General features: G+C 50.3%; 6 protein-coding genes across 19 annotated transcripts; 1 reads left to right on the top strand and 5 right to left on the bottom strand.

Annotated features, from left to right (window-relative positions):
* Window positions 1-32,681: 32,681 nt before the first annotated feature.
* MICALL2 (MICAL like 2) lies at window positions 32,682-55,789 on the bottom strand. Its single transcript, XM_014252800.2, has 17 exons — window positions 55,546-55,789; window positions 48,992-49,040; window positions 45,332-45,473; window positions 42,735-42,895; window positions 41,980-42,101; window positions 40,950-41,621; window positions 40,583-40,752; window positions 39,630-39,705; window positions 39,373-39,488; window positions 38,673-38,822; window positions 35,909-35,964; window positions 35,295-35,418; window positions 34,750-34,840; window positions 34,324-34,397; window positions 33,917-34,031; window positions 32,989-33,035; window positions 32,682-32,897 (listed from the first exon to the last, which is right to left on the bottom strand). The coding sequence occupies exons 1-17, from the start codon at window positions 55,686-55,688 to the stop codon at window positions 32,812-32,814; spliced, it is 2,394 nt and encodes a 797-aa protein (XP_014108275.2). The 5' UTR covers window positions 55,689-55,789; the 3' UTR covers window positions 32,682-32,811.
* Window positions 55,790-64,528: 8,739 nt separating this feature from the next.
* On the bottom strand, window positions 64,529-92,575 carry INTS1 (integrator complex subunit 1). 3 transcript variants are annotated; one of them, XM_014252412.2, is made up of 47 exons: window positions 92,436-92,574; window positions 92,031-92,321; window positions 91,276-91,472; window positions 90,927-91,064; window positions 90,167-90,326; window positions 89,732-89,837; window positions 89,274-89,460; window positions 88,999-89,144; window positions 88,555-88,696; window positions 88,051-88,227; window positions 87,692-87,800; window positions 86,946-87,066; window positions 86,228-86,305; window positions 85,550-85,707; window positions 84,280-84,376; window positions 83,779-83,870; window positions 83,396-83,456; window positions 82,833-83,030; window positions 82,417-82,546; window positions 82,077-82,256; window positions 81,836-81,985; window positions 81,093-81,272; window positions 80,801-80,905; window positions 79,817-79,984; window positions 79,389-79,500; window positions 78,945-79,103; window positions 78,055-78,201; window positions 77,553-77,651; window positions 77,055-77,179; window positions 76,034-76,360; window positions 75,334-75,493; window positions 74,589-74,729; window positions 74,028-74,208; window positions 73,821-73,944; window positions 73,188-73,306; window positions 72,128-72,215; window positions 71,294-71,520; window positions 70,183-70,306; window positions 69,572-69,705; window positions 69,010-69,202; window positions 68,614-68,741; window positions 68,054-68,166; window positions 67,378-67,491; window positions 66,477-66,547; window positions 65,893-65,984; window positions 65,711-65,820; window positions 64,530-65,312 (listed from the first exon to the last, which is right to left on the bottom strand). In XM_014252412.2, the coding sequence occupies exons 1-47, from the start codon at window positions 92,491-92,493 to the stop codon at window positions 65,197-65,199; spliced, it is 6,633 nt and encodes a 2,210-aa protein (XP_014107887.2). In that variant the 5' UTR covers window positions 92,494-92,574; the 3' UTR covers window positions 64,530-65,196. The 3 variants fall into 3 exon arrangements, with proteins under 3 accessions (XP_087920136.1, XP_014107887.2, XP_087920135.1); XM_088064009.1 differs by having other exon boundaries at window positions 78,945-79,106; XM_088064010.1 differs by lacking the exon at window positions 67,378-67,491 and having other exon boundaries at window positions 64,529-65,312; window positions 78,945-79,106; window positions 92,436-92,575.
* An 802-nt stretch (window positions 92,576-93,377) lies between these two features.
* Window positions 93,378-108,787, bottom strand: LOC102101960 (lysosomal alpha-glucosidase-like). 4 transcript variants are annotated; one of them, XM_014252643.2, is made up of 21 exons: window positions 108,654-108,787; window positions 105,940-106,043; window positions 102,125-102,656; window positions 101,775-101,920; window positions 100,656-100,821; window positions 100,064-100,160; window positions 98,911-99,030; window positions 98,530-98,648; window positions 98,329-98,460; window positions 97,473-97,583; window positions 96,560-96,673; window positions 96,313-96,397; window positions 95,853-95,970; window positions 95,372-95,505; window positions 95,124-95,275; window positions 94,849-94,997; window positions 94,618-94,759; window positions 94,354-94,452; window positions 94,065-94,229; window positions 93,837-93,983; window positions 93,378-93,630 (listed from the first exon to the last, which is right to left on the bottom strand). In XM_014252643.2, the coding sequence occupies exons 3-21, from the start codon at window positions 102,644-102,646 to the stop codon at window positions 93,568-93,570; spliced, it is 2,781 nt and encodes a 926-aa protein (XP_014108118.2). In that variant the 5' UTR covers window positions 102,647-102,656; window positions 105,940-106,043; window positions 108,654-108,787; the 3' UTR covers window positions 93,378-93,567. The 4 variants fall into 4 exon arrangements, with proteins under 4 accessions (XP_014108118.2, XP_014108117.2, XP_014108116.2 ...); XM_014252642.2 differs by lacking the exon at window positions 105,940-106,043 and having other exon boundaries at window positions 108,654-108,781; XM_014252641.2 differs by lacking the exons at window positions 105,940-106,043; window positions 108,654-108,787 and adding an exon at window positions 103,763-103,885.
* Window positions 106,957-121,105, top strand: MAFK (MAF bZIP transcription factor K). 3 transcript variants are annotated; one of them, XM_005522995.3, is made up of 3 exons: window positions 106,957-107,019; window positions 115,002-115,081; window positions 116,264-121,105. In XM_005522995.3, exons 2-3 carry the CDS (start codon window positions 115,046-115,048, stop codon window positions 116,696-116,698), a joined length of 471 nt encoding a protein of 156 aa, XP_005523052.1. In that variant the 5' UTR covers window positions 106,957-107,019; window positions 115,002-115,045; the 3' UTR covers window positions 116,699-121,105. The 3 variants fall into 3 exon arrangements, with proteins under 3 accessions (XP_005523052.1, XP_087919935.1, XP_005523053.1); XM_088063809.1 differs by lacking the exon at window positions 106,957-107,019 and adding an exon at window positions 107,186-107,204; XM_005522996.3 differs by lacking the exon at window positions 106,957-107,019 and adding an exon at window positions 110,884-110,904.
* Window positions 121,106-124,199: 3,094 nt separating this feature from the next.
* On the bottom strand, window positions 124,200-133,409 carry TMEM184A (transmembrane protein 184A). 5 transcript variants are annotated; one of them, XM_005522997.3, is made up of 9 exons: window positions 133,329-133,409; window positions 129,597-129,806; window positions 128,765-128,930; window positions 127,831-127,921; window positions 127,668-127,743; window positions 127,017-127,108; window positions 126,457-126,626; window positions 126,160-126,357; window positions 124,200-125,735 (listed from the first exon to the last, which is right to left on the bottom strand). In XM_005522997.3, exons 2-9 carry the CDS (start codon window positions 129,804-129,806, stop codon window positions 125,485-125,487), a joined length of 1,254 nt encoding a protein of 417 aa, XP_005523054.1. In that variant the 5' UTR covers window positions 133,329-133,409; the 3' UTR covers window positions 124,200-125,484. The 5 variants fall into 5 exon arrangements, with proteins under 5 accessions (XP_005523054.1, XP_087920201.1, XP_087920200.1 ...); XM_088064075.1 differs by lacking the exon at window positions 133,329-133,409 and adding an exon at window positions 133,157-133,311; XM_088064074.1 differs by lacking the exon at window positions 133,329-133,409 and adding an exon at window positions 133,034-133,145.
* Window positions 133,410-134,804: 1,395 nt separating this feature from the next.
* On the bottom strand, window positions 134,805-138,159 carry PSMG3 (proteasome assembly chaperone 3). Of its 3 annotated transcripts, none has more exons than XM_088064078.1 (3): window positions 138,125-138,159; window positions 137,369-137,586; window positions 134,805-135,374 (listed from the first exon to the last, which is right to left on the bottom strand). In XM_088064078.1, exons 2-3 carry the CDS (start codon window positions 137,582-137,584, stop codon window positions 135,222-135,224), a joined length of 369 nt encoding a protein of 122 aa, XP_087920204.1. In that variant the 5' UTR covers window positions 137,585-137,586; window positions 138,125-138,159; the 3' UTR covers window positions 134,805-135,221. The 3 variants fall into 3 exon arrangements, with proteins under 3 accessions (XP_087920204.1, XP_005523055.1, XP_014107960.1); XM_005522998.2 differs by lacking the exon at window positions 138,125-138,159 and adding an exon at window positions 137,930-138,031; XM_014252485.2 differs by lacking the exon at window positions 138,125-138,159 and adding an exon at window positions 137,690-137,906.
* Between the last annotated feature and the right edge of the window lie 330 nt (window positions 138,160-138,489).

Raw genomic sequence — 138,489 nt, forward strand, 5'->3', positions numbered from 1 at the left:
TAGACCCTGCCTGGAGGGACCTTGGAGCCTCCTCTCCCAGGGCCCATCCATCCTGCCAGTGATATCCCCCAGCTGCTCACCCTGAGCAAGGCTGGCAGTTGCTGTAAGGTAGAAATTGCTTTCTGCATTTGGCTTTTCCAGCCTGAGAGGGCACACAGACAGTGAATCTGATGAGGACAGGGCTGTCCCTGGAGTGAGGGGCACAGGGCTGCTCTGCCTGGTTTCAGCACACTGGGCAGCACATTGACCTCAGAGCCTCCAAGGTCCTCCCATGGAATCAGGTGCCATGCACAGACCCCTTAAAATCATCCTCTCCCTCCACAGCAGCCTTTCTACTGCAACTTGAGATTTTCTTCTCTTTTAAAATCAATTACTTTGAAGCCATTTTACAGAAGCCTTTCTGCAGCATAGCTATTCCCAGTGAAAATGCTCCTTCTATTGCCTGCATCCGCGTTGTACCTCCCTTGGGAGGGCCACAGAGATGTGAGAAGGAAACATTATGTTTGTAGCCCAGATAATGTTACCAGCTCCACTGGAAATGCTTCCAGGAACAAGCATGCTGACTGGTGTGTGCAGAGTGTGGCTGGAAATGCGGTGGGTTGGTGTTTTCAATGTGTTTTGCCCACAGATTCCAGAGGGAACCATCAGGAGTTGTGGAAGATAACCAAGGAAAGCTGGTTTGCTGTCAGTCAGCACAAACTGTAAGTGTGTGGAGAGGTCTGCACATGCCTTGTGAAAACCTGGGGGTTCTGTGAATCCAAAAAGGCTGAAATCATGGGTGAAGTGGATTTGGGGCTGTTTCTACTGCTTCTATCCCACCTGTCAGAAGGAATGTGGAACAGAAAGAATCTGTGAATCCTGAGTTGAATGGGGGTAATCAGCAGGAGAAAACTATAATCCACCTCAGAACAAATCTGAGTCTGCTTCCTCCTCCCCTTGTGTCCAGGACCTCATGATTTTGGGACAATGTGTCTGGAGCTGGAGGAGGGGAGAGTTTCCTGCCAAGGCCTCGTGGGCACACTCAGGCTTACAGATCTCCACCGTGTTGACAACGCTCTTCAAATCTGGGGGAAATGGGAATAGTATGAGAAGAGTGGAAACCCAGCAGGCTGGAGAGCTTGGCTGTGTGCAGAGGGATGTTCTTGTTGTCTCAGTGCCCTGCAGAGTTGGACATTGAGGTTAAAGAGAAAGGAAAAGTCTGTGTCTGGTGTTTCCCCACCTGCTCCTTGCGTGTTGCCTCACCTCTGAATAAATATTTCAAATACCAGGGCTCTCCAGTTCTCACCTCTCACCCCAACACCTCCCTGTTCCTTTCTGGTTTTATTCTCACTGTTGTATTTCTGTCCCCTACAAACCTTCCATCCACCCTCCTCCTTTTGTACCTTTAGCCAGCTGTGTGCCACAAATTCTTCCCTTGCACATCAACCCTCCAAATCAGTGTCCTGGAGCTAGGAAAGCAACTCTTCTGGGTTATTTTGAGCACATCCTTACCAGCCTGTGTTAGGGAATGAGATCAGTGTTGTCTCTTCTCTCCCTGCTCTTCTGCAGCTCACCTAAGTGCAGCCTCCAACCCTGCCAGTGACATTCCCTGAGCTCTGCCACCACCCAGCCTCAGGGCGCCTTCACCATCTTCACAGCTGCACCCAAGGACGGGCCATGAGTTTATGCCCTGGACAAGGGCACCAGCTCTTGCCTGGTGAAGGTGTTATTTGCCTCCTTCCTACCAGCTTCCTCTTGCTGGATTTACTCACATTTGCCCATGTGCAGTTGATTTCCCAGGCTCCCAGTTCAATGTCACCTATGAATGTCACAAAGGGTGTTTTTATCTTCTCTCAGAGCCAGGCTGGCAGGTGGGCTGTCCTGGGTGCCCCACAGCCGCCTCTGCTCAGGGGCTGCTGCCCACATACAGGACCAGCAGCTCCTGGCAAAGTCTTCTTGTGACTTTCCTCCCAATCCAGCAAGCCACAACCACCCTTCCAAACCCACAGGACGTTTCTCTTCTGCTACAACCACTGTGAGGGCAGGCTTAAGCTAAGCTGTTTTATTTCACAAATGCAGCCAGGTCAGCATACCGCCAAATACTGATGCTTTGCTGATATGTGCAAACTCATTAAACCACTGCAATTTAATTGCTTGCAATTGTCCATCCACCCCCTGAACCCCACGCTCTCTGCAGCACAGGGCACAGAGGATCTCCCATCCTTGCAGCCTCCCCTTGTCCTTGGCAGAGCAGGACTTGTGGTGGCAGAAGGGACAACACACAGTCCCCAGCCCAATCAGGCCATGAAAGCCCCCAGCACTGGGAGAACAAAATCATTTATGGCGCAGGAGAAAAATGAAAACAGCCAAAAGGCCGCAACGGAAAACCAGGGAGAGAGGAAAATTAACTAAGAAATATGCAGCCTTGACGTCGATTCACTAAAGAATATTTATTGTCCTCTCATGCGTCTTGCTTGCTCTCCTAACAAATATAATATTTTTGAAAGAAAGTCTCTCTTTACCACTGCTGTCTCTCTCATGCCCTTTCTCTGTCTCACCAGCTCTGTCTCTGTCTCTCTGATACCAACTCTGACAAACCGTGCGATTCTGATGGAAAATTCATTAGTCGTCCCTTTTTTTTTTTCTTCCCCATTTTCCCAGTCAGCTTCGCGCCTGATCTGTCAGCCTCTTCCATCCTGATTATCTGGAGACGCCAATTTCAAAGAGACATCTTAATAGTGATGTCAACGAATTAATTAGATGTGTTAATGAGCTAAAAGCAACCCAAATTAAATTAATGCAGTAATAAGCACAGACAGCAAAATTAGCTCCAATTTCTGTAAATGATTCTGAACTGTACACAACATCTCATCCTGCTAGAACATTACCATCCCCCAAAGCTAATCAAGAACTCCAGTGCAATTAACTGCTTAATTACAAAACACACACACAGCTCATAGATCCAGCAGCAGGAGGGGTGCGCTGGGCTGCGGAGCGAGTGGGGAAATTCTCTGCAACAAACCCTGCACATCGGCCCTGCCACAGAGGCTCTGCCCCCACCAAAATCATCCCCCAGGCTCCCCAAAGGGGGTGATCCAGACAGGGGGCACGCACAGAGGCAGGAGGAGGATGGCCAGGTGCTCTTGTCAGGAGCACCCTCCATGCTGGATCCCACCCTAGGAGTCCCAGTGTGGCCAGAGATGTTCCCTGGGCCAGTGGCTGAGATGTGCCCATAGCCCCACGTTGGTTATTGTTTATCAGACTGGGGGCTGCATGGAAAAGCCTAATTGTCCAGCTCTGCTCACCTCCCCCTGGGATGAGAGAGGAGCCACTAATAGCTTTGCAGAGCTGCTCAGGTATCTGATTAGCTCTAATTGCAGCTGGGAAGACAGAGGGAAGGAGCAGGATAGTGCTGTGGACAGAGGGAAGGGGAAGAGGATGGTGGAAATCGGGAGAAAGGAAGGGCTGGGGGGAACGGATGGAAATCCCTGGAGGCACACGTGAGGAAGGAAAAAATGGCAAGGCCAACAGAGAAATAAATGTTGGATGCAAACAACAAAAAAAGGGAAAAATCAGACAAAGAACTGAAGGCAGAAACAAAGGGAAGGAAAGCCAGACAAAGAGGTCTGAATGCTGCCAGGCCCTGTGGAGCAGCTGGGGCAGGAGATTTGCAGATACAAGAGTGGGTCTTGGAAAGGCCCCATCCAGGCCCTGCAGAGCTGGGTGGATATGCTGGAGATGCTGGGAAACACAGCTGCCCCATCATGGGATGACACAACCAATTTGGAGGTTGTGGAATCATTAGTCCACCCAGTAAATGAGGAATATATGCAATCAAGATGAGGGCTGAGATTCACTGTGACAAATAACATCTCTGTTTCCCCTTTTTTTTTCTCCACCTTTTATTGCAATTAGCTCAGTCTGTTAATAAGCAAAGGATATTTTTAGTTAATTTCAGTTCCAGTTAATTGATTCAAAAGCGAAACCCAGCAACTGAGTTAATTGATCCATGTGTCTTGTGCTGTAGCAGCGAGGTACTCTCTGGGCAGCTGCCACGGCTGGGGCTCAGAACAGCAGGGCAAGGATGGCAAGCAGGCAAGCAGCAGAGCATGGGGGGCAAGCACCACCCCAGCAGCTGTGCCACTCAGCCCTTGGTGCAGGAGAAGCTGCAGGGTGAGGGTCTTTGCACGCCTGCCATGGGGAGTGTGGCAGCCCCGCGTGTGCACTGCAGCAGAAATGCTCGGTGAGCAGGATGCCCTGGCTGGCTCCAGCCACAGGGATGTCCAGCCTGGCACACAGTCTCTGATGGGCACAGTGGGATATGGTGTCTCAGAAAATGTGCTTCTTGTGCTGCTTTCCACTTCCCTCGAGCTCCCTGAACTGCCTTGGCAGAGATGCTGGAGAGTGCATCCCTGGCCAGGGATTTTAGCTGCTACTTATAAAGCTGTTTCCATGAGTTTGTCTAATCCCCTTTTCCTCCTGTGGCAGTAAGTTCCCAAAGTTCACTACCTGCCGTGTCCAGAAGAGCTCTTTTATCTATCTCAAACCTAATCTCTTACTGTTTTCAATTGAGTGCCTCTTGTTCTTGTATTTACAGGATTTGGTGAATGACCGTCTCTGTGTCCAGATTATCCACTGCCTTCAGGATTTCCTGAATCTAAGCCAAATCTCCCTTCAGCCTTTTCCACCTCTGCCTGGCAGTCAGCACCATCCCCTACCTGCCTTGTCACAAGGTCCTGGTCCGTCTTTTCTGCTGCAAAACTGGATCTCCTTAGCTGTGGATCCAACACAAGAATCTCCTGCAGGGTGCTCACATCCATGAGCAGCCAACACTTAGCAGCATTTTCATTCCAAGAATCAAAGAATAATTTGGATGAGAAAGGACCTTTAAGATCACCAAGTCTAACCATTAATTTAACACTGCCAAGGTCACCACTAAACCACATCCCCTAGTGCCACATCTACAGCTTTCAAATACCTCCAGGGATGGTGACTCCACCACTGCTCCAGGCAGCCTGTTCCAGTGCTTGACAACTCTTTTGGTGATTAATTTTTTCCTGACATCCAGTCTAAACCTTTCCTGGTGGAATATGAATCCCTTTACTCTCGTCCTATTGCTTGTTACTGGGGAGAAGAGACCAACACCCTCCTGGCTACAACCTCCTGTTCAGTGAGTTCTAGGGAGTGAGAAGGTTCCTCCTGAGCCTCTTTTCCTCTAGGCTAAGCCTACCCTCAGCCACTCCTGACCAGAATTGTGCTCCAGACCCTTCCCAATCTCTGTTATCCTTTTCTGGACTTGTTTCATCCCCTCAATGTCTTTCTTGGATTGGAGGGCCCTGAACTGAACACAGGATTTGAGGTGCAGCTTCACCAATGCTCAGCACAGGGGGATGATCCCTGTCCTTGTTCTACAGGTCACATTATTACTGGTACAAGCCAGGTGTCATTGGCCTTTTTGGCCACTTTGGCACACTCTGGCTTGGGTTCAGCCAGTGCTCCATCATCCCCACTGGGCAGCTTTCCAACCCCTCTGCCCCAGTTCAGTATTACAAAGTCAGTCCTGACTGCTGCTTTTGGGATTTTGGGTTTCATGACTTCAGGCAGAGGCAGCCTCCACACTCACCCCACAGTCCTGCACATCCAGGACCTCACAGTCGAGGTTTGCACAGGCTGAGCAGGCCATGGCTCACACCTGACTTTATCAGCTGGGTTAGAGTCTGGTGACAATCAAGTTCACAGCTCTGCAAGTTGTTTCCTCTAGCAACAACTCCCCTAATGCCTTTCTGAAATACCTGTTGATATAGGTCCCCTGCATTTCCTACAGGCTGCTACTGTTCCTTGCCCATTCCTCCTGATAGCTCCTCAAGTCAATTCACAACCACCTAATCATTTCCAGGGGAAAGACAAAACTCCTGGGGCAGATAAACCAGAACTGTCAAACACTTGAAGAGCACAAGCCATAAATTTCATCTCACAGTAATGGGCACAGTGCAAACAAGAAGAACACCCAGGCTACAAAACCAGGTTTGAAACAAGACATAAATTGTGCCAGAGATAAACAAAGAGCCTTTGGGCTTCCTCTGCACTATCTTGGAGACTGGACAGGATCAGACCGTATTCAGCAGGCAGCCCAGCATCTCCTGAGCTATGTAGTGGCCATCCCACGCACAAAGGCTTCACATCAACTCAATTTTAGTAAATAAATGTTTCCTGGCAGCTCCACGGCTTCAGAAATGGATCAAAAATGCAAAACAATCCATCTCAAAGGCTACAGCAGAGGTTTTCTAAGCAGGACTGGTTTAAGGCACAGAGGAACATGGTCAGTACATGGCACAAACACACAGCAGGGGTGTGCTCGAAGCTGCCCTGCCCCTGAGCTGTGCAGGGACCCCTCCAGCTCACACCACTCCTGCTCCGTGGCCCAAGGTGACCATGAACCGAGCCACCATGAAACAGGGACACTCTCTGCCCTCCTCATGTCTCTGCCTTCACATCCATCTCCCCTCCAAAGCAATGGTGGGGTGAGCCATCCACACAATGCTTGGGCACAGCCCAAAGTTCAGATCTCTGAGAAAAACTAAAAATTGTGTTCCCTGTTGATGAGTGGAAATGAATTTGGAATAAAAATCTGCATTGTTGAGCATACTGACTATTTTGTGCCTGGCCACTTCTTACTCTCATGTAGGAGTTACATTTCTGAGACAAATAATGCATTTTCAAAGGGACATTAAGGATGTTATTTCAGTCTCTGAGGGCTACATGCATTGAGGACTAGTGATAGAGAGACAGACAAATTCCTTGGTCTCTGCATCTGCAGTGTAACTAAGGACCTTTCTAATAAAAGAGCCTAATAAAAATAAGATTTTTCAGAAAGTGCATGCTTAAACAATCTTCTGCAGTAGGGCCTAATAGCAAGTCCTCTGTGCCAGGAGCTCAATGTGATGCAGTTTCCCCTCTTCCAAATTTTTTAAATAGGATATTGCAATGCACTATCCATGAGGAAAAATCAATAGATGAAAAGCTGGGCAAGGAGCTGAGCTTTTTGAGTGTGATTGGCTCTCAGAGCCCCCAGAACCTCTGAGGAATGAGGTGCAGGTCCCAGCCTTTCAGCCAGAATTTGAAATAAGGGCAATCCTTCCCTTGTCAGAACCAGCAGGGACAGTTTGTTTTTAGTGCTCATTGGGATAAGTTGAAGGGAGAGGGAGCTCTTCAATAATGCTGCAAATTACCCTCACTTTAAAATGCTAGTCCTTGATTTGTCAGCCTATTTTTGAATAATTTACAGTGGATTTGGCAGGTTGCTGTGATATACAGTGTAATATGCATGTGGAACTCTTTCAAAGCAGAAGTTAATACTTTCCAGGAGAAAAAGGAAATCATTGTGTCAAAACAAACCTTAACCACTGAGGTTTACCTGTTTCCTAATACACAGGAGTTTGCAAACATGACTCCCATTAAAGCAAACGAGACACACACATATGAATCTGTCTGCCTTGAGAAGAAAATTTTCTTCACAAGTGCCTTTCTTGGTGTTGGATGATCAATCCACCATCTGCTTTTATTTATTCATGATTTCTCAGACTACTACAATAATATTGACATTAAATACAGCTTTGGCTTATTAATTTTTTTCATTCATATGTATTTTAAGTCAATTTTATTGACTTCCCCTTGGCTTGCTCTTTTAGCTGTTTGTTTGTTTTCCTGGCCTGCTACTTTGTGCCTACCCTCACATCCATTTCCAATATTTTCTTTCCAGCTCCTTGCTTCTGTTCCAGGTAGCCACCAGAGAGTAATTTTCTGTTCCAGGGGCTGTGGATGAGCTGAATTCAGACCTGCTCACCAAAATTAATATTTCCCCAGCTCAGGCTGCAGATTTGGGGCAGTCCTGCATATCCCAGGACCACTGAGGCTCCATCAAGATACTCTCAGACCCTGTAGCTGTTCCAAAGTGATGGCCTCAGGACACCCACATTCCGAGCAAACCATCAGTGTCCCCCACACTGGGCATATCCAGAAATGTCACTTGTTCCCAGCAGTGTTTGTGAAACTCAGGACAGACAATTATACTTGTCCCCTTTCCTATCTCGTTGCCCCCAAGATCTAAGGCCTGGCTAGGACTGCACATTTGATCTGATTCTGACCTGTTCCTTCCCTTCCTCACCTCCACATCCTCTTCCTTCACCCCTTCACTGCCTCATCCCAGTTTCAGGCAACACAGACCAAACAACTAAGCCACAAAAGGCTCCCAGCCAAGGACCAAGTCTCCTTTCAGACCTTAGCCATTAATTTCATGCAAGATTTTGCCTACAAACATTTTCACATTTTGGATCTTGCTGTTAAGATGTCATTCTTGTAGAAGGGGACAAATCTCATTCTGTCCCAGCAATTCACAACCCCACACCCTCCAAAAGCTCCACATCCATTCCAGGGTGTATTGTTTCCTGTAAGATGTTTTCCCTGCCTCTCCAGTAATCTTCCTTTTTCCTCTGTTTTTGCAGCTTTATCTTGTGTGTCCCTCATGAGTCCATACTCGTTCCTCTTTGTGCTCTGCTCTCTGATCACTGCTTCCCCCTCTTGTCATATTCTGCACTTGTGGAGTAACAACCTGTCACATTCATAACCTCTTTGCACCAAAAATGTTCTTTGATCTGTGTAAACTACATTTGATGCTGAAATCCTTGATATTAATATCTTTTGTTTGTGTGTCAATGTTCTCTAGAATCTAATTAAGCAATGTTTTGAGAGCATTGTATATGTTTGAACAATTTGGCAGAGCAGACAATATGAGCTATTGACCTGCAAGGATAAATTGTGCTTGCAGATTCTAGGAATTCACACGTGCATGCTTCTTTATGCTATTTCTTCTGAAATATGTGCATTCAGAACGAGGCCTTGCTTTGTAATCATCTCTGCAAAGCTTAATCAAGTATCTGCTCGTGCTCTTTACTGTAATTGCAGTGGCAGTTACAGCAGGGCACAACACAGGTAGGTTTAAGCTACCAACACACCCAATATTAAAATACAACAAAGAACAAGTTCTACCCGTACATTAATAACAGAGATTATTTAATCAATATCCTCTCGTTATGAATGAATAGGCTAAATTGCCTTTGAGTGATGCAAAGATTGACAAGGCAGGGGTCAGCCTGATATAACTACTTACCCTGGTTTGACTTGAGTGATTTGAAAGGTGGCACTGAATGGCAGCGGGGTCGGGCCTGTGGGGCTGTGCAGGTGCAGGGGTGACACCAAGCACGTCCTCAGAGGGGGCACAGTGGCTCTGGGAGGTGCTCAGGACCTGGCAGCAAACACTGCTGGATTGGACCTGGAGAGGGGCTTTAAACGAGGGAGGGAGGAAAAAAGAGAAGAGCAAATTGTGGTAACGGGAGGTGGAAAGATGGCTCGGCTGGGTGAGGAACTGTGAGCACTCACTGCTGGCCTCGCTCACTGGGATGGGTCTGGTGGCCTAAGGCAAGAAAATTGGGAAAATTGGGCTGTTCTGAGCTTATCCCACCTTAACACCTGCTCAGACGTAGCTCCCAGGTAAGAGCAGCCCCCAGGCCTGGCTTTGGGGCCAGGCTTCCCCATCCCCATCCCACACACTTGCTGCTCAGTGGAGGACACAATATCAATGCAGGGGCCTCATCTCATTCCTTAGAGCTCTTTAGGGAGCAGAAATCAAGGAAGACCAGGATACCAGTGATACCCATCAGGTAGGACTGGGAACTCTGGGAATGGCTCCACAGGACTCCACAATACCGGCCTGGAAATAAGTTAGAGAGTCAGCTTGGAAGGCAGGCACAGAGGCTGCAGGGAGAAAAATATTCCCTGATGAGAATCTGAACTTCTCTAACACTGACCTAGTTTGCTGGAGGGTTTTGCCTCCTTTTTCCTGTTAGCAGATGATGTCCCACGGCTGTGTTCAAATACACCTGCTTGGCACAGAGCTTTGAAGGGCAGATGAAGGCCATGGGGCCTTGTCCACGGTGAGACTTTGCTTGTGCTTCTGCATGGGGAGGAACTTCCCCTAAGTGCAAGGCTTTTCCAGCATTCGGGCATCCCCTCTCTGGCCTCCAGAAAGGCTGGGCTCCTCCAGAAACAGCACAGTGCCATCTGTTGGCTTCCTAGCCCTGCGATGGATCTGAACCCTCCAAAGTCCTGGGAAATCAGAGAAAAGTGGAGGGGGGAAGGTGATGTGCAGCCTGGCTCTCCCCAGGCTTCTGCCTGCCCTTCTCACTAACTTCTGCAGGCAGAGATGTTGGGTCTGGCAGTGGGAACACTTTGCTTTTCCATCTGAAGCCTCCTGGGCCCTGCTCCCCCAGCCTGAGCAGGGCGGTGGCAGCTCAGTCCCACCAGGGTCCTGGACAATTCACTACCACCAGCACCACGGCTCCTCCAGCACAACTTCCTAGAGATCTTTCCCATCTGGAAATGGGGAATTGATCAGGGATGCTGCATGACCCTGCTGGTCAGAAATCCTGGACAGAGGGACAATGTGGGCAGTCTGTTTCTGGGGCTCATGTACCTGCACGGTAAATCCTAAAAATCTGACTTTGGCACAGCAAACTGAGCAGAAATGGCCACTTCCTGAAAAGGCTTCAGTCCAACATGCTCCTGGGTGTAGGAATGAGTGCTGTCCCCCTGTCCCTGGTCTGTCTTACTGTGTTTTATATGGGAGCACCTACACTGAGGTGGTGGGTGGATTTATTGCTGTGCGTTGCTCGCACATCAGCTTCAGTGCTCGGGGATGATTCAGGTTGAATGACTCTGAACAAATGAAGATTATATTACCACTGTACAGGATTAAGGAATGTGTCTCTGCTCCAAACATTTTTCATTGTATTAAAGAAATAAAGGAAAAAATGCCAAAAGAAAACTGAAATTTCTAATGGGAGTTAAGAAAGGATATTTTTCTAATGTTTTTTTACCCTCTTTTCTTGCTAGAGGAGATTTTGTAAGTAAGCCCAGAGATGGTGTCCCAAGAGAGGCACTGGGGGATGCTGCCTGGGGCCAGGCAGGAAGTTCAGAATCCTGGGCTGATCCTGCCCAACTCCTCTCCTGCCTTGAATTTTCCACCTGAGAATGCAGAAGATAACATTGCCATAGCCCTTCACCTCATAGGAGCAACCCAGGCCTTCATTAGTTAATACCTGCAAATGGATTTTGAAGATGTAAAGTGCTCCATAAATGTTAAATGTTATTATTCTTGCTACAAAGCAAGATGTGGAAAGAGGGATAAAATTCAGCTGAAAAGCTCTCTTGTTACTGATAAAAGCGTGTCTTGAATGATGTACAGATAGAAAGTTTACAACATTTCCACAGAAGAATGCAGCTGTCTCCTGGAGTAGTCTCACACTCTAAGTTCATTCATGTCCAGACTAACCATGTTTAGTTTGGAGGCGGCCTAACCAGCAGGGAGGACAAGAGAGGGTGAAGCTGAAGTGTCCCCATCCACATCTGTGCACCCCTGGAGCTCTCTCCCCATCCCCAGTGCCTGGTGTGTTTGCAGCAGCAGCTCTTTGCTGCTCTCTCCCCAGAAATGGCATTTTTCCACTCTGGAAAGAGAGGCTGGGGAGATCCCGGCAAAGTGTCACCATGTTATTTAATAAGCCAGGCTGGTGAGCTTGGCAGTGAAGGATGGGCACCCCGCGGATCTCAGCCCTGGCAGCGCTGCGGTGGGGAAGGGTCCTGAGTTTCACATCCAGGCAGATGTCCTTGTGCTCAGGACAAGAGTGTTGGGGCTTCAGTGGCCACAGGCCAGACATCAGGGAGCCTGAGGGAAATCTTCCAACATTTTTTACTTTAATACTAAGTGGAGGGAGCATTTGAGTCACTATTTCCGAGCTCAGATGTTGTGCTTGTTTCTGCACTCTCCCAGGGGATGAGCTCCAGTCACCAGGACGTGGCCATGGCTATTTCTTTTTGGACTGCTTTTCATAATTTTTTGAACCTAAGTAGACCTAAATTTTAAAGAAAATAGTGTCCTCATCTCCTTCATCTCAAACCCCTCAAATATTTTCAAAATACACAAAGGGCAGCAGCACCCAGTGGTCTGAGCTGCATTTTGGGAGTGAGGATGCTGCACACCAGGGTGAGCCCGAGTGAGGCAGTAGCCAAATCTATGCCTCAGTTTCCCTTCCCATGAGATGCAGCCAACACCTAGTGACCCATGTGCAAAACACTTCCTAAACCACGCATGAAAGGCCTTACACAAGTTGTTATTAATATTAATAATAATAATTGTTGTTGTTACTAAGCCAAGTATAAAAATAATTTTTCAGAGAAACAAAGTGCCCTGTCTCATGGTGATAGATTACACGATGCTAGAAATTACTCACAGTATGAAGCTGGTTTCCAGTCTGGTTCTTTTCAATAAATTATAGACCGAGCCCCGAGTGAGTACAGTTTACCAAAGTAAATTCAAAATAGGCAGAAAGTATATTCTCCCATCAATTGTGCTCACGACCAGTTGGGGTTTGCTCCTGAGAAGAAGTCAAACTTCCCCCAGCAGTTCCCCAGAACCTTTTGCTAGGGCTGGTGGGCACACTGTGGGGCAGATGGCCCCGTGCTGTGCAGAGGGAGATGGGGATCCCGGTGGGACGGGGTCTGTGTGGAAGGGGACCCGTCCCTGCCACCCTCCGGGTGCTGCTCGTCCCTCGCCCGCTGCTCGCCACGACCTCACCGGGGATAGCCGCATCTCCCCTCGCACCACCGCTTTATTTATTATTCCCATTTTGGGGGTTCTACGCCCTTCCTTATGCGCTCAGCTCCTTCCAGATGGGGCTGCCGCTGCTCCTCGTGGCCCGGCGGCGGTGCCGGGCTGCCCGTGGGCAGGTGCGGGGCACAGCGCAGCATATGCCGCGGCTTTGGCAGCGCCGGCTGCGGCGGCAGCTCCCGCACGTCTCGCCGGGCAGCGCTCAGCTGGGACCTGGCGAGGCTCGCAAACACCATCTGGCCTTGGCAGGCCCTGGGACCCTTCCCCAGCAGCTCCAGCCCGGTGCCAGCAGCGCTCGGCACGGCCACGGGGCTGGAGCGCCGCTGGGACAGCGCGGGGAAGGGAGCGGGCGCTACCGGGGGGCTCCTCGCCTCCCGGCCCCAGGAGAAGGGGAGCCTTTGGCAGCCCCCAAGTGCGTTATGGCAGCTCGGGCATCACCTCCTGTCCGCACAGGAGCGGCCAGGTCCCTCCAGCATCAGGCGATCGGGAGGTGGCCAGAGGGGAGCCCTCCTTGGGGTCCTGCGCATCACAGCGCGGCAGCAGCCTCTGCTTCAGCACCTGAAACTGCTCGGTGCGGCCAGGACCAGAGCCACAAATGCCAATTATTTACTGCAAAATGGATCTCTCTGCCTGGTGGGTCTGCCCTGGAAAGCTGCCCTGACTGGCACAGCACACCTGGGATAGGTGGCAATGTGTGCATCTCTTCCTCCCTGAGTACCAGCACTAAAACCATTTCTGGTTGTCTGGAGTGAGGTCAAAGGGAATTAAAAAAAACCAAACAAAACAAAACAACAAAACCCCTGAAGCCTGCCTAGGATTCAAAAAAAATCCATGAGGGCAGAGTCCATGGCTAGTACAAATCTGTGCAGGATATGTCCCACTCAAGGACTTCAGGATAAACCTAATTCCATTTGGCTTGCTTTCCATGATGCTCACACATTTTGCCTGTACCTTGATCACAGCCCCCTGAATCCCACCCACCCTCCAGGAATGTCCTGCTCCTGCCATCACTCCCAAATCCATTCCCACTGAGGACTGGCAGGAAAGGGGCAGCAGGACCTCACGTGTGCAGTACTGAACTCTGGCACCAGCTCTGGCCTGGAAATACCTGAGCTGTGGTGAGAGATGCTTCTGCTCTCACTGAGCTGTCCAGCGGTCCCAGCTCTCTGCCAAAATGTGGTCACAACTTACAAACACATTTGCAAAGGAAAAGGGCACAGGAAGGCTGCAGGGAGAAGCATTTCTCTCCCTTCTGTGGGCAGTGAGGGGCATTCCCACAGTCTGCAACAGCCTCTGCAAAGCCTGACCATCATGAGGGGAAAATACAGGAGGCAAAACTTTCTGGAATAAGCTGTGCTTGCAAACATCCTGTCTTCCCCTGGGAAAAAGGGTTTTCCTGCACCTCCTCAGCTACAGCAGCAGCAGCAGTTGTGAGTCAGCAGGCTGATGTGTATTTTGGCTCCCGGAGGGATTCTTTCCAACCTGCTCATCCTCATGAATGGCCCCACTGCAGCAAAGCAGCCCCTGAGCTCCCAAGAGAGGCAATGAGTGCTGGCCACAAGAGCAATCCTCACCTACCTCTGTCCAGGCACCTCTCCCAACTCACACGAAAATTCTCTTATCTTCCTAGCCAGTTCCACCAGAAACTGGCACATCCCTAAAAGCAACTTGCACCTACAGAAAGTGGCAGTGTGACATCAGCACCTGCAAGTGACTTCTTTTGTGTGTGCTCAAAGCCAGAGAACACAGCTAAGTGGCTTGGACCCCGGGACCCTGCGGTCCTGGGCAAAGCTGTGCATCATCTGTGTGACTGCACAGAAAATAAGCATGCAAAGTCACGGCTGCAGTGGAGCAGAGCATCTCACAGGGTCCATTTGCTGCTATTTGCCAGCAAATTCTGGTTGCAATTGCACTGACACAAACCCAGTGCAAGACAAGTGTCAATGATACTACACCAAACCTCACCAGTGCACCTGCCAGGACCCATCAATACAAAGCCAAAGCTGACCGCTCTTTCCCTTGCTCTTGAGAAGGAAATGGTCTGATTTCTTCCCTGCCAGATCCAGATCCCCAAATTCAAACAAAACTCAAGTTTTGCCAGATCCTTGTGTGCCAGAAGCTGTGAACCCCAAACAGCAAAGCGCTGCCTGTCCTGCAGACTACTTTGTGTAGCACAGATGTATCTACCTATACCAAAATAATCTATATTTATATATATGTACTACCCAAGTGTCTATTTTGCAGCTTAAAGACAGGCTGACCCCAAACTTGCTTGAAGCCCTTTAGCTCCCAGGCCTCTCTAACAGCATGGCCATCTCTCTGGGGTCTGTCTAGCCTGGGAGGATGCTGACAAAGGAGAAAGAAGAATGACAGATGCTCCCTGCTCACGGAGGCAAATAGAGACGGGATGAGGAGAAAATGGGAGCCTAAAGGGAAAGAAAATGAGTGTTGCACACACACACACACACACACACACACACACACACACACAGAGATATGCACACAAAGACAGGCAAGACAAAGGCAAGGGGACAAGCAAAAGGAGGAGCTGGAGAAACCACCCCACGTGCTTGGCGAGGGCGGCTTGCAGCAGCATCTCGTGCTGCTTCGTGAGATCCATCCAGGACGTATCTGCATCGGTGAACCAGAATCCTGACACCGGTCCCTTTGATAAATATTTATCATGCCTGGCTCTCTATCACTTCAGTTTCCACCAGATTAACCTCGATTCTTCCAACAAAAAATGCCCTGGTGTTCTGCCTGACACACACACGCCACACTGACCTTCCTTCTCCGGATTCCCCAAGGCCCTTGCTCCCGTTCAGCTGAGGGAAAAATTTGGTCTCATCAATCAGGACTGGATTTCTCCCATGCCATGTAAATAATTTAGAGGCACAAGCATCCATGGCACTGCTTATGTGCAGCCCAAACCCAGTGCCAGGAATCTTGGGAAAAGGGCCCAATAATATTGTACCAGTCCAAAGTAATTAAAGTGCATCATTACATATAAATTTGTAATTAAACACTTTAACGTAATCATCCCGCACAGCACGATTCCTGATGAATTAATTAAAAGAACTCCAGAAATTAATGTTTTACTTGTCACCATTGTTGTGCTAGCTGTAGCCGTCTCCCTGACTATTCCTGCAGCATGTTGTGAAGTAATTATATAATTACTGGGGAACGGGAAGGCCCAAAGTCCCAACAGAGGAGAAACCTGAAACAAAGTGGAAACAGCAACCACAAAAGGCAGGAGCAGTGCCAGTCTCCCCCCATCCAGCCCCAGCAGAGGGGAGGTTGCAAGAGGAGGGGAATGATGAGGTTTCCATCAGCTCTGCATCACAGATGTGTTCTCCCAGGTGGGAACATCTTGCTCGCACCCACATATGCATGTGTAGGGATGGCTCCTGCACTCTCCTGATGTCCCAGCCTGAATTCCTTCTTCCCATACAAACGTCCTTGTAAAACAGAAGCAGGGTGGTGACACCAACAACTGCCCTTCTCCATGTGTGTCCATCTATTTACCTGCCTCAGTTTCCCCCCCTTCCACACTCTCCTCCTCTAGCTCAGGGTTGGTGCCTGAAAGCGGGTGTTCTTACAACCCCACTCTTTATCCAACCCTCCTTCCACTCAGACCTCCTAAAATCCTTCTTTTGTGCCTTACATTACACTGGGCTTCAATTTCCTTTCTCCATCCCCTACTTTGGACACAGATGAACAACCTGGTCCCCTCAAGAACCAGCCATATTTTTCCCATCCCAGTGGCTTTAAGTACCACCAGAGGAGTGCTCTCCACTCCAGACAGCACCAGAGCCCCAGGCTCTACCTGCTCTGCAGGGCAGACACACAGCTGGGTGACAGCAGGAGCCCAAAGGTGCCCTGCCCTGTGTTGGAGCTGGGTGCCAGCCAGCTCACTGACCCTGCTCCAGCCCTGGACAGACCCAGCTGAGGGGACAGTGGCACAGAGCCACGTTCAGTGTCCCTCAGCAGGTGCTCTGCTCTGAACAGGATTTCCAGCACTGTGCACACACGTGGCTTCACATCCCTCTCTGCTGCTGGGGCTGTTTGATGGGGTCTGTACAAGAGGGGACCCCAAGGTAAATCTCCCTCTTCTGCCCCCCCACAAGCTGGGTGGGGACAGCAGGGGTGTCAGTGACAATGTGGGGGGCTGGCCCCCATGCTCCGTAACACCAATAACTGTTAGTCCATAGTTGGAAGTCCCCAGTAGGGCAAAGAATCTGCAGTTGTGAATTTTCCATGAATGATATTCCCAATACTGGTTCCTACTGCTTGCTGTGACCCAGGAATATCCCTTATTATCCTGGGCACCATCCCTGGTCTCACCTGGTTGCACCAGTGCTGCCACATGGTGACAAGTCTCTGCTTCCAGCCTGTGCCTTGGCTTCACAGCAATCAGTGGCTTTGGGTTTTCCCTTTCTGTTATTTTTTGCACAGCCAAAAACAATTAAATACAGCTTGGTTTTACAGCAGCAAGGCAAGGGGATCAGGCAGAGTGGGGAAGGCTTGGAATAGATGACAGTGCCTTCTGGATGAGGTATGGAACAAGGACCCAGCAACTCCCCATCCAGGCTAAGGCACTCATGCAGTGTGACTCTGTTTCCCCAGCTAGAGATTATGCTTAACTGGGGCTGTATTAGTTAACATTTGTACAGCTCTTTGAAAAAGTAAAGTGTTTGAGGCTTTAAATCCTGCCAGTGGGAACAGATCAACAAGATTTCTAACCCTTCTGAAAAATTAAAGCTTTTGCCAATTAAGCTGGCAAACGCATGGATGTGAATCTAAAAACCTCTCGAGCTCAAGACCAAGAACGAAGCCTCCTGAGAACAGCCTCTCCTGGCTGTTCCTCGCTCTCCTCCTGCTCACCCGTGTCAGAAATATATCAACCAACCAAGCTCTAAGCCCTTTCAGCAAACACATACTTGAAACATAACCAGGCTACAGGAAGAGCTGTGGCAGGGCCACAGCTCTGGACATTTGAAATGGACAATATGGATATACAGATAAAATCTCCTACACTGCCTGATCTGACATTACAAAAATGTCATAGTAAAGGATAATTGACTTTAATTTTGCAATTAGCCCTGTAATTCGAGTTGCAGCTTTGATGCCACAAGCTATGGATGATCTCCATGCACACATCTGTACCAGCATTGCCTGTGCCTGGGGGATGTTTGGAGGTTAAGTCACTGCTGGAAGGTTATGTCCTCCTGGATGACTCTGAGATTGAAGTACTACATTTTATGCCACATAAAGCAATTTTGCACACCCTGTCTGTGCATCCTTTTTTGGGTAGATTTGCACCTTTGCAGGCAGAGCTGATGAGCAGCAGCACCAAGACAAAGTCCTGGGGAAAACCCCAGCTCATCAAAGGTGAGGGCACTGCCCATCATCACACACACACTTGGAGAGGGACATGGACTTATCTGGAGTCATGCAGGCCAAAGGAAAACCACCTACTTGCTGTACCTGCCCAGAGTGTCCATGAGGATGGATGAAAGAACGGGCACATGGGTTGCAAGGCACGTGTGCCCAAGCAGGGGCAGCTGAAACAAAGCCAAGGGATGCTTGGGCAGCAGTTTTTGGTGAAGCCATTTATCCTGCGGGCTCAGACCTCAGTGCCTGCCCAGCATGATGCTGTGGGAAAATGCCTGGCAGAGCCCAGGGGAGGGTGGCTCTGGGTCCAAAGGAGCTTGGAGACACCAGCTCAGACTTCTGCTATCTGACCAACCCATGCAACCTGAAATAAGTCACTCGATGTCCCCGTGGGGGTGGGAATAACCCTGACATTGCATCCTCTGAGCCAGGGCTGGAGTGCAGCCTGGGGGAGTGCCCTGTCCTCCCTGCCATGCTAACCCCAGGAAAGGTCCAGCTCACACAGCCAGGGGCCCCTTCTTCACCCTTCCCCAGTCCCCAGTGGAACAATTTACCTTTCGGAGCAAGTCCAAGATATTAATTAAGATAAATCTACCTCAATTTTGAGATTCTCTTATCATGTAATTTATCAAAATTATGTTAATTATTTCTGTAGGGCAGCAAAATTATTACCTCTTCCGTGTCTGATTTGTATTAATATTCATAATTTAATAATTCAGCATCCAAGCCATCTGGTTTGGGGAGCCACGCTCCTTCCCCTCCCTTTGCCAGAGCCAAAATGCTCCCCCCTTCCCACTCCAGCACCCATCCAGGCAGAGCCCACCGGCTCCCAGCTAAAACTGTGCCACCGGCTCCTGTCGGCGTGGGTGCTGGTGTCCCCCCGGTGTCACCGAGGCTGCCGTGGCAGGATCCCCATCCCCCGGGGAGGGGGAGCAGCCCTTCCCCTGCGCCAGGCTCAGCCTCTGTCACCGGCACTGTCTCAGCCCGGCAGGTGAGCGCAGCTGAATTGACATTTTCCACACTTTGTGATTTTTACACTGTAATTTGACATAATTAATGCCTACATTACTGCTGATAATTTAGCTAGTTAATTAAACTCGGAGGAGATAATTAAGGAGAGGCTACTGCTTGGACTGCTAATTGTTTTTGTCATTATTTTAGGGGCCCGACAGCTGCCGGCTGAGTCATCCTCCCCATCAGCTGATGGCCGCACGTGATGGCCGTGCCGTGGGCACCGGAGGAGCGGCGGAGGCCGGCCCGACCCTCCCGGGCTGGCCGGGAGCCAGCGGCCGCCGGCCGGAGCGCGCAGATGGCGAGCGGGGTCCCGCGGACCAGCGGCCCCAGAGCTGCTCGGGGCTCCCGGCTTGCGGCTGGAGGAGACGTGGAGAGATGCAAAGAGGGTTTTTGGGGAGGAAGAGTTGAGCGGTGGGAAGGAAATCAGTCTCCAGCGCGCCGGGGAGGGCAGGGAGGGAGGATGCTCAGGGCAGCGGTCCGTGGAGCGCCTCGGGTGCTGTCAGTTCGTGCAGCAGAGGGGATCCCGGCACGTTTTGGGGCTCACGTAGAAGCAGAGACCCTGCCCACCCAGCCGGCTGGAGAGGAGAGCGAGACCTGCAATTCCCTGTGCAGCAGCGCCAAGCGCTCGCCTGGCACTGAGGAAAGCCCATCTGCCTACCATCCCCAGAGCAGGAGGGGAGGGAGAGCACAGGAGGGTCCCTCGTCCCCATGTGAGTGGCTTTCCCCTTAATGCCACCCCAGCTGCCCTGGTCTGTGCTGCTGCAGCATGTGCCTTCTCCTTCTCAGGTGCTTTAGCTTCATCTTTAACTGTGAATATAACCAAACACTTACTGAACAGAAAAGCAGGTGGGCGAAAAACCCAGCTGGTCCCTGGAGAGAAAAGCGCATCACAGAGCCAAAGTCACTGCTTCCCACTGTGTTTCTCATCTCCTGGAGCCCTCTGCCAGCCTCGTCCCACACCACCCACCCTGCACCAGTCCCTGCAAGACTCCAACCAAAGCCCCAGCTCCCCATGGCACCTGACACGGGCACCAAGTTCAAAATCACACCATCAGTGCCTGTATCTCTTCCACACCAGGCCTTGTTCCTCCATCCTGCTCAGCCACAACCTAAACTGACATGGGAGCAGAGAAACCCTCACTCTGTGGCCAGCTGAGGTGCAGGAGCTCTGCACATCCCAACCATTCCCCCTTCTTCCCTGCTGCCTGGTGGAAGGCAGCATGAGGCACAACCATCACCTTGTTCCTGTTCCATGACAGCTAGAGAAGCTTTGTCCAGCCTTCCTGACATGCAAAGCCCCCCAGCCTCCCCCAGCCCACTGGGCAGCACCAGCCCATGGCCCCTGATGGCCAGTCTCCCTCCCCACCACAGGCAGCCCTGCCAGGCTGTTTGCTGCTGGAGATTCCTTTCCACCCTGTGCCTCCTGGCGAGCTCAGCGCTCCGAGCTGGAGGCCAGCTTGACATCTCAATCCAGAGATTAGGACAGAGACTGGTCACTGCCCAGGTCTGGCTAGCGCCCTTCAAATAATTTGATTAATCATCTTAGCTTCATTTGGTGCAGTTGGCATCCTCCAGAATCAAAGCCTCTCCTGAAATGCTGTGCAGAAAAAACCATAAAGCTGCTGTAAAGGTTCAACCAAGCATGGACCAAAGCAGAAGCCGGGACTCCAGAGGCTGTGCACTGGGTTGGCTAAATACTCCCTCTAAATATCTCTACAGCTAGCAGTCAGAGACATAGAGATGTGTAACAAATTGCACAGGGGCTGCTTTTCCTTCTCTCACTCTCAGGAAGAGATTTTTTTTTCCCCTCCTGCATTTCTATTTATCACAACGCAAAACAGAAACGTGCCAAAAGGATTTTATATTTTCACTTGGAACAACAATATTTGGACAGCCCCAAGGATAGCAATTGCAGCAATCATGAAAAAGTAATACTTTGCGCTTCTGTGGTCTCTTTCATCCAAGCATCTCACAGCACTTCACAAATGTTGGCTGTGATCCCACGGAGGCCCATGCTCATGGATCATCCAATACAGGAATTCATTCCACTGGGTTCAGCAAATCAGGGCTGTGGGGCTCTGTGGGGCTCTGGAGTTGCTCACCTCCACGCTCACCGAGTCAGCTGCTCCATCAGCACTCACACTGCATCCTGAGTTATTTGTTGATATTTAAGTCTGAGCTCCTGGAGTCAGAGGATTGTGTTTCCATTTTGAAAACTCTCTAGTTTGTCATCTTGGTGCAATCCCTGCAACAGGAATCCTAAAATCCCAGAAAGCAAAAGAAAAATAAGACAAACCAAACATACTCCCTTTCCAGCGTGGTGCTTTTTTTGCAGGCTCATCTCTCTTTAGAGTCGTGCTTCAGGATTTTTGTATTTATTTTCACCAGAAGACAGCAATTCCTGCACTCCAATACTCATAAAAGAATAAACCCAGCTGATCTCAAACTGCTCAGGGAAAACCATGGCAGGGAGAGCGATTTGCCAAAATCTGCAGCAGTGAAAATAATAAACCTCAAATGTCCTTGTTCCCAGTGCTTCCCCTGCCATACAGACAACCACAGTCCAAATGCTTGAGGGTTTGGTTGGGGTTTCTACTGTCATCATTTTCTTGCATAAAATCAAAGAAGTTTTCTTTCTTGCTATATCCAATGTCCCAGCAGGGATGGGAGGCCAAGTGCTCCCACTGACAACATCCCTCCTTCTCCCACTCCTGTTCCAGCCCCAAAGAACGGCCAGTGTTCAAGACAAAGCTCAAGACACAGCCCTCTTGCAGGGCTCCTGAAGGTCATCCCCCTCAAATGTCACCCCTTAGGCCTTGGGTTGACACCTCCATGAAGGGCATGCTAATTATCATGAATAATGAGCCCCTCTGCCACAGCGAAGCAGTGGGAGATAATCGGCCATTGCTGTGAGAGTGGTTTCCTTTAAGCATGAAGAGGTGATCCCTTCCTCTCTGCACCCCAATCCTGGCCGTATCAGGTCACCAGATTCCTCATATGTGCAAGGATGTCTTTGCAAAGATCCCTGGAGAAGCCACTGCGTCACTGGGACAGCTCATCTGAGTGGGAAGCACTGTCCCGCGGACGTGCCAAGATATCATCCAGTGCTTCACTGGGCAACTTGAAGGTGATGATGGCTACCCTGGGAAGTGTGGCCCCAGGTGACCAGCTACCAACCAGAGCTCATGGCCCTTCAGGGCTGTTTTCTGCTCCTGGGGGCACTTACAGCAAACCATCCAGACTCTCTGTGTCCCAGCTCCTTCCCCTGCAAGGAAGGGCACGTTTGCAGTGCTCGAAGTGCAGCTGAACACTTCAAACCCAAGCAGAACTTCAAATCACCCTTCCACCTCTCACCTCTGCGCTATCTCCCAGTGAGATGAATCTCTCCCATCTGCCCAGCCTGGTGTCTTCATCCCAGCCTTGCCTCCCCGACCCCCTTTCCCTCTGCCAGGCTGGTGCAGCCACACGTGCGCGGGAACAGCGCCCTTGGCACCGAGGGGAGCGAGACGCGAAGGGAGAGCATTAGGTGGAATGAGAGATAGCAAAAGCACAGGCATATCAGACGTCTCCAGGCAAGATAACACGATAAATAATCAATCAATCCCTACAAAATCCTTAAGTGCTTGATGTATCCTCCTGCAAATTGAATCACTTCTACCAGGAAGTTCTCTCTTGTAAATAAATGAGAGCAGAAATGGCCCATATTGAAAAATAATGTTGTTAAAACCACTGATTAAGTTTTACACAAGCATATGAGAGCAAACTAAAAGGTTTTAGCTTTTTAATTTAAGAAATGAGGAATATGATATAATTTCAATTTGTGATGAGATAAGATGTTCTCGATATTGTGGCTTCAATTGGATTATATCCTAATGTACTTTTATAAAGTGTCAGGCTAGCTGCAGATTAAGGTATGTGTGTAATATTCTTTATTAACAATTTAATGGACTTGCTTTCACTCTATCCATCTTAATCAGTGTTTCCAGTCCACCTGGGAGATCTAGTTAGTGCAGAACCTGAAACTCCAACCTGATGAAAGAGGGAACTCAGTGATCTGTCAGTGTCAAAAAACAAGAGGGAAGTACTGATAAAAGACTGTTGAGGATCATCTATAACCTCCTGTCATCAGCACCACTCCAAAAGCTCTCAACAACCGCTCTTGGAGTCACTCAATGAGACATATGCCCTTCCTCAGATCTGCATCCTTCCCCTGCCAGAATAATAAAGGGGCTTTTGGCAACAGGCAGAACTTCCCAGACCACAAAATGTAGTTGCCTGATCTCGAGGGACCTGCTCCTATAATCCTATTTTACAGTCAAACACCAGTGCAAGAGCAGCCTGGTCGTGTGGACTCTCCAGCATTGTCCATAGTCTCTGCTCTGGTGCTTAGACACTTCCATCTCATTTCCCTATGAAATTTATTCATTACTAGTTTGTACCTGCATGTTCTGGTATCAACATTTGCCTTTAGCTTAACTAGCTCCTCTCCCTCTCGTGTTTATCTGCCTGTGCAATCACATCTCCCAGCCTTCCTTTCATTAGGCCAAATAAGCTGTGCTCGTTCAGTTGTCTCTCATAAGGGGGCTTCCTGACACCTTCTCCACTCTGGTGACCTGGCTCTGCACCTCCTCCAGTTCTCCAGACTGCACATAAGTGTGCAGTCCCCCCGTGCAAATGCTTCCCCATCCCTTGGAAACACCTTCTCTCTAGACAGCTCCAAGAACCAAGGTGCTACCCCAGCCAGCTTCTGCTCTCCAAGCACCCACCTCTCCCACCCTCAGGCACCCCAGGAGGGTTAAGTCCTCTACCCCAGTCAAGAGCTTTCATACTGCAGCTGTTTGGTGAGAAATTGTTATTTCACACACACGCCAGCCCAGCACAGGGTGACCGGGGTGGCTCGTGGTGCGCTGCACGAGGTCTCACCGCTGGCTGGGTCCCCACCTGCCCCTCCCCACCACCTAGACTGCCACATGCATGCACAAACAGGGACTTGGTGCACGGAACTGAGAGCAGCAGTCTTGTAAATAATGGCCAATCAGGGGAGGAAAAAAAAAAAAGTTTATACATCTCATCTATAATTCCCTTGCAATGCAATGATTCTGCAAGGGTGGGTCGGTCGTAGCTGCAGGTGCTCCCGGACAGGGGAGGAGCACAAAAATGAAGTTGTTTGCGGCTTTTGATTCCATCCCTGGAATTATTTACAGCTGCAGGCAATATTAAACTATGTAGAGCAAGTGTCCTCATTTACATGCTAATTCATTTATACCCTCTGGATTGATTTCTCCAATTCATTTTCAGCCCACTAACTCTTCTGATATGAATTATATTATCACCTCCAGAACAGCAGCAGGGAAATGTGACGAAGCCACCCCAGCTCTTCTGATCTCTAATTGCCCTCGCTGTTCGGAGCCGGCATGGCCAGCTGCAGCTTTGCCTCCTGGCTACCAGCACCCAGCTTCCTTCCATCTCCTGGAGAAAAAACAGCGCTGTGGCTCGGAGAGGGAATCATCCCACTGCCATCACTTGTCTTATTCTGGGGAAGACCCATGCAAGAGGAACTTGGGCTTGCTTTGAAAATCATTCCCTCTCTCTGCCCAGGAGGAGGAACCACCTCATTTCAGAGTCCATGTGTGTTCTGCAGAGGGAAGTCCTGGAGTAGTAAAGAAATTGAATTAATTCTCAATTTCCCAAGGGACTTCCTGAGGCTTCTCAGCTTTTCACAGCAGTCTCACACTGCACTGGACAGACAAGACACATTCCCAGTTTTCCCTGCCTTGGGAATGAGATATTCACCAGTGGAAATGACACAGTGCCTAGAGAATAGAGAAGGACAGGGAAGCTGAAGGAGCTGGGAGCAGTAGGGCTTTACTCCCTGCACTGTCACTGACAATGTTTAGACATCCTTTTCCAGAAGGCACATCCAAATGTAGATGCCTCTCTGGAATCCCTGGTTGAGGTCTGACAAGGTAACAGCAGAGAAAAGACCCATCTCCTGCACTACACCTAAGCAAAAGGGTGAGTCTCCAGGACACCAGCTGGGCTAGAGGGAGAGGAGAGAAACCACCAGCAAATGAAGGAGGGCACATGCAATGATGCAGTTGTGCAGGTCTGCCCACACCCCATCTTCCTCAAAGTAACTGTGAAGTTGTGCAGGTTAATCCAGGTGCAAACCCAAACACCTGTGTGAGGCAGCAGCTGAGGAACCCATCACCAGGAAGATGCTCAGCAAGACAAAGCACCTGAATCTGGACCACTGTGGTTCATCCTGGCCACACACTTCCCTCTCCCTTTGACCAAAGTGTCATTCAGCACAGGAACCCAACTGGTGAGATAGATACCAACACTGTCGTACATACAGACACATCCACATTGGGTAGACAGACATGGCATTCAGTATTTCAGAGACTTGCAGAAGCCTTTCTACAGCCTGACTCATTCCTTGCTCACACCCAGCATCTTGTTTGAACAGCATGGTCTGTCAGAGAGACTGGATGGTTCAGGACTGATGGAAATTAAATGGGACCACTTCCCATCCAAAAATCTGAGCAAAATGAAAGCTATAGGGCAATAAAGAGGTTCTGTGGTTGGGATTTTTTTTTTTTTTCTTTTTCCTCCTGGACAGCAGGGAAAGGGCAGCTCTTTGTTCCTGATTTACATCATCTGAAACAATTAATTTGTGAAATCCACAGTACCATTCCCCTTGACATCCAGTGTTTATTATGCTTCAGACCATTTGAAATGAGCACTTGAAAAGGAGAGAGAGCCCCTCTGCCTCCTGATCACTGGAGGGAAGGAGAAAGTTGTCCTAAACAGAACAACAGACTGCCCCTTCTTAATGGCACTTCAAAGCTCCTCGGACAGGAAAATTGATAATTGTGTCAAGTACAGTTTTTCTAAACTTCATCATTTAGCGCTGAAAACTGGGCTATTGAATTCATGTAGTTCTTTGATCAAGACCAGTTAATTAAGTTATTCCCTTGATATGACTCTTATCACTTTAGTGCCAGACCTACATCACACTTACACAATTTACATCCTGGCTTTGATATGCATCATTTAAGCTTCCCAGACCAAAATCACTCGGTTTCTGTAGATTCCCTGCTACCTTTCCAGCTTCTCCGTTAGGCTGAGCTACAGGTCAGTTATTAACAGAGAGACTGTGCACACCAGAAGGCTCCTGGGTTTCTCTACTCTTGGTGACTCTTGTCCTTCCTGCTCCTTCCCACCTGATATCTCCTGACCCTTCATCTTCACAGCCATCCTCCATTCACCCTCTGTTTCTGACCACCCATCCAGGGGCTCTTTCAGCAAATCCTCCTCCTCCTCCTCCACACTTCTGCTTTCCACAGGAGAGTGACAAGCTCCAATTTAGGTCTCCACAGTTTTTCTTGGGCTTATCCCCTTAAACCGGATTAGCTAACGTCTTAATGCCAGTGACACCAGTCACAGCTCACCATCTGATCCTGCCTTTCAGGATTTGCTGCATCTCTGCACTTTCCATTGCTAAACCAGATCCTCTGATCTTCCCTTCCAAGCCCCCAGCTCCCCGTCTCCATCACCCTGCCACTGTGGCCTGCTCGTTTTATTCTTCATATCTAAGAGATGCCCAGATCTTCTCCTTTCTTCATCCAGCACCTCCAGGGTCTGCAAGCTTTTGTACCCACCCTGTTTTCGTAACTATGAGTATTTCTTCCAGATTGTTTCCTTCACTTTGAGACACAGCCTTCCTGGAAAACTCTCAGCACCCCTTCCTTGGGCCTCCCTTTTTTCCGTATCAGATACAAGATCTCGAGACTTTCTTCCCCACCACCTCTTACACACAAATCAGCCCACATGGTGATTTCTCTTATGTCTTTTAAAGCTCCTTCACAGACCCACATCCTTTCCAAGCATTCCTTCATTCTCCACCCATCTTCATTGTGAGGTGGAGGTGCTGCTGCTGTAGCCCTCTCCATGCAGCTGTGTTGAGAAGATGCACCAGGAAATCTTTTCCTCCCACCTCCACACCTCTGCCCTAGACCAGCTCAAAAAACATCTTAGGGTCAAATCAAGTATTTCATCAAGTTGTCTGTCCTGATCATCTCTCTGTGTTCCTGAATTTTAGCTACTCCCCTGCTCTCTGGGTGGACGTGAGGGACTCTTTTTAGCTCAGTAAAACAATTATTAAGGGCAAGGACCGGTCTGCATCTCCTGAAGAGGTTCTGCAGCTGCACCCACCTGTGACCAAGAGAGGAGATGGTGTGATCTGCAGTTTCCATCACGTTTCTTCCTTTCTGGGATGTGATGGAAGAACTACTGAGCGAAGTGTGAAGGAAACCCAGGCAGTGGTGAGCCCTGGTGCTTGGCCTGCTCAGTCCCACCACATCTCTGGGTGCTCCCCAGCATCCCCACCATGGCTCATTCTGGTTCCCAGCTCATGGCATGATGTAAAAAGCAGTCACGTTCTCTGTATCGATCAGGCTGTTCCTCCACACACATGTTCCCTTTGTCCCCCCTAAAATAAAACCCCAACTGAGAAGAGTCACCAGCTGGAGTTTAATTTCAGACTCCAAGGCATATCTGGAGCCAATTTGCAATGCGCTTACTCCGAAAATCACCCTCCCCTGTGACGCTTGACAGCTCCAGACCACAGTCCTGCTCTCAGCTCCGAAGGAAAAATGTTTTAATTTGTCACAAACCAATTATAGCGTCTCATCTATCCCTGAATTACTCATCTTGGCTACAGTCTAGGACAAAGGGCCCCTCTGAGAGGAGATTAGACATGGATATTAACAAGAGAAAAAGTGTCCACTGTCTCACCTTGCTGGGGACGCGGCTTCCAACGAGACAGGAAAAGGAAACCCCTCCTGACTGACAGCCAGAGGGAGGGCTCCCATCCCACAGCAAATCCCTCGTTTCACGTGGAAGAATAGTCACGACAAACTCCGTATTCAAATAATATTCATGCATGGCAGATAACAGAGTCACGGCTGGCAGAGCTGCAGCATGAATATAAATAATCTCCGCTCCCTCGGCTGCTGCTGCAGATGCTTTGCCACCGTGCTGGAGCGTGGGTGAAGGGGCTGTCAGAGCAGGGCAGGGGTAGGGATGCTCCAATGGAGCCACTGCCTCCTCTGAGCTCCACGTGCCACCCCTCTAATGAGCCCTGAGCCCTGCACTAGGTTGGAATGCTCTCCCACGGACCCCCAGCTAAGCAGTGGCTTCAGCCTTCTCCCACCCCAGCTGCCAAGTGTGTTTGTGGCTCTCACAGGGCACACCAGCATCCATGAAAGTTCTTGCTCTGGACCAGACCTAGTTTCCCAGGCTCCAAGTTATCCTTTGTCAGTGCTCCTCCCTTCCCTCCCTTCCCAACCCTGCACTCTCTCCGTATCAGTGTTCCTTCTTTCCACCATTAAATCCACACTGGTCTCAGGTATTACCCTTCAACCCAACAGCCACGACCAGGGTGTTACCTTCCAAGCTGAGACACAGCCTTGTCTCACAGCCTTGAGGATGCTTTTGGACTGTCCCATCTCCTGAGCAGTTCCTGTTACGATTCATCCAACTGGAAACCAGAGGTGAACACTCAAAGGCAGCACCCAAAGCTCTCATGGGCAAGAAGCACTTTGCACGTACAACTGTAATGATGATGAGTTCCAGCCACTTTGCTCAGCAGTGGGGACAAAAAGCTGTGGGCAGATTTGGCCTCAGCCAGCTGGAAAAGCTGGATGTGTTGCTGCTCTGTCTCAAATAGACTCAAAAAGCATCAGAGGGCAGACTCTTAGACTCTTCTTCCCCACGCTCGCTGCAGATCAGCTTCCTACTTGGATGAAGAGGGAGACGATGAAAGTCGATTTCCCTTTGTGCTCATGGCAAATAATTTGGAGAATTCCCCTTGTTTACTCAGAACTGTTAATGATGCGTCAGAAATTACCTCGGAGATTGTAATTAAGGAAAACAGCAGAAGAGAGACACACACACACACACACACACACACACACACACAGAGCCTAATCACAGCTTCATCTGCAAGTCTGGAAGTGACAGAGCCAACAGCAGCTTCCCCATCACCCCAAACCTGCAGAAGAATCCCCAAGAGCCTCCTAAATGGCAGAGGCTGAGGGGTGCAGCCCCAGGCCCTGCGCAGCCCCCACACTCCTCTTCAGCTACAAAGAAAGCAGTGGTGGCACTCCAGCTATCCAGGAGCCAGTGAGGCCACGAACCCCACTGGAGGCCATCAGGAAATGAGCAAGAAGCTCAGCCCCCTTCAAACCATTTTGGAAGTGGAGCAGCTGATCTACAAGAGTAATTAAGCTCTCAGTCATCACTGAAATGCAGACACCCACATGCACACAGCAATGTATCTGTCAACCCCCTGCCAGCCTGACCTCGGGGCTTGGCGTCTGGTGGGGCTGGAGCAGAGCACAAACAGCCCTTTCTCATGGAGAAGGGAGAGGAATTTGATTCCCATTCAGTTATAGGAGGGTGCCTGGACTGCCTAATTACTCAGGACTGTCCACTGCGGAGAGGCAGTCGAGAGCTGGTTTCCCAATGCCTCCCTTCCTGCTCAGTCCGAAGGCCAAATCCTCTCGCTTTGCCTTCTGGAGCACTTCCACGGGGTGAGCAAAGCTGCTTGTGCCAGGAGAGCAAACAGGGGTCAGGCAGGGGAATCAGCTCAGCTAGAAGCAGCCAGCTGGAGAAAAGCCATTCCCTTTCTCCACCTTAGCCAACGGCTTAGTTCTTCTAGGGCTCGTTTCAAGCATTGGATTAGGAGAATGGTGGAATTGCAAATCCTATGAGTCCCAAATTCAAGGCAGAGGAAGGGGGAACGAGCCAGGTTGTTCTCATGGCCACCATCAGCATTTGTCAGGGTGTGCAGGAGCTGTGGGACAAGCTGTACAGAGCTTTGGTATAGCCTGGCCACAGCCAGACAGCATTCCATCGATACAGACAAGAGTTTGGGACTCTGAGTAGGATGTGTTTGGATCACTACCTCACTATTTACCCTCCCATCTTTGGTGTAGAAATAACTGAGGTTAGTCTTGCAGTCAGCCTCACACCAGCAGCATGGTGAGGCAGGATGGGTTCTGTCTCCCCTCCCACTCTCAGTATTTTTCTCTCTAGAGACCACTTAAACCTAAACCCACAGTTTTCCAGGTGAACCTCATATCCCCTAGACCATGGCTACTATCTCAAACTGACTCCAGATGGGAGAAGGAGCAGTTTTCCCTTCAAAACCTGTTCTTGGAACATGTAGCTAGCAGGTGTACCCCTGCCTCCTATGTGGCAGCAGCCTGGCCTCCTCACAAAAGCAAACCCTACAGCAGGTCCAACCATTGCCACCACAGGGCCCTGGGGCTGCCATTTAAGCACTTTGTTATCACATTTCTGCAGAGGTCCAGTTCCTGCCTGTTTTCAAGGTGGGTGAAGGCTGGAGAGGGAAGGATTGGATGAGTTTGGATGATGCTGCCACCATCCTCCAAATCCATGCAGACTAAACTTCTTGAGGCTGGAGAATCAGACCCTGAAAAAGATGAAAGCCCAGCAGTAATGACAGCCTGGGATAGCTCATCGGGAAAGGTATTTCTCTTCTTCAGCAGAGATGGTTTCAGCTCCCTTCCTCTCAGCTGGCAGCCCACAAAGGCAGGTTTAGTTCTGGGGATTTGCTGCTATTGCCCAGGCCTGGAAGAGGAGCCCTCCTCCCTCCCATCATATTTACACACAGCCCCAGAAAAGACAGAGCTTCCTGACATGCGAACCAGGATGGCAAGGCACAGCATGCCAGCCCCTGTGGCCAGCATGTCCCCACAAACCAGTCTGTCTGTCACCCTCTGGGTGAGCACAGGCCAGCATGGAGCAGAGTGTGGCGGCACAGAACCCGGTGACACCGCGGTCCTGCCACTCGGGTCACCAATGCCACGGTTCAGCTCTGGCAGAACAAGCTCTGCCTCTTGTTCCTCTCACATCTGTAGGCCAGGCTGGGACCCCACAGGCTTTGGGACATGTGTGATGCTAAAGCAGCAAGGGGGAAATTGTATTTACCTGAGAGCAGAGGTGCGTTTGACACCTAAACAAAGCCAGTGAAAAACCCCTTGGTGCCTCTGCTCCCCCAGGACGTGCAGCTGCCCTGCAGGCTCTGGGCAAGGGTGGCTCCATCACAGCTACACCAAGCTCCAGGGAGGGAGTATCAGTGCTCACAGTGACCAGGACACCATATCCCCAGTATCCCCAAATCACACCGGGATGCTGAGATTTGCTCCAGTAATTCTTTATTGGGCAAAAGCATATGCAGGTACGGGGTATCCCCCCCACACGGTCCCCCCGTGGGCTGCAGGAAGCCCCTGGGGCACTGGGTCCCACCCCGAGCGCATCCCTGCCCGGGCTGGAGAGTCCCACTGCCACCTCGTGGGAAAGGGACGCATCGCCTGGGCTCTGCCGCCGGCACAGCGGGACCAAACCTCCTCCAGCAAAACCCCTGCTCCTGCTGCCCAAAAGGACCCGAGAAACCTCGAGGACCTGGCGTGGAGGGAGGAGGTCCACACAGACCGGAGGCATCATGAATTAATCTGCTCTTTCCATGGCTGCCTCCATCGCTGCTCCCCAGGCTGACTGGGAAGAGAGGGTACACTCAGGGCACGCTCTGGCTGCAGACACTGGACTGAGGAACAGTGGAAAGGCCTCCTGCAACAGCCCAGAACCTGCTCCTATGCTCTTGGTCTCACCAAGGTGACCCACAACACCCGTTGAGGGCACTGTCCAGGGATGGAGCACAGGAGCTGAAATATTGCTCCCGTGCAGAAGACTCAGGGGTGAGTCAAACCCATTAATTCCCTTGTGCTTCCACTTAGCACCACGTTATTAAAATAATACTTCTGTTCATTTTCATCAGGATAGGCCACAGACAACGAGAATGCTGCTTCACTGAGCAGTCAGAGAAATAAGGAGGCTACAAATCTCCCCCACAGAGGGAATGAAGCAGTGAGCAGCCTCTCATGGCTTTGAGAAATCAGCCTACAGCAACTTCCAAAAGAGGTCTGGAAACAAATCACTATTGCTGAAACTGCTGTGGGTCGAGAACATCCCACACCACAGACACAGAGATGGTTCTGCTCTCTGCTTCCCCCAGACATGGAGCCTACAGCTTGCACTGGTGTGATAAGAGGGAAACCATCAACCTCTCTTGCCCTGTAGCATCTCCCTCTCTGCATCTCTGACCCTGGCCAAAGAGCCACAGCACAAGCAGAGAGGGAGGGAGGCAAGGACAGCATCCACAGCCCAGTGCAGTGTCCTGGGTGCAGCCCTGGTGACAGGTATGGCACAGTGAGGTGCCATGCAGGGCCGTGCTCCTGCATTCAGGACTGTACTGACCCCAGCACTGGGTGGGCAAACTGAGCCCTGCCCTCCTGAACTGGCAACCAGGCTGAAGCAGCTCTGACCCAGAGCCAAAGAAGGAAAACTCTTAGAAGCCCATGTGCTGGGAAAGGCCAGAGGGGATTCACACTGTCTCTTTGGTCAGCAAACCTCCAGTCAAACATCAGGGAGTAGAGGAGCCCCTCACAGTTCAGGAGCTCCAGGAAAGCAGCACTCAGGAAGGACCACACCTTAGATGGGCCTCTTGGGGCCTCCCACAGTCCTGCTCAGCTCCAAGAAAGCAGCACTGAGGAAGGACCACACCTTTGATGGTTCTCTCTGGGCTACTGGGAAAAGGAACATCAAGCTCCTGAGCTTTACTCTTGTTTTTTCTGCTTCCATATTTTGGATAAGCGGAACTTGTTCTTCTTCCTCTCTGGCTCCTGGCTCTCAAGAGATCCATCTGCAGGAGAGGGAGCAGACACAGAGCAGGTTGAGACCCACAGCCCCAGAGAGCCCCAGTGCTGCTCTGCAAGAGGAGAAAGGGCCCTTACCCAGCCTCTGTATCATGTCTGCCAACATCTGGTCTTCCTCTTTCTCTCTGTAATGGAACAGCACAGTATTAGAAAACTGTGCTGTGTTCATGACAATCTGGTAGATAACAAAGCCCATGCAAATACTGCTCATATTCCTCAGTAAGAAATTACCAACCTCCACAGCAAACCCTGAGAAGGCTACAGGAAAAAAAACAACCCAAGAGTTAGAGTCTTAGACATTAGCAAATTCCTTCTGGTTCCCTTGAAAGCAAGGGCCTGTGAGGGGATTTCCAGATTTTCTCACAGCTGGGTGATGAATCATCTGAGTTCATGGAGTGCAAAGACACCACCACACCCGAGGAGATGAATGAAGTTGAGACACAGTAGCGCTGCAGAGGTTCTCACTGCCATCAGGGACAAGCACACTGCTATCACCCCCTTGTCCTGGCCAGTACCAGAATCCACAAGCAGGAGCTGGTGCTCTGAGGTCAAGAAATGGAGGCTGTTCTCAGCATCAGGAGGCACAAATCCAGCTACTTGACACAGCAGTCTTCCTTTGAACGTGGGAGGATACAGTTCTTGGCTACAGTTGCTCTTTCACTTGCTGCAGCAGACCAGCACATTGCTGACTTTGTGTTCCCAGATTCCTCCTGCATCTCCCACACTGCCTCCAGCCTCTCCCTCTCTTCCCCCGCATCCCACATTTTCACAGCCCTCACAGCAGCTTTAGCTTGAGAGAGAACAGGGCTGTGGTCCTGATCTCTTTCCAACAGCTGCCAAGAATGCAAAGACAGCAGCATTTAGGACAAGATGGCTGATGACAGGTGACCACCCACCTCTCATGGAGCAGGAGTCTGGACTACAGCCACTCATCCAGCCCTACAGTCTGGGCAGCAGTGGAAATACAGTAGTGTTGGCTCATTTCCCACCATCTGAGCACCCTCACCTGAGTCTGTCCTCATCCAGGCAATCCACAATATTATTCCGATCATTGACTGTGTTTAGGTACGACTCCAGCAGCTCCTTCTCTTGCTCCTTCTCCCTGGGTGTCTTCAGCTCCTCTGCACAAGACAAGGGAAGCCCATCTCACAGTTACAGGCACTACCTCCCCACTGTGGCTCCTGCCTCCACCCTGCTCCAGCAAGGCTAATTTTACTGTTCTCACACTTCTACATCCCCTCACAAAGCAGAGGTGGGTTGGATGTCACAGGGGATGGCCTCAGTCAGGGGACACTTGCAGTGCACCCACAAACCCTGGCAGTGCCTTCAGATCTGAAGGACATCCCAGGGCTGGCACACTAAGTGGAGGCTGCTCCTGGGGCTAGCAGGACTCACAGTGTGGCCACTCCTTACCTGGTTTGCTCATAAGTCTTCGCAGCTCCATCTCAATATTCCACTGCTGCTCCTCCAGGTTCTGCTGCTTCATCCTGGAAGGAATGACAGAAGTGGTGTGTCCTGCCCTGCCATGCCCCAGGGCTGGATCTTTCTCCTGCCATGCTAAAGCCTCATCTCTGTGTTTCCCACCACCTGGGCAGGGGATGGTGGGTCAGGAGAAATCTTCCTCCATCACATTTCTGAAGTTTCCCTCCTCACACGCTCTTCACAGACCCTGGGTGCTCAAAGGCCCACCAGCTAACACATCATGATGCTGGCAGTTCTCCCAGAGACACCTCAACCCTTCTCATCCCACCAACTGGCACATCATTTTTAGGGCTGCCACACTCCCTCTCCTTCACAGGAAGTGCACAAGCAGGCAGGTGAATTTGTGGTTGTACTCACTTGTACATCAGCTCCGATTCCTGTCGGAGCAGCAGCTGTTTCTTATGGATCAGTTTGAACCAGTCCACCATAAGGGCATCCTCAGACTCATCTACAGAGGAGACAAAGGCCAAGAAGCTGCATCAGTTCAGGCCCCCTGGCTCAAACACACCATCTTTTGAGGGGGAGCCTAGGATGACTTATGTGAGCCCCAGGCAACCTCAAGTGAAAACAGGAAATCTTTGGAGCTCCTGGGTACAAGGGATGCACGTCACTCACTCCCTGTGGATTCAAGGAAGCTGCTTATGGATACTCTGCTACAGGACTCCCAAAACTCTCTGATCCTCAACCAAATTAACAGAAGATCTTGCTCAAAAATTATGCTAAAAAGCAGCCAGAAAAGGTTCAAAATTGCCTGGGCTGTATCTTTGTATAACAAGTACCTCTGGCAACCTGGTGTCTCACATATAGCCTGAGCTCCTAGAAATGGAGCCAAGAGTGCCTAGGGGTAGGGCATGAGCCCAACACCTCCCCACCACAGCAGACTGGCACCAGGTCTCCTTTACCTCCCTCGCAGGCACGCAGCTGCTTCTCCAGATCCACTCCTTTCAATTCCAGCTCGTCCAGCTGCTTCTCGATGTCACGAACCTTCTCCTGGATTTTCTCCTCAGGGAGGTAGTCTGGGTGCAGCTAGGAAAAAAATTGTAGGACCAAATACAGCTCAGCAACCCTCAGACTGCCTGAGGTCACAACAGAGATTTAAAAGGGCATAAGGAGGCCAACTACAGAGACACAGCCTGGGAGGGCCAAGTCAGCAGAGGTGCAGAGCTGGCTGCTCAGCACAGAGTGGTGGCCACTGCAAGGCTGTGACACATCTGCTGTCGGTGGTAACTCCACCCACACTTGTCAGTCTGCAGACATTCTCCCTCCTTCTGTGGGGAATGCAATGTCTACCATAGTTTTGTTTGGCTCTGTCTCATTCCAGCTCCGATTGCCTCCCTGCATGGAAGATAACCAGAAGCTTCTTCACCTTGTGTCTGCCCCAGAGCCTTTCACCCTTTCCTGGGGTATCCAAATAAACCCTCCCAATATGGCAAACTTACATATACCTGGACAAGCACTCCAGAAGTATATTCAACAACCCCAGCCTGCTCCCCTTATACCTGGTTTCCAGACATACCTTGGTTGGGGACACCACTTCAAGCTTGCCTTTGCTTTTTGGTACAGGGGGTTTAACTAGAAGGGAGAAAAAACAATCAAACAAAGAATGTTACAGTCTTTAAATAATTTTATGGTGTGGGACAGTGCATACACCATCAGAGCACAACAGGTCCCACCTACCCAACAGAGGTCACAGATGATACACATGCCTGACCAAAGTAAAAGACATATCCTCACAGCCTGATTTACTCCTTGTGGCTTGTCACTCAGGTCACAGGTTGCTGCTTTCAACCCCAGGGTGTAGACAGTCACCTAATTCAGGTGTGACTTTGGAACTTCCACCCAAGAATACTGACTTCTGTGGTCATTCACTATCTTGTTAAAACCCAAAGATATTTGTTGTGGCAAAACCCATTCCTTACTAAGCTTCCAAAGGATAGCACAGAAAGACTGGGTTACTGTCACAGGAAACAGCAAGACATACTAAAATATGTCCCTCTAGTGCTCTTTTACAAAGGAGTATTAGTAAGTGCTGATGAAACAAAGATGGTCTAGGGGGCCTCAGTGTAGATCTCAGGAAACTAAGGTTCAATTCCTCCCACAAAACACTTCCTAGGTGAGAAGTCCCTTAGGCCCCACTACACAGCATTATTTAGGCCCTGGACACCTATTAAAATCAATCCTTAAGCAATGTGTATTTGTTCCACTGTGCCTCAGCTTCCTCTGCCCAACTGTGCTGCAAGGATAACTACAGAAGAGTGTGAGGTATTTGGATACCCGAGGGGCTGGGCTGGATAATTACCACAGAGAGAGAACAGAGGCGTGAGTGGATGATGTGATAAGGAAGGAAAACTACTATCAAAAGAGCACGGCTGTAACAAAGGCAACAGCGATGCAGGCTCAGCACACACAAGGAGAAATACAGGACAGACAGACTAGGGGAGGCTCCTGAGAGTCTCTGGAGATTGAGGAAGAGCTCAAGGACAGCTCTCCAGTTGCCCAGCTCCTGCTCTATTGTGCTTTCTAGGAGGAGTGCAAAAGGAGAAGATGCTGGATGTGGCTGTGTTGCTCCTGCACTGCTGGCCTCCATCAGGGATCTCTTCCCCCTGGATGCTGCTGCTTTGCTGCCTGTGCACTGCCTGCCACTTATCTTAAAGATTCCTGCAGAAGGGACCTGTCCTGCCTGGAGCTGCCTGCCTAAACAGCACCTCTCTCCCAGCTCAGTCCTGCATCTCCGGGCTCGTTCCGAGGGGCCTCTGCAGCACCTCCAACCAAGGCAGAAAGCTGCACCACTGATGGAGAGGCCACAGTCACTGGAGGGGAAGAGCCTGTAAAATGACACCCTGTGACCAGCTCAGGATCTGATATCCCCTGATACCCTCAGGTTCTGGCTTGGCAGACACAGGATGGCTTGGCTGCTTGCCAGCAAGCTGGAAGTAGGACAGTTGGTAGGAAAACCCTGGAGCCTCATTTCTCAACAGAAACCACCACCTACCACCAAAGAAAGTGAATGATCTACAGAAATGCTCACCATGCACAGCTCAACACAAACCCAGGACTGAGGGCAGGAACAGCAGCTGACTGTTCACAGCTCTCTCTGAGTGCTGAGGTAAAAATCTAGAGAGGAAACAACAGCTCTGTCCCTAACCCACAGCCTGCCCAGTGACAGCAACAGGAACCAGCCTTTCAGGTGGGGAAAAGTGGGGGGAGACTGCCAGGAAAATTTCCCAATGGCCCTCCCCCACGGCAATCATTAACATTTAGAAAGACAGATATAAGATAAACCCAACCTCCCTTATCTTAACAGCTCACTTCCTGGGAGAGACTAATGCTGAGAGACTAATGCTGAGCCCTGGGGCTGAGTCTGGGGAAAGAGGAGCTGGATTTTTTTGGGAAAAAGCTGGCAAAGGAGGCACACCAAACTTTTAAAAAAGACAACAGAACTGGAGATTGAATGTTTGGTAGCTGTCAAAGGTGCTGGCTAAGGACAATGCTGGAACCAGCTGACAAAAATAAAGCATGAGGCCATTGAGCCATCAGGACCCATCCTGCTTGCTCCAAGACAAACATCAGGGGCAGGACTGAGCCCTGCTGTGGGAATCTTCTACTCCAGACAGGTAAGACACAGCATGATGGGGTAAGGAAAGGGGAGATGAAGAAGCTGAGCAAACAGAACAGCAGGAAACATCAGGTGTGTTCCAGAAAATTTCCTTAGCATTGCAGTGGGATATGTCAGAGCAAGGATAACTAACTGGGCATTGGAGGAGAGGTGCACAGTAAAGCTGTGGCTGAAGGAACAGGAGTAAGAAACTGGATTAAGAGTAGGGACAAACGGGTCAGGACATCTTTGAAAATCAAAGAAACAGCAGCTTTGGCTCCTGCTCCTGTGGGTGGTGCCAGCTGGAGTCTCTGGATGACAGTTCTCTGCATTCCTTTTATTTCCTAAAGCCACTCAACTGAAGAGGAACAGAGACATCAACTAGATCCCAGTTCCCCAAATTAGGAGATGGTCCTCTTCATAGCACTAAGTCTAAAGAATGACAGGGCAGTGACCTTGAAAAATTCCTATTTCAATTTCTTCCTTTCCCACTGAATTCTCTGGCCTTGCTGCTTCCTGCTTAGGCCAAGCTGGCTAATAAAAATTAATTACACAGATTCTGCCCCCATGACAGCAGCCACAGGCTTAGCCACAGAAAACTCTGGGACACATATCCCATACTGACCACTCAGGCTGTTCCCTCACAGTGCAGAAGAGTGACTTCAGTAGGCAAAAGAGATCTTACATGTAGCAGTGTTTGTTTTCAACTGGTTGCCATCTTCCTCCTTCTTGGAAGACTCTCCAGGATCTTTCCAGTCTTGCTTTGAATTTTGACAGCTCCTGATGAGATCTGAGCTGGGAATCAACAACTTCTTTGTGAATCCACCAGATGAAGCTGGATTAAGAAGCACAGACAGGTTTTGGATAAGAAATTTGGTTTTGGATAAGAAATTTCAACCCTCAACTCATAAAAATCCTTTTATTGCCAAATGTCTCTGGCACTCGCCCCTACCAAACTCCATTTCTGGTCCTAGTCCACCTCTCTTGATGATGATGAAGGGCATAAGCCCAAAGAAAACAGGGAGAAAACACTCATTACAAGGCCAGAGTAAGGGGAAAACAAATATTTGGGAGAAGAATAAAACAGTTGGGAGCCATCACTAAGATTTCTCAACATTACATGATCATGCAAGAGAGATCTTGCTGGCTGTTTGCAGAAGAAGGGAACTCTGTGGAGCCTGAGTCCTTTCCTTGGGGAAGGATGGGAGGCCACCCATCAAAGGCACAAAATGATGGCATCACAAGGCTAAAGCAGGTGCAGAGAGCAAAGATCCCTGAAAGAAGGCACAGTCTCCACCAACACATTCCTCACATTGACCTTGCAGTACCAATGCCTGTCCCCTTCCTGATAAGCAAAATGAAGGCAAAGCTTTTATTCTTCATACCAGAGTCCTGCTTTGCTGGTGGGACAACTAATGGGCTTGGCTTTGGCTCCTTCTGTGCTGGGCTCCCTGTTCCCACCTGGGAGTTATCAGTAGGTTTCTTAGAGCCATCTTGGTCCCTGCAAAGTAAAAAGACGAAGGTAGGAAACAATCCCTCTTGCAGAATGGTCCACAGGAAAAGTTCTGGACATCCTGGTGTGGATCTCCCCCTGGGGTGGTCACACTTGTCAGGGAAACCCACCAGCTCCAAAGACACTCACTTGTTGGCTACAGGCTTCAACCGAGATCTCCACCCTTCTGGGCTCTCAGACTTGTTGTCAGCAACATTTGTGCTTCCTGAAGAAAAGAACATAGCAAGGTAAATAAACAAGAACAAAAACATCCAATAAAAAAGAAACAAGCCAGATTTGAGTCTCAGGAGACCCCTAGGAGATAAGCCATGCACTGGGGCAGGTACTATGATGTTTTTGCAGCAAACCAGCAGCAGCTCAACAAGTTTAACATGGATAGATTCAGATACGATAGGTAGTAAGTAATCTCAGTGGCATTTTGTCTGTTTCAGATCAAATACCTGAAAACCTACACAGTTACAGAAATTCAGCCACAGAGTACGTGAACAGGCACATTCAATAGCAATACAACACAAACAGCTCAGATCTCAGAGACCAAAGGCTGGGGAAGGAAGAGGGAGAGACAAAAAACCCCACAAAGTCACAGCAAACTGCAAACAGACACTTCTTCTGGCCCAAAAAATACCAGCCACCTGAAAGTGCCTGAGACACTGGGAACTCCCAGAATATCATCCCCTGGCCCACTGCTAAGTCACCATGATGGAAGCTTGGTTCAAAACAGACAAGGAGGCTGGATGACCTGCAACTGCTATCAAAAAATCATCCCAAAGTTCTGGCAAGGTCTCCCATCTGGGAAAACCTGAGCCACTTTGAAAGCCACCATGATCCCAATGTTTGATGACAGCAAGTACAACTTCAGATACCTGGAGATCCTCAGAGCAGTAGAACTGGCCATGCTAGAGGGAGCAATTGCACAGGGATAAATGGAGGTGGGTTGAGCCCCACAGCTCAGAAAACCCTTACATGGTGGTACAGACACACAGGACAGGAGTTATGGACATATTTGCTGTACTGGTCCAAAAGGAAGGCATAAAGTTGGAGTGCTGTGTCCAGGCAAAACTGTGTGAATCATTCATCCTCACCTTTGATGCCTTTTGACTCTGGCTTGTGCAAAGAATCAACAGGTTTGTTGGCAGCCTGGCTCTTGGGTACAGGGTCTGTAATCTTTTCCTGCTTTGGTGCTGTGTACCCTGTTTTGCTGGACTGTGTTTTTGGAGCTGGACTCTGAGAACTGGTGGGAGAAAACTTGCCACTGCAAAAAAGAACAGCTTAATGAGTCTTTTTGAAAGGATGGACCTTTCTATTTGCCTCTGTTCCAAAGATTTGTATGTGTCCCTCTACACTGAGCCACAAGAGCAGTCAGGACAAAGCAAAGAAAGATACAGGGGCTTCTCCAAATTATCCCAAGAACATCTTAGCAGTAAAAAGGGAAAGAGAAATAGTGCTTACCTGCCAGGTGCTGAGGAGCCAGTGGAACAGAGTCCTCCTGGCCTGTTTGGAGAAGTGCTTGATGCAGACAGAGCCTGTATAATATGGTTACGTGCCTGATCCTTCCCAGCATTCACTCGACTGACCTCAGCAGTGCTTCTGGGAGGGGCAGTTTTATCAAGGCCATGAGGAGACTGGACTTGTTTTTGAGTGTCAGAAGATTTGTTGCTGGAAGACTCAAATGACCGAAAAAAATTTTCTCGGGCTTGCTGTGTTTTTGTTGTGGAGGATGTCCAAGGAGGCTTCGATGGGATGCCTTCATGGAGATCTGGTTTATTCCCCAACGAGGCACCCTTGCAGTCATCTGATTTATTTACAGCTGAGGAGGCCCATGAAGTATTTACACTTCTGAAGCCAGAGCTTCCAGAAGATGAAACAGATGGCTTGGTTGAATTAGAGAGCCCTTCCTGGCTGGGTTTCTTCAACACCTGCTCCGGTTTCTTGGGTTCTGCTGCTTTCTGGAACGCCCTAGCAGCAGTAGGGGCTGGGGTACTGTCAGGTTTTTTCCCAGTACTGTGGAGACCAGTGATCTGGACATTGTCTGGCTGCTGGTGGCTGGTACAGATGAACGTACTGGGCTCAGGCCCAGCTTTGTAGCTTCCAGGAAGAAGCAAGTTCCAACACTGCCTGCACCTGTGGATACAAAAGTCTCAGGAAACATCCTCCAGAGTGCTGGGAGACACACAGCTGGGAGTGCAGGCATGACTCCACCATCCACAGAGGGTGAAGGCACCACACTGGCAGTGAGCAGACCGTGTGCACATTCCTCAGGCACCAGAACAAGAGCTGTTGATAGCACAGCCTGAAGCAGGAAAGGTGTAGATCAACACAGACCTGTGGAGACAGTTTCCCTTTCACACAGGTCAAGAGCAAGCCCAGGTTGCCTCCACTCTGAAAAAAATGTGCCACACCACTCTCTCCAGTCCCAAAGGAACCAGGCTGGCCCTCTGTGACCCCCAGGGCTGTGGCCCTGCTTGAAGAGCTGCTGTACCTGAAGCAGTTCCTGTGATAGAGCTTCCCATCGACCAAGTAGCGCTGCACCAGGTGCACGTGTTTCCCACAGACCCCACAGCTGCTGCTGGGGACATTCCCACTCTCTGCCAGGACCCTTTTCTGTGGGGAGAAGCAATGGGTGAGCAGACAGGACCATGGCCCTGGACACAGCTACAAATCTCCCAAGAAGGTGAGTGTTTGGCACGCACAGCCAGGACAGAGAAGTGACATCCAGGAAACCCCCTCTCCCTCTAATCCCTTTGTCACAGAAGTCATAGAAGTGGAACAGCCCTTGGAATAGTATGGGGAATATGTTCCCACAAAGCCAGAGGACCTGGGTGCCCTGTCTGCCTACAGGCAAAGGTCTCTGATTTAAAATAGTTGGGAAAGGGCTTCTACCCCATTTTCATCCCTGCTCTGCTTTGAAACCATATCCAGTAATTGGATCAATGTTTTATACCAAAAATAACACGACATCCTGTAAAAAATTCCCTCTTCAATATCTAGGAACAGAATATCCATGTCCTAAGACAACCACGTCCTGTCCACATGTATCCAGGCTGACTGATGGTTTTTCCAGTGGCTCCCACCTCAATCCACGCCAGAATCAGACCTCTGGATCAAATCACTCATAGTGAACAGAAAACTTAAAAGATTAAGTCCTTACCATCAGAAGCCTTGAACTAGCCCAGGATTCTCTCCCTCATTGAACAGATTTAAGGTACAAAGAATACCCAAGCCCACATTTCTTACTGTGGTAACTGGGGAGGTTTCCTTTGGCTTAGCTCTGGCTGGTGGGTGGGCAGGAGGCAGTTTTGGTGGCACTGGCTTAGGAGGCTCTGGAGCAGTTTTCTTCCCAGGATGCTGCTCTGGAGATTCAGAGGAAGGACGCTTGATTCCAGCCATGCCTCCAACTGGAAGAATGGAAGAAGGGAATATTTTTAAGGAAACATAAGGAAAACTCATAGGTTTAGGAATAATTTACAAAGTAAGGCTATCCTAAGGTGCCTGATGGATAACATGAAAAGCACACAAGGAGACACAGACTTCCTTCTTGAGCAATTCTGTACTGAACTGAGGGGCAAGAAGCAACAAGTGAATTGTAACATCATTCAGAAACTGCTGATTTTTCTCTTCTCAGGGAATTTCAACATGAAAAATGCAAAAGTGACGAAATGCAAATTGCCATCCATTGATGGTGAGAACAAGACCTTGGGCTTTCAATTCCAGCCCACAGTTTGGCTGGAACTGATCCTGACTGAAACAGGCCCTGCTGGAATAGGCAGAGGTGTTATGGCTGAAGCACAGAGGGTTTGATTCATTCAAGTTGCTGTGCTCCAGACTTCCTACATAGCCTGAACAATCACTGCTGCAAGTGTCCATCCCACGTCCCAGCTGGGACTCCCACAGAGCAAACAGCCTTGTTGAATGTGGAAATGACCACTAAAAATGGGTAATTCTGCAAAGACTTGGAGGTGCCATAGAGGGGCTGATGTGGAAACCACTGCCACAAGCTGCCTGAAAATGCCCAATTTTCTTTTCTTTGCAGATGAAAAAGAACCTCTCAAAATTCACTACAAGTGGAGAAAAGAGAATTTCCAACACATTTCAGTCAAGCAGGCAATGGTGTCCTGTGCCCTGGGAAGTGCAGGAAAACTTCCTTGGGAAATAAGGCTTTGTGCAAAGTTTTTACAGACACAAACCCCAAGCGTCTCACTGGGATATTATTCTTGCACCACTTCCTATTCTGAATGAGAATGTCTCTGTGTTCCTTGTGGGATATTCGAGCCACAGCTTCACTTTCCAAGTGACACTTAAATGGCCACTCATCTGAAAAGAGATTATACCCTGCTCAGTAAACACAGAAAGGGCAGGGAGCAGAGAGGGGGCCCAGTTCCCAGCAGTCTGCCCTCAAGAAAGCCAACTCTCCAAATAAACACCCAGGGCTCCTGCTGCAGGGACCAGGGGACAGCTGAGCCAGTAAAGAGTTCAGGCTCAGACTGCCCCCTCACTTCCCACTTGTGCCATTTACTGAATTCCCAAAGCCCACCACAAAGATGGGTGGCTTCAACTCTACTCATCCACAAAAGCATGACCTCACTAGAACATTGTCTGCCCACCCTCTCTGTCCTCCTGTGTCCTGCTTATCTCATGGTCCTGCTGGAACCCATCTGAAGGGCATGACTGTGACTCCATGATTCTTCTTGGTGTCAGAGGGCACATTCCAGGCTGGGCTCATTTTCAGACATTCACATTCACCCCAGCAACAGGAATGCAACCAAAGTGTTTTGTGAGACACTAGAGAGTATAAAAATGTGCTGTGCTTGATGACGTGGTAAACAAGATGCAGGGGGGAGGGGACAAAGACCCCAACCTGACCCAGACTCTCACCACTTGGCACAAACACAATGGAACTTGTTTGATTTCAATCAGAACGGTTTTAAAACAAGAAATAAAAAATAAAGAGGGGAGGGAAGAAGTTGTGGAGGGAGAGAAAAAGCATGATTAAATGTGTAAAGAGGTGGAGAAGTAGGAAGGGTTTAAACATTAAAGGCAGCTCTGAGTGAATTGTGCTTTCTTTCCAAGATGTAGGACATTTTCAATACATATCTCTCCATTTAGATTCACCTTAACCAGTTAAGTCATTTATGTCCCACTTTCTAAAGTTTCCTCTGGGGGAGCCTGTAAAATTGGTTTATCATATTACTTCATTTTGTGTGAGCTTAAAGCCAAATATAAACCAAGACTACAATAATGCTCCTGTGAGCCCAGCTAAACTCTCCAGTATGTGAATATAATGCCTTGGCAGCTCTGTGGCCTGCTTTATGTTTGACAGAATTTCTATCACAATTATGTCAGTTAGGGTGGTAATTTTCTTCCCCTTCCTTCTATCAGTGCTGCTGTGCTGTACAAGCCCTACCACTGCTGCTGTCACATTGGCACAGCCTCACAGACAAGCTCAGCCTTGTTCTATTCCATGGTCTCATCAGCTCTCAGGTGTGCCAAAGACTGGAACAGGGGTGGAGGTGCTTGAGAATGGAAATATGAGGTGGGGACCATGGAGAGGAACATTCAGTGCTCCTCTCTGGCTGGACCATAAGAAATTTTAGACTGTTTAAAATTTTAAGGCAGAAGTTTCAAAGATAAGACATGCCCCTGTACCCTTCCAAAAGCACTGGTGCAACTGCAGGCTGGTGTGCAAAGAGTTCAGATCCCTCCAGTGAAATAGTTCTGGTATCAAAAAGGCCTCTGTGAAGTCTATTTTGCTTTTCCAAGCTTGTTAGGTGGCAAAGGAAAGCATGAAATTAAGCCCTGGTCCTTCCCACCCCTCCAGGGAATATGGTACTTACTAGGAGACCGTCCATGGAAGTAATTATAATACTGGGAAACGTAGGTGAGGATACTCAGCCTGTCTGGTACCTTCAGAGCAACCATATCCTCTGCATCCAGCAAGGCTGGGATCCCCAGCTCCTCCTCTGCCACTCGAAATGCCTGGAGAAGGGGGAAAAATATAAATATATAGGGGTCTTGTCCATGCCAGGCAGCAGAGCTGCTCCTCATCATAAGTAAGAAAGTGCACTGCAAACAGCCCCACTCAAATAATGAGAGCCCCACTCTTCTGGGGAACATCTGCACCAGTTTAACTCCTACACTGTAGGAACCAACAGTCATGGCTTCCAGCCACTGCCTTGAGAAATCCAGGCAAGGAGCCAAAAATCTGGCCTGGCAAGCTGGCCATTGCTCACTGCACAGGAACTCACCTGGGCTTCCCTTGCTCTTCCTCCAGCCTGCCTGTGTGTGTGAGTGCACAGCTGCAGAGAGCCAGGCCTGGCAGAAGGGGATGTGTCAGTCCAGGCTGGCAGACTTGTTTCCAGGCTCCCAGCCCAACCTGGAGCGCTCCCCAATTAACAGTGGGCTGCTAGGTGCTTGCAGGCAGCTTTCATCTCTGAGTGCTGGGCAAATGTTAAAGCTTCCTGCCTCCTACTGCCTGCTCTTCTCCATCTGAAAATGGGAAATCTTGGGCTGCAGGAGGGACCCCCATCTCCCAGACCAGAAAGGGGGAAAAAAAGGTGTAATGCAGAATTCCTGATACATAGCTCCCTTCCAGTTTAACTGTTTCCAAGCTGCCTAACATGTATTTGGAGTGGATATTCCTCTTTGTGGTGTCCTGTGCTTTGAAACTGCAGGTAAAGGAGGCAAAAGCTGTTTTCTCTTGCCTCTGAACAAAAGCCTTTAATAGAATACAAAAAAAAAATTGCAACATCCAAACTTCACCCTTGCTCAGCTCAGTTTATGGCTTTTACTGAGGATCATCTCCAGCCTTGTTCCTTCCCAACTTATAGGAAAAAATCCTTTTTCTCCCCCTTTGGAGCATCCCTGTTGAAATGCCAATACAGCAAAGGAAAACAGCACTTGCAGGACCAGAGGCACAAGGAAGGCTACAGCTAAAGTGCACAGGAAAGGGTTAAAAAAAACCCTTGAATACATTAAACCCCTCCGCATCTGACCTCTGGCACGGACACACACAGTGCTGGTGTACAAGCCAACCATTTCTGCTCAGAAGAAACAAACAGCCACTATTTTTCAGCAAGATAATTACCATTTTTTTCCATTGGGTATCCCAGTAAAAATGTAACAAGAGCTGACATTAAAAACGCTTTCAGCCAGTTACCACCGGCTGTGTCATGCCAGCTGCCAGCCCAGCCTGGCCCTTTCCCGCCTTGTAAACTGGTATTTAATATATTCTTTGGAGTGTTCCCCACTGCACTGGCTGCACAACTGGTCTGACCAGTCAAGTTTTCTTGCTGGACATTCCTGGTGTGAGGTTTAGTGGGAACACAGGTCATGTCACCTCCTGCCACACTGTGCCATGGGTGACAGCAGGGCAACGGGCACAGAACACACGCAAGGGGACCACAAAGAGCAGGATGCTCTGTGCACTCACCTGATTTGGCCAGAGCCAGGTGAGCAATGCAGAGAGCAGCATTAGGACATGGTGTCCCCTGTGCCTGCAGCATCCTCCTGTTCCTGGGAACTGCTCTTGCCTGGAGACCCAACACATTCACCACCTAACAGGACCCAGTTGCCCTTCTCCGCTGCCTGCCTGCCCAGGCTGGCCTTTAAAGGACCAATGTGTCATTTTTGCATCATGTTTTTCATTAGTGCAGCTCCAAGTGCTTTCCAGGGGAAGAAAGTGCCACTGCTGCCATGACCATGCAAAATGGGAAAGTGATATACTTGAGGCCACCTGAGCTGGCCTGGCACAGGTTCCCTCTGGCACAGGCTCTACCTGCTACACCACACCACCATCACCAGCACCAACTCCAAGGCCTCTAGAAACTTTCCTTCCCTTTCTACATTTTTGAAAGCTCTAGAAAAAAAATGCCACCAGCTGAAATTTTTATTGGGTTTGGGGTTGGTCTTGTGGCACTTGAGGAGTGACCCATTCTTCCTTGACAGATGACCTTATATGACAAATTGCAGTTCAAACAAGGCTGTTCTGCATGCACAATACAGCTCTTGAAGAGAAGCCTCTGATGAGTAAGGCATCAAGATGGGTCTGGACAACAGGAAAGGAATAATGCTGGGAGAGATCAAGCCCACTTGTATCCCAAGGATAGCCAGAGCAAGGAAGTGTAGGAGCTAGGATGGAGAACAGCCCCGGAGCACAGAGAGGTGCAGGGTCAATCCCACGGACAGCACAGCCAAGGCTGCAGGACACCAGCAGTGAAAGGACAACACAGACAAGTTATCCCACAGCAGGTGGAGTAAGGAAGAGAGAGTAAAACAAAGGACATAAAAGAAGCTAAGAAAGGGGGAGGAGGGGACACACAGACTGCAACAAAGGAGGGGAGCAACTCTTTATGAGAAGCACAAAGAAGCTTTTCATTAATAAAAGCAGAGGAGGCAGCTCACAGAGCTCATTTCCCAGACACCAGCAGACACCATCAGCCCAGCTGGACAAGGAGCAACACTCAGGGATCCTCAGCACTTCAGCCAAGATATGCTTCCATGGCAAAGAGGCCCAACTCCTGCCAAATAGCAAACCTCCAGGGCAAAATGCATGCTCTGGATCTCCCCTTGAGGAGAGGAACACACAGGGCTGAGCCCCAGAGTGTCACTAACTGCTCACAGGCTGCAGCCCCAGCCTGGGGACAGAGGCTCTGCCATGGGAGCTGCGGACACAGCCAGGGATGAAGGGGAGCAGAAGCTAAGGAGCCATGGGGGGACAAGTTCAGCTCCTCCAGAGGCAAGAAGCACTTCAGTCAGCTCAGTGCCTGAGAGCGTGTCACTCCTCCAGCCTAGACAAGGGTAAGCTGCCATAGTTTGTTCATATCCCAAGCTCCTGTCAAGCAGCCATGAAACAGTGTGGAGCAATGCCAAGGGAAGAGAAGAGTTATATTTCGCTGCCTCTCCTCCCGTGATGGAGAGAGGGAGAGGAAAATCCTTCCCTGGATCACTGAGACCATGCTAGAATCCAGGGCAGGAGGGGGTTGGCCTGCCTAACTTTTATTTTCTTTGTGGAAAGAACATGAGAAACTTCAGAAATACCAGGCTGAAGTCCAGGCAGCATCAGGTTTTAGGATGTATCCACCTTCATCCCCTGCACCAGGAAGGAACAGAAGTGGGAGGACACTCCCTGTGCTTCCCCTCTCACACCAGCCTCTTCCCAGCTCCTGCTCTATCCCTCAGGAGCATCACAAACTCAACATGTGTGTGTTTTGAGCTCTAGCACCTCTGCCTGAGCTCCTGCTGCCACAGGACACACGGAACAGGCATCACTGTGTGGCCAGCTAAGAAATATGAACGGCCTAAGGGTGCTCTCAGGCAGCCAGCCAGGCTGGACATTGCTGCTCAAAGGAGAAGACTGGAAGGTGCAGAATAAGGGAAAGGATTGGAACACAGCACAATGGGCACACTGTGTCTTGCAGGGTTTTGTGTTGCTAAATCACATGAGCAAAGTGCCAGGTCACGGATTAGACCAAAAGTAAACATTAAAAGTCACTTACCAACTTGTTGTTCTCATATACATTTTCTTTTCTGAGGGAGTCAAAGTTTCTGAAATACAGAAAGAGAAAAATCTCAGGTTGGTGATGTAGTGAGCTGCTCCACTTCCAGCTCTCTAACCTCTTGGCTCAGTGGCTCAGGGGACAGAGCACCCCATCTCACCCTTGGGCAGCTCCAGAGAGGCCAGCGTGGCAGATCCCACCCAGGAGTCACAGACCTGCTGTACCCAGGACAGAGATATGCAGCAGGTACACATCTGCCCACAGGTAGCACAAGACAATTTTGGCACATCTGCCTTTGCAGGGCTGACTCCCACAGCTGTCAGTGAACAGGACATGTTGGTGCAAAAACACCCTAGGCAAATTGAGGGGTTCTGCTGAGACAGCCAGGAGCAACCTCTAATTCATGGGGTGGTTTCTTGGCCCCCAGAAAAGCTTTGCTTCTCTCCCACCTCAAAAAGACACACCAATACCTGCTGGCCAGATATTAACACTCTCTCCTCAAAAGTACTTTCCAGTCACATCCATGTTCTTCTCCTGACTTGAAAGTTTTTTCCACACAGAGAGCTCAGCTCCAAGGAGGTCTCTCCTGGATCCCTCACACATGTATCACATGCTTCTCCAACACACCCATATCCTCTGATCTCAGAAGCTCCTGGGTCCGGCAGCACATGAGTTCTGGCTTCAAATCCTCTTTTTTCCTCTGGCAGAACTCCACAAAACCAGCACCAGGGATCTGCCTGGGAAAACCTCTGCCCACACCATACTGCATCTGATAACACCAAAGCTGCCAGTAGAAATCTTACTCTGCTTTCCCTTGGGCTGTAACTTTTGATTTGTGATCATAATCAGTAACTGAAAAGGAAGTGACAATTACTGTTTACAAATCCAAGCCAAAGTCAACAACTCCTTTCTGCTGTCCCCAGACATCACTTCCCTCTTCACCTCTCCCCAGATTTGCTTTCCCTCTCGCTGGTCCAACCCAGATGCCACTTCTTCTGCACTGTGCTGGGAACTCAGATCCTGGGATGTGCTGGGACAGGGATGAAAGCAGAGGGGAGACTTTGTGCTACTGGAAGCAGAGCCACAACACAGTGTGCTCCCTCACCCATAGCAGAGCGTGTCCCTTGCTTAGGAAACAGCCATCATCAGCTTTGTTTTAAACTGACTGGCACTTGCTAAACAGGGAATACAAAACTGGCTGCTGGCTGGCTGGCCTGCTCTCCAACACTGCTTCCTTCTGCCCAGGCAAGTTGGCAGGGTCAGTGCCTTTCCGATAACCCCGTTTCACCTTACAATCCTTGTGTCTGCTGGCACAGAGCTGAGCGAGAGGCTGATACCTGAGAGGGAATTCTCACTGACAAACAGAAAACAGCACCAACTTTGCATTTTTTTGAATGTAACACCTTTATACCCAGTGTGGACCCACCTTCTTAGCCCATCCCTCACCTCTGGGATGAGCCAGGGTAACTCTGAGAGCCAGGGCAAAGCTGGCTCGCAGCGACCTATTCATGAGAGAAACACACGATCTGTATCGCAGCAGGGGAACTTTTTCCACTCCTTGTAGCAGCAAGGAGCAAGCCAGGTCCTTTATCTACTCAGCACAGAAAGTAGAGCATTACATCATAAATAAGAGAGGCACCTTAAACAGGCTTGCTCACCATGCCACAGCCTATGCCTCCTCCCTGCTTCCCACATTTGGCATTGCTACGTGGGATAAGGAGAGAAAGAATGACAGATAAGAGCCTGAGGTTAAACTCCCCCAAAGAGCACGTAAAGACAAGGCACATCCCACCTCTAAACCACAGACTCTTTCCTGTGCAAAATCAAAGGGAATTGCAGAGGTTTTTCTTCAAGCAGTGCTCCTGCCCAAAGATTTCCCTTCCCTTAGACAATGGATTAGAAAGAGCAACAAAAATAATCATGTGCCAAAAAAGTCACAGTGAAACAATAGATATGACCATCCTTAGGTTAAGTCAGGCCAGAAAATTGGCTTTTTTTAAGACCCAGCTGAAGGAGGTGATTTCAGCTCTTTGCCTCACTCCCGGTTCTGTTCCCAAATAGTCTCTGTAGTATGGAAATGCAGCAAAACACTGCAAGAACGAAGAGGAACTCCAGCTTCCTTGGTCATTCTGACATGTAAGACACAGGAATTACCATTTATTGTCGGTCAGTGGCCTTCAGCCACACCAAGTTCTGTTTGCTGTGGCGGTGTGTGCACTCCCTGGCATGCAGCAGAGACCTGAAAACCCCAATCTTTTGATGGTGAATGTCTCAAATCCCATTCTATTCTTCAAAAGAAAGTGCAAACAACCAGGTTATTTGGTCATTTCAAGAGTCTCCTGACCTCTCAGCATCTTTCTTTCCCTGGCTAGTCAGGTGAACTGCTTACATCTAATATTTCTTTTGGAAATTCATCTTGCTGGTGCATCTTCTATCTTGGAACATCAAACCTCTCTGGACCAATGTAATCCTAAGACAGCAAAGGTAATACAAACAGGGAAGTAGGAGTTCTCCACTGAGAAAACACAGGCAACTGAATTAATTGGAAAATGTGAAAAATATAAACGTGACCCAAGAGAGGCCTCCAGTGCTGGAAACAAATCAGAGTGGAGTTCACTAGCACAGGAATAGCAGAGAAGTTTTTAGCTCCAAAAAACCCACTTCCCTTAGCAAATAAGTGGCTGAGCATTTCTCATTCTCACAAATCTCCATGACTACCCCCTGCTCCAGCTGCACAGACCCAGCACTCACAAACATGCCACAGTCCTCTGCAAGCACATGTGCTTCCACAGGAGGAATCTCTGTTGCTGCAAGCACTAACTTGATTGGAAACTTGACCTTGGAGCAGACTGAGAAAAAAAAATCCCAGAGCCTCGATGGCACCAAAAAAGTTTCTGCTTTTTGGCACTTTTGTGCCATTTTCTCTACAGACAATAAGATGTGCAGACTGTAAAAGAGTGAGGCACCCCTTGCCAGCTCACAGTCCTTGGATAGGGGCTCAAATCCAGCATGCCCTGCTGGGAACGGGACCTTTCAGCTGCGCTCTTTCTGGAGATGCAAAGCCAGGGAGGTGGGACAAGGCTGGGAATTCCAGGCAGATGTCCCCCATGTGCTCATCCTCCTCTCAGGAATGCCTGCTCCACACTGCCATGCTCTGCCTGGCAAGTGACTGCTGCAGAAATGAACCCGGAGCCATCCTCGCCCTGCCCACGCCTGTCACACAAACCACAAACCCACCAAGCCAAGCAGGCGGCTCTGCCTCACCCCAGTGAGGAGAGAGTCTGCAGCCAAGCCATCCCCAGCAGGGCCAGCGTGACCTCATCCTGCCCTGCTGAGCTGACAGTGACCTGGAAATGCTGCTGGGGGAAAGAGCACGCTGCTGCTCTGCTGCCAAGGGGGATTTTACCACCAGCCCATTCCCAGAACACCAGTCTGGGAAAGAGCAAATCCTGGATGAAGAGAAAGATCTTAATGAAAACCTTTCCTTGACATCTGGCATTAATATCTGAGTGTGCACAGCTCCCCTGCCTCTTCTAACTCATTTATCAGGACAAGGCCACTAAAATCGTGGCTGAAGCTTGCACAACCTTCACCACCACGTGTTGACCTCAGCCTCCTACCACACTGCCATGAGGCTTCTGACAAGAGATGTCCCCATGCTCTACAATCATCCCAGAAAATGGGCTGGAGCCTGCCTGACACAGCGTGTGTGCCCAGCTGGAACTGACTCTGAAGCACTCTTCATCTGGGACAAAAAAGAAGTGGATTTCCATGGTAATTCAGCATGGATCTCCACTCCCCCTGAGCATCCTTGCATGAGTGGGAAGTGAGTGGGAAATGCATTTCTAATTTTACACAGCTTGCGCTGTTCACTGGTAACACACAAGCCAACATCGGCTAAGTTCGAGAGAAGTTATCATATTTTCCATATGTTTTCCAGCAAGAAAACAGGAAGGAAGGAGAGACCCACACCAGCCAGGCCTCTCAGCCACATACCCCACAAGAGAAACCCATGTTTATGTCCATATTTTGAGCTTGAAGTTTTCCTGGTAATTTTTCAGGCTCCTGCAGGAGAAATCCCCTGCACTCAGCCCAAGAATGTAATTTGTGTAAACCAAGACAGAAAGCACACTGTTGCAAAACTGACACTGACTGAATCATGTTCTGCAAGTGATCTATGCTGCAAACACACCAAGTGCTCCAAACACCAAATACCCCTTTCTAGTTTTACTTTCAGTCTGTTTTTAATCTTTAACCACGATCTTTGGCAGAAGCAAGGACAGGAGCCCAGTATGGACCCCTGGGAAGCAGAACTCACAGTCACATGTGCACCCAGCTGCACTTTTCCACCGTTGTACCCTGCACCAGGAACATTCAGAGAAGCTTTTAGGGACACATGGAGAGTCTGCACAAGTATTCTGTCCCAGGATCTGACACATGGCACCTGGCAACCCAGGCCACCAACCACCTGAAAGCACCATTTCCTTCCAGCAGGACTTTGTCCAGTCAATGGCACACGTGGTGCTTTCCTCTATTACTGACACTGATGAAGGAGGTCACAAATAAAGGTTTCTCTTACTTTAACCTTCAGGCAGCCCTTGCTGAGCTGGTCTGAGTCAGAAAGAGCTTCTGTGATGCCCCAAATAAAGTCAGGCAGAATGTCCACCACAAAAGAAAATGAATGGGAACAGAGAGATGCCTCAAGGAATATCTTCCCTCTTCAGCACAGGAAAATTTATTTAAGAGATGTCTATCCACAACCCTTTTTGCACAGTTCAAGGATTATAAACAACCCACTAAACTGGGCAACAGGATTATTCCAGCTCTCACATTGCTGAGTCCTTGTGTACAGCCGAGCTCCGGATGGACCAGCTGCAGGAAGCAGGCACAGCTCCTCCACGAGAACACCTCAACCTTTCTGCCCCAGCATTTTGTATTTTTAGGACTTTGAATCAAAGGAAGGAAAGGAAATATTTGGAGTCACATGGACATGACAGCATGTCAGGAAGTCATACACAGCAGCACCACGGTGACTGCCCAAGCACTGAGACAACAAAGTGTGCCTGGAGCTCCTGAACTAACCTCCCGCTGCCTGAGCCTGCTCCAGTTTCTGTCAAGTTTCAAGACAACAGGGGAAAGAAAATAAGAGCTCTTCTCTTGGGTTCAACCAGAAGCAAGACACCTGCAAGAGGGATGTCTGCATACAAAGCCATGTAGCAGGCTGTCCTGGGAACATGAAGAAAAAGGAAGGATACATAGGACAGGAGGAAAACTGCAGTACAGACCACCCAATCTGTTCATCACCCAGCTGGGCTCATCTGACCAGGAGAGATCTAATGCTTAAATCAATACTCCTGGGCACTCTTCCCAGTGCTCCCTTGCGTTCATCTTCCCCTTCAATCCCCTCATCTCAAAAACCCAGAAGAAAAATAATAAAAAAACCCCTCAAAAAACCCCAACTATGAAAAAGGATCTATGACTCCCTTTAGCCATTCACCCTCATGTTCACCCCAGATGTTAACATTTGGGCTGGGTCAGTTCAAAACCCACAGGGCAGCAGTAATGGCACCAGCAAGGCGTGGAAAGCACTTAACCTCTCACAGACAGAGCTCTAGATGGGTAAAACAAGGATGTGCAGGAATCCAGTGACTGTGGGGCCCTGCCCTTTTACTGCATTTTGTTTAAATAGCCCTTGCCTCGCGACTTGTGAGCGCTGCACTGCTGTTGGGCTGAGCAAGGAGAGCCCAGCCAGAGCAAACACAACAGCAAAGAAGGAAATGCTGCCCCAAAGATCAGTGCCTGAACTTGTTTTGCAATGGAAAGGACGCATTTAGAACATTGATCATCCAGCTACTGAGGGAAGAAAAGGGAAAAAGGAAAAATGAATGGAAAAAAACAGCACGTAGGCTGGGAGAGCGGAGCTTTTCTCTTGGAGATTCTCAGTGTGGGTGTGAGCAGAACGCTGCTGGTGATGTGCCCACAGGGAGGGCAAGAGCCCAGGGAAGGTGGAAGACCAGGATCCACAGCTCAGTGGATGGTAGGACAGCCACAGCCCACCCACAACTTGATGAATGGCGGGATGGCCACAGCCTGGAGAGGGTTCTTGAGTGAATGGAGAACCCGGTGACCTCAATGCAACTCGATGGATGGTGGGATGGCCACAGCACATCCACAGCTCAGTGGATGGTGGGATGGCCACAGCACATCCACAGCTCAGTGGACAGCAGGATGACCCATCAATGTGAGGATGGAGCACACGGGTCCGCAGCTCGACGGACAGCAGGATGACCCATCAATGTGAAGATGGAGGACACGGGGTCCGCAGCTCGACGGACAGCAGGATGACCCATCAATGTGAGGATGGAGGACACGGGGTCCGCAGCTCGATGGACAGCAGGATGACCCATCAATGTGAGGATGGAGCACACGGGTCCGCAGCTCGATGGACGGCGGGCTGGCCGCAGCCCAGCGAAGGTCCCGGGCAGCGAGCGGGGGTCCCAGCCCGCCGAGCCGGCAGCCCCGGCGCGGCCCTGGACACCCAGCACGGTACTCACATGAGGTCGGGACGGTGTCGGTGCAGGATGGCGCAGAAGGCGAGGCCGTCGCGGAACGAGGTGGTCATGTTGGTGATGCTGACATCGCGGTAGCCCTCGCACTGCTGCCGGCACCACAGCTGCAGGTTCTGGATGGCCGCCATGGCCCGCGGGGAGCCGCTGGGCCCTGCGCCGCGGGGCCGGGCAGGCCGGGCAGGGCCGGGCAGGGCCGGGGACCCTCCGCACCGCACCGTGCCCAGCCCGGGCCGAGCAGCCGGCGGGGGGCGGCCGGAGCGGCGGCGGAAGGCGGGGAAAGAGGCGGGCGAAGGGCGGAGAAGCGGCGGAGAAGGCGCGGCTGTGGGGCCGGCTCACCCCGGGGAGCGGCACCCCCGGCCCCAGCGCCTCAAGGGAAGGTTCCTCTGCCCCCACACAAAAACATCAAAACGTGGGCAGGCGTGAATCATATTTAGTCGCTGGGAAGGATGTTTTCTCCCCTTCTGGAGGAGAAAAGGTAAAAAGCACCATAAATCGCCTAAATGTAAGTGTTCGCTGGATAACGCTGAGCTGGGTGTGCGGATACATCCCCAGCATCACCAAGTAACACCGAGCGTGAGCGGTCCGGAGCCGCCAGCCCTAGCGAGAGCCCGCCGGGCAAGGGACGGGGAGGAGGAGGAGGAAGCTCGGCTGCCCAGAACCTGCCCAGAACCTGCCCAGAGCCTGCCCAGAACCTGCCCAGAACCTGCCCAGAGCCTGCCCAGAGCCTGCCCAGAACCTGCCCAGAACCTGCCCAGAGCCTGCCCAGAGCCTGCCCAGAACCTGCCCAGAACCTGCCCAGAGCCTGCCCAGAGCCTGCCCAGAACCTGCCCAGAACCTGCCCAGAACCTGCCCAGAACCTGCCCAGAGCCTGCCCAGAACCTGCCCAGAACCTGCCCAGAGCCTGCCCAGAACCTGCCCAGAACCTGCCCAGAACCTGCCCAGAGGTCTCGCTGTGGCGGGGTCGGGAGGCCAGCCGGGAGCAGGGGGTCTGTCCCTGCTGGGGCAATGCCATGAAATCATGGATTCAGGCTGGAAAAGACCCGCAGAGAGGCGTGGGCTCAGTGTGGCTGAACCCCCCTGGGCTCGCTCCAGCGCTGTGATGGCCAGCTCGCAACAGATGCCCCGCAGCACAGCATCTCATAAAATAACTCACCAGACCTCATGCAGCTGGCAAAACACGAGAAGAGACAAGGTAACACTTAAACAGCTGCCTATAAATTAGGTAAAAATAATCAATAATACATGTAATATATTAACGGCATTTCTGTGACATGATATGGATAATATACATTAATATATAAATACCTCACAAATAATTCAGAGTGTTTCCATTTCATCAACAATCACTGGCCAATGTATTTACTTTATGGTAAGGATTATACATTTCATTATAAATGGCTTGCTGGGCATGTCAGCAACTTTTACATCTCCATTCACTTTATTATTAATGGTTTCCTGAACAGTAATGGCATAATAATGCACACAATGCAGCATGAATATTTGATGTGGCATCTATAGTCTCCCATTTATCATTTATAACAGGCTACAAAAACATTATAAAACATTTATTACAAATTTATAGATCACTTTATACTAAAACAAAGTTGTGTTATAAATACATTATTAATCCTTTATGCCATTTATAGGAATCCCTTGTAATAAGGCCTTAGCATATGTTGCTGCACAACCGTAATACGAGTGGTGTGGTGAGGAGGAAATACGGCACTGTGAGGCTGCTCCCGGGTCCTGGGTGTATTCTGTGATGGAAAGCAGAAACATCTGCACTCAAAATTAATCAGACTACCAAGGGACCGATCAAAATAAATGCTGGATTAACTCAAAGTTGGGTTTTTACCACTCACTTCCCTCAAAAAAAACACTTGCTGGAGCCCTGAAAGATGAGCTGTCCCACATTTCCGCAACACCTTTGATAAAATTGTATCATTTACAAAAAGCCTGGCTAACAATGAGCAGCCCTTCCCACTCTCACCTTAGGGCTTGATGAGAAATAAAGAAGTGCTGGGTTTAGGAAATGTGTCTGTGGAGTTTCTGTTTAGCAGTGTGCATCCCCTGCTGCGCTTCCAATCGACATAGCGCAGCACTGGGAGATGAGGAGAAGGAAATGAGGTTTGGAAATGGAGTGGTTGCCAGTTGCCAATCACACAAACACTGAAAATCAGCTCCTGAGTGCAGCTTTGACACAGCTGTACTTACCCCTTTCAGATTTAATGGCCCAGATGGGGCACAGCCCAGAGAATGAGACTTTGTTTTTTTAAAATATATTTGTTTAACGTGACAATCTGTCTTCTAACGAACCCATCTTAATGAGTCGGTGCAGTTAGTCCCTTCTCATTACCTTGTGCTTTGGGAAGGGGCAGCTGGGGCTGGGTGGCAGGGGACACAGACCCATGGAGTGGGAAGCCAGGCTGGGTTCAGAGCAGCTGTGATTTCCTGTGTATCACAGACCACCACGTTTCACCTCGTCCCTCCCTGCACTGCGCCCTGGTTTTCACTGGGACGGCTGTACCACAAATCCAGGCTTGCAGATACCAGAAGAAGAAACTATTGCTGGCTCCAAGCTGTGCATCCCAAGAGAAGGTTAGTCTGGAGGTACAGCCCTTGGTACACCAGAAGAATCAGGTCCATGTTATCCACTAAGGTGATTAAAATGACATTGCTGAAGGAGTTTACTAATACAGTAAGAGTATTACTGCTAGCCCAATAATGGCTTTCCAAAGTACAGGCAGCAGAGACTTGTGCAGTGTTAGCTGGTGATTAAGGGGAGCTCTGTGGGAGTTTACAGCTATGATGAGCCTTTAATGCACCAACAGGTAAACTAACACACACTGAGAGAGGAATGGGGCAGGAAGGGAGCAGAGCTGCCTGTGCAGCTGCCTATTACCCACAGCTGCTGTTCTCCCGGGATGTTTCTCAGGGGATGATGCTTTTAAATCCTTACTCTTGTACCTCTCCTTTCTACATCTTTTCCTTTGAGGGTGCCTTATAGGTCCTTATCCTGTTTTGCAGACCTTGTCCCCGCTCACTGAGCTTTTCCCAGAGTCCTGGGTGAGGTTTCCCACCTGTGATGCACAGCTGGCTCATGGAGCAAAGTGTGTCCTGCAGCACAGTGCCCGCTCCCCTAGCTCCCTTCCCCGGTGTGTTTGGAAGCTTGTTGGAACAGCAATCCACAGATATGGACTGATTTATTCTTCTCTACTTATAGACATTCTTCTTTCTCTTCCTCAATCCTTTTCAGCTCTCAGATACCAGACTGCACCAGACAACCGGTGCTTTCTGACACTTGCTACAACTACAAAGTGGGGATTACTTTGCCATCACCTCTTAAATTTATCCTGGTTCCCATATGCAGCAACCAATGGATTTTACCATAACTAGAGAAAAAAAAGTATCTGAATAGGCCACCCTAAAGCCCAAAAACCCTGACCAACATTTGTCAGCTTGACGACTCAAGGGCAGGAAGGGCCCGATTCCTTGTATCAGGAAATGTGGGGGTCATGAAGCTGAGAATCAAGTGATGCATTTTTTTCTTAGAGCATAACATCATAGGAAAGAATCACATCTTTAACTATTGTGAGAAATCAGCTGATCAAATTGAGCTACTTCATAATTTTGCCATGGGCTGTGTGCAGGGCTGTTCACTCCCAACAATAGGAAGTGTGTGTTGTAGCCAAGAGCTCTCATACATCCCAGTGCCAATGGCTTGGATTAAATTGAGGGATTTAAAACAAGAAGGAAAAGCCATTTGCCTCATCAGTAACATGCCTCATCAGCTCTCTCTTCCCAGAAGGCAGCCAGGCTGACTCCACAGAGATGGAAAGGCCCCAAACAGGGAAAAGAAAGCCCCAACAATTTCACAGCTACTCACGCAGAACTGCTTCACATGATACCTGCCTCCCCTCAGAATCTGACTACTTTGACCTGCAAAACTAGCAGAAAAAAGTTACTATTAAATTCAAGTCTGAACAAGAATTTCCACTTCTTCCATTCTTCCAATAAGATGAAAGAGAAATGTGAAGTTACAGGAAAAGGCACTTTGGTAAATCTCTCTGTAACACATCCCCCTGAGAAGCTCATAAATGGTAAACCTATTATCCTAAAATCTCAAAGGGCCAAAACCAGTGAGCATCAGAACAACAAGTGTCTTATCACCTAGGTATAATACAATACCACATCAAAATAGAAAGAAGTGTCTCTCCCTCGTCCCTTGTCCCTCCTACCCACCAGCCAGAAGTGGCTTTTCTGTCCCTCAATGCAGTGAAATGAGGGACAGGCTAGAGGGTGATTTCAGAAAGTTATTTCCAGGCAACAAAGATAAGAGATTGCTCACATCCTGCATCCTACACACCAGGTGATAGGAAAAATGAAAAGGGCATAAACTGCAGCCTGGTGGGTCACCAGTCCCAGGGAACTGAAAAGAGCTCTCCAAGAGGGTTGGAGGTGGTATTTATTTCATAAGGTGATCTCCCCTTGTCTTTCAAGGAGGGGAAATAGATGATGGTGATCCCCAGTCTTTGCACTGCCATGGCAGAACACTCTCTCTGGTCCTCCAGGAGCTGCAAACATCCCCATTATTATCAGAAAGCGGAAGCAAAGGTGTGTTTTGCACACCAAAACCTGTTTGGATCACACAAGTGGGTGAAGTGATCCCAGGTTTATCAAGGCACCACCATAGGAGCAGGACACACCCTGGAGAAGGAGCTGGCTTGGGCACTTTGAAATGCTGTGCCTTATCAGTAGAGCAGAGTTTAAAGCCTGTAAAACCAATAAAATTTGTTAGTGATTAACAGCGTGAACGTCCTGAAGCGAAAAAGCCCTTCATGTTTTCCAGGCCCTCTGTAGCCATGTGTAAGTGAAGTTTCCTTTTCCTGGTAGTGAGGATAAGTGAGGTCTGTGAGGCCTTGTTCTTGTTCCAAGGAGCGAAAAAACACTTGCTCATCATTCAGCTTATTTCTGAACCCTGAAATCCAGCTGGAACCTCACCTGGAGAAGAAGCCAGCCCTTACCTCAGGTTACAAACTTAACAGCAATAAAATCCTTGAGACAGAGTAATTCTAAAGGCCAGAACTTTCCACTTTTGCACTGAATTGACAGAAAAACTACAAATTGCTTTGTTTTCACCCAGACCAAACCTGAGACATTATGTGCTTTATTCTAGAGGGAGAACAGGGACTCCCCTAGGATATCTATGACAGTACAAAACTGGGACTCTCCAGTCCTGGCATAGCACTCTGTGTCCCTGTGTTGGTGCCTTGGGTGCAGAACCAGGGGATGGCCTGGTGTGGGGCACTACAAACTCTGCAAGAGAACTCATGTTAGATGTGTTTTAGGATGCCCCAAAGGGTTGAGTACCCTTAGAGGTCTCACTCCTCTCCAAAGATACAATAAAACCATATATATCACTTTAATATCATTATTGGTTTAAAAAAAAAAAAAAAAAAAAAAGAGAGAAAGGGAGGTAATGTTATTACTCTTATGGTATATTTTCCATTATTTGCATAATTGCTTAATGCTAATAAGACAATTAGCAATTCTTACAGCTTAATAATTACCCAGCAATGATTGGACTACTGTAGCTTAATTAATTTTTTAATTGTTGCTGGGGGTCTTGACATTTTTTGCCAGTATCTTCTTGTGTTAGAGATGGTGTTCCGGCAAACAGGCTGACACCAAAACACCACCAGGAGCACAGGGCAGGCAGATATGTCATTACAGAAGTCTTCTGATTTTAAAATTATGGAAGTTTCAAGCTCTATATTCTGCTACTTTAGGGACAAATTATCTAAATACAAGGACAGGCAACATCGAGAGCAGTCCACCTCAGGCAAATGTTATTCCTTTAGCAGCCAGGCTGCTAAGCTGGCATGGGGCTCACTTTGACACTCCTAAAGCTAACAAAAGTCTTACCATTTTCAGCTTTTAGCAAACAAGTCCTCAAGTTAAGTGTGAACTGTACTGTCCTGAAGTGTGGTATGGCCAGAAGAAGTTAATTGAGGGCAGGCAGAGCCAGGGTTGCAGTTGTCACTGCTGCAGGTCACAGATGAGGCTGGCTGGAGGAAGCGGATGGCAGGGCCCCAGGGAGCAGTCCTGGGAATAGACTCCACTCACAGACACGAGCTAATGGAGACAGAGTTTGCCTCTTCTTTTTTATTTTGCACAAGACTTCTTGCCTGCTGCTCCTTGCAAGGTGTGGCTTCTCTTTACCCTTTTTCATTTCCCACAGCTGGCACAACATCAGACTTTAGCCATGAAGTCCCAGTTGGTGGCTGTTACCTGCACACCTTTCCCTGCTCTTCCACTGTTGGCATAGCAGGTTGGCATTTTCCTCTGAGCTCAGTGTTGGGACTCATCCAGCTCCCCGGTGCCAAGCATGTCCCAGAGGCAATGGCCAATGAGTCAGGAACAGGCAAGCACCACCCTGGTTAGTCATGCCCTGCTCATGACCAAATTTACACGCTGCTCTAGGACACCCCTCACAGTTCCTGGGATGCACAACCTTGCCCAGAGCTGTGTCAAAAAGCCACAAACCTCCAGGGCATTGGCACATGTGAGGGGCCACAATTCCAGCCACACAGGGCCTGGCAGATGTGTGGTATGGCCCAGTTAGAGATGTCCATTTGTGCCCAGCCAAGCAGTGATGGTCCATCATGTGTATGCTGGACAAGAGCCAACCTTGCCTGAGCTGGGTGCAGCCACAGGATGAGAAACAAACCTCTGGGCAGCTTTCTCTTCCCCATCATGCCTCCCCCTACAGCTGGCAAGGGATTCCCAGTGTATCTGAGAAGACAAAAAGCCTCCCCATGAGCCAGTGTTAAATACATTCCCCAGCCCCAGACACCAGCTCTGGCAGCCCAGTGCTCTTTAGAAAGCTCTGGGTAGAAAGGATCCAAACAAGCATTTTGCACCAGTTTGGGATGCACTGCCTGTGAGGCAGATGGAAGCAGTGACTTGCACTGGTCCCATGGGCATGGCCAGGACAGACCCTGCAAACCCCCTCACCACTCCTCCTCTGATCAAGGCACAAGCTCCTGAGGACACAGAAGATGGCCCCAGCCCCAGGAGGAGCCTGGGAGAGCTGTGAAGGGTGACACTGTCAGCTGAGCCAGGGTGGGAGGAGAGGAGGTGCTCAGCCAGGCAGAGATGGAAGTTACAGAGCACAGATTACAGGCAGGCAAGTGTCAGGGCATCATACCACTGTCACCAACCTTTTGAGAGCTGTCACGGCTGCCTTCCCTGACAGCAGGGATGGGCTCCTGCCCTGAGCTGTCTCCACACAGCCAGGCACCCTCTGACAGCCCTGTTTTCAGCACTGATCTGGTTTTGATGATGTGCTTCAAGCCAAGGCAGCCTGCTTAGCTCCACTGGGTCCAAGCAGAGGATGGCAGCAGAGAAAATGCATTGTGGGAACCTTCAACACAGCAAAAAGGAGAGATCAACAAATCACAGATGATGATTTTTGTACTGGGAGATCTATGGAAGTCTCAGTTCTGCAGAGTAACTTCCACCCACATCATCTCCATTTGACTTCATTTCCTGATCTCCCAAAAGGTGATTGCTGCTGCTGCTGCTGCTAAAGAGATGCTCCTTCCAGCTTCCCAGACACATCTCTTTCCACACAGCCCTGCAAAGCCTGTCTGTTCTGGACTGAGGGGTCATGAAGTAGTTCTGCCAACATCCAAGCGTGCCCTGCTCCTGTGACCCAGGCATCCTGGAGCAGGTCTGCTCACCACAGGCATTGCAAAGCAGACACAGGACAATTTGGTACCAACCACATTGTTTGGTTTTGCCTGTAAATGTTTGTAGCTGCAGCCCCAGAGTGGAATTTCTGGAAAGCCCCAGCTGCGGAGGATCTTCACCGAAGCACAGCTATCGTGTTTGACTCACTGTCTTTGCACAATAACAGTCTTGAGACATCTTCCTTGCTCCTTGACTCAAAGTCCTTAAAAGCCCTTTTCCAGGAAGTCCCACAAGTTCCCAGCTGCTCCAGGCCCACAGCAGCACCAACAGAACTACCTCCCTGCTCTGACAAACTGAGCAGTGCCTTAATGATGTGTGATAAGGGACTAAGGTAAGGGTTCCCAGTGAGATTACTGGCTCCCCTTGGACAGGTGTTAATCCTGCTGTCACTGAGCCCCTCAGGAAACCCATTCCACTGACTTGATCTCCTTCAGCTGTTCCTCCACATAATTTATATGGAGCTAATTGCCACAGTAGTGGCTCTGGATGCAAAGCAGATGCTGCTGAGGAAAAGAGCGTGTTGTATCCATAACTGATGGCTCTAATCTCTGTTTAAAGACAAGGCTACTTAGAGTTGATGGGAGGTTCAGTTCTCCTTTTCTTCTCCATTTCTCTACAAAGAAAGCTGGAAATTCATTCCTATTTTGACACACTAGCTAAAGTGCTCAGCTGTGGTATTCCTCATGTGCAAGCACAGACAGTATTTCCCCACCCAGCCACCTATGAGGTCACAACTGTCCCTGCCATCAGCAAGGAGATATAGATAAAATTCCTCCAGGATATTTGTCTTTACTGTAGTACAGTGTTTCTCTACTAACAAGTGGAGTACCAGAGGAATAGAGACAAATGGTTATTGAGAACAAACTGGTGATTAAAATTAAGTGAAGCTGGAGAACAAGCACATGGAGCAGTTAATTTCTCTGGAGCAGGGGAAAGGAAGATTTCCTGTCCTCAAATGACAGCTGGCAAATAAACCATCACCCCTATCAGCAGGCAAGCACCAGAGAGCAGTGGTCAGAAGAGTCACTAGGAGGAACTGGCAGATCCCAGCTGCTTGTTCAAAGCCTCCACTCTGACAGTGGCCAGCTGCTGGAATGGTTGCAGATGTATCAAGAGGTTTGTTTTATTTGTTTTTAAACAAAAATTTTCCAAGGAACCTCTTAAAGGTCAGCAGCTGGTGCTGACCCAACTCATCCATGGTACCCCACTGACCCTTCCAAATCTGCTCAGTTTCTTGCATATCCTGTAAAAGGCCAAGACAGCTCTGTGAGCACTTGGCCATGGAGACAGGTCTTCCAGAGATGCTTTGTCTAGAATAACAAGAGACTGAAGAACAGGGGGAGAATGATGTCAAACTATGCCCAAGGGAGCAGAGAAAGGCACAATGGAAACAAAGATAATTTTAATTATAAAATAAAAAAAACCACCCACCCCCAGAAACCAAAATTATCTCTCCCCCTGCACAAATCTGCATGTTCTCTCCATAACAGTGAGTGCAGACACTTCAAGTGCAAGGGCCATCACTCACTCCCTTCTGCTCTCCCAGCACCTCTGCCTTCTTGGAGACACAAAAAGCCCCAAACAACAAACTGACAGCCACTGTCCCAAGACCCCATGAAGGAAGTGGTCCCTGTTTGGCACAATGTTCAGGAGATTTTTCTCCCACAATAATGGCATCTTAGCCAGCCAGATCGATCCTTGCCCCTTTCTGATCTTCAGTCAGCACCTTCTTCTTTTCCAGCACAGTCTGGCCTGCCACATCACCTCTTTGATCCTCCAGCACATGGGTTGCAATACACTGTTCTTCTTACAGGGCTGTAATGCAGCTGATGAATCCATTAAATTAACTCCTCTGGAAGTGGAACTCCCAGAAACATATGTTCATATCATGGCCTCCATGTGCAGAATCTTCAAGGCCTCTGAGATCTGAGAGCTGGTGTCGATCTGGCCGTACATGCCCACCAGGAAGGCCCTGTGCAGCAACACTGCTGCGTGCTCTGGGAAAGGGAAAGGCAGAGTGAGGACTGGCCCGAGGGCTCCACATGCAAGAGCAATCCACCAACAACCACTGGGTGAGCATTTGCAGCTGCACAAGAAATCTCTCCTTCCATAAGAACTTGCCACAATCCCCCATCTAACAGCTCTGTGGGTTTGTGATCATGTGAGAAGTCACAAATCAGAGAAAACCGTGAGTAAATCTACTTCAAAGAAACCACCCTTGTCTCTATGACAAATTCCCCCTGTAAAGCTCAGCCCAAAGCTACTTGGTATTAATGGCCTGGTTCAAACAACAGCAATCCATGGCAACTTCCCAGGGGAGCTGTTCCCAGCACAGGACCCCAGCTCTGACCCTTTTGAGGCCAACCATGCCCAGAGGTGGCTGATCTCCACCTACCTTGGCAAAGGAGGGTGTATTCAGGCAGGTTCCTCAGTGCTGTCTGCACCACCTCGAAGTCTCGGCTGCCGAGGCAGTACATGTAGGTGGGCAGGAAATCTGCAGCAATGCTGGGAGTGAAACATGACAGTGTCAGTACAGTCCAGATCAGCCAGCACAGCCTCAGTTCCAGTGGTGCTCACCTGGGGTTGTTCTGGATGGAGCGCAAAGCCAGGCTGAAGGCCAGGTTTCGGCAGGAATCCTCTGATGAACTCATCAGCTTCTGTAGGTTGGTCTGAAAGATGGACAAATGTGGTTCACAGGGCCATTCAGGGAGCACAAACTCCTCAGACTGGCATTACTCCCCCTCTACACCAATCCAGCCCAACATAAATCCAGCAGGTACTGGCTGACCCCAGAAATCCCTCTCTGTAAGACAGATTATCCTGGTTTTGATTACTTTAAAGTACCCTTCTGAAATCTTGTTTCATGTGGGACAGCTGAGTTTTCCCTAGTTTCCAGCTCATTCAACAGAGCTGGTCTGTTCTGTTCTCCCCTTGCCCTGGGAAGAGGACAGAGGTTTAATTTGTCCTCTGACATAAAGCAGATGATGGTTGAACCAGTATGCAGTGGAGGGAAACACTGTCTACCCAGAGACATTTTTCTCCTAATGTGCTGCAACAACCATCCAAAAGGCAGAAGGAGGGTAGTGCTTAAGCTGGCTGTGCAACAGACTGATGAAAAGAATCTCTTCCTTCCAGTGGAAGCTTGAGACGCCAATACTCACAGCAAAAAAGGCAAGAATTTCTGGCCTCCGTCTGGACATCTCATCAATGTCTGTCAGCACCTCCAGGATGTCTGGGAGAAGACACAGGTTGAAAAGGTGACTGAAATTCACTGATCCAACAGAGAATCTTTTCTTTTTCCCCACAAAACCAATCTCCCAAGCCATCAAGTTTTCCCACTTGCACAGAGAGGCAGTGTAATAAAGGCAGCTCTTCAAAAAGGAGAAGAGCAGGGATGTGCCATATCAACACAACCAACCTGCCCAGACAGAGGAAGGAATGCAATAGGGTGAGAGGTTTCAGTTCCAGAGCACCTTCTTCTGTAACTAAATACCTTCACAGTGTCTCTTAAAAAAACAGGGTACAGGCAGGATTTTTTTTGTCCTATTCTACATCTTGGAAGGAAAACTGTCACAACTTAGGTTTGAACACAGAACACCTGTAATTTCAGAAGACCTTTGGAGAAGATTATTGTTCCCATATGCCAGGTTAACATGGTTTTCTTCCATGAAGGCCATTTGGGAATTTCTAACAAATCCTGCTTCTCATCAGTTTGGTATTTCATTCCTATCAGCACTTCAGACCTGGCTCGAACTGCAGCTCTCCTTGATTTACTCATACTATCTCCCAAAATACTTAAAGATCCTTGAAGAGCCTCAAAGTAGAGGCCATTGAAGTACTGCTGAGCTAAGTGGTAATGGAATCATAGGAAGCCTCTGTCACAGAATCACAGGAAGTTATGGATGAGTTAATCCAAAAATGGAACAACATCCTAACTGCTGGTGACTTCCAAACACAAGATTGAAACAGGAAACCAGGCTGCTGCTGACAGATAAGTAAAAAGGTTGACAAATGTCTGCATTTGCCCTGTGTCTTTGCACAGCTCTGCAGGTCCTCACTCACCCTCCACTGTTTGGCCTCTGGAGAGCCTCTTCATATACGGGGCCATTTCAGCTGGCGTGAGGGGAGTGAAGAGGGACACACTGACCAGGGGGAGAGAGCCAGCAGCTGCTTCATCTGGGGGGAGAGAGAGAGAGCAGGGCACTCCTGACAGCCTGTGGACTGGCCAGTATTCCCTACCAGTGCACTGGTGTATCATGAGCTACCAGCAATGCTGTGGTACAATTCCTGGCTCTCACACTGCCTCTAATCTCACTGCACCTCCTGTAACCCTCTCAGCTGACACTGAGGAGGAAGCTCCACAAGCTCTTTTAATACTGAATAATTCTCCCATGCAAACTGTGCAAGCTGTAAACAGTGGAAGAATGGATGTACCCTTTGAGTCCCCCCAACAGGTCAGTCCTTAAATGTGGATTAAAAGGGCAAAATCCACGACCAGGAAACCCACCCTTGTTAAGGGCTGTTCTTCTGCTCCAGTAGGGATACCACTGGCAGGAAAACAAATTAACCCATCCCAGATACTGGTTCCCAATTGCTGAGCATACAAGTGCAATTTCCACTCTAAACATATTCAGCTGTTACAAGAACAAGCACAGTATACACCCCACAAAAACACCTATTCTCCAACACAGACTGCAGGTTCACCAGCTGGAACAACTCTTCTTCCACCCAGACTCACCATCCTTCTCTTCATCAGAGCCCCTGTCCAAGATGCCACTCTTACTAGGCAGACTCAGCCCAGCCAGGAGGGATTTCAGCATTGCTAGGTCACTGTTGTCTGATGACAGGTCACTGGGAAAAAGAGGTGGTGTGTTTGGCTTTCAATAGCAACAAGGGCATGAGCACAGATATGTGCACTGAAACAAAGAGCTTCTCAGAAGCAGAAACAAAATATTTCCTTTCTTCATAACTGGAACTCAAATGCATTTTCCCCATGTATCTGTAGGTAAGACCCTGCAGCTACTGCTCTGGGGAAAGACTCTCCAGCTGCCTCTCTGGAAATATCTCAATATAACATTTAGGCCATCATGTGAGTTAAAGTCATTATGTGACTTCCTTGGGCTCAGTTTTCACCTATAAAGAACAGATATGCTGCTCATTTCAATGGAGACTTAAGGGAGCCAAGGGTGAAAAAGTGCCATATTAGCAGCTACTCTGTCACATCCTCTTGCTGCCTTCTCTCTGAATAGCTCCTGGCAATCTGACTGTACATGGGCTAAGAGGTATAAGGAAGCTTACTGGAGTGGATCCGAGTGCTTCTGCAAGAAGGAGACAGCTGCCTGGGCATTGCACGTGATGTACTTGTGGATAAACTGAACAAACTTGCTGATGAAGGCAGCCAGGTGCCGTGAGGATTTTCTGTAGTTCTGGGAAAGGATCAAGAAGGTGAGAGTTAACCAAATAAACCCAGCAATATACTGTCCCATCCTGCACCACTGGGTACCAGGAAGCAGTTTCTTGATCTCCTGCCTCCTCTTCAAGCTCTCCAAGGTACTTAATGCACTTTTTTGTTCTTAGACATTTAGGAAGGCTTTCCCTTCAAATGAGAAGCACCAAGGTTGGCCCTGTGTTACACGAGCTTCCCCATCTAGTGGCCAGCAGCCTGCACAAGTAGGGAAGCAGGGATTTTCCTACCAGCAGCAGACGGATGAAGGACAGGAGACAGTCCCAGAGTGCCACCTGGTGCTCATTCTGGAAGACCTGCGGCTGGAGCAGCTCCAGGATCCCCAGGACGTGGATAAAGAAGGTCAAGTGGTTCTGCTGCCTGAACTCCTGGAAATTGAGGTGAACACGGCCGTGCAGCAGTGCTGCAATCATTGGCAAGTGCCTGGAACACCAAACAAGAAAATCTAGGCCTAGATCTTTCAAGAAAGTTACATGTTACCTCAGTCCTGGAAGGCAAAATCCCTTACTCTCTCAGAGTTCTGGTCTTGATCCCTATATCAATAGACTCAGCAAGCCCCATTTCCCACCCACATTCTGTTCCCTAGTCTCCAATTCCAAGATGATTTCTTGACAGACACAAGGTCTTGCCTCATTGTAAAAGCTGTAACTTTGCTGCTTTTTCCTCTTGACTTCTGTACATGAAGGTGAATTCTCTCACCACTGTTGTGATTGTTGCAAGTTTGTTCCCTTTCTAGGACAAGGGTGGATGCTTTTCAATAAGCCCCAGCCACACACAGGGAGAGAGAGGTACCTAAGGAGGAGGATGGGATGAGCCACAGCCAACTTCCTGCAGGCCATATTGGCATCCCACACGCGGCTTTCAGATGACTTAGAGTCGCTGGTGTCTGCGAGGAGGTTAATGAATCTGTGAACCAGGGCATCAAGCTGCAAGAAAAATAATGAGCAAACTGTTAAGAAGTTTAATGTACAAACCAGCCCCTGGCTCTCCAGCAGTGTTTCCCAATTCCTTTCCAGCTACACAGGGGGGTTAACAGAAATTATTTTCAGGTAGAATCTGTGAGTCGATGCAGTGTTCCAGCTGGCATGGGATCTGAAGTCCACAGTCCCTACAGACATCAAAGCAGGATCAGATGCCTGCACACTTGTGCCTTACAGAAGCCTTTGGCACACAGAAGCTTGTGGAGCTTATATTATTTTACAGAAGGACACTGCAAAATAAACCACACCGAAACTCTGCTCCTGGAGAGTGCAGGCAGGGATGGGGTAACAGAAAAGCAAAATAAAGAAACCAAAGTCACCCAGGAAGCTTTTGCCAGTCCTCACCATCTAAACTGAGCATTAAGGTAGCATCCATTCTGCATATACAACTGGAAAGGGGCTTTCCTATGACTCTACCTTTACCTTGCAAGTGCTGCTGTCTCTGGCTCCTTCACTGGTAAGAAGCATCTCAGGCATAGGCACAAGGAGCTCAGGTAGTTGCAGGTATATCTGCAGCAGAAGGTCCTGGCAGCATTTCCCCACAGAGCTAAAGGAAAAAGGGAGAGGTCAGCCACTGGCTACTACATTAGTTCAACCAGCAAACATGCCAGACCCACCAGATTAGTAACAGCCTTCCTGCATGTGGCAAACAGATCATGTGAAAACACAGACATCACTAATCTCAAACAGTGCTTTTTAAGTCTTTGCTTCTTTTGAACAACTCAAATTATTCACCTTCTACATCCATCCACAGTCTATGGGGATCCATCACAAGGCCATTTGGAGTTAGAAAACAGCAGTTCCAACGGGCATAGGACAAGAAAGCTCTGCTTACATCTCCAGTGCAGAGTTCCAGCATATGGTACTCACAGTCATCCCCATCCCAATTGGAAAAGAAGTCAGAACTACAACTATTCAGACTAACCAACATATTCCCTATACCTCTGAAACCCCTGCAGATCCCTGACGTTGTCTCTACTGGGAGGCAGTAGAAAGCAACAGTTACTCAGAATCTTTCCTAATATCACCATAAGCAAGGTTGGAATTAGGTCAGTTCCTTTCACTGCCACAAAAACATCATCTTCCTGTTCTTTCTACAGTCCTAAAATAGCTGTTAGGAAACAATTTGGTCTCCATTCAGCTTTGAAAGCAAGTCAGAAGCAGGATGTATTACAAGCAGTGACTCAAGGGATGAGTAGACAAGAAATCCCACTTTAGGAACTAGTAATTAAAAATAACCATTGCCTTAAAGAACGAAAGGAAAAAATCCAAGCATGTCAAGAATTTCATTCTGAAGTCCTAAAAGTAAAAGAGCCCTTAAATTTCACTTATGAAGTCAGCTTCCTGATCTGAGTACCACTTAAAACCACTTGTTATTCCCCCAAACCTCAGGAAGGATAGTGTGCACTTTTCATACAGGCTCTGGAGCATGATATTCTTAATGAAGACATACTGGCAAGTCTTATCATTACCTGCCTGCCTGTGCCCAAGAACTACAATTCCAGCAGACAATGCTCCTTATATGCAGCCTCACCTGCTTCCCCACTGCTGGATGCAGCTGGTCAAATATTCTGTTACTTTTTTGACGTTCTCAAGGTCTCCGTGAGAACAACTGAGCAACAACGGCAGTCGGGACTGGATGAGTGTGCAGGAAGCCTCGTCAGTATTCTGGTATCTGGTCTCTGCTTCAGCCAGGATCAGCTCCACCATGCTGATCAGTTCTGATGCCTTCAGGTGGAGCACAAATTCCTCACGGCGCTTCTGTAATGCAAGAGAACACCCCAAATGATTCCACACCAAATCCCAAGATCCTTAGTTCCTTCTAGTCATACCTCCCCTGACTGGAATGGAACATCTTAAAACCAGACTTAAGAACAGCTCCATATCTAGAGCTCTGAAAGCATCACAGCCCCAAATAAAATCTCTTTACCCCTCCTCTACTTCTCATTTACTTCCATCTCAGCATGCGTGATGGGTCAGAAAGCGTAATTCAGTCACCAAAGCAAAGAAATTCTGTGGAGAAGACACACAACCTCCTTTTCTTTGTAAAATGGCAATTATCCTGTGCTGGGTTTTAGCTTGCTTGACACTCTAGCCTTGTGCCTTTACCAAATATTGTGGCAATTGCTGCAAGGGAAATGCCAAGTGGGCAAACTTTATGTGTTCCTATCAGTTTTTGGACTCTAAATTGTCACTGTAATATGTAACAGCAGAGCAGCTGAGTAACCAGCTGAGGTACAGACATCAAACTTGGCACACTGCACCTGAATCACTCCAGCCACCTCTTGGCCATGGAAAAATCAGGCACTGTGAAAACATTGCCTCTCACTCCATCCAGATAGGAATCTTGGAAGAAGTGAACCAATACCTGAGGAGTTCTCTGGTCCCTTCCCTGCCAGATCCGAGGAATGTGAATACAGGCCCACAAGAAATCCAAGGATGCAGTTGGGTCAAATCTGCCAGAAGACAAAAGAAGACAGATTTGCAATTAGAGTCAACACAACCCTCAGGCAGCACACAAACACATGGAAACATCACTAAACATGATGAGTGCTGTGAAGAAAGAAACATCTGCAAATGTAAAAATAGGATCTATTAAGTCCCAAGAAGGGGGTTGGTTCTGTTCCCAGATTATGACTAAATAGTTGTTGCAATAAGCACAGCACAGGGTACAGAGCAGAACAAATGGAATTCAGCAAGCATGAGGGCTACGTGGAGCCTTGCACCAAGGCCAGGAGTTGGTCATCAACACAGTTGGTACGATCAGACCAATGACCTTACTGTCCCTATCACAGCAGTTACCTTGAACTGAGAAATTCATGTAATTTTGAGCAAGAAATTAAGAGTAAAATAATAAACTGAAATACTACCAGTTTTAAAGTATTGCTGTTATTAGGTATTAGCATTTCCTGGTCCATAACTACATTATGCTACTACACTGGAACTTCAGTATTTGAAAGCTGTGTATAGAAGCTGAGAGCTAGGGCTGCTGCGGAGATCAAAACTGGGAGGCTGATGTCATGAAAGGCTTAGAGAAAGACTGGAAATGGATTTTAATACAACCAAAATATCCATCAGAGCCTGCCCAGGTACAGAGAGAGCCCTCAGTTTGCTATCCAAGCCATCCTGAAAACCCTGTGTTCATAAAGATTATCAACAAAGGCAATGCAAGATGGATTACCCACAATTAGCACTTCCTGTTTAGAACACAGCCAAATCTTTATGTGCTGCTTCCATCAAACAGTAGGTAACATTTATATCAAGGTACACAAATCAGCAGGACTGGAATCTGCATTCTTCTCACAAAGTCTATTTTTGGCTGACTTATATCTCCTGGCAGACACATCATGAACATGGCAGGTCTTGTTCTCTCAGACAGACAGTTGCCCAACTCAATCCCTTGGCTATGCCTGACAAACAAGACTCACCTTTGCTCCCTGTTCCTGCCAAGCAGAAGCCTGATGCACTGGTGCAGCGTGGTCCAGCTGGACTGGTGAGTCAGAAGAGCCAAGAGGTACGGGCGGAAGGAGGGCACCTGGGACCCTGCCTGGAAGCACCAAAAGAGGAAGAGATGTAATGAACAACCCCTGGTAGCAAGGTGGGTGTAGGAGATGCCATGTGTATGGCAGAAGGATGACAACCCACGAGGGCAGACAGCACAGACAGCAAGAGGATTTAGGGCAGTAATTTCTGACAGAACATAGCATCAGGTGTGAAATTCACTTTCAGCCTCAACTTTGGCATGGCACTTTGGGCAAGCTATTGATTGTCTGCAAAAATACCAACTGCTGGCTGGGTTGTTATGGGACATGTTGTGTCTGTAAAGCACTTTGCAGGCCTTAAAAGAACACAGCTGAGGAAATATAAGAGGAAACATAAGCCCTGCCCTGAGAAATGCAAGCCTTGCACAGAACTGTCCCCTTGTCAGTCTGTAGTGCTTTGGAAATCATACAGTAACCTGTGGCCAAACATAAAATTACCCCTTGCCCTGTTTCCAGGTGTAGGTCAGTACCCCAGAAAGTTGTTTCAGCATGGCAGTCCCTCTGCCCAACAACTCTTACTTTGTTCCAGGAGAACAGTAGCTTCTGCTGTAGATCAGGGCAGCTGCTGATGACCTCTGGGTCCAACATCTCCAGCCAGTCATTGAGAAGGCCAGAGGCAGGCCCTGGCCAAGCTGATTCAGCACTGTGGACAAAGCAAGGCCAGCGTCACTGGTGATATCATGCACCCAGACCTACCAGTGAATTCCCATCATTGCCTTGGCTCACCTGCAACTCTCCACCTCCTTCTTTACTGGTGTTTCTTCTTTGTCCTGGAGCAACAAGGAGCACACCACAGCAATTGGTTTCATGGAAGGACACCTGGCAGTGGTCTCAACAGTAGCTGAGAAGAGGACGGTCAGAAGCTCCTCCAGGTATGGAGAGTGGGTTTCAATCAGACCTTGAAGGACTAGCAGAGGGAGAAAGATGCCACTCATTAACTTCAGGATGTGATGAAAGGTATGGAACCTTGCAAGTACTATTCCTGATAGCCAGGCTCAGTGAGGAAGAGGAAAGCCATTTTTATCTGGGATAATAGGCTTCCATTTCTCTTTTTGTTAGTGGAAACCAACAGTTTTCTCAGAGACTTAATCCCAACCCCAGATCACAGTTTATAAACTCACACACAGTGGGGGAAAGGAGGTGATACAAGATAGGGCCAAGCTTATATCAGTTCACATTTCCTGGTCCAGGGAGAAGGCAGATTCCCACAGCCTGGACAGTAGGCACTGCCTTGCTGGGCTACAGTTCAAGCTGCTGCTGCAAAGGAGAGCAGAAGGATATCCATACCTTTGCTGATGAGCTCTGGCTCCACATTACACTTCTCTCCTGATTTCAGGGTTGCAATGATGGCACAGACCGTGGAGCTGATCAAGTCAGGGTCACGACGGAAAGAAAGAGCTTCTGCGAGGTGCAAGAAGCCACCTCGAACTGTAACAAAATCACAGCACTGGCATCACAGGGACAAGCCAGCCCCCACATCAGATTTCCCTCCTACAGATTCCCCACGTGGCTCCAGGGCACAACTACTCAAACATACAAATATACATTCTACTGCCATTTATGGTCACCACAACCCTTGACAGCTCCCCTGCATGTTACAGGGACATGCAACTAAGAAAAAGCTCTGGAACTACAAGCCCAAGCTCTTGGTTAGACTCCTGCTCCCAAGGGATGGCAGATGATAAAAAGCTCTACAAGTCATGAAGTGACTCTGTTCCAGAGGCATTCCTGCATGCTCATCTACCAAAACTACAGCTCACACAGAATTCCTGGCCTGAGAAATTATAAGTTTTCCCTGAGAGATCTGCTGTGCTTGGTGGGATGCTACCAGGTGTGTACTGCAAGTCCCCAGGGTTAAGGCACTTGTTCACAGCCTCAAAAAGCTTCTGCAGCACAGTGTGCTACTTTTGTAACTCCTTATGACACCTGTCTAAAAGGCTGCTCATGACACTTCCTGCTTCAAGTGCAGTTTTGTCTCTTTCTTGTCCCACTTAGTCCCCTCTGAGTCCCATAAGCTGCCCAGTGCCAGTACCATCACTGATCCTGTGCCTTGAGGAGTATTGCACAGCAAAGGCCTTCAGCTGAGCTCGCAGAGGACCGTCTTCCACCGCGGGGTTCTCCAGCCACTGCAGCATCTGCATGAGCACTTTGAAGAAGAGCGAGGAGAAGGCAGTGTCCTGTGGCATGGAGCGCTGGGAAGAAATTCTTTACAGTGAGGGTGGTGAGGCACTGGCAGAGATTGCCCAGAAGTTCTGGACTCCCCATCCCTGGAAGTGTTCAAGGCCAGGTTGGATGGGCTTGGAGCAACCTGGTCTAGTGAAGGTTGCCCCTGCCCATGGCAAGGAAATTGGAGCTAGGTGATCTTTAAGGTCCCTTCCAACCCAAACCATTTTATGACTCTGTGAATTAGACTTCAGCTCTCAAACTGTCTGCAAATGCCTTGGCTTGCAAGAAATGTCCAATGCTACAGAACAGCACAGACTAGAGATCCCAAAACCAACAGAGACCTACAGCTGTAAGTCCAAAAAAAGGTTACCAGGCTAGGTAAGGTACATTAACTCTGCAGGTAATCTCAGCAGTGCTAGGCTAATGTGGCCAGCCTGCATCCAGATACCCATGGCCAGGCAACCTGAGCTGAGCATTACTAAGTGTGCACACAGCAGAGCAAATGCACTGCAGATTTCCCATTTCTCCCCCACCCCTCTTTATGAAAAACTCCCAAAGCCACTCACGTGGTACTGGTAGAGCTGGCGCATGAGCGGGCAGGAGATGAAGTGGTGGCGATGCATGGCCATGACCAGGGCGCCACTGTGTGTGGAGTTGAGCAGCGCAGCCAAGGCCTGCAGCACCCGTGCAGTGATCCCACTGTCTGTGATCCCACTGTCTGTGATCCCGCTGTCCTTGATCCCGCTGTCCGTGGTCCCGCTCCCTGTGGTCCCGCTGGCCACAGCCCCTTGGCGGATGTGAGCCAGCTCCTGCCCCAGCGCCTGCTGCAGTGCCAGGGCCAGCGGCCGCAGGCTGGAGTTCTGCCACCGCGGGTCTGGGGTCAGTGGGAAAAGCTGGGGGATACAACAGGGAGTACATTTATGACAGACAGTGAAAGGATTGTTGTACCAGGAACACCCTGAGGCAGAGGAGCGATTTACCTTGTACAGTTATGCTGACTGTAGGCTAACGGGAACCTTCTGATACAGCTTTTTCGATATTCTAGTGCCTGGCACATGAACATAAGCAGCATTTCTGCAGCCCCAACATGACTATCAACACTGACACTGCAGGGGAATCCTACTACCCAAACACCAACAACCAACTTGGCCAATTAATTCCCTGTAGGCTCCTTCTGCAGTCAGTGGAGGGAGGGAAGCTCTGTAAGCAGAAGCCAGAGCACAAATGCTGTTTGCACACAGCTTTGCTGCCAGGGCCCAGTGAGCATTTCACAAATCCTGCATCCACTGCTGAGAGGAAAGGCACTGTGCACAGAACAAACAAGGTGCAGAGACAGCAACATGCTAGTAGGTACTGACAGTACTAGGCATGATCAAAAGCCACATCACGTTCCAACTACAAGAAAAAATTCCTGCCAATATCAGCTCCACCAGGCTGTAATGGCACAGCCTCATTGCATCAGGGCTTTCATATTCTTTGCCTGCAAACACTGCAGGATAAGGAGTCACAAGATGCAGGTATAAGAGAAATGGATTTTGTAAAGCTGCTGCAGGGAAGCAGCTACTCAGCTGGTGGTTGTAACAGTACCTGCAGAAAGATGCCTGCCAGATCATCTTCTGGGCCCAGAACACGGACCTGGCTCAAGGCCCGGATCCGACTCTGACTCTGAGAGTTTTCAGGACTAGATTTTGACCTTGCAGTCTCAGCGCTGTCTGCAAGAGGAATAAAAGGAAACAAAGGGAAATGCTGTTATGGTATATAGCACCTGGAGCCACACCACCAGTCACCTTCAGCTTTACAGTCTCTAACTACTGAGAAATTCAGCAGCTTTTCTCTTAATTCCAAGCAAGACCTACTTTTCCATATGACTCAGAAAAACTCACTGCAATAAACTCCAAAAATACTGGAATTTCTCTCTTTGCCAGAAGCAAAAAGCTCTAGCAAGGACTGATGTCTAACTGTAGCTTGCTGGTTTATTGCAACATGACTGCTTTTTAACATGAGTCTCTGCCTGTTCCTCTCAACAGCAACAAAGGAGGGAAGTTCAGAAGATGACTTTGATATTTAAGCTATCCCAGGCAGTACCTCGGCGGGCTGGTAAGGAGGCAGTAAGCAGGGAGTGGAAAGTTTGGCCTCCTGTTGCTCCTCTCTCATGTTGAACCTCCACAAGATGAGCCATGTAGTCTGAAAGAAGGAGGAAATAAGAGCACATCATCATCTTGCACTCTTCAGTAAAGCAGGACAAAATTGCCTGTTTGTACAGCTCCCACAGACAAGAGAATCTGCTGTTCCCACAGACTTTGTAAATATGACGCCTTGAAAACTTTGTTTCTTTCTGTACAAACTACATTCCAAAGTACTTTTGGACCCTGTACATTCCAATACAAAAAAAAATCATCCTCTATTTTGTGAAATACAGCCAAGGGCCACCCTGGTGTCTACAGTGACAACAAGTTGCCAAAGCAGCCTGTGCACAAAGTTTGCTGAACTAGCTTTTTTTGGATTTTTTCAATGAAGTCACAGGGGATACTCTTGGAAACTGTTCAAGAAAAAGTAAAATTCCTAGTCAGCCTCATCTGTAGCTTACTCTTGTCCATGATGTTCTGCTCCAGTGTCTGTGGGTCATGAGATACTGCCTGATCCAGGTACTGAAGAAGTTTGCTCATGCTGGAAACTGGGATTCCAAAGGACTGAACAAAGAGAAGCAGCTGCTGTGGCTCCAGGTCCTGCAGGGCTGAAAAAGAAAAACACTGAGTCGTCACACTTCTGAACTGTCTATGGAGGGTCATCTTTATTACCTGATCTTTATGTTTTTGTCTGGACCAACAGTGACACATTAATGACAGGCTGCAGAGAGCCTAAAGCCAGAAGTCTGACAGCTGCCTACTATATTTCCTTTCCTCTGCAAATCATTGTCGCCTTATTGCATCTTCCAGTTAATTCACTCACTGGCTAATCTGATCTTCTGTTTAATTTTATTAGAACCTCAGTAATGCAATCATTCGTATTAAAAAATAACTTCCACCCTATCTCTTGATGGCTGCAGGCAGGAATTATTGAATAATTCAATCACTGGCTATAGACAGCTGTCATTTAATTAGTAAAATGGGGTGAAAGCTCTGAATACCAAGAAGAAAGACAGCACTGACGAGTGATATGAGGACCAGAGTAACCAGAGGTTTAGCTTACATCCTTAAAGCACAGCTTTCCACAGCTGTTGTCTGGTGATTGCATAGCTTAGCTCCATCTGAATTGCTGTAAAAAAGATGAGACCTCAATTAAGAGTCTCTCATTCCTTTAAAATACACAGGAAGGGGAATATCCATTCAGACTCACTCTCCTACTTTAAAAGTAACAGTGATAGATGGCTCCACCCAAAGGCATCCAAGAAGGATGGCTGGGCACGTTTGAGCAGGGAAACATCTCCCTTTCCTTTCAGCATGGTTTGAAACACCAACAAACATGCCACAGGCTCACCTGCATCAACGAGACGTGGCACCTCGGAGCGGATCATCCGCAGCTTCAGCCAGTCAGGGAGCAGCAGAGCCTCCTCAGAGGTGTCAACCAGAAAAGCAGTAGGAAGGGGCTTTTTCTCCGGGAACCATATATCCAGTAAGGTGTAAAAATCACCATCCCCTGCTTAAAAATGGATAAAAAATTATTTCCCATGTTCACAAGCACCTAGAAAGCCCTGCCCTTCTCTATCAATACACCAGAACACACCACTGTTTTAGTATTTCTTGCTGTCTGCAGAAGGCAAAAAAAAAAAAAAAAAAAAAAATCAGCCTGCAAATCCTTCACTCTCTGCAGCAATATTCTGATAAATCTTACAGCTGCAAGGGTCAAGCCTGTGAGTAGAAGGATTAACACTAGCCTGACCTGTTAGGAGACAACAGATAGAGAAAAGCATACTTCACCAACCTTGAGGTGGCCCCAATGTCAGGAGAATAACCATGGCATGGACCACAAGGATGTGCATGGTGGCTGTTTCCCCACTAGTCCAACGAAGGAACACCTGATCCTGGGACTCTGACTGGAAAAAGGCAGGAAAAGACAGCATGAGCAAAGGTGGGGAGAGAAAGAACATGAGAATGGACAAATTTAGTCAGACCATAGTTCCTAATATCTCCAACAGTGGCAACAAAAGATACTTGGGGAAAAGTTAAAAAGGCTTTTTACAAACACATAGGCTTGGCTCGGATATACTATGTCATGATCTGGTTATTTTCAGACCAGCAAATTCTTGAGCTGGACTTGGTTTATTCCAGTTGAGTAACCCATAAAGGGTTTCTGTTTTGTTAACCTGCCCAGTCTCTGTGACCTGCTGGGGGAAGGCAGGAGGCACTCACCCAGCTGTACACCTCCTCGCCCTCCTTGCTCTGCCGCATGCGCTTGATGTAGCGGGAGAAGATGGAGAGCAGAGCCACGAGCACTGCATCTGACTCAGCACTGTAGGAGAGCTTGGAGAACAGGTGGGACATGATGGTGGAGCGCTCCACGATCAGGCGGGCAACATCCTGCAGAGAAAAACCATCCAGGAGGTCTTTACTGCAAAACACAGCCAGGACCCCCTGTTTCACTGCATCATGTTCTCCAGTTCCCATCATCAGCCCAGCACACACCACTCTGGAGATCAGCTTGTGGACTCAAGAGTAGAACTGACACAGGAGGGAAGAAGCCAGTGCTTTGCATGCATCTCACAGTGCTCCAGTGGAGCACAGTTGTGTTCTGATGCACCCTATTACAAAGTAAGCATTTACATAGCATTTCTCTGAAGAAAATGATCTACTGATGTTTATCATTCAACCTCCTCCATGTATCTACACAGAGGCACTATCAGCACATGAATCTTAAAAGCAACAAAAAAAGCATCCAGGGAGAAAAAAATTTTAAAAAATCATTATAAAAAAAGTCACCAAAAGCTTTTCTAAAAAGAAAAAAAAACCTCACACAAATAAACCAGGAAATCTAGTTTTGGTTATAGGGGAGTACATATCCCACCTCTAAATTTTATGACCTCCCATTCTCTCCCCAAACACATATGATTGCAGGTTTAGCACTTGCTTACTTATGAAACACTGCCAGGTGGTGGGATTTCCATCAAACCACTATCCACTCTTGCATTCCCCATTCCAGCTCATGGGCCGCTGCACTGGAAGTTATTGCTCTGACTACCATTTCATTATATAAAACAAAGACACAGGTTTGCCTTTCAACCCATGCACAGAGACACAAACATGCAGTTTTCAGAGCAACACACTCCCCAGCACTCGTCCTGGTGGTACAGCAAGTTCCATGCCTACCACTGTCCCCCACACAATCCCTCCTCTCACCAGAGCAAGGTCGTTGTGCTGCCCCTGCTCCTCCACTGGGGCATGCTGGGAGAGGTACACCAGGTAAGCACTGATGGTCTGGGGATCTGTCTCCATGTGGATGGCCTAGAATTAGAATTCCTCTCATTAAAAATCACAATTTAATGAAAACAAGCACCAACATAAGCAAAATTATTCTGCAAGCACATAAACATGTCAATATCACAGCCATATCCAGTTTCTTTAGATCTGTTTCAGCACTAGTAGAAAAAGAACAAGGTTGACACTCCTCCCTTCAGGTGCTTTCACCCACCTGCTGCAAGGCCAGAGCTGTTGTGGCTCTCACACTGTCAAACAGTGGCAGCCTCGGGAGGTCTCTCAGCAGCCACTGATATCCCTGCAGCAGCTCAGAATCACCAGAGTCTTCTTCCATGGGGTGATCCTTCTCCTCCCCATCACGCATTCCTCCTTCCGACAGCACTAAGGACAGGCCCTGCACAAGTCACGCAGATCCAGCTGCTGCATATGAAGCCACAGCTGGACTTCTAGTTTCATACTAGTGAATGTAACAGAAACATGCTTCAAACACCACAGAGTGATCCAAATTCAGCACACAACAGGTTTCATCTCTTATAATGTGTTTTCTTGACAGATACCCTGCTGGAAGTTTCAGTCTGAGCAGGATCTTTCTGAGCTCCCTGAAAGTCTCTTTGCCTTGTATATGCTCCAGAGCACCAGGCTCTCACTCACACTCCTCACACACAGCAGCCTCTGCCAATCACTCCACATAGCATGCAAGTTCCTGAGTCTACACCTGAACTTCACAGGGAACATAGTAAAATCCAGCTCTGTCTTAAGTACAACTTAGCTGTTGAACAATAACCTCTGAGCAGCAGGGAGCAGAAGTGTATTTGATGGGGTTTGGAGATTGAGACAAGTCACTGAAGGAGAATGACATGAAACAATTCACTGTGCTGGCTCTGCACTCAAGATAACCTAGGGCTCTGCCCTGGGCTTCAGACAGACCCTAGTCAAGATGATTTTCATTCTGCTCACCTTCATGGCCAGGACCCGGGAAGCCACCTGGGAGGAACTCAGGCGCCGCAGGAAGTAGTCAAGCACCTCACAGGTTGTCTGTTCATCTGCTTTGGGTCCCAACAGCAAGTCTTGCAAGCGTCCAAGCAACTGCCTTTGTTTCTGCTGTCTCTGTGGAGTGACAAGTTGGTTTGTCCAGTGAAATCAAATCTGGGATGCACAGAAAGTAGGTAACAGAAGAGATCCCCAAAAGACTGCTCACCTGGCGTTTCTTGGCACGCTGGTCCTTACTCTCACCCTCCTCTTCTTCCTCACCTGAGGTTGATTCATCAGCAGCATCATGAAGCAAGAACTCACAAAGACACTGCACGGGCAGGACGTCCAAGGAGCCCTCACTGGACTGAACCAGATCTGCCAGCCATGGCATTGACTGTGATGACGCCTGGGAAGCATGAGAGTAACAAGATCAGAACATAGATGCAGCACACTGATCTTTCAATTCCTGAGCAGCAAACCTCCTTCCCCTGAATCTCACTTAGCTTCCTTTTGCCCCACTCTGCTCAAGTCTCAGAGGCGAGGGATCCAGTCCCACCACAGCCCACCTGTCTTTGAATGATGTTGAGAAGAAAGTCAGGATGGCGACTGCGACACAGAAGGTGGCCCAAGCGAAGAGACTGGTTCAGGCTTTTCACCTGCTCCAGGACATGTGGTGGAGGTCTGCGAGGGGGGCCCCTGTCACAAAAACAGCAAGTTACCCACAGGCTGACAGACTTTCACTCTGATGTGATGAGGATCAGTCAGTTCTGTAGTGCCTGAGGGGTTTATAGAAAGGCAGCAGGAAGCTTGGAACCAGATGATCCTCCAGCCAAAATCAGCCTGTGATTCTGTGATCCCATGGGCTACCACACCACAGGGTTCTTCTTCCCCACATCAACCACCCTGTGGGGAAGCAGGGTTTCCTTTCTAGTGTTGTTAATGAGGAGTTCATGATGGTACCAGAATGCAAAAGGCTACTTACTGAGGGTCCAGACTTGTCAGCTGGGACAGCAAGAGGCTGCTGCTTTCTGTAATTGTTTGTTTTGTGGATGCAGCTGCCAGATGACCCTCAAATGCAAGAATCTCCTGTTTTTCTCTCTGGGAGATTTGAAGTTCACGATTAATCATCTCTGTGCGTGTCTCCTCATCCGTCAAGGTACATTGAGGATAGGAATAATTACTGAGAAGATAAGTTTAAAGAAAGGAAATAGTTATTGTATTCTATTCAAAATTTATGAACCACAGTCAGAAAGATCACAGGACTTTGGCTCTGATAGACAATGTAGAAAAAACCAAGAAGTTTCTCAGTGGAGCCAGGAGACTGAGACCTTCTCAGCAAGGCTCAGCAATCATCCCCTTCCCCCTTTTTCTCAGCTTTATTCCCTTGCTTATAATATATTTTGCCGAGAGAAGGCACTTTTCCCACTCCAGCTGCAGTGTTGATGCCAGTTTATTTTACACAAGTCCTGCTGGAAAGGAAAGAGTCACATGGCACAAACTTAATTCAGAAATGTGTGATATACATAGGGATTTAACCATACTAACTTGGTCATGACCATTTCCATGAGCATCTTTAGAGAGGGGTACTCCTCCCATGCAGCCAGACCTGCAGCAAGGAAGAAAAGAACAATAAGGAATACAGGAAAAGAATAGAGCCTTTATATATACTCTAACACATTCTAAAGTGGGGAGACACAAACTCACTTGAGAACAGCTCTTAAAGAGCACAAACAAGGCAATTCCAGCCACACACTGGTCCAAATCCCACCTCCATGCATTTTTCCCCCACAAGAGATACAGAGTTATTTAACTGCAGGTACCTCACCAACACAGCACAGGCCTTGCACACAAGCAACCAGACTTCTACAGAGAGCACCTTGGCCAATTTTTGCAGCAGAACTGGTATCCTGAGAAATGTCCACACTCACCAATATTTTCAGGATTGAATGCAGCCACTACAAGCAGGAGAGGCCAGGCTTTCCAGTAGAGAGTAGAAATAGCTAGATTTGGAGGCTGGTACCTGCAAAAGCCATCAATAGAGGTAAGTGGTCAAGTTTGGTTCCTTAAGCCCATCTCAAGTTTGCTTTTCTCCTTAAACATGCACTGTTTAGATTCAGTCATGCCAGTTCAGTGCTCTTCCCAACAAACAGACACAGACACACACAAAAAAATCCTTTCAGGGGGACAGCAAGACTGAGCTGAAGATTTCTAGGGCAGAAAGGTCAGTGCTTGCAGACTGAAGTACATTCCATGACTCAGGTGTTGATTGCTCTAGAGAAATACCCACCTGAACATGACCCTGAAAAGACTTCCTTGTTACTACAAATTTTAGTAGAAAAAAGGATGTTAAAATCTGTGAGCTGTGAATGTTAGTCACAAGGTGAAAGTGAGCTGGATCACAGCAAGATTATCTATGTGATAAGTCTTACCCTGGAGGTAGCTGGATATTCTCTGGATGGTGATAAGTGCACAGATTTAAGACTGCATCGATCAGCTGGATTCTTTCTACCCTCAGGACCTCAACATCTGGAGAAGAAAGGACTGAACATGTTATTGACCTCTCTACCTCCTTCAAGAAAAGAATCACAGCATAAAAAACCAAAAATCTCTTCAAGCAACTATGTTATTGTGGGCTTGGTGTCATGATATTACAGAAACAAAAAAAAATCAACATTTAGAGAGCAACAACAATTAAAAAAATCCTATAAGTCAATATATAAGGATATGGAACTTTTCAGCAGTAATGTGGTTTAAATTCTTAAGGGTACTTTCTTTCCCAAATGCATCCAATATGATACTTGTAACTTTTTCAGAACTTGGATACACTCCTTCAGGTAAGCAACAAATCTGCTCAGAACTTCAGGGGCTCAGAGGAACTAAAAATGCATTTCAAATTTTTTGCAAGTTTGCAGACTCACTCTAATTCAAAATCTTCCAGTGTATGAAATGGTGCAGGATTTAAAATGCTATATTGGAGGCTGGGCACATTTTGACAGGATACTGAACAGCAAAGTCTAGATCCTTCCACAAACACTGAGCAGTTCAAGATGACTCTTTGCCGTTACCCAGTCAGCACTACGAGCATGTAAGATGCTTTAGAATCAAACTATGACAACACCCTCAATTCTGCCACAAACACAAACAGCTCAGCTGAATGGATGTATTTCCCAGCAATGCAGGAATTTAGACAAATGCTAAATGAATTCATAAAAGGGGTAAGAGTAAAGATTGCTTTTGTAACTACTAATCTGTAAGTGTCCCAGTAATGGACTTGGGAAGAGCACACAATTGGTTAATTAATTTAACTTCCAATCCTTCCATTTTTGCATAGCCTATACATTTCATTTTACAGTATGTACAAAGGACTAAATTGAATTTAAAAACGCTGACTCAAAACTCTGAGTGGTTGTTCACAGCCCTTCATTCTCCACACAGCCAATAATTTCCCAAACACTCCATGATACAAAATTAGTAACAGAGAGAAACAGTAAGAGAAAATAAGAAGCTTCTCTAGTGAGAAAGCAACAGCAATACATGTCTGGCTTTGAGCCAAATGCTTAGCCATCACGACTAAAATATGCTTTAAGTGATGCAAAGGCTCTTTGGTAGGTGGTAGGAGCTGTCTCAGCCCTGGGTGGCAATAGGAGGACGTGGAGACAGAAGCAAGCACTTGCTGGTGGGAGCTCTGTGCAGCCTCACCATCTGCTTGCACAGCTGCAGCCCTCTTCACCAAGTGGTCGGCGAGCTCCATGGCATCGGCGGGGCCCAGGGGCAGGTCCCGCGACAATCCGATCACAAGGATGCGCATCAGGGTGTCCTCCAGGATGGGCACCTCGGAGCACAGGCGAAGGAAGAAGCTGCAGGAGACACAAGACATCAATCACACTTCTTTGGAGAGCAGTGTGAGGGCTCCTGGAACCCTCCACAGACCCTACAACTCATCTGAGCAGAAGATACACCACAGCTTTTTACACCACCATCCCTCATCTCCAGCTTCAAATGCAACTATTTGAAACAAATTATTATCTGAGTATCACTTGCATTGCCTTGTACCTCTAAGCTTCAGCCTCTTTGAGTCTGAGCTCCCTAAGTTACCCCAGTTACCCACGCACAGCCGGGCTGCCCTCCATACAACTCCAGCATCAAGATACAGAACAGCTTGGCACAGGGAACAGCAATGAAGGAGGAAGAGGAACAGATGGAGAGTGGAACAACACCCCCCAATTTTATGGCAGTGTAACAGATGAAGAAAATCTGAGCACAGTTCCAAGCCTTCCCAACACAGAGCTATATAAGGATCACCAGAAAACCCATTCCTCTGCCTCCAGCTAGAGCAGCTCCCCTCCTGCACCTCCCGTGGGAGGGGCACACACTCACTTGCGGTCACTCTCAGGGGGCCAGTTGTCCCATTTGTAGTAGGTTTCTGGCTGTTCTGTGAAGAGCACCTTGTGGAGGCTGTAGAGATAAAGAGGACAGTAACCACCATCTGTGAGGCTTAAGAACCCATACAAAAGTCCAGTCTCCCCCAAATCCTGCTACATCTTCCCATCCTACACATGAAGGAGCCCACTCAGAAAACAACATGATTCAGAACAGAGAGGACTATACAATATGGGTTGTGGGCTTTTATACTTTCAGTAATTTATCTTGCTTACTATTAATTCTAGCTTGAACTGCCTCAGTAATGCCTTGTGTCAAGACCCAGGATACCATCTGTACTCCAGAAGACAGAACTATCTGTGGAGCCCTCAGTCATAAAGCCCTAAAAAGGATCTCAAAAAACAACAAGGAGTCCACAGGGAATCTGTTTGGTCAAATAGCTAAAAATCTCCTACTGAGTGGACCCAAATAATATAATTCAGAAATTTTTTCCATTATCATATGTTTCTGGTATGAGAATGCACCTGAAGGAATTTCAGAGAGGGAGACAGTCCCAGCCTAAGCCCTGCTAAAACTGTTTCTGCTCCCTATCTGAAAATGGGAGGGAAATCTAACCAAACCCCGGTGTATACCTGGTTTTTCATAATATATCATAGTGTTGGGGAAGGGACAGGTTATGCACAGACATGACAGATGTGACCAGGCTGAATCTCACCAGTGCACATAGTCCTTTGGAGCTAGTTTGCTGATAGATGGAACAACTGTGTGCAGCCACCAGACAGCATCACGTTGGATAGCAGCAATTTGGTTCTGGAAAGAGCGCAGCACTTCCAGGTCTGAAAAACAGTCAGGTCACAAAATACACACATGAGCCCCATCAGAAAAGTGGTGGTTTCAAGACAGTAACCAGGATTCTGAGGCATCAGCAGTAAATCATAGAATCACAGAATGGTTTGGGTTGGAAGGAACCTTAAACATAATCTTGTTCCAATTCCTGCACCACAGGCAGGGATATCTTCCACTAGAGAAGGGGAACCAGAGGAGTATATGAGAAAGACTTGATCCCCCCAGCTCTGACAGCACATGTTCTTTACTTTCTGAGACATGATGCAGTAAAACCCCCAACATATGGCACAAGGCACAGATGGATTAGTTTTATGAGCAGGCATGTGGGCAGTGATGTCAGTGCCACACCAAAGGCCTGTCCTCCCAGCCCCTTAATCCTTACAGCTACCCCTTCAGGTCTGAGGCCCCTCCACCCAAAGCTCCCTTTCCCCAGTCTCTCAGCCACTGCTTCCAGAGATACAAGAAGCACCTGGCCATGAACATGCCACATTTCCTTGATCTGTCAGTCCCAGGATGACAGCAGGCTCCCAACCCTAGCTGGTGTTCTCCCAGCATCAGGGACAGATATCTACCAACATGCCCATCCTCAGAGAGAAACCAGGTTCTTCTGCTTACTCTTTTTCTCTCCTTTGTCCCAAGCAATTCCTGCCTCCTTCACCTGGGCTGTGATACCAAGCATCATGGAGACAGCTAGCAGGTCAGTTATGTGGATGACAAACCGCTCCTTAAAATAGAAAAAAAAAAAAAAAAGAGTTGAATAGCAACACCCAGAGCTGCCTTCTGGAAGTGTTTTGTCATCAAAAATTATGAACATGGATGTGTGGAAATAAGATATGGGAGTGCTGCTATGAGACACACAAATAGTGACTCACTCAGACACCAAACAGCAAAAGAAAGAGTGGCCAGGAAAGCAGACACAGAAGAGCTCAGTGTGTCACTGACACATCCAGCAGCACAAGGGTCAAAAATGGTACCTTGAATTCCATCTCTGCATACAGGGCCTCCTTCCGTTCCTGCATGAGACCCAGACAGAAGGCCTGGAAGTTGATCTCGTGTTTTGTCTGTTTGATGATCTCTCTCAGCAGAGCCCGTGAAGCTCGCAGGTAATCGTCCTTGGTGGTCAACAGGTCCTGGAACACCATTGCCAGGTACTGGGGCCACACAGAGAGAAAACTTTCAGTGCACTGTAATGGCTCTGCATCCACAAAATGAAGAGACACAAAGAAACCATGCTGGAGGTATCCAGTCCTTCAGACCCCTGGGGAGCTGCAATAATGTTTCTCTCGTGAAACTGCATTATCACCCAGAATGTGGGAGCTAGAAAATGCACACTTATGTTTATTCCTATCAAGAATAATTATGTAATTTCAAAATAGCATGATACAGATCAAACAGCTGTCTGTGAAAAGATTCATCTGAGCCTCAAAACAATCTGCCAGGTGGGGTTCTGGGGTTACTGTCAGTCATCCAGCACCTACCTTGGGAGCTTGCTCTGAGCTGTGCTGAAGCACAGTATACAGGATCTGCATGTTGTTGGGATTTCTTGCATTTGATAGTTCATTGAAAATCACAAACTTAATGGTGGTTCCCAGGTTATCCCTGTGTGCATTCAGCAGCTCTCTGCAAGGGAAGACCAGGGATACCTGAACTGACATTTCATGGCAGCTGGACACGTTCTTTTCATTTCCCCTTGAAGTATTTGGCACACAAAAGTGAAAAGAATGGAACAGCACATATCGTAGGACAGTATCAAAGGACTACTGGAAGATTTCTAGGACAATGAAATTTATTTAAATGAACACAAGACACTCCATGCCCCAAGGTGGTGTTTAAAACCACTGTGCAGAGACATTGAGATTGTCAAGTCCCTGGGCACGTCTCCCACAGTGCTTTCTCTTCCTGTCACAGACCCAGTCACTCACCTGACACACAGCATGTAGTGGTTGAGAAGGACTTTCGGCTTGAGACGAATTTTGATCAGGTTGGAGATAACTTCCATGTCCTCTGAGCTGTGGGTGTTACAGTTCATACAGACTGACATCAGCAAGTCCTGAGCTGGTTTGGTCAGCTGCAGAAAAAGAGCAGAAAGACTCCAGCCACTCGCCATTACAGACCAGAAACGTAACTGGCTTACAGTATGCAGCTGTCCTGGCTGGATTCCAGACCAGGGTTGTGCTTCAACAGCTTCTCTCCTTACCTTTGGATTCTGCAGCCACATCTCCAGCCTCTGCACAGCCATCTGACGCACCTCTTTGTAGCCACAGGTGGCTGTCAGCAGCCGGAGGAGGTTCCTGGAGACATTGTCCATGGGCTGGCGCCGGTTCAGCTGGTCCCGAAGCATGTCTAGGACATATTCCTCCACACTCTCTGCAAGGTCTTCATACCTGGGCCACACAAATTTGAACTTTACTCATTTCCACAAAAGCCAGTCCAGAGATAAGCACTCTTTCTTGTTTGTGGTATGACTTGAAAACCAAGAAAATCCACTCTTTCCTTCTGGAACCAGTTTTATCTGACGTTCAACATCCCCCAGCAGGTGCCACAGGAGCACAGAGAAGGAGCTTCATGCCACAGCTCTACAGGGTAGGTGAGCACAGACACATCTACTGACACATCTGCCACACAGCTGTGTAAAGAGAGGAAGAGGCACTGTACCTGGGCATGAGCTGGCCCGCCTGCTCTGGGCTCATTTTCTCCTCTGCAATCAGCAGCTCACTCTGGCTGTCCTCCTCCTCTGTCATGGAAGGGTGTGGGCTACTCCCTAAGAGACACCAGGACACAGTACACTGCATTAGACAATTCCTCTCTCTACAGATCAATCACTTGTGCTCTGGTTTGCTCCGTTTCTTTCAGGGATCCCTTTCAGCACAACTAAAGCCTCTCACACCGCATCCCATACAGGCCCATTTTTCACTACCCTCAAATATCCCCTGGACATGAAAGAGCCTCAGAAAGAAGAAAAACAATGCCTGATACTCAAAGCCTGGCCTATGTGACTCCATCCAGTACCAAACTATTATCACAAGTCAATTAACAGTGCAGGCTCCATCCTCTCCCTAAACCTTTGTTCCTGGTTCCCAAACATCTTACCAGCACTAAGGTCCCCTCCACTACGTCCAACTTCTCCATGCAAGAGCATGGTCTTAGGAGGCATCTTTGTGTTAAAAGCTGTCTGGATGTTATCCACAAATGTCTTGCAGTGAGGGCTGTCCACCCAGATGCGTTCCCCAAGGGAGTCCTCAATGTACACCTGCAACAGGGAGCATAATCTATTTTCATGGGGTTAATCAAAGGAGTATTTGTGAGTCTTTTATGGATTTCCAAAATACAGAGTAAGAAACTAGCATAACCAGTGCATGGATGAAAACCAGATCATACAAGAGCAAAAATACACACCATCACATTCCAAGCTCTACCGGGAACCTTCTCAAAAAACGCTTTACAACAACTTCTACCATCAAAATATAGAAGCTGGTCAGCTCAGCCTTTTTAAGTTAATGGACTGCTTTAATCCCTACATACCAAATAGAAAGCGAGGAGTCTCTGCAACACTTACATCAATACAGACTCTCAAAGACATCTCAGAAAAGAGCAGAGATAAGGCAACAAAAGGCAATGGAGGCTACATTCCAGAAACCCATGGAGATTTTTCTTTAAAAGGATGGGCCCAGACTCCAATTTCTGTCTCCTCCAGCTGCATTCCCACAGTGGGCAAGAGGACACTAGTCCTCCCCTTCCCTACAGCTGTAATAAATCTTATGCTGCTCTCCTACTCCAACACATCCACATTTCCCAGCCCAGTCTGCCCACTACTGCCTCAGTCCAGCAGAAGCCCCCTCAGTTCACCAACCTTGACAAAGATCTCTGGCCAGTTCTCATCCTCTTCATAAGCTGCCATGAGAAGGTTGCATGCCAAGACAGACACAAGACTATTCCCTTTGGCTTTGAAATTGATGGAGGCATCTCTTTGGAGTAGGCTGCACAGTGCCTGGAATAACATCCACAAAAAAATAATAAACAAGTCATCTATTGGGAAAGCACACAGAGAAGCTGCAGAAAGAGAAATACAAATTGCAGCAGCTTGCCACAGAGTTCTGGTATTTACAAAGGCATGCAGATCACACTCTGGCAGGGGAGAAAGAGCAACTCTGCTCACAATTTGACAAGAATGATCTGTCAGTAACTTGACAATTCCTCACCTCGATAACTCCTTCGGTGGCAAATATGTTTGGTTTGATTTTTGCCAGGTACATAAGGCTCAGGTACAGAGTGGTGTCAGGTTTGGCTCTGTTCATCTTCAGCTGCTTCACAGCTCCACACAGCACCCCCTCAATGCGGTCATCGTTGCCTTCTGCCTCTGCTGCCTCAATCTCATCCAACAGCACTGTGGGGATGACTACAACCACCAACACACAGGCATCAGCATTTACCCTCTTACCAAATAACCACCCTGAGGTGCTTCAGGACCAATCACAAGGGACAGCAAAGAACAAACCAGCTCACTTTTAGCCCCTGTGACAGCTTTTCCCCTACTGAATTGCCATTACAAGCTCTGTTTCGAAACTGACAGTGCCCCTTCACTGTTTTGCCATGTTAGTACACTCCTCTACAAATGTATCCAACATCAGAAACTGAATGACAATTCAAAAGGCAACATTCAGACCCAGAGTTTGCTAAAGAACTATGTGAATAAAATACCACAATCCAGACTTTGAGATTTCCTCAAGGGAGTATTTCACATAGGGCTACTAAACAGCTGTCAGACAGAATGAACAGAATCCAATGCCAACGAAAGAGAAAACCTTTACTTCAGCTCTGTACCCAGGGATGGAAACCCTCGAGGACAGCACATAATTACTGTGTGGGCTTCAAGAAAGACTCCTGGGATGAGACTCCAGAGAAAAAAGTTATCCCGAGGCTTTCGTGTGGCGGCAGGAGCGCAGCGAGGCCTCACCTTCGATGGGGATGACAGACGGCTCCTTGATGGAGGGCGAGATGGCTCTCTTCTCCGCCACTGCCGCCTCTGCCAGGCGTCCCAGGGCGCTGAGGGGCGGCGTGGAGGAGAGCTTGGGGCGCTTGGCCAGCCCGGGCAGCCCCGCCGGGCCCGCCAAGGCGGCGGCCGAGTCCCGCTTGCGCTCCGAGGGCAGCCCGGGCGGTGCCGGCTTCAGCAGCGTGACGGCGGCCTTGCCCTCGCCGCTCTGCCCCTTGGAGCCCAGCGCGATGAAGTCTCCGGGCGGCGGGTGGGCTGCGAGGGGAGACACAGCGACAGTGAGCGACGGTGAGAGACGGTGAGAGACAGTGAGAGACAGTGAGAGACAGCGGCCGCAGCCCCCCGCCCGGCCGGCCCCGCGGGACTCACCGGAGGGCTTGGGCACGGCGCTGGGCCGCCGCACGGCCGCCGCCTTCGGCCGGTTCATGGCGCCGCCGAGCACCGGCCCAGGGACGGACCGAGCGACACTGGGCACCGACGGACAGACACCGGGCACGGACAGCAGGGACCGACCGACGGCCGCGGCCACACGGAAGCGGAACCGCCGCCACAGCGGCACCCCCGGCCCGGCCCGCCGGGCAGCGCCGTCTGGCGGGCGGGAGGCGGAACTGCAGCCCCGGGGATCGGGGGCGCGGGGGAGGTCAGAGCGGGATTGCTGCGAGGTGCGGGGTATGTCAACATCTCGAGAAAGGGGGTTCTTGGAGGTTTCACCCGTCTCTTCTCCCAGGAAACTAGCAGCAGGACAAGAGGACATGGTCTCAAGCAGCACCAGGGGATGTTAAATCAGACGTCAGGAGGAATTTCCTCACGGAAAAGGGTATTACATATTGTAATGGGCAGCCCAGGGTGGTTGATGGTGGTCCCTGGAGGTGTTCAAGATATGACTGGATGTGGCACTCAGTGTCATGGTGTATTTGAAAAAGTGATTACTTGATCTTGGAGGTCTTTTCTAGCCAAAATGATTCTGTGACTGGGGGATCTGGGATCAAAGAGGGGAATTAGGGAGCTGGGAATGGATGCTGGAGTCAGAGCTGAAGTTGGGGAGCTGAAAGTAGTGACTGAAATTGGAAGGTTGGAATTGGGGGTGTTGGATTTGGGCTAAAATTGAGCAGCTGAAATCAGGGTGATGGAGTCAGGAGAACCAAGGTCAATGACTAAAACTGGGGGCTCCACAGCAGCTGGTTGCCCATCTCCTCTCCCCCCTGCCACCCTTTCTGTCCCCATATCATGCTCCCAGGACAAGCTCTCCACATGCCTTTATTGCAGCAGGACTGGCAGGTACCCACACCCCACCCACACCACCCACCCAGGACCGTGCAGGGGGCACCCAGCAGCCAAGCCCCCATCCCACGTCCCCTGTCCCCAGCTGTGCTGGAGGGGGATGAGCAGCAGCAGGTGACAGTCCCTGATGTCCTCTCCTTGGCAGCATCCTGGCTTCAGGGACTGGGGCATCTCCCAGGTCGGTGTCCTGGCAAGGTGAGGGTGACCCCACGGCCCCTGCTCACAGCCACTGCAGGGAGAAGCCCTGGCTGAGGCTCATGCCAAGGTCACTCACTGTGAGAACCTGTAAGGGGAGAGGAGACATTTTGGGATACAGCCTTGACAGGAGGGAAGTGGAAAATGCTTTCCCCTAAACCCTGGCGCAGCAGGAGAGCCACACCGAGTCCTCACCCCCTCTTTGGTCACATTGTGACCCTGGAGGAGGAAGGGTGGAGACCCTCAGGATGAGGACCCCCACCCAGCAAAGGGCACTCTGAAATGGGACCATACCTGGTTGTCCAGGTAAGAAAAGGTCTTCTCCTGGCCATTCAGGAGGACCTTGCTGGGCGGCTTCTGCACTCCAAAGATGCTCAGCGTGTCAATGGTGACCTTGGTGGCCTCAGTGCTAGCATGGAGGACGGTGGAGGTGAAGACATTCTGTAGGAGGGGACAGCATGAGCTCAAGGTGACCAGATACCATGGGACCCCCCCACTCCTGCCCTCCCCACCACATCCCACCTGTGTGACATTGAACACCACGTAGGAGTAGTTGCCCTTCTCGAAGGTGTCCAGGCTCTCGCCATCATCCCAGAAAAGGTCACCCCAGGCAGTAGCATGCGAGGACAAGGCCACGATGAGACGCAGGGGGTTCCCTCGGGTCACCTCTGTGGTGGTTCCTGGTTTCTGGGGTTCAAAGACATGGGTTCTGTAGGACCACGACCACTGGGGATTGGGGTCCAGGAGTTGAGGCACTGGGGGACACACACACTGTGGACAGCACCCAGGGAGGTGATGGGTGGGCACTCACCTGGGTGGGCAGGATGGAACCTTCCCGGATGTGCAGGTTGAGGTGCTCCAGAGGGGCCGACATCTTCAACATCTCCCCACTGCTGTTCACCGAGGAGCCCTGGGCAGGTGGCGAGAAACATGGGTGTGAGGCAGCAGGGCTCAGGCACAGGTCTGTGGAGCAGCCATCCCCAACCCTCCCTCCCTTAGGGCTCACTGGCCTCAGCCAGGGCTTCCCACCCACAGCCCGGAGAGGGTCAAGCAGGGATGCTGTGATGCTCCTCACCGTGTAGAAGTCATACCACGTGCCTTGGGGGACGTAACCTGTGACTGAGTCCACCCCGGGCTCCAGCACTGGTGTTACCAGCAGGCTCCGGCCCCACAGGAACTGCCTGTCCAGCTCCCATGTGGCCACATCCCAAGGGAACCTGCAGGGGGATGGAGACGCCGCTCGATCGAGCGCATCTCCGTGATTCAGCCCAAGCACGTCCCCAGCTCCCGCTGGGCGTGGCCTTACTCAAAGAACAAGGGCCGGGCGACAGTGTCCCCTTGCAGGTGGGCACGGTGGAAAAGGGTGTAGAGGAAGGGCAGGAGGGAATAGCGGGTCAGCAGCACATCCTTCATGGCTGTCCTGGCTGCGGGGCTGAACGCTGTTGGGTCCTGGGCCTGGGGGAGACGTGGGCAGTCAGCAGCTGTCCCACCCCCAACCCCATCTCCTGCATCCCCCATTCCACATCCCATATCCTGCATCCTGCCCTTAGGATGCCTCCCACTGGGCACACTGCCCTTGACCTTCTCGTTCTGGGTGTTGTGGTTGCGAGCAAAGGGGTAGAAGGCACCGAGCTGCATCCAGCGGGTGCACAGCTCCTCCGAGGTGCTGCCAGAGAAGCCGCAGATGTCTGCCCCGACCAGTGGGATGCCAAAGAGGCTGAAGCTCAGCAGCCCTGAGAGCAGGGACAGTCAATAGGGCACAGCTTCAGAGACATCTCCAAACAAACAGAAAGCTCTAGGAGTGCTGGCAGCGGCTCTGTGCCACCCACCTGGAATTGAGTAATACATGTCCTTCCACTGGCTCCGGTTGTCACCCAGCCAGTGCCCCGAGTACCGGGCCTGGCTGGGGAAGGTGGAGCGGGAGATGACGAAGGGACGCTTCCCCCGGATCTTGATCAAGGCGCTGGAAAACAACAGGAGAGCTGGGGGAAGAAGGTAAGGGCAGCCCACCAGGTGTTTTCTTTATCCCACAACAGTTGAGGGAAAATTCCACCCCTTGGCAGAGGGGTGGAGAGTCAGTCTGAGCAGTATGGCAAAAGCTTCCAGCAGGACCAGTCTCATTCACCCATTCCTCCCAGAGCAGCGCCGATTCCAGTCTTCTCCCAGGTTATTCCCATCCCAGAGGCTATGAGCAGTCAGAGGTTCTCCCCCTCAGATCACACTCAAATCCCCATCCGTTTCCTACTCAGCTCTGAGAAGGATTTTGTCCCAACCATCCCCAGGCTGTGAGGAAGCAGGATGCTCAGGTACCTTGCTGTGGCTTTGGCTTCCATCAGCCCATAGAGGTTGTGGAGGTTGTAGTGCACCGAGACTTTCTGCTTTGCCGAGGCACACACCGTCTTTGCAGAGAGGGAATCGCCCAGCACAGCTGCCAGGAGGGAGAGCCCAGTTGGACACGGTGGTGATGAGGTGCAGGGGATAAGGACTCCTCACACTCACTGGCTCTGGGTCAGCCCTCCCACAGCCAGCTGTCACTGCCAACCCAGCACAAAAAGCTCACGCAGATGGCCCCATCCTGCACCCTGACATGGCCCTAACAAGTGTGCATGGCTTAGATATGGATACTGGCACATGAAGGTAGGGATGGAGGAATTCAGGGTGTTAAAGAGACACAAGGTCTCTTAGAAATGGTTTTCCTCTAACCCCACTCAGTTGGCAGCAATCTGAAAGTGCACAACCTACCTGAGATGTATCTCATCTCCCTGCTTACCTGGAGTGTAGGGTGGGCTGTCGAACTCTCCTGGGGGGCAGCCATCTTCAGACCCATCCATGAAGTTGGATGGCTCATTCATGTCCTAAGCCAAGAAAATTGTGCAGCAATTTCAGCTGTGTGGTTTTTTTTTTGATTAGTGGTAGACCTGGAAAAGCTGCATTTGAGGGAGAGTCCTGCCAGGACACACACTGGGCATGAGCTGAGCTGCTGGCAGGGATCAAGCCATGGGCAAGGAAGGACTTACGATCCAGAGGCCGTCAAAGGGCACGTGGGCATAGAAGTGCTGCAGGTTCTCCAGCCACCACTGGTGTGTGTCTGGGTTGGAGAAGTCTGCGAAGGCAGTGAAACCAGGCCAGACCTGTGGGGACACCACAAATCCATGGGTTCAGCAAGCAGGTGATTTGTGGGGAGCCACCATGGGGAACAGAGTACCACAGAACACCAGGGATTTCAACTGGGGGTGAAACAGGCAATGAGATAAAGACAAACCCAGACAATGCTTCAAGTCCTGGGTGCTACACACACACAGCATCACTCCCACCTCCAGGGCATCGGGAGTACCAGGTGCTGAGGAGTCCCCACAGTCCGTGGGCAGTGGCAGCTGATGGAGCAGCTGCTCTGCCCCCACTTGCACAAGGCCTGATACCACCTCACCAGGAGTATGTCAGGGAAAAGCCATAACTTCTCTGTGCTTTGCCTCATTTCAAGAGTTTTAGCTGATTCGTTTTCCCCCATATTTTCAGGCTACATTAAAAGCCCTCTCCTTGGAGACAGCGAGAGAGAGCAGGTGGGAGAAAACAGCCAGAGGGGTCACAGTGGGAGGGAACAGCTGCAGAGCAGGTCTGGAGGCACACTGTCCATCACAGACAACCTCCCCTCACCCCAGAAACAGGAAGGGAGGGAAATCAGATGATCAGCCTTAGGCAGCACTGCTGACTCTGTTAAGCTCATATGACTTCCACAGGCTCCTCTGCTGAACTCCCAGCACTGGTGAAGACACCAGGAGGTGACAGATGAGGAGGACAAGGGCTGAGCCAGGCTCTGGCAATTATCCCAGAGAAGTTCCTTGGCCACTTGGCTTTTCCTCTATTGTGATGAAATCCCAGCCCTGGTATTGCACAACCCACTGGGCTGGGATTTCCCCCGGAGCTCCTCACCTGTCCGATGAGTGGCTGCCCTTGTGTGGTGTTGAGGAACAAGCCCCGTCTCAAACCTTCATCATAAGGCCAGTAGGAGCCATGAGGGCTGGTGCTGCTGATGCCAGGATCCTGGGGATGGAGCAGGGGGGTAGTGCCATTACAGACAGATCACAGCTCCTTCCCCGGCCAGACCGGTGTGATTCACAGAAGAGAATCCAGACAGGGTCAGCCAGAGCCCGCACAGAGTGGCTGTTTCCCCCAAGGGGAAGAGAAACTTGCCTCAACACTTCCAGGCATGTTTTCTAAAATGCCACTTCTGCAAGTCCCCAGGACCCGTTACAGCATTTTGGGGAGGGGGGGACAAATACAAGAAATCTTCCTCTTATGCAAGAAATGTCAGGTCATGGACAGGCTTGGGCTACTACAGAGTTCAATGAGGAGGAAATCCAACTTTCCCCTGCAAGGATCTGCTGATCCCTACTGCCTCCAGCAAGCAGAACCCAGGGAAGAAGGGACATCAAAGCCAGGTCACAAGATCCCATCACTTGTGGGGATGTGAGGGCACCTGAGCTGAGCACCCACAAGTAAAACTGCCTGACCCACAGTTCCTCCATTCCTTCTCTCACAGGGGTCAGGGCCATGCTTGTATCCACAGAAAAACAGGAGCACAGCACAAGAACCTGGCCGTGTTTCTGAGGTCCCTGCTTTAGGGGATTTCCAGTCACAGTTTACAGTGCCTGACCAGCACTGGGAACTGGCCTCCTACAAAAACCCCCAGGGCCAAGGATGACCAGCTGGGACCAGGAGCATCCATTATACCCTTGTCTGACATCCCTGCAGCAAATACAGCACAGTGGGAGAAGAGGGGCAATACCAAGATCATAACGTAGTGCTGCCCGTGTTTGTGTAAGTCTTCCACCACGGAGGGGAGGGAAGCAAACTTCTGGGAATCCAAGGTGAAGTCCCGGTACCCATCCATGTAATCAATGTCATTCCACTGTGCATCCTGCAGAAAAGAGGCTCAGGAATGGGTGATGGAGACAGGACCCCCTGCCCCACAGGCCCAGGGGATTACCTGGGGGATCTGGTAGTTCCTCATGGCTCTCACAGTCTGCCACGTCTCATTGCTGGATCCGTAGCCCCAGCGGCAGAGGTGGAAGCCAAGAGCCCAGATGGGCGGCATGGCTGGGAAACCTGCAGTGGGACAGTGGGAGCATGGATGGGGTTTCCCACGATGACAGCAGCATCTCAAAAGGATGGGAAGGTAAGGGGATAAGGAGGATAAAAGGTGATCACTGCCCACAGTGTGCTGGAAGGGCTGGGGATGGGATGGCTGGGGCATGCTAATCCCCCCCCAGCTGAGAGGGTTGGGGATGGTGGTGAAGCTGCGGTGAGACAGGGATGTGGGCCTGAAGAAGGTGCCTGCAGATAGCTGTGTTGGGGTGTGGACACTTACCTATCACCTGCTGGTACTGCTGGATGACCATGCTGGGATCAGGCCCCAGGAAGATGTAAAAATCCAGCACCCCTCCAATGGTCCTCCAGGTCAGGCCTGGAGCAGGCTGCAGAGCCACCTCTTTGAGTGGGATGGTAGAAAGGGAAAGAGGAGAGAAAAAGGTAGTGACAATTGGGAAGCAACCTCCAGACCTTAGTCCCTGTGATGGGGCCCAGGCAGCACCACAGGCAACACTCAGGGGAATAGAGAAATCCCTGCCTTGCATTCAACAGATGCTAAATGGGTGTCTGGAAGCTTAAATCATCACAGCCCAGAGAGATCATGGGTTTATGCTATCTTGAAAAATCTGCTCTTTAAGCTCAAATCTGTGCCAGCTTCCACTGCTGAACCAAGACTAAGCACTTAAGTGCAGTGCTTTCCTTCACGTCCGTCCCTGAAATCCCCTCCTAAGTGAATTGAGAGCCACTTGTACAAGCAAGCACGTGGGAGCAAGCCTTTCCTGGGAAGGGCTCTTCACATGGAACAGCCCTTACACCTCAGCTGAGGTGGCTGCATCTCAGAGGAGCTCCTCCTCAGCATCATCACGGCAACAGAGCTGAGCACAGCTGGAGCTTCCGGAGCCCCGATGTGAGCAGCATCATCCCAGCTGGCTGCAAGAGGCAGCTGCTGGGAGGAACGGGTGGTCCTGGTGCTGCCCCTGACACGGCAGGAGCCCTCGGGAGCTGCTGTTATCAGCTGGCACACACGGGCAGATCCCATGGCCACAGCTGGCGCAGCACGGCTGGGGAGAGCGCGGGTGACAGATGGCATCCCCGGCTGTGCCCCAGCCGTGCCCCGCCGCCGGGCCTGGGGGCAAGGACACTTCGGTGGAGGGGGAATGGGCACGGACCTGCATGCAAGGGACTTGCTTTCCTGATGGCAACTCGTCAGCTGGACGTGTGGTTAAACTGCTTGGCAGTTGCTAAAGAGCCTCGGCGTAGCCAGGAAACAGATGGCTGCGCCCAATAACGGAGCCATCAAACCACATCTTTCCCTTTTATGGCTTCCTCTCACTCCAAGTTCCCAAACTGGTCACTCTGGCAGCTCCCATCTGTCCCAATCTGCCAGGTCCTCCACCATGGACAAGCCAGCCTGGGGTTCCCTGGACACCTACCCATGGCATTGCTGTTGAGAAGGAAAACACCGTGAGTATTTCCACCCTCCTCCATCAGCAGGTAGAAGGGGTGGGCGCCATACAGGTTGAACGATTCCTGCAAGGAGAGGTGCCCGGTAAGACAGCAAAGAGAGCAAAGCACAAGAGCCCCATGTCAGTGCAGGTGAATAAACCCTGAGTTGCATATGCTGCCACCACCTAACCAGGCATCTGTCACTCCTCTGGAGAGTAAGGCAAGGAATGAACATAGGTTTGGAGCTTAGGGCCAGGGGAGGCTGCTTCTTCCTCCAGCTCAGGGGCTGCTACTGAGCTGGGCTGGATGAGGGGGAAACCTCCTGCCTCAACACAACACATTGCACGAGGAGCAGGGTGGAGCGGAAACACCCAGCGCCCTTGGAGTGCCAAGAGCATTTTGCAATTGCTCTGAAATCCTCCCCAGCACATACCTGCACATATCAGCCTCAGCCATCCTCCGCCTCTCCCAGTGCTGCTGCCCACCCCTGCCATGCTTTCCCAGGGTTTTTCCAAAGCACAGGAGAGTGGCACTGCTGCCCTCACCCCCTGCACCTCTACAGGGAGAGGTCAGATGTACCGTGGGAGAGACGTCACGGGCCCACAGTGTGAGGGTGTTCCACTCCACGCTGTGCACGAGGCTGCCACGGTGCTCTCCCAGCCCGTAGAGGAACTTGGATGGGAGTGATGTGGATATCTGGAGAAACTGGTCAGCAAAGATCAAGGGGGCCACAGTGGTGTTTAGACTGCCAGGGTGAGACCAAGAAAGAGAGAGGGTCAAGAGAGGGTTCTGGGACTCATTAGGATGCATTTGCCCATCAGTAACTGATCTCTTCCCTCTCAAAGCATCTCCAGAAGCACTCTAGCAGCACATCCCACCCTGCATCCAGCCCAAACACCTTGGCCCAGGAGCAAATTCAGGTCTGGCTGGACACAAGCCCAAGCCAGCCTGACCCAGCAGAACACAGCCTTTCTTTTGACACCAGAAGTTTCCACCCAGGTTACTATTAACCACTGAGGTGATATGGCCATGGGGTTTCTCAGCCTGCTGTAATTGATAAGCAGCTCCTAAGTACCGGTTAGGCCACAGCCACCAGCAAATGGGAAGGAGGAGGAAAGAATGGGATCCCAGAACACCCTGACCAGACATTGTCCAGCTGTTGGTGCTCACCACCAACTTAGTGTGGGCAAAGCTGTGGAGGTGACAGAAGCTGTACACAAAATCATCTGCAGTCCTTTTCCACAAAAAGCCTGAAGCTGTGGGTGTCCCTATAGCTTAGATAGCCAAGGAAGCCCAAAAGCAGGTAGAGGGCAAAGCCACAACTGTTCTTTGGCATTTTTCCCGAGCCACCAGATCATTTATTGGTGATGTACTGGGATCAACACAATGTTTGGCTTCTGTACGGCCCTGGGAGGAATCAGAGCACTGGGAAATTTTTGGAGTGAATCTTATCCCACACAGCTCTGCCATGGCCAGAGCAAGCATGTGGCCAGTCCCTGGGGCCAGGAAGCCACCTGCTGCCACATCCCCATGTGAGCAGTACTCAAAAGATGCAAGACAAAGAATAATAATTGGCTGGAGATCTCACAGCATGTGTTTTTCCTGATGAAAACCCTCTGGGAAGCATGCTGGAGTCTGCCTAGGGTGGGATAAGCTTCTCTCCACCTGCCACAGTGGGAGCATAGGGTGGGTTCTTACAGCACCGTCCCTGTTGCTTTGCGTTGCAGCAGCACCCCAAAGGGGTCCCAGGAGAAGTTCAGACTGTAGATGGGGTTCTCTGCCCTCTTCATCACCCGGGGAACATCAAAGGGAACCTCATAGCGTGGGTTGGCTGCATCTGTTATCTGCAGAAGGGAGAAAAAGTGCTTTAAAGACAGCAAAGCAAGAGAGCAAAGGGCTGGAGATGCTCACTGTCCCCACACAGCCATGTCTGGAGAACAGCAGATTCCAGACTTGGTCCAAGCAAGGGATGGTCACCTAGGGGATGGCAGGTGCAAGGGTCAGGAGCACAGTCAGAGGCTCTTGAGGGCAGCCAGCAGGAGGCTCACCTTGATGTGCAGCCGTGTGTCTGTCTCAAATTCCACATCCAGCCTCAGCTTCTCGATGTCCTGAGGGTAATAGGCCTTCTCCCTTCGCACCAGCAACCCCACCATGCCCAGTGCTGTCTGGTTGAGGCTCTCCAGGGTGTAGCTGGGGAAGTCAGGGGGATAGAAGCACCAGGGCACCCCCTGCTTGCCCTGTGCCGGTGGGGGACTCTGGATGAAGCAGCAGCCTCGGCTTTCACAGAGCTCCTGTGTCACCACCACTCGCCGCTCTGGGTAGCAGTCAAAGCGATGGCTCTCAGGTACCAGGAGACATTTGGGGGGTGGTGTGGGTCCGAGCCAGCCCCCCGATACTTGCCGCAGCACCCAGACAGTGATGGTACTCAGCAGGACAGCAGCCACCAGCAGCCCACTGCCCACCCACCATGGGGCCAGCTTCCCATGGCCGGAGGGCACCGCAGCAGCCCCTTCTTCTTCCACCCGGCATGCTGCTGGCTGTGTTGTTGTCAGCTTCTGGTACGACTTCATTGTCCTGGTGCTGGATGGAAAGGGAGATGGTGGCAGAGAGGAGGAGAGCTTGCCCAGGCCTCAAGGACAGCTTCCCCCTCTCCTGATGCCTGTGGTTTGGGCAGAGCCTGCCTGCCTCAGCACCCTGCAGCATCACATCTACACCTTCAGCCAAGATGCACCTGGCAAACTCGGCAAAGGAAGTCTTTGCCAACGTCAGGCAGGTGGTCCTGACTCTGCTAAGTGCAGGGAGACACTGACACCTGACTGTCCACCGATCCCAAGGGACTAAGCACCATTTGCTTTTGGGAGGTGGCAGAGTGGGCTCTCAAGGAGTTTTTCCCAGGTCTGAATTAACAGGCTGCAGTGTTTCTGGAAGGTGCAAGCAAAACCGAGCTTGCTCTTCCTGTGGGAACAGAGCTGTGATGCTGAGAGCTGCAGCTTTCAGGTGTGGAGCATTCTCTGCTCCGAGCATTCTTCTGCTCTGAGCATCCTCTTCGAGCATCCTCAGTCATCAGCGTCCAAAGCCCTGACTCAGAGGTCACGAGAGACCCGAGGAGGGCTGGGCAAGGGATGGCTGGGAATATGCCATTAGTCCTTGCTTTCCACTGATAAAAGCTGCTTCTGACAATCTCTCAGACAAACACCTCCCATACTCTAAGCGAAGGAGACCCCCATGCTCCTGTTAAGTTTGCAGGGACCAATCTCAGCATCTTAAAAAAGAGACACAACTTTCTTGTCTCCGTCTCCTCAGTCTCACCCAGCCCCTGCTCCCCTCACCCTGCTCCGTGCAAAGGCTCAGAAAACGGCTCCATCCCCCCGAAGCAGGTTCATTTCCCGGCAGCGCTCCCCCAGCTCGGGCCGGCACGACGGCTGCACCCGCCGGGGCCTGGCCGCGAAGCTCCCCGAGCGGCAGCGCCTCCGCCTTGTGCAAGCGCCCGCCGCTTCCCCAGGCGCGGGCGGCTCCGGGCTGCCGGAGCCCCGGGACCTCCGCACGCCACCGGCACACGCAGCCAGGGCTCGCAGCGGGGAGCGGCGGAGGGGACACACAGCCGGGGCGTCCCCGGGGGAGCGGCGCGACCCGGGAGCCCCTGCCCGCCTGCGGGCCCCGCTCCGGCCGTGCCGGCGCTTACATACACGTGTCTCCTCTTGACATTGTGGCTGCGGGCAGCGGGCAGCGGGCAGCGGGCAGCGGGCAGCGGGCAGAGCTCCCGGCGCTGCAGCTCCGCCGGCTCCGCCGTAAACACCCGATGAGCTGCTCGGCCGGCTCCTACCGCGCCTCTCTAGTAGCAGCGCATCCCCACACGCCCCTCCTCCGCTCGCTCCCCCGCGGTGTGTGCCTTTTTAAATTTTATTTTTAATATTTTTGTCTAGGCTCGGTGCAGTTCAAGAGAGGAGAGTATGGGAGATCAGCGTTTTTTAAGGTTTTTTTCCCCTGCCGATGCACGCAGGGTGTCAAAACCCAGAGAACGAACGCCTCTGTGCCCGCTTGTAGGGTGAGAGAACTTTGTCCCTGCTCAGTGGCTTCAGGGACTCGTGATGCGGGGTGCGTTTTGAGCACACAGCACGTGGGCCAGACTCACAAAACTCCACACCACCCTTTTTCCATCCAAGTTTTCACCAGAGGTCCTGTCTCCCATGCATTCTTCATCAGCTTAACAAGTGTGTGTACTGCACAGGCTTCCCCGCTTTTCAAGGGACTGGAGAGCTGCTCCTTGTTTACTATTAAAGGCCACCGCAGTCTAAAGTTCAGCAGCGAATGAAAACAGACCTTTGGAGCAGAGGTACTTTCCCCAGGGAATAAAAATTAAAAGTAATCTGTTGTGAGCAGGGCAATTCACCCAGAAAGAAAATTTCAGGTGACACAGTCGCTCCCCTCCTGCCATATGTGATCTGTCAAACCCCATTTGCAAAAACGGGGAAATACTTCAATTCTGGTGAGCCCCATGTGTGGGGCTGTCACCACAGAGGGTGAAAGCCCCATCCAGGACGGAGCCAGCCCATCCCTCCTGCCCTTGAGGACCACCATCTCGTGGATGTCTCAGGGATAAACCCTGGCTGATTTAGGATGGCTCTGGCCACTCTTGGTTATCACAACTCAGAGAGAGCACAGGCGCAGGTGGCTGTGCTGGGGACATCAGTGGCCCCAAAGGCTCCCACATCCAGCATCCCTCTCCTTGCTTGTCTTGGCTCTCTGAGCCACTAGAACCTTTCCAGATGGAAAGGAGATCTGGAGACAAACCTTAGAGGCATCTGTGGCCACCACAGTGATGGCTGAAATCTGACCTCTAACCCTTAGCTCACCCTGTCCCAGCTTCCAGTGCAGGATTTCAACCAGTGTCAGCAAATCTGGGAGAGCTGAAGGCCAAAGCTGTTGCAGCTACACTGGGCAGCAGCTTCATGCCACCACCTGAGAGATTTAGCCAACCTCATTAGCTCCGTTCCAATGATAAATAGGGATTTCTTAACATCAGGGAGGAGTATTCATCTAAACCTTGCTCTGGCTGCCCAGATCCATGGGGCTGTGCCAGATATGAGGCTCCCTGTGTTTTGCAGCTCGTGTTGTTCAAATGGAGCAGGGAAAGATGGGATCTTACTCACAGCCTCAGTTATGGACCTTAGAGCTGCTCCAACATTTGGCCCCAAGGCTAGAAAGCACAAATTGTGTGGGGCTAACTTTATTATGGACACAAAGAAATCAAAACAAACCCAGTTGAGATGGAGGCAGTTTGGTTTAGTCAACTGCCTCTGTTATTACATTTTTTGATACATTATCATCATTGTTGGATGCCCCCAGGGTCTGAAATGCTGCTCACACCTTTGGGGTCAGGGTGCTGTGTTTAGCATGAGGAATGTGCAAAGATTGGGTTGAGGATCCAGCCCTGGGCAGGATTTGGTCCTGCTGCAATGCTCAGGGGCCTGCAGGACAGGCAGTGCTGGGCAAAGGCTGGTCCACAGCTAGTGGAGGATGACAAGGCTGGTCAGTATCCACCTCAAGGAGCCCAGGGAAAAAGTGAGTCCTCCCAAGATCATTGGGATGCCCAGGACATGTTTCCCCACCATGATTTGTCCTGCAACAAGGCCGAGTGCTGGTGCTGCACCCGGGTAATGCCTGGTATCAATCCAGGCTGGGAGATGAACGGATCAGGAGCAGCCCTTCCACGACTTGGGGGTGTTGGTAGATGAGAGGCTGGAAAAGAGGCAACAAAGCACTTGCAGCCTAGAAAGCCAACCTGGGGTGCACCAGAAACAGAGGGACCAGCAGCTCAAGGGAAGTGATTCTATCCCTCTGCCCTGTTCTGATGAGGCCCTACCTGCAGTGCTGTGTCAGCTCTGGGGTCCTCAGCAACGGAAGGACATGAAGCTGTTGGAGTCTAGAGGAGGCCACCAAATCGATTAGAGGAATGAAGCACCTCCCCTATGAGGAAAGGAGGAGAGAACAGGGATTGCTCAACCTGGATAAGAGAAGGCTTCAGGGAGATCTTATTGTCATCTTTCCCTGTCTGGAGGGAGCCTGCAAGAAACCTAAAGAGAGACTTTTGACTGGGGCATCCTGGGACAGGACAAGGGGTAATGGCTTTAAACTGACAAAGAGCAGGCTTAGATTAGATGTCAGGAAGAAATCTTTTCCATGAGGGTGGTGAGGCACTGGCACAGGTTACACAGAGAAGTTGTGGATGCCACATCCCTGGAGGTGTTCAAGGCCAGTCTAGATGGGGTTTAGAACATCCTCGTCTGGTGAAAGGTGTCCCTGCCCATCGCAGAGGGTTTGAAACGTGATGAGCTTTAAGGTCCCTCCCTAACCAACCATTCTATGTTTCTATAAAACGCACCCGTGTGTGAGCGCGCAAGACCCCCGGCCACGCTGCACCCCTTCCACCGGGACTGATCCGGGCGGTAGGGAGCTGCCGGAGAGGGGTGAGCCTCGCAACGGGGCGGGGGCACGGGGCGTGGTACAGGGGAGACGGGGATGAGGATGAAGGGGTCATAAAAGAGAAATGAGGATCAGCGTGAAGACGGGGAGGAAGATGAAGGAGGGATGAGGATGCGGGCGAGGATGAAGGGGGGCGACTACGTGCCGGCAGCGGCGCCCCGCCCGTCCCGCGCCCTTCCCCATGAATGAAGCGCGCGGGCGGTCCCGGCGGTGACGCGGCGGGCGGGGCGGGCCGGGCCGGGCGGTGACGCGCGCGGTGACGCGCCATGCCGGAAGCGGCGGGGGCGCTGGTTGGTCGGCGGCGCGGCGGGGGGGAGGCGGCCGCCCCGCGCTTGTTGTTGTCCGCGGGACTCGCTGGCAGGGAGGGAGGAGGGGGCCGCGCAGCGCCCCCGCCGCCGCCCCCGCGCCCCCCCCGCCCCCGCCGCCGCCCCCGCCACGGGGCGCTCCCGCCGGCACGCAGGTGAGGAGCCGCCCGGGCGCGGCGCGGAGGGGGCGGGGGCGGGGGGGTGGGTCGGAGCCGGGAAGGGGGGGTGGCCGCGCGTTGCCGCTCGATCGCGGGGGAAGGGGCGCCTCGGCCCGGGTCCGGCCCGGGTCCGGCTCGGTCCGGTCGGGTCCGGTCGGGCGCGGGCGGGCGGGGCGGCGGAGGTAAAAGTGCTGAGTCACCACCGCGCCGGGCACGTGGTGCCGCCGCCCCTCGCACCGGGCCGGGCCGGGCCGGGCGCGCACGTGGGCCCCGGCGGGGGGCGAGGGGCGGGCGGCGGCGGCCCCGCCGGTGGGGAGCGGGAGGGGGCTCGGGGAGCGCCGCCCGCCCCCGCCGAGCGGCCCCCGAAGCCCCCGCGGGGCGGGGGCGCGACGGCCCCGCCGTCACATCTTCCCTGTCACCTCGCACCGGTGCGGAGCCGGCACCGCTCAACCCCTGGCAGCACCCCCGCACCCTCGGGGACGTGACATAACGCCGGGGGTCCCCTGGGTGTTTGCCGGGGCGATGCTTTCTCTGTCTCTTGTTGTTATTTTTCTTTCCCCCCGAGGATGAGCGCGCTGCCTGCCTCTGCCTTTGAATGGCTCTTAAAATACATGTGAGGAAACCTGTTGTGACGCCGCGCGCTCCGCCGACTAAAAATAGCAGCTTTTGTAGTACGGAGGGAGCCGGGGCGCAGCCGGGGCCGGGCAGCGTGGCCGCGGCGGTGGCCGGGCGTGGTGGCGGCTTCGTGATCCGCCGTCCGCCCGGGGTTATCGGGCAGGAGCAGCCGCCACCGGGAAACGCCAGGCGGGCGCGTCGCTGCCCGCCGGATGGGCTGGGGGTCAGGGCCGCGGCGGGTGGGGGGCTTATCTCTGCTGAGCACAGCTGCTGGTTGGGTCGAAAGAGGGAGAGGTGCGTGGTTGTGTTCGGGCTGGTCCCGGAGCCTGTGGGGAGGGAGGGATGCGTGTGCATGGGGCCGCCCTGGAAACGGGGTGCTCCGCGTTCGCCCGGGGACTGGCGGTGGGAGGAGAGGGGACGGTGACATTCCGGGAGCGGGCACTGCCGCGTGACTGTCTGGTGGGTGCGGGACGCTTTGGGGATTTAATCAGAAGTGAGGAGGTGGGTGGGGGGAACCTCTTCAGCCTCCCCGTGACGGCAGCGGCATAAGGTGGGGAAACATCCAGGCCACGAGCGACAGGAACTGAGATCTCCAAACTCACAGTGTGTCAGGGTCTGCTTCCTTCCTCCTCCTCCTCTTCCTCGGGCTGAGAGCCCGCTCCCCTCCCTCGTGGGTTCCTCCGTGGAGGATTTATTTTACAGATTCTGCTGAAAGCAGGCCATGAGGTCTCAAATTAGGAACGAGCCCCCTTTGGGCAAAGTTGTTACAGAAAAGGGAAAGGCCTCCATTTTCGCTTTCACCTGGCCGCCCCCTCCTTTGCCAGCGTGCCTAAAGCTGAGCTGGGGCTGCGGAAGGTGGAGGGAGCCAGTGAGAGCAAAGTGTTTCCCTGAAAAGCTGCACGCCTTTTTCTTGCACTTTCAGTTTTTGTAAGCCCTGTGGCGGACGCAGCCCAGCGCCCCGGCCCAGCGCGTCGCGCCGTGCCTGCTCTCGGGGTTTTAGCAGCGAATGAGTTTACCTGCTGTTTTTTTCTCACTGATGAAAGGAGCCTACGTCCCTCCGCTTTTTCCCCCCTCTCCTTCCGTGTGTGTCCGCGGTGCTGCCTGCGGAGAACCCTTCCTCAAGCCTTCCTCGTGCAGTCACTTCCTCGGGCTGACGGACGCTGTTGCTGCCCAATGGCAGCGCGCAGGGCCCCGCGGGCAGCTCCGCTCCCGCCCGCCGGGGCTGCCGGACCCGCGGCTGCCGGCGAACAGCCCCGGGCCGCTTGCCGCAAGGTTGGGCACACGGTGACTCTCGCCGTCAGGACACCCTGCCCGCTTCTGCGGGCTCTGAGCTTGACAGGGCTTTGAGCCCTGTTAAATCTTCCCGGCTGTATTATGCCAGGTTCTTGCCTTGCTTCACAACTGTTTCTGAACCAGAGGCAGAAATTTGTTGCCTTTTTTTTTTTTTTTCTTCTTCCCTGCTTGCCTGTCAAGGACAGCGTGCTTTGTCATGTTTTATGTCATTTCTGCGCCGTCGCCCTTCTCAGCAATCTGTTGCGGCATGGAGTTCAGTACTGCTGTGTGCCTCCTGAAAGGGAAAAATACAGATCAGCTTGATACCCTCTGATTTCCATCAGCATTGGAAGATGATTAATGGCATGGAATGTGCTGCAGGACTTGGTATTGAAAATCTCTAGCTGTGTGAGATGTTTGGGAAGCGAAGAAAGGACAGCTGGGAGCGCTGGCCCCTGCAGCAGTTGGGGTTTGTGGGATAAGCTTGCTTGCTGATCATTTTTGTAAACATCCAGCTGTGAAATACTTGAGTGGTGCTAGCACTTTCAATTATCAGGAAGTTTCAGGCTCAGCACCCTGTAGAGATGAACAGGCAGTTTCCACTTCTGTCTCAGCTATTGTTTGAAGCTATCTTCAAACTTGGGCAGAGAGTCTTCCAAGCATGAAGCAAGCACAAGTGATGCAGTGCTCTGTGACCATCAGCACAAGGGCTGGGGGAAGGCAGTAATGAGAGCAATTACCCTGGCACTGTGCTCCTGAGTGGAGGGACAGACTGCATAGTGGATCCCACTGCTTTTCAGTATTGCAAGACACCAAATAGCGATGCTACTATGTTCCATTATTAGCAGTTAGTGAAGATCTCTGACTTGATGGCTGGCACTTGGGGTCAGGAGCAGCAAAGTTAGGAATCCCAACCCCAGCTCTGCCCCAGGGTCCAGCTGTGCGTCCGAGCAAGTTATTTGTTACTTGGTGGCTCAGCTTGTCCGGCTGGGAAGCTGCATCTCTGGGCTGGTGATGCTGAGGTGTAATTCCAGTATGTCTCTGTCACCGCGTTTTACAAGCACGTGATGGAAAAAGTGCTGTAAGCTTGTCAGTGCCAGGGCTGGATGTCACATACCTTTCCCCTTCAGCCTCCTCCATGAAGTTTCAGAGGTGGCACACAGGCGTACCCGCCTGGTACTCCATATCCCTGCTCCCTAACCACAGGCTCTCTGCAGCTTCTGACTAGGTTGTTTACCAAACCACTGAAGACTGTCTGATCCGTGTCCAGGCTTCCCCAGAGAGCGCCTCAGAGAGCTGTGTCCTGGCAGCTCTCAAATGTGCTCTGAAGGTTCCTGAATCTCCTCTTTGCTGCTGTATGCTGGTTCCGATCCATAAGGGAAATGGAAAGCTGGCCAGCTGGGCGAGGGCTGCGTGGAGCTCCTCTAGAACAGTAAACAGTGACTCACCCCCTCCTTGTGTCTTCTCTCTCTTCATGTCAAATATATTGCCTCGCATATGCTTCTCTACTCTCTGATTCACACCACCAGCCCATCCCTCCCCGCTCTCATTACAAATGAGTGACAAGTGTCAGTCTGCCTTACAGGATGTGTGAAGCTTGTCAGAGCAGGAGAACGGCTTTTTGAATGATGGGGAGAGGGATGGTGCTCTGCCTACCATGCTGCAATGTGCTGGAAATCCGTGTCGTGCCTCCGAGCGGCAGAGGCACGGCGATGAGGATTTAAGCATCTGTAGTTGCCTTCACCTGTCAGCTCAGATGTTACCCGTGGTAGGCACATCCGTTTGGCTGGCGCTCTGGAGCTGGGAACAACTTGCGGATAAACGAGAAATTTAAACAGCTGCCTAGGAATTAAATGGCTGCGTTCGGGAATGAGTAGAGTATTCCCTGCGTAGCTGTCGGTGCCGAATTGAGACGTGATGGCACAGATCCCTGTTGCCACTTGAACCTTGCACTGTTTTTCTGCCCTCGGGAAGTCGTCGCTGGCCTGGCGGAAGGTGAGGGTTGCATGTTTTCAGTTTGCTGTATGTGTGTGAGGATGGAAGCTAAACACCAGCAGAGCTGTCTGCCAGGCACTCATGTTGTGGCCAGGGTTGTCTTTCAGCGTACAAAGAGTTTCAAAATTCAAGTTCATCTGCAGTTGTCGGATGTCGGCAGTGATTTTATAGTAATTCCTTAATGTGTAATGCGCTTGGAAAGCCCTGTAGCGTGGAAAGTCTGAAATCTCACTCTGGCATGTTTTCTTTATTAATTGCAAGCCTTGTGTGGAAAGCTCTGTCCTGCCTCTGCCTGAGTCAGGCTTTCTGCTGCCTTTCCCTTTCAAAGTGAAGGAACTGGGATCTCTAGATGCTCTCAGCTGAGACTGCCAGGCTTAGGATGTCAGCTGGAGACTTCCAGGTTTTTGGGAGGATGCTGCAGGATGCATAGGAGCTGTCTGAGAGAGGGAGAGGGCGTTGGCAAGGCTGTCAATGGGTAACTTTATTGCAGAATTACAAGGGCTCTTTATGTAACCCACAGTCAAAACACTTGCTGTAAATATGAGCGTGGAGCTGCTCTGGAAAAGCTTTTTCCCCTCACAGTTGGTGTAATACTACTTGCTGCTTTATTGATGTGGCGTTCGAAGTGTGTCGTACTGCTTACAGAGCAGGGATGTAGTGTGGTCCTCGTTCCAAAAAGCTGAGCTCCTAATTTTAGATGTGATGCAGCAAATGCAATTAAGGAAAGAAGGGCAGGAGTAGGGTAAAGACTAAAAGGGTTCTAATAATCAAATCGCAGGCGGGGTCCCAGAAGATCCCTGTGCAGCATGTTTAGGGAACACTGCTGGGTATGACTTGTTTGCAGAGTGGTTTATGATTTCATTGCAGGGTTTTGCTTTGTAAGTTTGGGAGATGACATGCTGATTTTTAGTGTCTTCTTGCTGGTAGCTGTAGTCCCAAATAATCCTGACGGGAAGGATTTGGTAGATGAGGAGATGAGGCCCAAAGCCCAGGAGGACTGCTGGTGAGGATTGCAAGAGTTGTATCAGTTTCAAGTGAAGCCCGGACCACACCTGTGCCTTCACCTAGTGCAGAGATAAGACTCTCCCTGGCACTCATATCTGAGTGTCAGACTTGAGCCTGTTTGAGTGTTTCTACTTGCTGTATAAAATCTTGCCCTTTGGGTTAGGCCAACCCACAGTCTCCCACCCTTGTTTCAAGAGGGTCTGGCATCACAATTCCTGATGGTGCCTTGAACCTTCTCGTTAATCTGTGTCAGCAGCAGCTCTGGCCCATGTCCCCTGGCACAGTAGGGTGGATCCCAGCCTATCTCTGAGTGATGCTGGCCCATCCAGGGTGCTTTGGTGTGTGTGGGGAGACAGGTGTGCAGCAGAATATGCTGAGCCGAGCGCCTGTGCTGTCCGCTGAGGAATGTGCAGGGTAAAGAGCTGTTGCTTTGGTGACATGGAGCAACAGGTGACGAGAAGGGTTTCATCACTCAGAGCTGGAGCATTGCTCGGGGTGGCAGGTGAGCCCTCACGCTGACCCCCACTGGAGGCAACCTCACCCCTCGGCTCTGGTTTTCCATGATACTTTACATTTCTTTCCATCTCCGCGCAGCCAAGTGGCCGCGTTCAGTTTTTCCATCGGCTGGCGCAGAAAACGCTTTGAAGACGCGCTGGGTGAGGATCAAAAGGCTTTTTGTGCACTTGGTGGGTGTGACGGGGCTGTCGTTGGCCTCCCCCTCCTTTTTGCCTTTCCTTTTCCGGCGTTCGCAGCGCGGCGAGCGGCCAGCGCGCCCAGCGCGCCCCTTCCCTTGTAGGGACGGGGGCGGCGAGGGAGGGGGGATGCCGCCGAGGGAAGGAAGAGTTTCTGATGCTGTGGGAATGTGAGCTCTCAAACTCTGTAAACAGCTGGTGACTCACTGCATAACTATGGCACCAACTGCCTGCGGCCCGGCTGCGCCTCTGCAGGGAGGGGGCTGCCGGCCCTTTCCTCTACGCACTGGCAGCGCCTCTGCGCTCCTCAACTCCGAGACCTGTTGGCCAAGACAAGGAGCTTTTTCCTTCCCCCCAGCTGCCCCTGCCTGCGTCTGCACCTCTGTCCGGGAGGTAGGGGTGGGCAGTGAATGCCTGGTGCGGAGGGGAAGCGATGGACGGTGAAAGGGCAGTGCTGGGGTCTGAAGAGGTGCCCGTGCTCGCAGGAGATCGCGCTCTGAAGAGTACGCAGACAGAGGCTGGGCACATCCCCGTCTGTCGGAGGCAGCTGAGCGGGGCTGGGACTTGTCCCCCCATGCCCTGCCCACTCGTGCTGTCCTGGCGAGACAAGGGGCTGTGGCTGGAGGTGTGCCCGGGGTGGGGCTCAGTGCTGGAGGAGAGCAGGGAAGGACTCGCTGATGCTCTAGAAAATGCAGCGCACACCAGTTGCTGTAAGTGGTCCATTCATCACGGAGCATCTTGGCTTGTGTGCTGTGCGGCTGTCCTTGTCCCTCCTCCAGACATGGAGAGCTGTGCTGTCTCGGGCTTAAAAATAGAGGAGGCGCCTAAATACACTCCCTAATATCTAGGATAGTATCTTGCAGCTCTGCAATTACAGGATTATTTTTTTTCTCCTCCTGCTCTTCATCTTGATTTTTATGTAAGTCGTGTGATGATGAGGTGCCTTGACTGATAAAATTCAAGTGACAGCAGCACGGGCTGAGCCAGCACCTTCACCCACCCAGCTCCCACTGGTCCCCACACCCCACCTCTGCACCCCCCCAAATCCCTCCACCCCTGTTTGCAGATATGAATGAGTTTGTTTACTCTCTGACGACCTCGTGATGTCTTTGCACAGACATGACCTGAAGTCATTATTGCTTTTGGGCTTCTCTGTTTCCATGGTGACTGTCTCCGGGTTGGCTACTTTCCCAAGGTCACCATGGCAACTATCAGAAGGGAATCATGCTTGGGATGCTTTGGCTGGATTTTTCATGAATGATTAGGATGTGTGACACGATGCAGACGTGGAAATGGGGAGGGTTTGGGCTGGGCTGGAGAAGGTGGGGGGAGAGAGGACTCCCGCCAGACAGGCAGCGCTCTGCGGTACCGCGGGTGTGCAGCCCTCGAAGCCGCCCTGTGTCGGGGGCACCGGCGCCTCACCCCTCCCCACTGGGGAGCCATAGCAGAGGCTGTGATGGTGGCACGGCTGCCGGTGCCTCTCCCAGGGTAGGTACCATGGGACCGTCGCGCTGCCGTCACCACGGGGTGACGGAGTTGGGTGGAGGTGCGGGCAGGTGCATTTTCTGCCAGCCGCTGGCTAAGGTGAGAGCGAAGGGCAGTGTCGCGGCAGGGGACGGGCTGGCTGTCGATGGACATGACTCCACATCACTAGAAATAGCAAGAAGGTCTGCTCTCAAAGTCTGGGGCTGGAAGATTGGGAAGCAAGTCTTGGTGTGTTGGGAGAGGTGAACTCCTTCCTGGCTTTGTTGTTGGGGGCTTTTGTTTCTGTTGTTTGGGTTTTCTGGTAGCGTCTCCTTTGGGTGGGGACAGCGCTGGAAGCAGGTTACAAACCAGGCAGCTTCTCTCTGGCTTGCTGGCTCAATTTCGAGCCAGGCTAATAATCATCAAAATGAGAATGAAGGGAGTTGTTGTCTTGTGGCTTTTCAGTGCCTTTTATGAGCAGAGGTAACTCTTAATTCAGTCCCTAATAGGCCATTTGGAGCGTCTGGGATGCCTCCAGAGGGAGGTGAGCCAGTGACAGGGCCTTGGAGGCTATGCTCCATTCTCCCCTTGGGAAGGGGTGGCACAAGGCAAGGTGGTGTGTGATGCTTAGTGTGACTCTTGTTTACAGATGAACGTGGGTGTCCTTCTTTGCTCCCTGCCCTATCTTCTGTGCTGGATCTTAGTGTGGTTAACAGCAAAATATGAGATCTTGGTGTTAAAAAGCAAAGCACTTGTCAACACAAATTTCTCTTTGTCTTATCTGAATAGGGTAAATGATATCTGAATCCATCCCATTTCAAACAGCTGTATTCTTATTTCTTTTAATGGTGGTTGATTTAGGGGTTTGGGCTGTGTGCTGTGTATCTTCTTCCTGCCCTCCAAGATTAACCTGGAAACCTTGTTTTGTTTTTTCAGTTGCAATTTCTGAGCAGTTTTGTCCGGAAGACTGTGCTCAGGTTATGACGACTAATCCCAAACCGAACAAGGCATTAAAGGTAGGGAAAAGCTGAGTGGGTGGTGCTGGGTGGCTGGGGAGGCTGTCGCAGAGCTGTGCGATGTTGGTCATACGTGACTGTTCTTTTTCATTCCAAGAGACTCTTAGAAATGGGTGCTGATACAATTTCCCACTGTCTACAGCAAAGGTTAGGGTAGAAGAATACTGGCATTACCCAGAAAGAGGCCTGAAGTCTCTGGGGTGGCATGGAGGCTGGCATATCCCAGCAGCTATCCAAGAGAGTTCTGACTGTAGGAGGTATTGGCAGCATCCTGAAACCAGTGCTCCCAGTCTTGGCAATGAAGTACTTTTACTCTCAGGATGGGGAGGCACTGGGGAAGGTACTTTTTCAGCTGGTGTCTCCCAGATCCATGAGACAGTAAATGCCTTGGATGTACTGGCTTGATGGTGGTCTGTGCCTCGGCTGCTCATGCATTGCTGAAATTTCTTTCTAGTGTTTTGGCTCTTCATTCCATATGTCCTGCAGTTGCTGAAAAGATAAAATGATGGTGTCTTTAAAGTTCAGTGTTCAGTGATATTGAAGGTCTTTTTCAGCCTAAACAATTCTGTGACTCTGAAAATAATGGTGGTGGCAAATGTGCTTGGAAAGGAAAGGGCAAGGCCTTGGTGGTTTTCTCATGTAACTTCAGTTTCTACATGCTGTGCCCCAGCAAAACCAAATCAGGCTGTCCTTGAAGCTAAGCATGGTTGGTTTTCTTCAATGAAAAACCACAAAATGCTGAATTAAGCCCTGCACAGAAGCAGCTATTTTGCTTTAGAGATGCTGCACTGGTGTCCCAGTGTAATGCTAGGAAAAGGTGTCATCTTTAACATTCATTATGAATTCCAGGTCCTGACAAAGGACTTCACAAAAAAAGGCTTCAGCTGACTCTACATTTATCCCCTTGAAAATCTTGCTGTTGGGTTCTCATTGGGTATGCAAAGCTCACTGCTTTCTCTGACCTAAGAGGGCGACCCAAACCCAGACAACTACAGTGCTCAGATCTCTGCCATGTTTAACCCTGACGTTTTAGTGGAGCTTGTGCTCTCCACAGCACATCAGGGGTGTTTTCCAGGTAGGGACGTCACCGATGTTGCTGAGGGGTGGCCTTTTCTCCTTCTGCTGCCCAGAGCATCTGCTCACCTCGGGTTGCTGCTACCCCTGTGCTGTTGGTATTTGCAGGTAAAGGAGGAGTCAGGAGAGAATGCCCCAGTGCTGAGTGATGATGAACTCGTGTCAATGTCCGTACGGGAGCTGAACCAGCACCTGAGGGGTCTCACCAAGGAGGAGGTCATCCGTCTGAAGCAGCGGAGGCGCACGCTGAAGAACCGGGGCTACGCTGCCAGCTGCCGCATCAAGCGTGTGACTCAGAAAGAGGAGCTCGAGAGGCAGCGGGTTGAGCTGCAGCAAGAGGTGGAGAAGCTGGCCAGAGAAAACAGCAGCATGAAGCTAGAGCTGGATGCCTTGCGCTCCAAGTACGAAGCACTCCAGACCTTCGCTCGTACTGTGGCGCGAGGGCCTATTACCCCGACCAAAGTTGCCACCACCAGTGTCATCACCATCGTGAAATCAGCCGAAATCTCATCCAGTTCTGTGCCGTTTTCAGCAGCCTCCTAGTGCCCTCGGTGGGGGGAACTAGCAGCCTTTCAGAGGGGAGGGGATAAGGCTCTTATGCATTGTTCCGGAGTCCTTGGTCACGTCAAGAATTGGCATTTTAAGAAGTCTCTTCCAAAAGTGCAAAAAACAGAAGAAAATAAAAAAAGAAAAGAGAAAAACAAACAAACCCAAAGGGTTCCTACAAAAGGAACTTAACTGGCTGCTTCTGTCTGGACTCAGTGGCTCCATCAACCTCTCATGTCCAGGATTTGAGCTCTGTACGCAGTACAAATTGCAAGATCTGCTTCCTCCTTCCCTCTGCCTCCACAAACCCCTCTCAGCTGTGGGCAGCTTTCCAGCTGGGAGAAGATACCTGAGGAGCCTCCAGAGTCTTCGTGAATGATGCTCAAGAGCCAGGAAACATACGGACCGTAGAAATCATCATGTGAGATGAATGTATGGGAAAAAGAGTTTCTTTTAGTGGCCTCCTACTCCTTGTAAGAAGGGTCTCCCCTACCTCCCCCACTTCCATCTGATATTGTGAGGGTAGGAACATAGGCTTTTTGGGTTTGATTTAATCCTTCTAAGAGTGGATGGGAGTGGGAGGATGATGGAGATAAATGCTTGGGTCTGACCACACCCATTAAGAATAACCTTTTGTTTTCAATCCATGCTGTTAAAATATGGAAAAATATATATTTTACATATTTTAATATGCCCCATTACCTGTGTGGCCTGTAAAAAAACTACATTGCAGCCTCCTTTATTCCAAGCCCAAGTTTCCTGATAGCTCCTTCCCAAAGGTGTGCCTGTGAATTTGGTATATTTATGCAGTTTATTTCTTCCAAATGATCCGCAGTCTTGAAGTAGCAGCTTTTTTTTCCTGGGTTACCTGAAGCTGAAGGGAGGGAGGCACAGTAAATGCTGTGAAGAGCAGTGTGATGGGGAGAAGGGGAGATGAGGAGGAAAAATGCTGCACATATTACTGGTGGAGGCGGAATTGGCTGTGAGAGAAGGTGGGACAGTTCTGCTGGGATCAGCACTACGAGAAGGGGTTTTGCAGAGTGTTTTGGAAGGATGTTTTTAAAGCACTGAAGTGTAACTAGAGGGCAATAGCATTCAGCTAGGAGGAGAGAAGTTTAGAGTCTCATCTTTGAGAAAAGCATAGGTATGTTAGCAATGAGCATCCTTAGCTGGAGAGCTGTGCTCACCAGTCCTTGGTGATCAGAGAAGGGCTATGGGGAGGTCAGATGGGAGCTTGGAAGTCTTTCCCTCTCCGTAGCACATCAGATGCTGAATTTGGGATCCAAAGAGTACAATGAACAACCCTCAGTGTTCAGACAACCTGTGTGAATGTGACCCTGAAACTTGATGCTTTCTCTTGCTAGTGGATGAGTTATCCTGAGAGGCACACAGAGGGCAGGATGGAAAATCAATGTGTGTGAAGGGGACAGGAGAATTGGGATCGAGAAGTTGTTTGTTTGGCTCTGAGCAGTGGTTCAGGAGAGGGATTTCTGGCTTGGCAGCAAGCAGGATTTGGGAAGCTGAAAAAGAGACATTCTGCTGTCACACAGCAGTGATGAAACGATGAATGTTTCCAGGTCACTGTAAAAAAAAAAAAAAAAAAATAGCTATGTTGCTGTTTGTGTGTTTTGTTGTTGTTTTTTTTTCTTCTTGAAGTAGGAAAAAAAAGGGACTGTGTGTTTTGTAGGGCAGGTCAGAGACTTGTGGAATGGACGATGCCTGTTGTCATGCAGGTGAGAAGAGAATGAGATTGTTGAGGCTTAAGTTGAGGAGAAGAGCTTAGAGGATTTGGGCTCCAGAACAGAAAACAAAGATCACGGAGAATTCATAAGTGGTTTTGACTGAAAGAGAATAATCAAGTGCTACCGTTGTTGGAAAGAGGACAGTGAACTGGCATCTGACACCCAGTATAATTTGTTGTTTGAGGCTTTGTCTTGCCTTGAATGGCAGTAAGTTGGTAGAAACTTAGTGAAGCCCTACTTGTCTTTGGAAGAAGTCGTTAGCTTGCTTTTTCTTTTTTTTTTTTCACCTTGTCATCGGAGTCTCTGGATTTCCCAAGAGGATCCTTTGTGAAATAGGTTAATGAAAAGAGAAACCTCAGACTTGGTTCTCATTCAGTCCCCAACATCGACATCCGTGACCTTACTGAGCCAGAAAGGGTGTCAGTGAAATGCTTCCTGAAGGCTCGTTCCCCCTGCCAGATCCACGTGTTTTGGAAGGGAGCAGGGAGTTTCCTTCAAGTGATTTTCCAACAAGTAGAGTTTGGATGACACTTAGTGTTACCTCATTTCTCCTCCATTCCCTCCCTATCTCCAAACAGGCAGATCAATGTCCTGTGTATCAGTACCAGTTATTGACTCCCACAGCAGAAGCTGAGGAAGAGAAAGATGTTATGGTCATTTCCTGGTCCTCTCATGTTCTCCAGCTCACAGACATTGGACACTTTCCCAGACCTTACAGGTGCCTCCAAAAACAGGCAAAATGGAGACTCCTGGCACTGTTGGGGCTTTAAATGAAAACTTTAATGAAAAAGGCCAGTTGACTTGAAAATGCCCAAATGCTTCCAGTCTTTAAAACAGCTCCAGAGCTCCGTAACATTCCTGGCTAGATAGGAACACCCTCTGGCTGCCCTTGACACCCCTCCGGGGAAATCGGACCTGTCTCACTGAAGGGGACGGAGGTCGAACTTTGTTCCTGGGGTCTTCTTGCTGTTGGAATGAGTTGAGAAACATATCTTTATGTGGCACTTCCCTTGTGGCCAAGTATTTCTTTTTTTTCCAGTTCTTGGAAGGGTGCCAAAGGCTTGTCCAAGTGATTGCTAGTTTAGTGCTGGTAGGCACTTAAATCTCTGGTCACTCGATAAAGAACAAGAGGCCTGGGTGTTGTTAAAGCTGTTGATACCATAGCCATGGTAGGTAATCCATATTGGATATCCATAAGGACCACGTGGAAATATTTAAAGAGAGAGAAATATATATATAAATATATAATTATATACATTTTATCGTACAGATTTTTCGTAAAAAAGAAAAAAAAATAATTTTTTTTCCAAGTTTGATACTGTAAATCTTTATTAAAAGAAATTGCCAGTCCAGGGCTCCCTGGGTGGTGACCTGGAGGGGAATGAAATGTCCTGGCTAAACTTCCACAGAGGGATCAGAATTGCAAGGTAACGTGGAGGGAGGAATGACCCGAAAGCTGTTGATCGCGTTGGAGACCCAGCTCCTCCACCCTCCTCCCTGGAGGGCCCTCCAGCTTGGGGTTGTCGCGTTGCATTCCTCTGGGGTTCGGTTTGTTTCTGTTGTGTTTTATTGTTTTGTTTTGGTTTTTTTTTCTCTCCGTCCTGCACTTGCCAGCCTGACACCCAGGGCGAGCGCGGCGTGGGCAGCGGGCGGCGAGGGACACGTCCCCGCAGCCGCGTTGCCCGCGCATCTCTGCTGCAGTACTTTGGATGCCGGGGCTCCCTTCTCTGCCCCTCTTAGTTTGTCCCCCTGACCCTGCTGAGGAGGAGCGGGGGCTCTGATTTTTGGGTGCTGGGATCCTCTCCCCTGGGCCTCGCCTTTCTTTGGTTGCTCCCCATCCGCAGTGAGACGTGGGAACCGAGGGCTGGGCGGGAGGCAGGAGAAGAAAGCGTCGCGCAGGGACCGGGAAGGGACACCTCTGTTCTCGTAGACGTGTTTGCTGTGCTCTCTGTCGGGAGTGGGGAACCTTGCCCTCCAGGGCAGCTCCAGATCCCTTGGAAACAAGGCAGCGTCTCTACTCCTGCCCAACTCTAGCGTCTGCCGGGAGGAGACCGCAAAGTGCAGAGACCTGGGTGCCACGGCAGCTCCGGGACGGCAGGGAGGGACGAGGCGAGCTGTGCCATGGGATGGCTCAGACCCGGGGAGGAGGAGAAGGTGGCAGTTTTTTCTCTCTCGAATCATTTAAACTTCATTGTCATGATTGTTTTTATTTAAAAAAAAAAAAAAAAAGAAAAAAGAAAAAAAGGAAAAAACAAAAAGAAAAAAAAAAGAAACAAAACAAAACCGAAAAACTTTTGTAATGTGGATTTGTTTTCCTTCGTCTGTATTTCAGTCTGCTGGGGTGTTTCTGTAGATGGTGGATACTTGCTTTCATTTTTTTAATGATAGAAGTCTTCTGTTTTAAGTTGTTTTTTATCACCAGCTCATTCTATCCTCTGTGGTTACTCAGTAATTTCATTTCAATATTTATTTTTGTGCTGCTTTTTTATTATAAAATAAATTATTGATATACCAAGCAATGTGGATTCCTGTTTGTAAGGCGAATAGCCCTGTGTATGTGTCCATTACTTCTCTTGACAGCCAGAACGTAATTTATTGCTGTAAATTTAGCTGCAGTGACTGGTTTTTTTGTACCTTTCCAATAAAGCATTTTCTGGTTTCAGACTTGCCCTGGTCTATGGTCAGCGTTTTGGAGCCTGAACTGATCTTCAGGGGAGTGTTTTCCTTGGGTTTTTTTGCTGCCTGTCCCCAGTGCAGCACTCAGCTGGCTGTGGCGCTGCGGTGAGCGATGTGTTTTTTGGAGGCAGGCTGGGCTAAGGCGAGTGGGATGGCAGCTTGGGCTTTTGAAATCATCTGACCCAGCCTCCTGGAGCCCATCTCAGCCTTGCTGTGGTGCTTTCTTGGGACGCTTGGAATGCGCTCCAGGGATAGCTCTTGTCCGAGCTGCATGTCAGGTCGATCCCGTGCTCAGCCCGTGTGTGTTCCTAACCCAGGGGCTCTGTCTTTGTGCACAGCCAGTGGGTGTCTGTGTTAGCACAAGCAGGACTGACAGCTCAGCAGGCACCTGCCTGCAGTCGTGACGCTGAGCAAAGCCAGTTGTGGCTCGGAGACACTGTGACCTGTCTTGAAGCACTGGAGAGAAACACTCCTCTCTCTTCCTTTGGGTTGTGAAATATCCCTTCACGGTTCCCCTGTGTGACTGCTTGTGAATAAACTGCTTTAACCCCATATATCAATACTTCATCTTTTTGCTTTTCCCTGGTGGGGCTTTTAAAGAGGTGGTACCTTGTGCCAGTGAGCTTTCAGGGGTTGTGTTGGCTTTAGTTTCATATTTCAAGTGGTCGAGTTTCTTGAGGGAACAGCTGAAGGGGGTAAAACACTTGGCCTGTGTTGAGGCAGTGGGCTGGAGACAGATGGGTGTGTTGGCCAAAGCTGGAATTAAGAGGTAGGGCAAAGTGGAGAGGAGCAGGGCTGAAAGGCTTTGTGTGTCAGCAGGTAAATGGATGGTCATTAGCTGGGGCCAGGCAGGCTTGGCTGAGCAAGTACCAGGGTAAAGCCTGGGGGTGATGGCAGTCTGTGCTGAGCAAAAAAAGCATTATCAGCTGCTTTGGCTCCTGCCTGGAGTCACTGCAGTGAGGAGCTTGTGACAATGGAGGGGACAGGGAGGTGGGCCAGTGTGACTCTTGGAGGGATGGAGGAGCATTGGTTCAGGAGGAAAAGGGCATCAGGAGTGGGTCAGGTGAAGGTTCAGAAGTGAAAGGAGTTCACCATGCATAGGGGAGGAGCATAAAAGGTCTGTGTGAACAGGTGGGGTAAAAGCACAAATCCTGCTCTCTGGTGCAGGTCTGGCACTCTGGTGCCTGTCAGCAGCTGGGCCCAGGGACTTGTTGGTGAGTGCTAGCACCCAAAAAAAGAAGTGTCTGCCTCTGACAGGGCGCTGTGCAGTGAGCAGCCGTGCGTGAGAGCTGCCTTTGCTGTGGTGCCAGCGGCTGCCTTCCTTCCCCTCTGCTCTTAGGGAGGTCAGCCTGAGCTCCTACAAATGTAGTGGCAGGGTCTGCCCTGTGCCGATCGTCCCTGACATGAGTGAGGTGTAAACCTGCCTGATCTAAGCCCAAAAAGCACCAGGAGATCCAACAGCTGCAGCTCAGCCTTGTCCTTGGGGAAATCCCGAGGACAAGTGACAACGGGAAAACAAATCTGCCGACCACCGGAGCCTGCTGCTGGCAGTGAGAGAAGCCTGTGTCTCCCAGGCTGCCTGCTGGCGTGGCTCCAGGCACAGCAGGCTCCTGTGTAGGTCACCCGTGCGCTCGCCGCCAGCTTTCCCCGTGTCCTTGTTGAGGAGGTGGAGGAGACGCGTTAGCAGAGACCGCGTCCAGCCTACACCACCGTTGGCGTTTCTATTCCCCATGGATGCCTTTTGACAGCCTGAGGGTTTGAGGGCTGTGACAGTGCCCAGCCTGAGCCGTCAGCTCTTGCCTCTCTCCCCTCTCCAAGAAAAAGGACGAGCAGGAGGCCCAGCTCGCACCGGCTGGAGCAGCGAGGGTGTCTGCTGTTGCCGTCGCGGCAGCCAGCTGGTGTCCAGCCCAGCACGGCTCCTTCAGGCTGGTATCACACTGCTGACTTGCATGAGTCACAGCTGACTTTTTTTTTTTTTTCTTTCCCCCCCTTGTTTGGCTTGCAAGAAAGATCTGTTTTACATATAATACAGTAATCAGGGCTTGACATAAATAGGCAAATGTTATTGTCTGCAGTGGGAATTGCACCTGCTGGCAGAGCAATGGAGGCAGCCCATTATGCACCGGAGTCGATCATTTGTGCAATGAAGTACAACCACGGTTCTTGCTGTGTTCTTGTGCAAGTCTTTATCTCAGCGACTGTGAGTGCTCCAGCAGATGTGCCATCATCACCTTTGCAGTCTGTCCTCACCCCAGGAGCCAGAGCAGCCTCTGTTCCTGCAGCTGTGGCCATCCTCTCCCAGAGGGGTGAAGACCAAGATGTTCAGCTGAGATATCCCTGCTTTGGTGCTGGCTGCATTACAAAGCCAAGCAGCCTTGTCCCTGAGTACTGAGGCTGCACTTTCAATGCAGGACAGTGTTCTCCCAGGATGTGCAGGATCCTGGATGAATGTCTGGATGTGCAGAGCATCTGGCTCTTGTTTATGGAGCGTATTGCAGGAAAAGTGTCAGCAGTCTCACTGGCTGAGCAGGTATGAGCAGTGCTCCTCCAGACCAGAAGGACTTGCAGGACTGGCTGAACTATAGGTTGCTCATGTGGAATCTGAGCTATAGCATGGTAAGATTTCTCCAATAATAAAAATAAACAGAGCTAGTCTTGTTGGTGCTGGAGTCTGGGCTTAGTTTACCTAAACCAGATCCAGCACCTCTGAACCACTGCGTCCACAGCTTAGGTGAGGGTTGGAAGAGGTGCTGTGCAAGGAGAGGAAGCGGGAGACACGCACGTTCTTTGTGGAGTCAAAAAGATGAGCACAAATCCTGTAGGAATGCCAAAATGTGCAGGATGCTGCGTGTGCAGGTATTTCTGCTGGGCCAGCATTGAGGGGCAGGGAGGACGTTAAGCTTAAGAGCATCAGCATTATAGCAGGAACAGGCAGATCGTGGGCTTTGCTTGCTGAGCTCAGTGAAAATGCTTGCTTGCTCTGTGCTAGAAATTGCTGTTTATTAGAAAAAAAAATAAATAATTTTGTGTTGTGATTTACATTTTGCAGCTTAAGAGCAAGGGAAAAAAAAAGATCCAAATTCTACAAGTTACGTTTAAAAGGGCACCAAGCCTTATCCATCGGTTTGTTTGCCACATGACTGCAAATCTGAGGCTGTAGATTTGCCTTCATCCTTCCACTAGCTAGCTACCATCCCAGACAACAGCCCAACCAGTGCCTGAGTTCATTCCCAGGCATCATCTCATTAACAGGAGAATAGAAATTAGACTATTAATTGGGGGAGAAAGGAGAAGTCTTAACAGAAGGATGTGAGCTCGCCATCACTGATATGAGGAGCATCCCTCCATACATAGTCTTCCCTTGCCTGTGGTCTTGCCCCACGTGGCAACATCCCTTCGCACCTCTCTGTCCTCACCATGGTCACCCAGCTGGGCTCAGCTCCTGCTTGCCTTCCCACAGGTCAGGCAAAGCCCAGGGACGGGGAATAGTGAAGGGTTAGGAGGAACAGACAGTTCCCAGTAAGTGAATTCCTACCCCACCAGTCACAGTCTGGTTCTCTAATAAAGATTCTGATAAGGAAGCTGGAATCCCTTTTAACTTCTGATCCGTTCAGAGATAAGCTGGTTTAGACATAAACAAGCACTTCTGTCACCGGCAGCTCCCAGAAATGCAGCTGCAGACCTCTGGTTAGTCCCAGTGAGGTCCTGCCACACTCCCAGGGGAGTTACTTGGACAGCTGCATCCACATCTGGAGGGAGAAGAGGATGACTTACTCTTTCTCCATGGTAAAGGTCTTTTGCACATCTCTATAAGCTTTGCTGTAAGGAGAGGAGGAAAGATGTAAAAATAAGGAATGACGTCTTTCAACCTTTACCAGGTTTTCAGGTGAAGCGAAGTCACCTTCCTGGGCTGGTTTTCTCCACGGAGCCCTTGGAGATCATTTTTTACTCAAATTGGGAGAAACTAGAGCAGAACTGTGCTGAGAAAAGCATTTCTCTCAGGCCTCAGCACTGCTTGGAGGTAAGAGGAGGGCGAGGGCAGCTGGTCTCTCCTGCACCCCGGCTCCTCTCCCTGCCTGGCATCCCCCAGCATTGGCACAGGGCTGGCAGAGAGACAGCAGCAGTGGGGCAGCAAAGGCCAGGCTGCAACAGAGTCCAACACAGCTCCATCCATGACAACAGAAGCTGGCACTATTTGACTTAACCTTTTCTGGGTTATTGCATCTTCCCTTTGAGAGACTGGCTTTTTGGATAGAGTTCCTGGCTTCTCAGTACTCTGATTAGCCCAGGCTGTCTCAGCCTCAAGACACCTCCCCTTTGCATAGGTTAAAACCTCTTCAGTGTCAGTGTCTCTTTTGATACCTCCTACAGCTCCTCATCTGACAGGATTAGCATTCTCTTTTCAATGTTTTTGCTCTTCCTGCTGCTCTGTCCATCTATCTTGGAGGCCACATGCCCATTCTCCCCTGGCGCTTTGCGCTCTGCCTCCTGCATCGACTGCTGGGTGTAGTGCTGGTACGTGGGGGAGAAGTTGTGGATGGCATCCTGCACGATGTCCTGGGGGCTGATGGTCTCTTTCAGCCCACTCGAGATGCTCTGCATTGGGGCAAGGTTTGCTGCAAAACAGGAGAGCAGGAGTGTGATGGGATAGCATCAATCCAAGTGATCCAAGAGAGTTTTCGTTAGAAATTCAAGATCAGTGGCTCATTGTGGGCCACGTCAGTTTGCGGTTCCAAGTTCCAAAGAGAAGGAAGGCAATCCCAGCTCCATGTTCCAAAGAGGATAGATCCTCTCCAATAGCACATGGGTAATACTACCATCCCCTAATCCTGCCCAGCCACATCAAGGTCTCCTTACCTGCCTCCTTGTTTTAGCTTTTGGGTGTCATGAGGGAAGAGGGAGAAGAAATGCATGGAGCACAGGATAAAGAAATTCCTCTTGTAGCTTTGAGCATCCCATTGTTAATGGGATACAAATAAAATAAGGGAGGTTTCCTCTTTCCTTAGTCATTGAAGAAAGGAAGAAGCAAGGAAGAGTTACCTGTTGAGTTTTCCTTCTTCTCCCTGTACACCTGGCAGGTGAATGCATAGCGCAGGGCAATGGAAGCGAAGAACATTTCAATGCAGATGATGAAGTTCTGGTAGCCAGCAGCCACTGTCCCAGCTCCCACCTCCTTCCCATCGATGATCTGAACTTCAGGGATCACCCCACATTTCTCCAGGATTGCCAGCAGTGTTCCTGTGCGGGGGAAGGGAGGGGGATCAGTTCTGCTCCTGGACCCCTGATCCAGGTGGGGCTATGGGAGGAGAAGTGCTGGGCATCCATGGTGGGACCCACCTTGCCAGAAGGAGAGGAAGATGACGGCCTTGATGGTGATGAACTTGAGCACCGGCTCAAATGGGCGAAGCAGGTCCATGGTGGCAAAGTAGAAGAGGAAAAGGGCGTAAAGGGCCAGGCTGACAGAGAAGTTGTAGATGATAGTGATGTAGAGATATCCACTGTGGACACTGCAGGCAGAGAGAGAGAGAGAGAGAGCTGCTGCTCTGGGCTGTGGGGAGCAAAGCAAGGGCAACTGGGGGCAAAGAGAGATCAAATGGCGAAGTGGAGGGTGCATTGTTTTGCTTTGGGGGAGAACACAGCCCAGGAGGGGGAGTGGGACAGAGGTAGCAGCTTCTCTGTTGGTGGGACCTCTTTTTATTTATTATTTTATTTTTATTATGGCTCACAGGAGTTTTGTCCCTGTATTGTTTGGGGCAGCAAGTCTCTGGCACTTTGGGCTCACAGTGCTCTCACTGTCCATGGAGCAGCTTCCTGGGAGTCTGACAGGACACACTGGTGATGGAGCAGGGATCCATCCTCTCCCATTCACCTCCCCCAGCCCCACCCAGCATCCTCACTTGAAGTCTCCATCGTGGTACTTCCCGAACGCCTGCAGGATGATGGTGACGATTGCCATGAGGGGTTTCACAATGCAGAACTGCAGTGTGGCCTGCACAGGGGAGACACACGGTGTACCACGGGCAGCAGCACATCTCACTCCCCACATCCCACCCCTCTGCTCCAGAGACACACACACACAGGAGAGAGCAGTGCTGTGGGGTGAAATATGAACCAGCACAAGATCTGCAGATGAGGGAGTAGAGCTTTCAGAAGGTAGCTCTCGAAAGGCAGCGCAGCCAGTCCAAGGTGGGGGACCAGAGGGCTTGGGGACTGACGGGTGACAGGATTCAGCCCACAGTGCAGTCCTGGAGAGTGAGCCAGCATCCAGGCTAACCTGGGACTGGACAGAGATGGCAATCTGAGCTCTGCAGTGGGAGGAGACCCTGACTCAGCAGTGAGTCAGAGGCAAGGACATTGAGCAGCCTTGCTGCTGGCCAGGTGCCAGTGAGCTGGTGACCTGCCTCCCTCAAAGGAAAAAAGCTTCCAAATTCAGCATCTTAAGAGAATAATGAAGCTAAGCCCCCTTGGCAGGGCACTGGGATAGGAACCTGCCACCCTGAGAGCCCTCATCTGAGGGAAGTGGAGTCTGCTCCCCATCGGGTACCCACCTGCTTGCAGAAGCGCAGGAACCCGATGGAGTAGGACATACCCTGAAGGCAGCAGGTCCCGTAAAAGCAGCTGGACCTGGAAGATGAAGGCAAGGGGATGCCATTGGGGGTGCTGGGTGGGAAAAGTGGGTGGAGAAGGAACTCACAGGATGCTGGGACTTACGCAATGGGCTTCCCTCGGATCTCTGTCATGATGGTGCTCTCCCCTCCAAGGTACTCGAAGCACAGGCTCAGGAAGCTGTAAATCACAAAAGCTGCCAAGGCAAGGGCAGACATGATCAGCAGGACTGATGGAAGTCCTGGAGGAGGTTGTTTCATCTTGCATTCCTTCCTGCTCAGGTGTTTCCTCATCCAACCTGGCACTGCATCAAGTTTGGGGATGCTGGTGGGTGGGAGCCCAGTGAGAGGAGCAGCAGGTCAAATGCATCCAACCTCCAAGTGGAGTTGGATACATCACACTATGTGCATAGAGTTCATTACAGACAAAGAAGCTTTTCTGGGCGCACACAGTCTATCCAGGGACCATCTGCATGGAAGTACCTCAAAATTGCTAAGGGGCAGCACAAATGGCTGCTGGCCAGCAAGGAGCAGGTCCTGAATAGTTTTTTTGGACATCCCCACCTCTTATTTTTTATATACTCCAAACCTGAAGTAATGCAAATACCCACACATCTTAGTTCCTGAGGAAGAGAGTTCCAAGGTACAAAACCAGCCATAATACTGACAAATTTCCCTTGCACTTCAACACACCCCAACTCCCCAATTTCTTGGGCACATGTGCCTCATGTTTTAGTGCCTCGTGTGGGCTGCACATCTACCCCACAGGCAGCCAGAAAACCTCTTCCCCAGGACTGTGGTGGTGGTGTCCCTCCAAGCCTGTGTCTGAAAGGCACCAGCTCATGTTTGCCTCTGGGGCATCCCCTCCCTGCTGCCAATAGAGAAGGAAGGGGAAAACTTCTGCATGGAGGAAGGGAGAGTGGGAAGTGAAAGCGATGAAGATTTGCCACTTCACAGTCCAAGATGCCCCAGAGACAGGTAAACACGATGAGAGCCCCACTTTGCCTTCAGCCTCCCTGCTGAGCAGATGCAGTGCTCACCTTCATAGCAGTCACGCACCGAGTCAAAGTAGACGTAGTACTGGTGGCTGCCGAGGAGGAGGAGGCTGAGCCAGGAGTCGAAGGCATAGACAGGCACAATGAAGAGAATGCGGATGATGTAGCGCTGCTCCTTGGGGATGGTGTAATTCTTGAGGTGTGTGTAGATCTGCAAAGTGCCCAGCATGTAGAGTTGTGGCTGCCACAGGTCAGGATGGGAACTAGAGGTGCCCCCAAACCCACAGGGGTGCTGTGTTAAGCCTCCTCTCTGGGGTAAGAGCTCTGCCAGCTTTTCACCACAGACCTATCACAGTGAGCACACACAACAGGCTCCGTCCCAGTCCCTGGGCCAATCCCTTGCATGAAAGCATGTGGAAATCAGGTTCCTTCCCTAGGCTGTGTGAGGAATGTGCCCTCCCCTGTGCAGCCCCATCCCAGTGCTTGGAGAAAGCAGCTTTCCCCAGGGCTGCCTTCAGCAGCATAGACCCACACAGCCCCCTAAACCATGCCCACTCAGGGTATGCCTCAAGGCAGCTGGTGCTGTGCACCCCAAACACCCCAGATGCCCCACTGGGTGTTGCCTCTGGGCAGTGCCAATGCCCTGCAGCCTCTCCTGGCTCTGGCAACCACCTGGGGAGAGTGTGGGCAAAGTCCACCCTTATGACCTGCCAGCACCAGGCTCCTGACAGCAGGGATATCGCCTCTGGGCAGCAACAGGAAGAAATACTTATCCAGACCTGAGTGATTTGCAATGGGCTTGGTGGCAATCCATAGTTTTGCTCTAACCCTGTTTGTCAACCCCTGTGCTGAGCCCCGTCTCTGCTGCAGCCCATACCTGGTGAAAGGTGACAATGAGTGCTGACCACACGAAGATGCCAGAGATGACCTGTGCCGCTGTCGTGGTCAGGAAAAGCTGCTGGCCATCCTCGGAGTTGTTGTGGGCAGCCGTGAGCAGGGCAACAGCTGAGAATGGGGGGGCTGAGGCCAGCCTGGCTGCTGTGCCAGGTGCCACGGGAGAGGGCACAGCACGTGTGGCATTACTCATCTGCAGGGAGGGAGAAGGAAGGGGAGTGGTGCAGGAAGGCAGGAGCGAGGTAAGCTGGTGACAGGGAAGGTCCCTGTCCAGATTTCCCAGCCCACACAGCATGTACAAACCTCATGTAAGGTTTATCTCCTCCCCAGGGTTTTTCCAGGGTGTCCCTCGCCCAAACCAACCCCTTTGCCATGATTTGGTCTGCTTCTCCCAGCAGGAAAATGCAAATATCCTTCAAAAGCAGACCCTCTTTTCCCTGAGGAGGTCTGTGCAGTTCCCATGTCTCCCAAAAGACACACTTCTCCTTCCCAGCTTTGCTCCTTGCTTTCTCAGGAATCACTCCCACTTGAAAGGGAACGATCTGTGCATACTTGAACCCCTGTAAGGTCACATTTGTGGCTCAGGACGCTTTTCCGTCAGAAACCAGAGACTTAAGGGTTAAACCAATCCCTCACCCAGGATAATAAAGGGTCCCTTACCAACAAACCATTAGGACACTTGTGTTGTCTTCCTTGAGAGCCCAGAAAACACCAGGTCCCCCCCCAAATTTGGTTCCTTTCATCATGTGTGGCCTGCTTGGGGCAAAGCCAGGGGCTGCCCAAGAAACCAGACATTTGGTGTCACCCACATTCTTCATCCAGCTATTTCGGGATTGTGGGGGTGTCACGGTGCCAGTAGTGCCAACCCCGAGACCTGAAGGACAGCCAGCGGTCCCTCCTGCACCCAAATTAAGCACAAGGGAGCAAGCCTGCCGTGCCAGAGGCAGGGCTGCTGCCCTTTGGGGATGCTGGAGTGCTATGGCATGTCCCTGCTTGATGTGTGCTCCTCAAAGCCGGCTGCCCCAAGGCACTGAGCATTCCTGGTGCAGAGGGTGGCTGGGCATATGGACACCGTGTACCCTGCGGCTCCTGACAGCAAGGGCCAACCTAATAATAAGCAATTATTTATAGGGCAGCTTCATATCTCAAGGCCAACAGATGATAAACTGCCATGTTTGGGTTCACTTTCTGCTAATCTATGGAAAGCTGCTTTTTCCTCAAGTATAACAATAGCGGTTTAAAAAACTGACAACCTGCTAGCTGAACTCTACCAATATAGATGCTTCTCAGTTCATTGTTAATAAACAAATATTTTAGCTGCTGGGTAACTATCGCCTGGGGTAAAACCGTAAGCATGAACTGGAGAGAAGCATAAAAATATCTGCCATAGATAAGAGTGGTAAGGAATGACCAATTAAACACTGAAAACAAACCAAAGCAAGAGCTGACCCTGCGGCTCCCCGTTCTGCCCTCTCACCGAACCCCAACCTCACAGGAGAGCAAACTCAGCTGGTGCCAGATCAACAGCCCTAAAAATACCTTTCCCCGGCTCCGCCTGGCAGCAGTGGTGTGTAAGCGGAGATGCCCGGGCGGCAGCTGGCGAGGCCCCAGGAGCTCACCCCGGAGTACCCGCACCGCCAGCGGGGCCGACAGTGTTACACAGCAGCAGGGAACCGTGTTCTTCCTCCCTGCCACCGTCCTGCGGACCCCGGCCAGCAGGAAAAAGGATCCCGGGAAAGCCGGGGCGGGATCTGGTCTTTGGACAGACTTGGATGCTGCCGGACCTGCCTTGTAAACATTAACAGGAGGACGGAGATAGCTGGTGGCACGGGGAGGGAGATGAGAGTCTGGCTCTGCCCCGTTCCCCAATCACTCCTCACTCTTTCTGGAGCCTGCCCTGCTGCTGGCTGGGGCTAAATGACTGGATTTGGCCATGCTTCGCCTCTGCCAGAGCATCACGACAGAGCAGGATGGAAGCTCACTCTTTCTAGCTGTGTTTTTTCTAGTCACTTTTCTAGTAATCCAGCTTAGTCCCCAAGACATGGCAGAGAGCTGTGCTCTTCACTAGATCCATTTAATCTGTTTTCAACCTAGTGCTGTGCCATAAATGCTTGGCCCAAGACATCCCATCTCCTATCAACTTTCCCAGCCATCGCGGTGTGAGCACGGTGGCATCAACAGCCAGTCCTGGCAGCCTCCCTGACATTGTCACACTCTGAACATGGCAGAGCAAGTCATTAAAAGCGAAAGCCTCGGTGCCGCTCGGAGACAGGGCTCCCAGCTCCACAGGTAATTAGATCCCGGCCATGCAAGGTAGTCAGGCTTTTCAATGCAGTTAGAGAGCCATTTGCTTCCAAAACAAAGGCAGCAAGGAGACACCGGGAATAATACCAGCTGCAAATTTCAGCTCCTCCATGGGACTGAGCCATATCCAATCTGTCTGTTTTCAGACACCTTGCAGGTACCTGCCATACTGTGTGTACCTGTTACACACTCCCTGGGATATTAGAGATGCTAAGTGAGAACTGAGAAGATAAACTGAGCAGTGAAGCTTGTGTTCAGGCAGGCCACCTGCAAATGGGGTTTTTCACCTTGTCAGGGATTCCCCTCCATCTGCAGGCTGCCAGAGCTCAGAATCCCGGCTCGCATCCCTCCCTGTGTCCTGCAGCACCTAGGAAAAGTCCCCATCTCAGCGGCAGCCTCTTGTGGGATGAAGCAAGTCAGAAGGGAAGGGAAGCGTCTCCCCAGCAGTGCCTCAGTTCCCTGATCCACATCCCGGGGAGGGGAGCATCCATGCTTAGCCTCACCAGAGCAGGAGACATGCCTTTCCCCCTGATTGCTTTCAGATAAGGTCAGGACACTTGGGTTATTTATGGGACCAGCCTCTCCACACCACCATCAGGCCACTCAGGAGGAAGGACCTACAGCACACAGCTACAAATCGCGGCAGGGCAGCATCGAGCCCTCCTTGAAGCCCATCTGGAGGAGTGGATGACGCAGGCACAGAGCTCTTAGAGGAGGCTCTGCCCTCCCAGCGACTCCCACAGGTGCTCAGAACCAATGGCTGGGTCAACGCTTATTTTTGGGGTTTCCCCCAGCTGTTGTGCACCCCCCAGGGCCCCACTCACCCTTTGGGGCTCCTCCGGGAGGGAATCTGGCTGCCGTGCACCTGCCTCTGCATCCCCCGTGCCCTCCTCCACCTGCACCGCTGGAGACTCCTCCTCCGGCCACCCTCCCAGCCCTGCCCGCCTGCTGGCCGCGGGCCCTGCCACTGCCCCAGTTACGCTGGCTGCTCCCCGGGTCTCACCAGTGTCCCACTCTCCCTGTCAGCACCCCACTTTTCCCACCAGCGTCCCACTCTCCCTGCCAGCCCCCCACTGGCCCTTGCAGTGCCCCGGGCCCCGCCGGAGCCCCGCTTACCTTACCAGCGCGCCCTGGCTGTGCCCGGCTCACCCTGCCAGCGCCCTCCCTGCGCCCCGGGCCCCGCGGGAGCTGGAGCAGCAGGTCGGGCTTTGTCTCCCGCAGAAAAGCTACCCAACTTACCTTTCCAGTCCGCCGCGCTCGGCACCCACGCCCGGAAAGCAAACACGGATGGAAAACCGCGGTGCTGCCCGACGCCGCTGCCCCCCACCCAGCACACGTCCTGCGGCCGACGGCAAGAGCTCCGCCGGGGTGGCAGAGGCAGCTTTCCCAGCAATTGGGAATTAATCCCTACCTGGAGGAGAGCGATGACTAAAAGGCAGGCAGCTGGTGGAACCTCGTGCCTGTTGTTTGGGCAGGCCTTCCCTTTGGTTTACTGCGCAGCAGAGAGGAGCAAAGTCGAAGGACCAATTGCTCGTGCTCTAATTTATCGCACATGGAAAAGCAAGGTAAGTCTGTCCTGGCTCCGAGCATTAAATCAGAGAGGTTTCCACATCCTTTCCTCACCCACCGCCCCGTGCAGACCTGGTGGCACATACACAGCCAGGAAATGAAGATGCTTAACTTGTGCCTGGCTTTTAGGCAGTAACACTCAGCTCTTTGGGGCACAGCAGTGGTATGCCACTGTATCACCACAGTGGAAGATGCAATTTCCATCCAATTTGCTAATTCACGTATGTCTTCTACAAGCTGCTGGAGCTCTGGACCAGTAAGAGCACCAGTTTTGTGTCAGGAGAGAATCCCTACTAGCAAACCAAGATTGACAATAACAAATTCCACATGCTTCTCTCAGCCTTCCTTGACAAAAAAAGGGAAGTGTAGAAGAGGAAAAATTTATAGTTCTGACAGATGCGAATCTTTGATTCTTGGAAGCACAGTTTGGAAAATTATTTTTAGATGAAGTTTCTTGTCAAGGGCAGCTGGAAGCCTGCAGTGTTTGAATGTATTTTTAAAAAAGAGTTTCATTTCTCATAATCCCTTTAAATGCTGTAAATAACCCTTACTTCAGAGAAAAGAGTCCTTTCGAAATCCATTTTCTGCTTTTCTACTTCTAGGGTATTTTTTAGCAACAGAAAAGACCTGGCAGCTGGATCACCATGGGGCAGGCACCAGCTCTGCGCTTATTCTGCTGTACCAACTGGTCTTAGCACAACTCCTCCCTGCCCAGACTCCAAGACCTGGCCTCCGTCTGTGCTGTCAAGTTCATAAGTGACAAAAGTGTCTAACAGCTCACTTAAAAATTTACTACTTGTTCTTGTTTATTACAAGAGGTAAAAACAAATGTGCTTTCCAAGCAAAAGGCAAGTTTGGCTATTAATCTTTGAATCAGCTCATACAACTTATTCTGACACTTTTTTGTAAATTACTTGGCAGAAACAACCCTGTGTAACCCCTCAAACCCTCTGTCCCCACATCTCCAAGGCAGATGCTCACCACAGCTGATCAGCCTATGGATGTTGTTTCTCCCATGTGTTGGTAACACGTAATCCATTGGCAGAGATTATTTTCTTACAACTATTTTGGGTTCCTGTCTTCCACCCTGACATCAGCTTTCATGAAATTTGCCGAGCATCGTTATCTGCCTCTCTTTAAAATCAGAGTGAAAGCACAAAATTAATTCAGCCTACATCCAGAAAGGAATGGACATAAGGACAAAAGCAGCCATCTAGGACTCATTTCCTTAAAAAAAGGCAAGAATATCTTTCCCATTATACAACTGTTGATTCTTTTACCAAGGCTTGTATTTCAACTAAGTGATTCTCACAGAGCAAAAAAGAAAACAGGTAAAATTTTATTTGACAATGTTTCTTTTATTCCCTCTGCACTGGGTGTTCCCCCTTTGCGGTACAGCACAGCTAGAGAGCTTGGCATCTGCTGCTCCTCAGGACACATGTGCAAAGCCAAGCCCTTTCCCAAATAAATGACCCACCCAACACGATAAAAGTAGCACTTCTCTCCTATGTTGAGACAATTGCTCTCGTCTCACCACTGTCTATATGGACCTGCAAATCTGTCCCAGTAACAAAACCCACAAACGTTCTACACAGTAGAGAAAAATTCATGAAATTCCTCAGGACGTCCAAAACCACCACAAAGACATTCCATCATTTTCATTTCTAGTCCTTTTAAATAGGTGGTGATGAGTCATGGACTCAAGATCATTTCCTTGAATCCAGATGGCACAACTTCACCACACTTGGCAACTTCGGATCACTTCTCGTAGAGCCTGTATGCCTTCCATGGTCTTGTCCTTTAAAGCCATGGCGAGGAGAACAGGTTTGTTCCCAGCTTCCTGCGACACGAATGCCACCAGGTTTTTGGCACAAACATGAACGAGGGGCTGAAAAGCAAAGGGATAGAGATGCACATTCCTACAGATGGGAGAGCCCTGCTGCAGGAGTTAGGAGAGGAAGAGTCCCGGAGTGACACAGAGAACCTGTTGATCTGGACTCGATATTTGCTGAGCAGTTCCAACGTGGTCAGCAAAGGCAAGCCATGGGATAGGGAACTTTAGAAAGCACTTTCTCAACCAGCTTAAAAGGGAAGAGTTTGGTACCAAGAGTGTGCCAGCCACCCACACTACCCTGAAACAACTTCTCTGGAGCTGAACTTGAATTGAGTACAGTACTGTCTGGAAAACTTGGAAACTCAGTATGTATAATCTTCCCTTCCATAATCCTCCCACCTGAACTATGGCACCAGTGTTAAATTATATGAAACACTGTGGATCCAAATGCCTTTATTTCCTTCACAGCCAGGTTTCTAAAGAATTTTGCAAGTACAGTTTTTTTGTTTAAAAACTTGTTTTTAAGAGGGGATGCTCCACTGACAAGCTCTGGAAAAAAGCTGTTATTTTTGTAATTCCTAGAGACCCCCCAAATGGTGTTATACACACAGTTTTTGTATGTCTGGTGTTACAGACATGTTGCTTTTTATTTTAATAGAATAATGAAAACCAGAAATAAGTCATGAGGCTGAAGGAAGCAAAAAAAAGGATATAACCTTTTCCATGGGGTTTCTTTAACAAGAAAAGATCAGAACAGCAATGACTATTTTACCTGGAAGACGCCTACAACAACATCTAGTCCAACTGCCTGATCAGCTGAGAGCTGACCAGGTTAGAAAATTATTCAGAGGATTGTCCAAATGGCTCTTAAACATTGACAGGCTCAGAGCATCAACCACCTCAAGCCTGTTCCAGTGTCTGACCACCCTCTTGGTGAAGAGGTATTTTCTAATGTACAACCTCACCCAGCACAGCTTTGAACCACCCAGCTTGTCTAGGTTTCATTTACACCCACAGATGTCTATCTGTCAGAAGGATGAGATTGCTTGATTTTAGCTGCTGTTTGGAAGTGTGTAACATCCCAAAGAAGGGTGTTAACAGTGACAAACAGGAAAGCAGCAAACTAGTGAGTCTTTTCTTGAAGTTTAAAGATCAGTTAAGTTAGCTAAAATTATTTCAAAATAGAATGGAACAAAATAAACATAGCACTTCCCATTTCTAAATTATACAAAAAATAAGCTTGGGAGTAGAGGTGGTCAGCATTAGCAGATATCAAAGCAGAGAAAGCATATCTCCCATTCAAAATGGGAATGCTATTGCTCAAGAGAAAGAACTCCACAAGGGGAAATCCTGATAGAATCAGGAACTTGTGTTGCTACATCTTTTGTAGTTAAAGCTTGCAAGTAATAGGTGATAACTTCAACCCTAATGGAAAGCCTCATAATCTTGTAGCTCTGTAACTTTCTGTTTTAATGTTTGACCATGCTTTGTGAAACATATTTGCTTCTGCTTTCTCTCTAGCTTTGTGAAATGGTCGATTAAAACCTCATTTTGTTGAAGCAAAACAAATTAAACTTTATCAAGGGAAGGTGCTGGCAGGCAAACTTGGGAGTGGGCAAGTAAAGTCCATTATGGGGATGGCATAGACTGGGGATGATAGGGGTGGGAAAACAGACCTGAAAAATAAAACAAATTCGTTGGAACAGAAACCCAAAAAGGTTATCAATGGCAGCATATTTAATCTTGCAACCCTTAAATCAACAGAGCTTTATCAAACTTTCCATAAACATGCAGAAGCAACCCATATCCTGTAGGACACAAAACAACAGATCGCCAAAACGTTCATGGTTAAACTTTTATGTCCAAGAGCAGACCAGTGCACATACTTTTCTGATGAGCCCCTCTTTCCTCATTTTAAAATTAATCTTATCACTGTTCAAACACTGCTTAACTGCTGTGATTCATCAACTCCCTGGCAACTTGCACGGCCCCACCTACTATATTTCCCCCTTATCCTTGCTGCCTCTGCGCTTCGCATCCGCTCTCACCTCATCCTTGCCCAGCAGCACCTTCGTGGTGAGCGAGGGCCTGCCCACGTTGTCAGCGATGGTGTTGGGGTCCACGTAGACGATGGTGCCCATCTTGCCGTACTGTGTGACCACCACGAGGACCGAGTTGGAGAAGGCCGTGCACACCACCTCTGTCGGCACGCCGTGCACCACCGCCTCTCGCTGCTTGGACGTCACGATGGGACTCGCTTCCATCGCTTCCGACAAAGAACAAAACAACAGGATGACCAGCGTTAGATTAAAAAAGTGCGCTGCGGGCTACAAAAAGACCGAATCCTTCCCATAATTTGAAATACCCACGGTTAAGTTAATTTCAGTGCAAACCCGCACCCCTGACTGGGGGGCACTTCGCAGCCCCGCAGCGATGGCATCACTGCCCCCGCATGGCCCCGCTGCCTCTGACAGGGGCCCCACTAACGAGGGGGAAACCTCCAGCCCTACTTTCGACCCCGGCTCCACCAGGCTTTTCCTGAGAGAGAAATCGAGACAGCGAGACAACCACCCCCCATCCCGGCGGGCCGCGGCCCTCACCGCCCCTACCCTTGCCAGCCCCGCCGCGCCGCCGCTCTCCGCCCAGGCCCGCCCCGCCGTGGCGGAAGCGGCGCCTTTCTTTTCCCTTCCCTTCCCTTCCCTTCTCTTCCCTCCTCCCTCCCTCCCGCAGCCGGCGGGAGGCGATGGCGCAGGGCTGCTCTCACGGCCTGTCCCCTCCCCTTCCCTCAGAGCCGCCGCCATTACCCGCGCGCGGCACGGCGCCATCTCCGCCCCCCCCGAGCTCTCCTCACGGTCCCTCGCCGGCCCCGGGCGGAGCTGGCCCAGTCGGGCCCTTCCCCAGGGATGAGCCCCTTCTCCAGGGATGAACCTCTTTCCGGGGATGTACCCCTTTCCCCGGTGCGCTGTCCATGCTCGGTTTCTCCCCATTTCACGCCGAGTTTCAGGGCAGGACCCCCCTGCGCCGTGAGGGGGTGGCATGTTGGGGGACAGGTGACTCTGGGGGCCCTAGAAGGGCTGTGAATATTTATCCCTCTGTTTCCCCACGGGATACGTTTGCTCCCACTACTGAGTGATGTTAGGCCACACTGTAAGATCCCGAGTGTGCTTTC

Source organism: Pseudopodoces humilis, chromosome 18, assembly GCF_049639895.1.
Source record: "Pseudopodoces humilis isolate 2021_Gansu_Grassland_sample_001 chromosome 18, ASM4963989v1, whole genome shotgun sequence".
NCBI classification, from domain to species: Eukaryota; Metazoa; Chordata; class Aves; order Passeriformes; family Paridae; genus Pseudopodoces; species Pseudopodoces humilis.

What these genes read in the sequence shown, in the direction of transcription:
- MICALL2 (XM_014252800.2), bottom strand. Translation starts at nt 55,688, where the DNA reads ATGGCGGCCATCCAGAACCTGCAGCTGTGGTGCCGGCAGCAGTGCGAG. An exon ending in ACCAGCAAAGCAGGACTCTG is followed by an intron (nt 38,823 to 39,372) that starts GTATGAAGAATA and finishes TTCTTAATCCAG; the next exon opens with CTTCATCTGGTGGATTCACA. An exon ending in GAATCGGAGCTGATGTACAA is followed by an intron (nt 34,398 to 34,749) that starts GTGAGTACAACC and finishes CATTCCTTCCAG; the next exon opens with GATGAAGCAGCAGAACCTGG.
- INTS1 (XM_088064009.1), bottom strand. Translation starts at nt 92,493, where the DNA reads ATGAACCGGCCGAAGGCGGCGGCCGTGCGGCGGCCCAGCGCCGTGCCC. An exon ending in GCGAGGAGGTGTACAGCTGG is followed by an intron (nt 79,501 to 79,816) that starts GTGAGTGCCTCC and finishes GCCTTTTTCCAG; the next exon opens with TCAGAGTCCCAGGATCAGGT. An exon ending in GCCAGAGCTCATCAGCAAAG is followed by an intron (nt 74,209 to 74,588) that starts GTATGGATATCC and finishes TCCCTCTGCTAG; the next exon opens with TCCTTCAAGGTCTGATTGAA.
- LOC102101960 (XM_005522994.3), bottom strand. Translation starts at nt 103,440, where the DNA reads ATGGAGCCGTTTTCTGAGCCTTTGCACGGAGCAGG. An exon ending in CATGTATTACTCAATTCCAG is followed by an intron (nt 95,276 to 95,371) that starts GTGGGTGGCACA and finishes CCCTGCTCTCAG; the next exon opens with GGCTGCTGAGCTTCAGCCTC. An exon ending in TGGTGTTCAATGTCACACAG is followed by an intron (nt 93,984 to 94,064) that starts GTGGGATGTGGT and finishes CCCCTCCTACAG; the next exon opens with AATGTCTTCACCTCCACCGT.
- MAFK (XM_005522995.3), top strand. Translation starts at nt 115,046, where the DNA reads ATGACGACTAATCCCAAACCGAACAAGGCATTAAAG. An exon ending in AACCGAACAAGGCATTAAAG is followed by an intron (nt 115,082 to 116,263) that starts GTAGGGAAAAGC and finishes TGGTATTTGCAG; the next exon opens with GTAAAGGAGGAGTCAGGAGA.
- TMEM184A (XM_005522997.3), bottom strand. Translation starts at nt 129,806, where the DNA reads ATGAGTAATGCCACACGTGCTGTGCCCTCTCCCGTGGCACCTGGCACA. An exon ending in TACCACGATGGAGACTTCAA is followed by an intron (nt 126,627 to 127,016) that starts GTGAGGATGCTG and finishes CTCTGCCTGCAG; the next exon opens with TGTCCACAGTGGATATCTCT. An exon ending in CTTCCTCTCCTTCTGGCAAG is followed by an intron (nt 126,358 to 126,456) that starts GTGGGTCCCACC and finishes TCCCCCGCACAG; the next exon opens with GAACACTGCTGGCAATCCTG.
- PSMG3 (XM_088064078.1), bottom strand. Translation starts at nt 137,584, where the DNA reads ATGGAAGCGAGTCCCATCGTGACGTCCAAGCAGCGAGAGGCGGTGGTG. An exon ending in TGCTGCTGGGCAAGGATGAG is followed by an intron (nt 135,375 to 137,368) that starts GTGAGAGCGGAT and finishes TTTGCTTTTCAG; the next exon opens with CCCCTCGTTCATGTTTGTGC.